The 144,179-nt window shown below is 34.9% G+C and overlaps 4 protein-coding genes across 6 annotated transcripts; all 4 read left to right on the forward strand.

Annotated features, from left to right (window-relative positions):
• Positions 1-14,630: 14,630 nt before the first annotated feature.
• Positions 14,631-25,510, forward strand: LOC124367808 (probable cytochrome P450 6a14). Its single transcript, XM_046824931.1, has 5 exons — positions 14,631-14,746; positions 17,950-18,034; positions 20,023-20,129; positions 21,821-21,971; positions 24,256-25,510. Exons 1-5 carry the CDS (start codon positions 14,666-14,668, stop codon positions 24,489-24,491), a joined length of 660 nt encoding a protein of 219 aa, XP_046680887.1. The 5' UTR covers positions 14,631-14,665; the 3' UTR covers positions 24,492-25,510.
• Positions 25,511-51,883: 26,373 nt separating this feature from the next.
• LOC124367807 (cytochrome P450 6k1-like) lies at positions 51,884-82,007 on the forward strand. Its single transcript, XM_046824930.1, has 11 exons — positions 51,884-51,937; positions 56,421-56,640; positions 59,786-59,974; positions 61,014-61,146; positions 70,034-70,230; positions 71,775-71,899; positions 74,302-74,438; positions 75,726-75,810; positions 76,501-76,607; positions 80,148-80,298; positions 81,762-82,007. The coding sequence occupies exons 2-11, from the start codon at positions 56,450-56,452 to the stop codon at positions 81,917-81,919; spliced, it is 1,473 nt and encodes a 490-aa protein (XP_046680886.1). The 5' UTR covers positions 51,884-51,937; positions 56,421-56,449; the 3' UTR covers positions 81,920-82,007.
• An 18,350-nt stretch (positions 82,008-100,357) lies between these two features.
• LOC124367809 lies at positions 100,358-124,862 on the forward strand. Of its 3 annotated transcripts, none has more exons than XM_046824935.1 (2): positions 100,358-100,422; positions 122,754-124,862. In XM_046824935.1, the coding sequence occupies exon 2, from the start codon at positions 122,755-122,757 to the stop codon at positions 123,967-123,969; it is 1,215 nt and encodes a 404-aa protein (XP_046680891.1). In that variant the 5' UTR covers positions 100,358-100,422; position 122,754; the 3' UTR covers positions 123,970-124,862. The 3 variants fall into 3 exon arrangements, with proteins under 3 accessions (XP_046680891.1, XP_046680890.1, XP_046680889.1); XM_046824934.1 differs by lacking the exon at positions 100,358-100,422 and adding an exon at positions 104,653-104,805; XM_046824933.1 differs by lacking the exon at positions 100,358-100,422 and adding an exon at positions 108,342-108,360.
• A 7,060-nt stretch (positions 124,863-131,922) lies between these two features.
• On the forward strand, positions 131,923-133,594 carry LOC124367810 (fructose-bisphosphate aldolase-like). The gene has a single exon (XM_046824936.1). The coding sequence runs from the start codon at positions 132,179-132,181 to the stop codon at positions 133,280-133,282; it is 1,104 nt and encodes a 367-aa protein (XP_046680892.1). The 5' UTR covers positions 131,923-132,178; the 3' UTR covers positions 133,283-133,594.
• Positions 133,595-144,179: the final 10,585 nt, after the last annotated feature.

A 144,179-nucleotide genomic window follows, 5' to 3' on the forward strand; every position in this document is an offset into this window, starting at 1 on the left:
TTAAAAATTTTACCGTGTAAAGATGTGTTAAAAGGATCATAGAATATTTAAATGTCGTATAAGAATCAATGGTATTTGATTTATTAAAATCGCACAAAAAAGTTTTGATATTGGAGTAAGCACCCTTCTATAGTGTTCTGACGTCACGCTTAAGGGATACTAACTTAGCACATGGTCATGTCAAGGTGCTTAGTTATTAACCAAATTTCTCTTATAAATTCTTTGTTATTTACATTTTAAAAAAGTAGGGTGTTGTATTTTTTATTGTTGTTTTCAGAAAACTTAATAAATATTTAATATATATAATAAGAATACAGCTGGTATGTGTAAATAATATTCTTCCGACGAAGGCGTTCCTGCAGAGTCAGGAATACCACCTGTAAACTGCTGTGCGTTGTGCGCCTTCACATGTAGCAATGTAGAAATAAGAAGACCGAGTTAACGGATAGATAAAATACTTTCAACGAAGGCATTCCTGCAGAGTCAGAGATACCATCTGCAAACTGCTGTGCGTTGTGCGCCTTCACATGTAGCAATGTAGAAATATGAAGACCAAGTTACGGATTTAAAATACTTTCAACGAAGGCATTCCTGCAGTTTCAGAGATACCACCTGCAAATGGCTGTGCGTTGTGCGCCTTCACATGTAGCAATGTAGAAGTTAGGAGCAGCAAGCTATACTGTAGCTTTTTTTGTTTTAGCTCCATTATAACAAATATTGTTCAACATTACGTGAAACCTCAATTTTATGTCCTTGCGGTCGTAGAACTATGGAGTTATACCTCATTTTTAATATATTTAATACACATATAAACGCTTTTTATCTTATATGTTTTACTTCTTTATTTTATTTCTGGTTAATTATTTAAAATTTAAGAGCTTTTTGTACTTTTTCAATTACATACTAAAAAATATACACTTTACAAGAAAAATAACAAAACTGGTGTGCATTAATTTATATCTTTAAAAAGAGGCATATCACATTATTCTGCGTCCAAAAATAAGGTCATAAAAATGATTGGAGGACATTGTGCTTATGAGGTAAGCGTCAAGGTAGTTTCATTATAACGAGAAGATTTACAAGTAAACCTAGCTTTCTCTGACTTTGACAAATGAAACCCGGCATTTGAAATTAGGATGAATGAAGCTCTTCGATTCGTTCTACTTGGACAGTTGTTACTCGGGTCATTGAACCTACCCAGTTTGTTTCGAGGTACGTTATTCCGTTATTCCGAAAGGAGGAAAACCCTATAAAATTTCAACAATCCATACAATCCTTAAAAAAACTAATATTAGTATGGAATCCAAAGTGATGTACTTGTGTTGAGAACAAAACTCACATTGTGCATACAAAACTGTTCGAAAAAAACGAAATTGGAATATTTTTATATACAACTGAAAGAGTAATGTAATGATTAGCGTTGGAATTGGCCACTTTTTTGGACTGTTTTATATTAAAATGCAAATTTTATGATACTATTTTAAAATAAAAATACAAGGGGATATGAACAACATGTGTCTTAAATAACAGCAAAATCTTAGTCTATACGTTTTCATATAGAATAATTTTTAAAAGCATCAAACAAAAATGTATTTTATTATAAGATTTAAAACTTTTGTAATGATTATAAGAAGTCAAAAGCTCTTTCAAAAAACCATGTCGTTATCTATCTGTGCATCTGGAAGAAAAGAAATCTTTATATAAGGGTCCTAGAGACTTGAAACTTGGCACAAAGAACTATCTTGGTCCAAAAAAGAACTCGTGCAGATTTTGGGACAACTTGGAGAACAATAAAATCCATTTCTTTATAATTTAGGTTAGACAAGACCTGCAACCACATCTGCAAGTCAGCCTTATGACTAATGTGTTTCTTTTATGGGCACAGCCTGAAACTTCTCACAATTAAAGCCTGAAAAAGTAACATTTTGATCTAATGGTCATCGATTTTCGCCAAATATTTTACAATAATATCGGTAAAGACTTTCGTTATATTCTGCCCGCTCGTTCAGTACTAATTTATAACGGTTTGCCTTTTGAACAATTTTTGGAAAAACATATTCTGGTCACTCAGCATATTACAAAGAGTAGGTAAGAAGCTACTTTCCTGGATTAAAATTGCATGAACTAGCCTCTCCTCAATAGATAATAGGTATTCCGGACATTTTCTATCGATATGTTACAAAAATACGTTTCAAGGATTGGAATCTATACTCTTTATCAGGTGTAAAAATACTTAAAGCGCATAGATAAGAATGCACAACAATTTAGAATATCTGATAAGTATGTGGCGATGAAGTCATTGATAACAACTGAAAAAGTTGCACGTAAAAACTCAAGCATGGACCAAGCACCTACAATGTCACTGAACAGAACAAGCGCACTGCATACCCCATCTGTAACCTATCAGCAACGATGGAAAACGGGGGGAAATCAATATTTAATACTTATTTCACTTCTTTTGATATCGTTTTTATATCGCTAATTTGTCTGGAATTATAAAAAAGTATACAAGAAAGTGATCCAAGCTGCGAAAGCATTCGATGTCTCCAAATCAATTCTCTATTAAAAAAAACGTTTCTAAAACAACTTGGGGCATCATAAACAATAAAACAAATGCACACAAACAAATCAAAATTAAAGTTGGGGTTGGCTTGTGGAGGATGAGACTGAGATTGCCAGTCGGTTTAACGAGTTCTTCGCATCCGTTGATGACGGGCAAGGTTCTCGGCCATCTGACCCTAAAGTACGCCCCTCGCGAAGGCAAAGCCCAGCAGCATCAATGATGTTGGCGCCTGTTGTTGAGGATGAGCTTCACCTAATTATCCAGCAGCTCCCAGCCAAAAAGTCAAACGACCTCAATCTGATGTCCCCATGGCTCATTAAAAAATGCTGCAAGCATTTAGTGAGACCCTTAACTGAATTAGTAAATTATTCATTCCAAACAGGAGTGTTCCCCTCTCTCCTTAAAATTGCAAAAGTCGTTCCAATTTTAAAGAAAGACGACCCAGCCTCTATAAATAACTACCGGCCTGTCTCAATTTTGCCAGTATTCAGCAAAATTTTTGAAAAGCTTTTAATTATAAGAATGCTTCACTTTTTGGACAAATACAATCAGCTCTCAAATGAACAGTTTGGGTTCAGAAAGGGTAAATCGACAACCGACGCAGTCGTTGGTCTTGTCGATATGATTGTAGAGGAGATTGAATGTCGGAACCACACTATGAGTGTGTTCCTGGATCTGTCCAAAGCATTCGACTGCGTTGACCACAATATACTGCTCGACAAACTTGAGTCCCACGGCATTCGAGACGTGCCTTTTAAATGGCTTAGCTCATTTCTAGCCACAGATCCCAAGTTGTCCAGATATCAAATAAATCATCCAAACCAATAGATCTTAGATATGGAGTCCCCCAGGGGTCTATCCTCAGTCCTGTGCTTTTCCTGCTGTATGTCAACGACATAGAATCATCGCTTCTGCATGGAAGAACAGTGCAGTTTGCAGATGATACGACTCTTTTTTTCAATGCAAGATCAAGCGAAGTTTTGGAACAACAGGCTTTTGTTGATATCAACAACTGTGTCCAATACTTCAACAGCCTCAACCTCACAATAAACTCTTCAAAAACCAACGTTTTACATTTTTCTCTGCGCACTGCGGGCAACCAGTGTGGACCTGCCATCTTGATGGCTGACTCCACACTGGACGAAGTCTACTCTTCAAAATTCCTTGGAATGTACCTTGATCGAGGACTGACATGGAATGTGCACATCGATCATGTTTGCGCCAAAATCTGCTCAGGCACCTGGCCTATGGAGTGATCCTTTGGGGAGCTTGCGCTAACACTCATTTCTAAAGAGTTTTCAGACTCTAAAAAAAAGCAATTCGAATCATCGCAAAAATCAAATTCAGAGAGTCGTGCAGGCAAGTTTTCAAGAAATTGCAGCTGCTGACTCTGCCATGTCTCTACGTATTGGAAACAACTATGTTTTGTGTGAATAAATGTACCTTAACAAGAGGCCAAGACATACACATGTATGAGACACGTGGCAGAGCAAACTACCGAACTGTTAGACACAGAACAGTAGTTTATGAACGCCTGCCTTCACAAGCGGGTGTTCAATTCCTCAACAGACTGCCCAATCCAATCAAAGATGCTCCAACGCCTATAACGCTTCTTGGTGTCTCAAGCGTTTTATAATGCAGGTGAGTTTTTGGCTTTCAACTGGGAGGCCGCCCAATTAGAAGAATGACACCGCTGTTCGAAGTGGGTTGCATTGGCGATGAATGAAATAGGTGTGATTTTAAACATTGCATGTGTATTATAGTATGAATGACTGAAATTTTAGGATATTATTATTAATTGACGTTTGCCATACGATGTATTATTGTCTCAGCAATAAAACAGATTTGATTTGATTCTTGTGGCAGCGTGGTAGGTCATCTGAAACAAAAACAGGGTGGATATAAAATGAGGGCTGAAAGTCACACGCTCTTCGGCCTACATTTTGATTTCAAAAGCTTACTATGTGTTTCATGTTTCTTCATTTCATCTTAACATTCTTTTTGGATTACTGAATTATGTGTGTTACAACGCTGTGGTATGACTTTTTTATTTTAATCTAGATTGTAGTTTTATGTTATGTTTTATGTTTTTTGTTATTCACCTGAGGAGGAGATCATATTGCAGATCTCGAAACGTGGTGTTACCATCTCTTGTATCACTGAAGCAAATATCCGTTTTACTTAAGACTGGATTAACATGGAACTTCAGGAAAACACACACAATCTCATCACTCTTTTGGATACCGTGGTTTAAAACTTACAATAACGTATTATATAGAGTGTAACGAAATTCTGTGCACGAACTTAAGGATATTTTCTTATATCCCCAAAATTTAATGACCAGATGTTATGATATAGAAGTCAATTTTTGTGTCAATTTTTTTTAGTTAAAATAAATTATTATTGTTTAAAAAGATTTATACTCTTATTAGTTTTTACGGTATTTAGCTTTAAAAACTTCAACGACCCGCCATGTTCAAACGTAATAAAATAATATAATATTAATTTTTCTCTTTATTTGAGACTACATGAAAAATAATTATATCAAATTTAAGTTCCTGTGTGTATATTTACGGGTTTCTGAAATAAAAGAAAGCAAAAAACACATACAACAGAAGAAGTATGTAAACAAAACGAGTTAGAAAATTAGTTACTTTTAGTATTTAGCTACTCTGGATCCATGAAATGCATCCTAAAATATGCTTAGAGTTTTGTTACACCCTATATTTGTTACTCTATAATTAAATTATGAACTGAAAATTGAAAACATTTGCAACGATTAATGTAATTGTGCTCGATAATATTCATATTACATTACGGAAATGGTTCAGTGGGGAGAGTTAAAGTGCAAAATCGGTGATTTTTCTCTAATGATTATCACAGATTTTAGCGATGTTTGGGAATAGTTCGACACCAAAGGTAACGTTCCTGCCAATCTCGCAGTTGGAATACAAGAGGCCTCTAGTTGATAACAAAAGCGATAACGTTTATCATGTCGCGGTAGGTAAAAACCACCATCGTTAGAACACACCGCTCACTAATAACAAATATAACTATTCCTAATCTATAGTGGAAAGCATTTCTTCCTGTCTATACTGTAGAGCAGGGCTGCCGAACCTACGGCCCGCGGGCCGAATCCGGCCCGCGAGTCAGTTTTATGTGGCCCGTCCTGTTGCCAAAACAACCAAATTCGTTTACAAGCATTTGAAATATTAAATAAATACAAATTTTGAGAACCAAGCAGCCCAGCCGATTTCACGTAGAACGAGCCGTATTCATTTGGTGGAGTATGAGTGTTGAAAGAAGTAAAGTAGTTGCAGACAGATTTCACTGACTACGGTGGTGGCTGCCGGCTGGCGAACAGAGCGCGCGTAAAGCACGGCACAGCGCGCGGTGCGGCGACGTAACCCCTACCCAACTCAAGGTCACCAATCGCCACGTAATTTGTATGTCCTTGGATTAATTTAAATCAATGTATTCAATTTATTGGTGACTTTTTTATTGTTCCCTCAGAATTAGAGCAAACATCCAAAAGTCTGGGTTTATATTTATTTCTACTAAAAGAACCTAAAAACATAATATTATTATAAACCTTTTCTTTTTTTTCCTGGGGCGGCCTACTGCCATGCACTTAAGCCTCAAGGGCCTTTTGCGCACCCCGAAAACACCATGAGGACTACCAGTCTACAACTTCAGCAGTTCAACAAACCGCCGAAAACAACCTATCAAGTCCTCCTGGGAAAACTCGCCACCCCTGTTCAAGTTATCAAAGATGGCATACCGCTCTCTTGCTATTGCTGGGCAATCAAAGAGCAGGTGCTCAGCAGTCTCCTCCTGCTCATTACACCTTCCACAGAGCGGATCCTCCTGAAGGATACCAACTCTGTGTAGATGCTTCTTCAGGTGACCATGCCCCGTAATGAGACCAATGACCTTGGAAGACATTGATCTGTTTAATGAGAGAAGGTCCGAGGCTACCTTGGAGGAAGGTGACTGTAATACCATTCTACTCACTCTCAAACCCGGATGCAACCTCCACCTTCTCCCATGCTCCGCGCGAATCCATTTCGAGACAACCCTAGAGGATTCACACCTTGGAACACCGCAGAATGGTTGAGGGCCCGTCATAATTGTTGCTGAGCCCTGGTTGGCCAGGGCATCAGCTCTTTCGTTCCCAGGAATCCCCTCATGACCAGGAACCCAACAAACGGTTACATTGTTGATTCTGTCAAGGGAGGAAACGGTCTGATAGCAATCCCAAACCAGTTTGGATTTGATTGCGCAAGAATCCAGCGCCATCAGCGCTGCCTGACTGTCCGTGAAAATGTTAATCGTCTTGCCCCTATATCGCAGACGAAGATTCTCACGAGCACATTCCATAATGGCTGCGACCTCCGCTTGAAAGACTGTCGGATACGGACCCATAGGAACCACCAGCTCCCTACATGGTCTCACTCCCAGAATTCCAGCGCCTGTGCCGCTTTTTGTTTTAGAGCCGTCTGTGTACCATTCGAGCTCCGCTGGTGGAAGAGGTTGCTTCCCCTCTGACCAATCATCCCTTGAGGGCAAAATAATCCTAAAGGGTTTGTCAAAGGAGAACTTTTGTGGCATCTGATCAGAGATCATGTGCAAAACATCCTCCTGTATCAGAGTGCCAATTCTGCAGTGCCCACCGCTGCAGCCCGACCATAATCCCGTCTGCTGAAGACAGTAGGCACTCTTCCTGGCCATAGCTCGAATGACAATGTCCAGGGGGGCGAGATTAAGACAACAGTCCAGAGCCGCGCCTGGCGCACTAGGAAAGGCCCCTGTGATAGCGAGGCAGGCCATCCTTTGGATACCTGCCAGACGTGCTACCACCGTCTTGGCTTCCGTTTTTGGCCACCATACGACAGCTCCGTACATTAGTGCAGGTCTGACCACGGAAACATAAAGCCAGTACAAGAGCCTCGGCTTCAGTCCCCAGGGCCCACCTATCACACGTCTGCATTGCACTAGAGACCACTTACCCCTGGCAATGACCCTTTCTAGATGAGGTCCCCAGTTTAGAACCCTATCTAGGATCACGCCCAGGTACTTGACCTCAGGCTTCAGCTCAACGGGTGAGCCTTTAAATAGAAAGGGACCAATGCCCTCCATCTGTCGCCTCCTGGTAAAGGCAACCACGGCAGCCTTGGTGGGGTTGACGGTGAGGCCAACCTTATCACACCAGTTTCCCACCATGTTCAGAGCAGCATTGGTCAGTTCCGTGATTGTTGTGTTGAACTTGCCACTCACAAGAATCACAATATCATCTGCGTACCCTTGTGCAAAGACACCGCTGCTATTCAAAGAATTTAGCAGGTCATCCACAACCAGGTTCCACAGAAGAGGAGAGAGGACGCCGCCCTGCGGACAGCCCCTCGTAGCCTTCGCACTAACACTTGCTCCCATGAGGGTTGAAACAACAACCCTGTCCGTGAGCAAGGCCCCTACCCAGTCACACACCTGACCATCAACGCCACGTCCCGAGACCGCATTGATAATCGCCTGAGTGGCTGTATTATCAAAGGCACCTTCAATGTCTAAAAAGACTCCTATAGCTACCTCTTTTGCCGCCAGCGTCTTCTCAATCCTGCATACCAATTGATGCAGGGCCGAGTCGCATGACTTTCCTGGAGTGTAGGCATGCTGGTTAGGATGCAAAGGTCGCTCCAGAAGAGCTCCCTCCCAAACAAACCTGGCAACCATTTTCTCCATGGTTTTGAGAAGGAAGGAGGACAGGCATATCGGCCTGAAAGATTTCGGCCGATCCATGCCCGCCCTCCCCTGCTTCGGTATGAACACCACTCTGGACACTCTCCAGGGTAGTGGGATGTACCTGAGAGCCACGGAGGCTCTGAACAGTCTGCACAGCTGTGGAAGGAGAATGTCCAATCCCCGCTGCAAGCAAACCGGTCTCACCCCGTCGCCCCCAGGAGCCTTGTAAGGACTGAATGAGTTAATAGCCCACTCAATCCTACTGAAGGTAACAATACGGTGCGCCAGACTCCACTGCGAATGAATGGCGCGACCCGCATGTCTCCCCTCACTTTCGGGTGGTTGTTCACCCTCATGAACAATACAGTCCGGGAAGTGTGTTCCCATCATGACTTTCAGAACTCCTTCCGGCTCAGTAATGTAAACACCTTGATCGTCCTTGAGACTAGCAAGCGGCGAGATGGGATTCTTTGCCAATAGCTTTTGCAGCCTTGCACTGCCCTGCACACTGTCATTATCGGTGCAGAGCTTCTTCCAGGCTAACCTCTTAGCCGTACGAACCTTGCGGTTGTACAGTGCAAGAGCCTCATGGTAGGTGTCCCAAGTGCCTCAAGTTTTGGCTCTCCTGAATAGAGCCCTGACCCTCTTCCTCAAAGAGGCCAATTCAGAGCTCCACCAGGCTACCTTAGATCTGTTTTTTTTGTTAATAATCGGGCAGCTGAGATCGAAGGAGCCGACAATCGCAGAAGTTAGACCGTCAGCAGATTCGTCAAGCTGCGCCGCGCTGTGAATCCGTTTCCCATTAGTGGAATCAGAATCCAGCCGTGCCCTGAGGTTTTCCTTGTATGATACCCAGTTTGTGTTCCTCGGATTCCTATACTGAACTTTTTCCAGCATCTGTTCACCAATCTTAAAACAGATGTGAGCATGATCAGAGAGGGAAGGCTCGTCAGACACATGCCAGCCAGACTTCGTCTTCTGCTCCATCGCCCAACGCTTGCGCAGTTTAAAGGGGAGTTTAAGGCTGTAGTCCATTACACATGCTCCAGTGTCTGTGTCCATGGACTCAACCCTTCCGCTAGCATCATCGAGTACTACATCGTCGTCGATGGTGGTAGCGCTAGAAGAACAGGCAGATACATCCAAGGCCTGGGTGCCAGATGCAACTGCCCGTTGCAAAAATAAAATACCTAACAACTAATAAATAATAAGAAATTAGAATAATCAGGTAGCAAGGGCCAAATAACCTTAAAACTCATATTTTGCACAAGATTTCTGGAACAAACCCCGGGCAATACGTTTTGTTTGCAGTTCCACCCCCCCCCCCCCACCCCCCCCCCCCCCCACCCCCCCCCCCCCCCACCCCCCCCCCCCCCCACCCCCCCCCCCCCCCACCCCCCCCCCCCCCCACCCCCCATTCACATCTGCAGCTTGAAATGTAGAAAACTTTAAAACAAAAACAAGAGCAAGGTCCTTATTAATGACCAGGTTCTTTAAACATGGGAAATCTTGCCCGCATCATGACTAGGCTTAAGAACAAGTAAGACTTCTGCCTTGACGTTTTTGAATAAAAAGGATCAAGCTGCAAGTTTTATTCATTTTTATTGTCAAATTAAATAAGTTATAGATCATACTGTCCGGGATCTTGGAGGCAATGTTTCAAAACAATCGTTAGGCGATCGGTCAAATCCTCGAGGAGTTCTGGATACTAGCTCAGCCATAAAACCGTCGTCACCATATTTACTGTAACCTATTTTGCATTATATTTTTATTGGAACTAACAGAACCGCTTCAAAACAGCCAGGCAAAACTTAACCTCTTCCCGCTACTTAAACGAGCGCGCGCGCCGCGTTTGTGTGTGTGTGTGTGTGTGTCTGGTCTGTCTTGTAGTGGTGAATTTTACAATATCCTTCTGTTGAACTTGTCATATTAATTTATTATCCTTGCCACCATGCAAACCTTCTTACTAGTGTTTTCAAACACATTATATGCTATTCAAGAACCACCAAAAATCAATCAGTAATGTACATCCCATACACAAATACTTGACTATTTCCAACATGTTTATTTGTGAGTCAACCAGAATGTACATTAACGTCTTGTCTGCGTGTTAATGTTATGATTATAATTTCGTTGTCTAGGAAACATATGTTCAAATTTACAATAGTTTCTAGAATACCAACTGTATCACATGGTTAAAAATAGTTGCATAGGTCATAAAATATACGAAACGTAGTACGAAACATACCATTGCAAGCCAAACCGTTTGAGTTTAGTATTTATTAATATTGGAAATAAATCTGAATTAATAATTTTAATACTAATATTATCAGAAAAACTATTCCTCTATATTTTATTCGTGCTAAGTCGAAAGCAATATATCTCAGGCCTTGTGCGTAAAACAAGTTTATATGACAGGACCCAGGCATGCAATAATGTCTAGTACTACAGCAAAATTCAATGAAGAAAACCAAACATAACAAGAATTGGGAATTATTGCTAAAATTTCATTTAACTGTTAAATGAAGCTTATGTTACAACTATCATCAAGTGTTTTACATTTCCAAGATTAAAGACTAAGATCAAGGCTATGGCCTTGATCTAGTCTGATTATAACATATTATTATCAGTTGTAATTTGTCAATACTGAACTATGTGGAACAAATTATTGTAATATTTGTTTACCTAATGTTAATTTAATCTGCAACCAAATGATAGGTTACTATTTATTACTAATTTGTATGTATTGCAGGCTAAGGACTTCAGCAATAGTTTCTTCATGACCCTGGTGTCCAACACGGCTTATGGGGTTGACGCCAACTGTTTTACGGACCCCAACGCGGCTTTCCGTAAAATGGTGGAACTGCTCAGCAAGACTAACTGGCAAAAGTTCCATAACGTCATCATAATCTTCTTCCTTCAGAGTTTAAAGACGTGGTTGGGCTATAGGTAAAGTTTTTGTTTTTAATTTAGAGCAAGTTTAAAAAATAATGGCTGTTCCTGTGGTCAGTTTTGGTTCTAAACCACATAGAGTACATCAAACATTGTTTAGTTCAATTGTTTTGTAAACTCCTTCATTTTCTAAAACTGCAGCGTGTACAAATTAGTGAAAGTGTGAAGTTGATTTTTTTAAGGAGAGGCCGATTCCCATTTGAAGCCTTATTATGTCCGTCCTCATAGGCTTCTGGCCTGTGCGAGGATCTTATCAAACAGAATAAGGGAGAGTCGATACAGTACAAGGTGGATGGTACTGATAAAAAGTGCAACGGTCACAGACAGATCTGAACCTGCGTTATCTCTAACTCAGACCCAAAGATCCAACGACTTAGACCGCTCGGCCATCGGCACTCCCGGATTTGGTTTTTTAATACGCCAACAAAATTTAACAGGTTGTGTAATATTTTCAAGCCTTTGAATAAGTTAAAAACACCTATACGGCTTTTAAAAGTCTTTGAGCGCGAACTAAGGCGTGTTAAAATATATTTACTAATATAATCTTAAATAATCACTCCAATGTAACTTACCTTATGTGAATTTCTTTTAAATTGAATAACATTTTATATCATCTTTTTGGCAATGAAAGGAAAATCAAACCATTCCAATCTTCTAAATAAATATTTACTTATTTTTGTTTACTTCAGTTGTAAACAAGTGCTTTGTAAAATCTTAATAATATTTTTATTAAATTGAGTTTGAATTATTCAATGCGTTTTGAGCTAAGTTATAAGTGGTCATAAAAAGTGGTAAATATATTTGAAATACATAAAATTTTATTAAAACACTTCTGTTTGTTTGGTGACATTCGGCCACGACTCAAACTTTTAGGATGGTACTAGGTAATTATTGTAAGTGTCTTTTCCTTCTAGCTTTTCCTTCTAGCCAATTGGGATCTTGTGTTGCAGTTTTGCACCGAAGCCGATGCAAGATTTCGGCGCGAAAGTGATGCGAGAAGTCACAGAGACCAGAGTGAAGACCGGTACACGAAGAAATGACTATATACAATGCTATTTAGACAGGAATAACACAGGTAAGCTACACTGGGTGTTGATGTATAACTCGAGTTTTTAACAGGCCATGTGTATCTTCTGTTCGTAGATCAGAACTAGAAACATTATAATCTGAATGAAGCCATAACAGGGTTACAGATTTATCATAAGTTATTGTACAATAAAACACGACGTTTCGAATACTGCATTCTATACTCTTCTTCAGGTGCCAAATATTAAAAACCGTTTTAAGGATGACAATATTTAACAATTCAAAAGTGACATTGGTGCGAAGTCAAATTTGTCATAAAAACTTTGTTTTCATAAATACAAACAAACCTAAACGCAACTACTCCACATCAGGAAAAGCTTCATAAAAAATTAAGCGCTCGTACGGTTTTCTAGTTAATTATTTTAATTACTATTAACCTAATTAATGTGGTTATCTGTCTATTTACACAACGTTTACAAGTTTAGCAGTCTGTTTAATAGTATGTACTGTGGAAAATTTCTTCATGAAAAATAAATATAGAGATTTTAATTTTTACATGAAACTATAATAATTTTTTTTTGAGCCATCTTGCTACATATGACATTCAAATTTCTGTTCTTTATGTTAGGTTCTCTATTGGTGAACAATAAGACTTTTTATAGCAGTCTATACACGAAGTCATCAAATGATGGTATTTACATGAAAATTATATACCATATTTTAAAAATGCTATATTATTGTACGCAGTTTCTTTCCAAATTCATATGTCTTTTACATTTTTTTGCCATCATAGTATTCATGATAAAAATTGAAAAAATGTTCGCTATCACTCAGCGAAATAACATGCACCAACATCGAAGTCAGTGTTATTTATATATTTAGCCATATAAAACATATAGGAATAAAGTTTCGTCCAAAATTCTAAATATAATGGTTAGTTATTTTCCAGGTATCTTGCGGACTGACGACAGATATACAGACAAGCTATTTTAGAATTGGCCATTAAAATAAAAATTTAATTACAGCCTAGAATCTAGGTCAACTAAGCTTTTCAGAACATATTTTTTACTCTAATTTTAATCCTGTGCTAAAGATTGTGTCACTTTCCTCTTCGACACGATGGATTATTAAATAAACTTGAGAACAGATTGTGTAACAACTATTATGGTTATTTTATGATTGTTCAGAATGATATAAGAATGACATCTGCTTTACAGTTAACTAAAGGACTATCAAGTCAGGAGTACCATAAGGATAAATGTATCACCAGTTTTCGTACAGTTTTTCAGGTCTGCCTCTTTCTCTTAATGCTGTACTAGCCACTTAGCATAACAGGCCACACCCACGATATGGGATAATTATCAAGCAATCTCCCAATACCACAATCCTAATCCACTTTATATTCCTATCCTTAAGAGCAACTGACTTCCGCAATCTATAACCAATAGCGGCATTTAACTGATTTCGGGTGTATTTCATTAACTAAGCTCATATCTGTCCTTTATTATTTATTGTAATTGTATTTGTTCTAATCGTCTCTTAGGCTATTGTGTATTCGGCATCTTCTGTTATTAATTATTTAAATTGTTATGTATTTATCTTTTCCGTAGCATGTTCAAGTTTGTCGCGTATTTATAGGGTTTTTACTAGTAGCTATTACTTTGTTAATGTTTTTCATGTCTATTAGTTTTATCGTTGTCTATCTATTCATGTTATCAATTGTTTTCTGTTCTGTTGGTTTTGGTTTCACTCATATATTATAGTTAAGTTATTTTCAACATTCAAGGATCTAGCTTTTTTTACTGTACGAATTTTGTGTAATGTTACTTATTAGTGTTTTCGTTGTTATCGTTGTCAAACCACGCCATCAGTTTCTTCATCGGGGGCATGGAGACGTCATTCCATCACCGCTAGTTAATGCCGTGTACGAGCTGGCTCTGCACCAGGACTATCAGGAATAGACTGTATCAGGTTAGAGCATATCATTTATTATATCAGTTTCTTCATCGGGGGCATGGAGACGTCATCCATCACAGCTAGTATGCCGTGTACGAGCTGTCTCTGCACCAGGATTATCAAGATAGACTGTACCAGGTTAGAGCATATCACTTATTATATCAGTTTATTTATCAGGAGCATGGAGACGTCATCCATCACAGCTAGTAATGCGTGTACGAGCTGGCTCTGCACCAGGACTATCAAGATAGACTGATACCAGGTTAGAGCATATCACTTATTATATCAGTTTATTTATCAGGAGCATAGAGACGTCATCCATCACAGCTAGTAATGCCGTGTACGAGCTGGCTCTGCACAAGGACTATCAAGATAGACTGTACCAGGTTAGAGCATATAACTTATTATATCAGTTTATTTATCAGGAGCATGGAGACGTCATCCATCACAGCTAGTAATGCCGTGTACGAGCTGGCTCTGCACCAGGACTATCAAGATAGACTGTTCCAGGTTAGAGAATATCACTTATTATATCAGTTTCTTTATCAGGAGCATGGAGACGTCATCCATCACAGCTAGTAATGCCGTGTACGAGCTGGGTCTGCACCAGGACTTCAGGATAGACTGTACAAGGTTAGAGCATTTTTCTGATCTGATTTTGATACTTTTCCTGTGATAGGCGAAATTTTACAGTGGTTTAAAAAATTCATGTCAAACGTAGCCTACTTGAGGGCTTATGTTTCAAAGTGTTCAGGTTTTAGCATCGTTTCTATAACTCTTTCTTTTTTCTGTTGATGCGTAAGAATGATTCCCATAACAGCTTTACTCTTTAGATAAAACACAACTAAATATGTTTTACAAACATGTCAGGCTCAGGATGTATGACTATGGAAACATTTCAGAATATGTATTACACTTATTCATATGAATTACAATTTATTGCACTTGTGGCAAAGGCATTGATTGATAATTAATTGGGTCAATGCTCGAAGTGGTTTCATTATAGCAAATATTTTTCCGTTAAAAACCTATAAAAAATGTTTAATTTCCCAAAAGTCCCCGATCCTCCCCTTTATACGTTCTCCCCTGTCTGCTTTGAACATCAGAATGTAGGACTTTGATTAGAAAGTTTACCGTACTTGTATTAGACTTGAGATTTAGTAGGTGAGTGAAAAAAGGCTACAATTCCCAACAAGTAAGAAATGAACTGAGATATAAAAATTTTTGTAGTTTCCAAAACGTATCATCGAGCGTAAAAAGGATAATTTTCATATCTTCTTCTGTTACAGTATACAGTAACACGTTAATTATAAGTTGAGTGGAGGGAATATAATTTTTCTAGACCACTTTTAGAATTTTATCCTTCTTCCACTCAACTGTTTATTGCGCACCATTTTTAAAACACTGAGTGCATAGGAATGTTGCCCTTTTTCTGATAAGCTAGAATGGGTTTCTTTCTAATTCTATTTATCAACGTATAAGCGCTAGTATCGCATAGCAGCGACTCATACTGAGCAAACGATGTTTCATTTTTTTTGTAGTCTGTCTCAAAACATGTTTGCTGCGTGATTGAGGTTTTGTTGAGACTGCTATTTACAGTGTAAAAAATAGTGTTAACTGTACTGCGTCTTATTAAAGTAACTTTATGATTTAAATGCTAGACTCGGAGGAAGGTGCAGATAAGCCCTAAATTCAATATTGGCAAGGTAAATAATCATTTACATACCAAAGAAATGAACAAAATAGCAAGGGGTAAAGGTAAGGAGTTTGTTACTGACGAAGGAAAAAAACTAGTTGATGCCTCCCTACTTTAAGATGACACCCAAGAGTGTGCCCTTTTTGGGAATCCACAACAAAAGGTTTAATTTGCCATAAATAAATATCTAAACTAGACATTTACAAAGGAAGAAAAAGGTGTTGTGTAGAGTTCCGAATATATTGGCAGCTAAGTTAACTATTCTTTCAAACTCTGTAAATCTAATGACATACCATATATATCAAGTGCGTAAGATGATGAGAAAGTACCTATAAAAAACCGAAGATTGATGTCATTTTCAAAGTAATTCAATACATACCCGATGAATGCGATGCATTCCATGAAGAAGGTCTACCCTGGCCTACTTCTGACTTGGAAAGATGGAATGATGAAAATGAAGACGATTCAATCAACGACAATACATCGATGTAATTTAAAATAAATTTATTTTCAAAACCATAAAAATTATTTACACTTCACCTATGTTTACTACTTTTGAATAGAAAAATGGTAATATCCCAACATACAATAAAACAGAAAAAGATTTGCCTGGTAACTATTAGGAATAAAAACCTTTCTTGTATATGCATTTAAGGCCAATGAGTTACGGTACAAATCATCTATTGTAAATTTTTTGGTTAAAACAAAAATGTAAGAAATTGATACTTTTTAATTTCTCAATAACACAGGTTTTGGCACTTTTTTGCTTTTCTACTCACTCATTAATTTTGCATGAAGCTTCATTTCTATATGGCATTAGATTGGAGAGAAAGCTCGGAAATTATTGGGGCTCTTTAAAATTTTTTATTTTGTGTTAATAATAAATACTTAACAAGTTCATAATACAATGTCAGTTTAATTTTAAGGGCATGTTCTGAGCCTGTAGTAAAGAAACACATTATCAAATATAAGTTAATAAATATTGTTTAAAATATATTGTGAAATGACATCTTATCTTTCTGTTCTTTTCCACATAATTTTTTATGGACTCGCGCATACTATCTTGATTTTAAACAGCATAAAGTCCATGCAAACCTCCTAATTTTTTAAGTTATAAACATTCACTTATAAGAAAATAAAAATCACTTTAATAGACGAAAAAATTCCCAACGCATCAATTTGGGTAGAACACAAAGCATATTTTTTTACGAAATTTTTATCATTCTATTTAACATTATACTGAACCGCAGAAATATTCATAAATCAAAGTTACGTTAAGACTATCAATATTTCACAATGTTTAGGAGTAAATCTCTTAAGGAGAACAACAAAGTTTCTAAATCGATAATAATAATAATTCTTTTGTTCATGAAGGAAACAGGATGTTTACGGACATTTGCCATCGTTCAGTGAAACAAGAAATCAGTACACTAAGTTTCGAGATCTGCAATCTGATCTCTTCTTCAGGTATAACTAACCTAATACATAATTACAAAACTAGGTTAAAATAAACAAATCATACCAAAGAGTTGTGGCACGCCTAAGTCAGGAATCACAACCACCATGTTGTTTGTCAACTTCACCAACTCTAAAAACATGCACTCAATAAAAAAACTATACACAACACTAATCATTAAACTGAACTACAGAATACAGGTCAATACATCTGCATTCATCTACTAACCACCAACGACTGATCAGAGGGCACTAGCCAATGGCAATCGTCACGGCAGATAAAAAACAAGATGGCGGAAATAAAAAGGAAGGGGGACAGGAATGGGCCCTTTTGTTATTATTGGTTCGTGCTAGATGAACTTCTTAAAACCATATTGTAACTCCGCATTGGTTTTATTTTCAAATATCTGATCCGTTTGATACTCTTGATTCAGATTGCAGATCTCGAAACGTAGTGTACTGATTTCTTGTTTCACTGAACAATGGCAAATGTCCGGAAAAATCCTGTTTCCTTCACAATCATTCCATCGTCAAAAGTAACCTTAATGTTCATGTTGATCAGGAGCTGAAGGAAGCGTACGCCAAGACCCCAGACATGGACTACGACACACTGCTCAGTCTGCCTTATCTCAACCAGATCTTTGAAGGTAACAATAATTGTAATGATGTCTGGCATTATTGCATTATCAGTAAACATATACCTATGTATTGATAATATACAGGGTGTAACGTAAGTCTCTGGGCAAATGTTTTGTCACAGTAAATATGTTCTAAATCAGTTATTTATTATTAGATTTAAATAATTTTGGTCACATTACACTTGTGATAAAATCCTCTAAGAACTATTACTCTTGTGGTTCTTGAGAAAAATGCCTGTTATTAAGATATTCAAAGATTATAAGTTTGAATGGCCGCCATTTTGAAAACACGACAGATAATTTTTTTATATATTTTTCAGTAAATGTTCTTATTAACATAAAAAACTTGAGCCAAATTTGGTATAATTTAATTTATTAAATTAAATTAAGATATTAATTTAATATAATAAAAATATACAGGCATATAGATGGGAAAATATGCAAAACCTGAATATCCATGTTTATATTTTGAAATATGTTTGTCTTCACCTGAGCAATAACGTGGTATATCTTTGCCCTGAGAGTTATGGGACACACTGTATAGTTAAACATATAGCTGCATAATTACAACTCTTAGATTTATAGTGTAACAATACTTTTTTATTAAAATTAGACATTTTTACTTCTTATATTTCGAGTTACAAACTCTATTCGTATACATTAATTGAATTGGCATTAAAAAAGAATCTACTTATTACTCACCTATGGAGTTTATAAATTAAAATCATTGGAAATCACTTTCCCAATAAACATTTCTATTACTATAGTGTTTGTTACAAAGAACCATTACTGGTACAGTTCGTTACCACTATTATTTGTTACCATTTTCAATTCCACACAACCTTTTTACTGCCGTACATGTCCGCTACTGTACGAATGGCTCCTTTCCACTATATTATGTATTACCCACGAATCGTTACCACTATTATTTGTTACCATTTTCAATTCCATACAACCTTTTTACTGCCATACATTTCCGCTACTGTACGAATTGCTCCCTTCCACCATATTATGTATTACCCACGAATCGTTACCACTATTATTTGTTACCATTTTCAATTCCATACAACCTTTTTACTGCCGTACATTTCCGCTACTGTACGAATTATTCGCTTCCACGATATTTGTATTACCACGAATCGTTACCACAATTATTTGTTACCATTTTCAATTCCATACAACCTTTTTACTGCCGTACATTTCCGCTACTGTACGAATTATTCGCTTCCACGATATTTGTATTACCACGAATCGTTACCACAATTATTTGTTACCATTTTCAATTCCATGCAAATTATTTATTGCCGTATATTTCCACTAATGTAGGAATCGCTAGATACTGTATATTCATTTTGGACTTTACAAGGAACAAAGTACTTGTACTTTTATGAAATCTCAAGCAAATTTGTGCAAATCATTTCGTTTTATGTACAACATTTCTATCACTGTACCTACTGTTTTAAATAGGTTCTTTCTAAAAAAGTGGAATTTTAATCAGTTACACCAAAACGTTTTTAAGGAAGAAATGGTCCCAAACTCATTAGTAAATTCATATTGACCTTCCCGAGAATCGAACCCGTGACCTTCGGTTAGAGAGCCGCAGCTTTACATCCACGCTACGGTGAAATAGGATTCATTTTCGTGCTTTCATATTACTGTATAAGATTTTTACATTGCCGTACCAACTAACATACAATGTAGTAGATTAATCTTCAAAACACAGACTCTTAATAAGCAATAAAGTGCTTAGATACAATATGACTGATATTTTCAACGTGAAATAAGTATATATATGTCTATTTTTATCACATAATTATGATCTTTAATTTGAGAAGACATCGTTATGTTATCGGATTGAAACATAATACACTTCGAATTTACTTCGTAAAATTGTGTAGGTTATATAATATTCTCGTATTATTATTACTGTACCAGTTTACAAAAAGCATCAGTTTAGACAATATTCCATTTTTCTTATTTTGTATTTTCATTTCCAGAAACCGGAAGAAAGAACCACGTATTATATTCTTTACCGAAAGTCTGCACGAAGCACAGCACATTTGTAATTGATGGCAACGAAGTGGACTTATTCCCAGGACAGTTGGTGAGCTACTTTTTACGTAATGTTGAGTTGGAATATTTGAGGATATAATGAACTAGAGGCCCATTCCGGCTTCCTCCATTGCGTTTTCATACTGGAGGATATTGCAGCTTTTTCAACCACCAAAAATCACTAATAATCATTAGAAAGGTAAACTCACAACCGTACGTAATCTCTAAAATTAAAATATTACCAAGAATTATTACATTTATTATCGTAAGCAAACTTTTTTAAGCTCTTGATTCCAGTATTTACGAAGAGATTTTAGTTTAAGAGAGTGATATCGCGGTTTTCTACATTTCTCATGGTTTTTTAAGAAAACAAAAAATGTTCTTTATGTTAATTTCGTTTGATTATTTCTAAGAGATTTGATGATATAGTATGGAGTCCAGTATAGACTCATAACCTAAAACGAAATTCTGGAGTATGAATGTCCTAACAGTCAGTTAGTTGACAAAGTAAATTTAAATAGAATCTTTATTGGTTGATCTTTAGTGAAACTCACCAAATTTCTCAATGTCTATATGTCCGTACGATATCTCCAGAACTAATCTAAGGCCATAAAGTTATACTTGAAGCTATATTTCCATACAGGTAACGAGGACTTCGGAGATGATGCATCTTCCTCCATGGGATTTTGCTGAGCGGTAGCCAAATACTAACTTTTTGTCGGATATCTCGAGAACATAAAAGCTATAGTGAAGTATAGTAATTTTTTATATACTGATATCACTAAAAGGACTAGCACCATTCCTCTTGTGTTTGACTCTTCCACTTCTGCCTATTATTATACGTAGGATATTGCGAGAACGACTCAAGGTATATTTAAATATGTTATACTATGACATCTCTAAAGAGAATGACAGAATTTCTCCTCTGTCTATCTGTATATGTGACTTTCTGTCCATTAAACGTAGGATGTGTTCAAATTTACATTACATTTTTATCGACCACCAAAGATAGCTACGCATATACAGGGTTTAACAAAATGGTTGTGCTGGCTATGTATTTTCAAATTCTGTATGTGATTCTAAGCTAAAAAAGAAGAATAACTTTTTTTCCAATTTCCAGTTTGTTTAACCGCTAGTCGCCATTTTGGTGTTGTTTTATTTAATATTAACAAAATGGCATCTGTTGAAAATTTTTAAAGTCAAATAACAAACAAGAAAACCAGTATAGCTATACTCTCAGTGCAACGCTCAGTCGCATCTTGTGGAGAGGTCCAATCAGAAGTGAAATACATGCAAAATCTCAAGTCCATAACCCAATTCGTTCTTCACATATTCTACGTAAAATAAACAGGCAGACAAAAGATGAATGGCCCCCTCTACTTGAGATATTAAAAATAGATACAATGTTTTTAAGTATATAATTAAATTCGTTCTTGAAATATTCAGCGGAGGGATAGACTTCGCTAACGCTTAGCCAAAACTACACGGAGTAGCATACACCATTATAAAACTCTGTCTACGATGTTGTCCATATGGGTTGCAAATGCAATTTGACAATTCAGAAAACGTTTACAGACCACTGAATCGTAGGCGTCATTAACGCTCAGCGAGTTGACTTTTAGCCGTTTTACCCGTAGATAATATTATATGATAAATCCAGACTTTCATATCCGTATCAACGACACTTGCTTTTCGGGGCTCCAGGTTCCACTCTTGTTATCCATGTCTTTCTGTGTGTTTTAGGTGATGATTCCCAGTGTGGAGATCCAAATGGACGCCAAGTATTATCCGGACCCTGACGTGTTCGATCCTGAGCGGTTCAATGAGGAGAACAAGAGTGGGAGACCGGAAGTGACGTACATGCCGTTCGGGGAGGGACCACGGATCTGTGCCGGTACGTCATTTCCTGGTGCATGCCCGATTTCTCGCCCGCCGAGCGTTAATCAAATGGCAGTTCAAGCGATGCAAGCCATTCTAAAACTATATATTGTTTTCCATTACGATCTCATCTTACACGAGTTTTCATTGCAGTTTATGAAATCCATGTGAGACCGTTGTGACGAGCTTGGTTTTATAGCAATTACACAATCACAGATAGAAAATGCTTACATAAAATGAGTATTGAATACAAAAAGTATTGAAATCCACTTAATCGCTTAAACGCGTTAGCGAAGGCAATTGACGCAAATCGCATGGCATTATTAAATATTATATTATATGCTAGCAGGTAGGTTAAGTTAGGTAAGGTTGGGTTGGGTTGGGTTGAGTTAGGTTAGGTTAAGTTACGTTAGGTTAGGTTAGGTCAGGTTAGGTTAGGTTGTGTTAGGTCAAGTTAGGTTGGGTTGGGTTGGGTTGGGTTAGGATAGGTTAGGTCAGGTCAGGTCAGTTTAGGTTGGGTTAGGTTAAGTTAGGTCAGATTAGGTAGGTAGATTACCAGTTATTGCTTGGTATCTGCATTAATTAAAGGCTTTTCCCATTAGACTGTACTGAACGGTGAACGTGGATTCAACTATAGATCTCCTGCAATTATAACAAAACTACGAAAAGCACAGATAAAAAGATGTTTTTCCAGCTACTTATTTTAGTGTAATTCGAAGATACTGTATTTTACGACTTATTCATGTAATGGAAAGAAATATTGCTTTCTTTTTATATTCATTATACGTAAGTACTCGTAGTGCTCAATCAACATGTGTACTATTAGATAAAGCTGGAATTGTTTGGGTCGGCTAGGAGCATAAGTTGGACCACCACTAATGTGAGAAATTTTGAAGTAGACACTCTCAACTGTTTATATACAATCACAACCACACTTGAAGCTTGAAGCATTTATGTCAAACTATAGAGCACTTAGTTTCACTTATCTTTCTAAATATTTACCACTTTTAAAGATCGGTTGAGCTTAAGATAGAAGCGAAGTTTATAGTATCTATAGTTAGACTGGGCAACTCCATCACTCAATCTACACTTCATGAATTTCACACTCGGGCATGATTTGTGGGATCCGCCATTATACAAATGAAAAAATGTCCAAGTTGTTAGTTTTCACGTGACAAAAGCACAAATATTCAAAGATTTATGTTCATAGCATTTAATGTAAGGGTAATTCCTTCCTGGTTCTTGATGCCATGTATGTACCTCAGGCTCTCATTGTATGAAATAATGTATAAGGCCTTGTAAACCTTTCACGATACAATAAATGTTGTCCATACTTTCCAACCCTTCATAGCTGTATTCACCAATTTCTGTTGTTTTCTCAATTACTATCTTAAGGAAACTAGCGTGACGATTCATTTTCAAATAAATTAAAAGTAATAAACCAGACACAAAGTGCAGGTTTTTGAGTTCAAGGAAAATATAAAAATAAACTCTTTATTGTCTACTTGACTAAAAACTGTATCGGAGTCGTAAATTATTACATAGCCTAACTTCACTCATCCACTCAAATTTCAAATTGGACGCAATCAACCAAAACACCTAAACATGTATACATACATGCAAAGGGTGTTCACTAAAGGGTGTCATAGGTTTCTATGAGTCATCATTTCAAACCAAAAATATAGTAAACGTCATGTAACGTATGTATCATATAAATATAACGTCGTAAAATCACATATCAACGGATGTAAACTGCAATACCTTATTGACTTCCAATTATGCGAGCCATTTAACATGTTTCATCTGTGGTGTGGTTATAATTCTTTATTCATCTATGTATAATATTACCTTCATCTAGTGTCTGCCTTTACGATGTGTTACAGCTAGTAATGTTTGCTATGCTCTGTGTTTGTCCAATTTATCACAAGGAGTACAAACTCAACAGTTTCGGTTTGTTCTTGCCTTCGCAAATCTACCAAGAAATTTACAGCTAGAACAGAATTTCTTAAAATGCTTAATTGGTTTGCTTAGCCATCTAATTCTAGCAATCAATCGTCTATGGCAGTTAGAACTCTTGGTACCTTATTAAACCAATTTTTCCTTTTATAATAAAAGAAAATAAACAACCCATGCTTAGTCTGCCATATATTTTAATTTCAACTTTATGGAAATAAGACCCATTTGGAAGTTTTTTGTCGTATTTTAGATTTCGTCCTGAAATCCTGACGCAATTTATTCTGTTTTACGAAAAACACAAATTGAATATACAGGTGTAATGAAATATAACTTTTTGTTCTCAGGTATGCAATTCGGGATCCTGCAAGTCAAGATATTCCTCTGCCATCTTGTGTACCACTACAGAATCCTACCAACGTCGAGGAGCGCCGCTAAACCATCCTACTCCAAGCATTCCTACTTTGTCATTCCTAACCATAACCAGTTTCGTCAAACTAGTTCGGAGAAATCATTGATTGACGTTATAGATCGTTACTTGTGTTGTATATTTTTTCGTGTTTTTTTATATTGTACTGAATAGAATAAGTGTTTATGTAAACGTAAGCTAATAATAAATATAAGAACTCAAAAGAACACAGGAACCTCCAGATTAAGATTACAACCCCTCCCCCCTCCCCGACTGGGGCAATCTGGATCTGGGATCTGATGGAGGCCGACAGCTCTTAAAAGCCCAAGAGGCCGGATAGTTCGAATGCTTCCAGAGCATGGTAGCTGTCAAATGCTGAAGCTCTTACAGGTTGGGAGCTCTTGGAAGCTCTTCTAAGGAAGTCTCAAAACAGACACCTCACTGCTACGGGCTAAGATCATAGAGACTTAGTTTCCAGAAACCAAGAGATCCAGAACCCGAAACATGCATATGTCAGGGATATGAGGCTGCCAAAGGCAGCATACCAAAGGCCGTAGATCCTAGAGGATACGAGCTCCTATAAGCCAGGGACTTACGAAAAAGGGTAGGGGCAATCTAAAACCGGGACACGATGAAGGCCAACAGCATCCAAAGGTCCAAGAGGTCAGTTAGTTTGAATTGTTTTAGAGCATGCTAGCTACCGAAGACAGAAGCTCTTACAGGCAGTGAGCTCTCGAAGGCTGACAAGTTCCAAAAACAGACACCTGGCAGAGGCCCGAGCTATCGAAAGATGGGAATGCTTCAGAGTTAGTTTAATGTACATTCTTGTGGCTTTTAAAGAACCAGGCATTTCAGTGACAAAGTTCCAATAAATCTTAAGAATTGCAACTGAACTCTACCTGAATTTTGTGGCTAGTAACCCAAAAGGTCTTTAGGCAGATTTCATAGTAATCTGGTTATTTAAGCACCCTCATCACGGAAATTCCGGGACAAGTTTTGGCACTACAGAATCCTACCATCGTAAAGGAGTACCACCAAATCCTCTTACTCAAAGCATTCATACTTTGTCAATCCTAATCATACTCAATCCGTCAAGCTTGTGCGGAGAAATCACTCATATTATAGATAGTTACGTGTTTGTAGATACTTCTTATTGTATATATTGTACTGAATAAAATCTATTTTTCTGTAAATGTATCATGATTTTGTAACATTCGAAGACACTTTATTTTTAGTGAACTGAAATTTTCTGTCTAACCTTTGTAGAATACCAATGATTCAGACAAATGTTTGACACTACCAACAGAGCGAATTCATCGTAGTAGAATATACCTAAAGACAACCCACTTTAAAGTTTTCTGTAATAACAAAAGATTAATCCTTTTAGAGCCACATTTGACTCCTTAGTTACAAAGGAGATACCTCATTCAGTACTATAAATCGAGGTACGGCATAAGGGAGCACTCAAACCATCTGTGGAGTGAGAGGTTAGGTAGAAAATATTTAACGAAAAAATCAAAGTTTTTCTTTTTTTGTTTAAAAAGTTTATTATAAAAATAGTTTTAAAAGTAGTTATTTTTAATGTACTAGTAATTAGATTGAATTAAAAGAATCAACAATAGAAGTAATTATTTACCTTTGTGAGACTTTTAAACAATTTGAAAACTATTGGAAAATCTTTTTCGATTTCTTTATTTCTAAGACAGTACCGGTAACGTAAATAAAATTTTGGTGTACCACTTATTATTGTATTAAAAGTAAACCAAGCACCTTCTATGTGGTGTCCGCAACATCGCTTGTTTTCTGTACTGCATATATTGCATACCTACTAGGCGCACAGTTCTTTAATGAAAACTTATATTTTTTAACTTTACACCTGAAAATAAATAAAGTTGTTCCTCGGTCTAAGAGAAGGTTTTGGTTCTCAAAAAGACCGACAGGCACCAACCCAATTTTAATAACTCAAAGAGAGTTTTAATAATACAAAGAATTAAACCGTATCAGATCAGAAGTGGGAAAGCGCAAAACCCTTTAAACTTAGAGTAATTAAATATAAGTGTACAGTATGTACATTGTACTGGAGCGCCCATATGGCAAGTGCTGTTATGTGTTAAACCAAAATATAGAAAAGCATTGGAACTCATATCTTTCTTCATCGCGAGTATGACCTAATTATTTCCATACTCAGTTAAATATATACGATAATTTCTATTTTTATTGGAGGGGAAATACGAAATTATTTAATAGTCACGTTACCTTCATTGACGTCAATTTGTACGAGATGTATCATACCTTATATACACACTAATATATATATATATTTATATATATATATATATATATATATATGAAGTAGACTTCTTGGTACAAATGTCCTTTTCTGTTTTCAAAAAGGACCTATAAAGAATAATAAAATAGTATAGTACAGCAAATAGAAATTTACATAAATAAATAAACTTAAATGTTTTTACATATGATTAACAGCTAAGAGGAATAATCATGAACAGAGAAAGATTTATAAAGTAGATTTATCATTCTTTCCTATGTGCGATGGGTTTTTAGTCAATCCAACAATCCATGTATATGTGTGTGCGCGTGCGTGCGCGCGTGTGTGTTTAATTTATATATATTTTTAACATATATTATATATATATATATATATATATATATGTATTTATATATATATGTATATATATATATATATATATATATATATATATATATATATATATGTAAAACATTTAATACTACATGTTATACAAAATTTTGAATGGTAACCCTACATCTACTAATTAAGTGTATAGTACACATTTACTTGAAAATGTTTGAATCGAACTTTACATTTGGTAATATTACTTATCAATACCAGAAATAATACATTTTAATAAAATAAACAACATTTGTAGCTTTAACACGTTATACGCATAAAGCCAAAGTCATAGCTGTGTGGCCGAATCGCCCACGTAGTTTCCAACAGCATCGTTGTGGTTGGTGTTAGTGAGACTACCATGTGGCAGTACTACGCCACACTCGGTGGATCACTCACCTGTTTTTTTTATATTTTTCAATATGAATAGACCGTCATCAGTGTTCAGATAAATAAAACAAAGAAAAATGTCCCTAATAAAATTAATAAATATTTTATTCGAATAAAGTCCAAAAATGGTCGTTCAGGTGCAAAAACCTACGAAATTGCGTGCAAAAGTGCGGGTAACTGCTAGTTTTTTAATAATTTAAGTGCGGGTGTGTAAGAAGTAATGAAACTTTATAAATAAGGTAGAAATACACCACACCACGTCTCGCATAACAGACTTGGCTGAGATTGGAAGCAAACATTTTTAACAATTTAGATAATTTTATTCTTGAAAGGTTCTGCGGACAGACAAACAATCATACATAATACAAATTTTTGCATTCTCTGGCATAAAAAAAATAAAAATTGTATCATCCTCCTCAGTGAGTCGCATTGGACAAGCATTATCATAAAACGCATTCTTTTTCATGTCGAAATGAAGTTGCAGGTAGCATTAAAGTCTACAGAAGAAATCTTTCTCGAGATATCTTGATAACTGTATATTTCAAACGATAAAAACTGTTAAAGTATGGTTGGTTAACGGATTTTTTGTAATAAATAGGCAACATTTTAGTTATGTTGTTTTATATTCAGGCCTGTCAATTTGGATTTTTTTACGGATCAAAAATACAAGCTTAGACAAAACTTTTGCTACTGTAGATGTAATCTGTAGCACACTCAAATTAGGTTAAGCACTAACAGTGGTACTAGAAAAGAACATAAATAACACTTAGTAAACCACATAAACATCCATCACTATCAATTATTGATAAAAAGGTTAAACGATTCGCGCACCCTTGCCTTCAGATAACCTTGCAATGCACACTGAAACTAGATAAGCGCAAAATAAAAATGTAACACCGTCAGTGATGTAAAAGTAGAGAAGTTCAAACCATGGCGAACTTACGAATGATATAAGATGTAGACAAATTGGTGTGACAGAAAATATATTTTAACACATTTTTTTAATAGTTAACAGATGATGATTAAATGATAAATATACAAAAAGTTGTAAATAACAATATAGTGCATACATAAAAAAATTGAATAATAAGATATATTGAATTGAATTTTTAAATAATTCAAGACTTAAAACAAAGTATTCTTGGTTGTCAGGCGTATTTGGCCCATGTAATATTTAGGTAAATTTTTCCGGTTAAACCCCACGATTCATCTACACTTAAGGGGAGGCCTACTGAAAAATTGTCTACAGTGGGAAACAGTTTCAAAACTAAAAGTGCAGTAGTATTCAACAAAAATGTTGGAAATTATACTATTACGTAAGGATTATAAGAGTAGTCTTAGAAATAACTTAAAAGAAAGACAGCGTACAATTATCGAAAACGAAGCATTATTGATCTCTGATAGTAATGCCGGTCGTTGGTTTGATAAGCTTTAACCAATCATGATAAAACTCCGCCCTCTTAAACTCACCTGTACAGTCAGTTGGTATTATTGGCAGTTTCGGTTTAATATTTGTTATTTCGACCCAATGCAATGTTAATCAAAAGACTTAAGATAATTTAGTTTTCTTCAAAAAAAGTCACGATGCTGACAGTACAATTGTGCAGACAATATCTTGGGAGGAAAATTTAGTGAAATATCAGGCGAAGAATAAGAAAATCTAATTTAAAGTAATTGGAACTCAAAATAATATTGTCTCTAATCTTTAAAAACCAACGTGAAAGATTTAGCCAGGAGAATGTTTTATAGCAATTTTGATGAAGAAAGTATATTTTTAGCCAATTATGTCTTGACATCTATATGAGAACTATAAAGAAGTCTGTTCTCAGTAAGTTAAAAATTTAACGTAGCAGACTAGAATTAAATATTCCGCCAAATATACTGATATCAAAAGTGTCATTTGGTTAAACAAAGCTACAAAATCATTGGTTTTGTTTAAATTTATGAGATTTTTGTAAACCTCCAACGCGGAAATGCAAACCTGCCAACGGCAGAAATTATTTGCTGTTTTCGAAGTCAATTTGGATTTTCCGAAATGCATTATAATAATTAATATTTTCGTAATCCAATCGTTACTGGCATAAATTCATTTTAAAGCAGAATTTTACTACCAATTTTCATGTATTTATTTATTTGAACGGGTATCTCCAATTATACAAATGTAATAAACATTACGACATCTAGACAAAACTTGTGGCTGATTAACTGTTAATAAATGCAAAACTATGTTGTAACTATAAATAAATATGAGGTAACTAACAATAAATATGAGGTAACTAACAATAAATGTGAGGTAACTAGCCATAAATATGAGGTAACTGGTAATAGATATGAAGTTACTAATGATAAATACAATAATACCAATTGATAAACTAGTATTAATAAAATGTTGTGAAATAACATCTATTAAATATTTTAAGATAATAAAAGGGTGTAAAATTTGCAACAACAATAATAAAACAGAACAAAACAATGGGGAAAAATAATAAAATCTAAATCAATTATATGGTTTTATGGTTTAGATTGTATAGATAAAAACGACTATAACAGTGACAGGGAGTAAGGGAGGGGGAAAGGTAAAAATAAATAATTGTAATTTAAAAGTATAGACAAATTAGTATATGCAACGACTATACCTGTATGGCAGCGACCTGAAAAAACACACAAACAACAGTTACATTATTAACAGATGTATGTGTGTTATTTTGTAAACTCTCCTACACGAAAAAGAAAGTAATAGTTATCCGGAAATCCTATTATGCTATCAGCTTGCTTTCCTTTCAAAACTGACTATATTAAAGGCTATAAATAGATAACGAACACTGTCCTCGCTGTAGGCTTGATACCACTTGACTGCTCTATTTAAAAAATATTCGTACATCATGTTTTTAATGACATTCCGTGCTATCCGAAATTCCAAATATCCAAAATACACATGATCCCATAAGTTTTAGTGAATTGTGTGCCTAGGATATAAAATAATCTCAAAATACTTACACTTAGGCAAGAAATACACAACCCACTAATGTCACTGTGGCATCTTATATTAGAACATCGTATTTGTAAGGTTAGATCGATCAGCTGATATATAAACCATCTGTTGGATGAAAAAAACCAGCTGGATAAAACAAAAAAAGTTTTAGTAATGACAAAAAAAAGAAAGCTTGTCCTCGTAATTGTAAGTTTCGAACATGTTGTAGTTCCAATCCGTCAAATGGTACTATACAAAGTTGTGTTAGGTTAGGTGTTTGTATTCAGCGCGACAAATACTTTCGTGAAATAGTTCCGACTCCATCCGATAGATCGCATTAGAGGTCTGCATATACTGAAATCTAAAACCACAGCTAAGATCAGCTGACTTTGTTATTTGGTGAACATGTATTGTATTTGGTTCTGTGAAATTTGTTATAAACTTGCTTTTTTCTCGTGAAATAGTTCACAAACTGATAATAAGGACTGTTATTAATTGATTTCGTTTATTTTGATAATAGTTTTGATGTAGTTTACTGTTCGTAATGTAATGTTTTTTGTTCCTCCTGTTACATAACCTTGTCTTGTTTGTGTTTATGTTTTGATTGTTTACGTTTTCGTAGACTCTCATGATGCAAACAGGTTCCAGTTGTGAAAATGCTTTCACTGATGATAGTGCTCATGTTCTACATGATCACAGTTATAATCAGACAGCAGTAATATCTACAGGTATTCCAAACTCCCGAAACTCTGAGGAGAAAGAAAGTAATGACGGCATCCACTGGCAAACAGTGACTGGTTCATTCAAAAGACCTTGGAAATTGGTTTCGAACGGTCCCGACATATCGAAGAAATTGTGTTCAAACCCAAGTAGCTTCTCATTAACTACAAATAATCGTTTCGTTGCTATTGGAGGGTCAAATACGATGGATGAGAACACCACATCGACGCCGCCGTCTCATGTTGGCGAGGATAAACCACCTCCGATCTTCGTATCCAACGTTGTAAACGTTAAGAGCATGATAACCGCTATTGAAACTGTTATCCCAAATGAAAACTACACATTTAAATGCCTCAGCCAAAACAAAATCAAAGTTAATACAACAACTATTGACGGTTATCGGAAGCTGGTGCACAAACTAAAAGAGCTGCAGGTCACCTTTCATACCTACCAAATCAAACAAGAGAAAGCATATCGCGTGGTTTTAAAAAATATGCACTTTCCACTGATGTTGCGGACATTAAGATTGCTATTGAATCCTGTGGGTTCCAGGTTCACAACGTAATGAATATGAGACAGCATAAAACCAAAGCACCTCTTTCAATGTTCTTTGTTGATCTGGAACCAAATCCGTGTAACAAAGATATATTTAATATCGAGTACCTCCTTAATGCAAATATTACCTTTGAACCACCGCTCAGGAAATCCGAGATCGTTCATTGTAAGCGATGTCAAAGTTATAGACACACCAAAACGTATTGCTGGCACCCTTACAGGTGCGTTAAATGTGGCCAGAACCATGACACACGGGCTGTTTGAAATCCAGTGATACCCCACCCACCTGCGCTCTATGTGAGGGGAACCACCCGGCGAACTACAAAGGTTGTTCTGTGTACCGCGAACTTAAACAAAAATCTTTTCCCCCGATCAGACCCAAGGTACCTGAAAGTAAAACTCATGATCAATCACCTCGGGGAGCCCAAGAAGTGGTAAGACCTCCCAGTCCATCCACTGTTCGAATCCTACCGGGACGATCATATGCACAGGTGGCATCCAACTCGATGTCTGAAGATAACAGTACTCAAAACGCTTTAAGTAAAACACTTAACGACTTTTTCAGCAAATTTGAAAAAATAATGATACAACAGGCTGAACAGATAGGTACTTTAATGAACCTATTGTCTTCCGTCATTTCGAAGCTAAAATGAATAATTTTTATAGAATAGCACTTTGGAACGCCAATGGCTTGAGTAATCATACTCAAGAGGTTAAAATATTTCTTGGTCTTCATAAAGTTGATATTATGCTTATCTCCGAAACTCACTTCACAGATATGACACATTTCAAAATTCCTTTTTACTCTCTGTATCACTGTAATCATCCAGATAATACTGCTCATGGTGGTAGTGCGGTATTAGTTAAAAATAGTATAAAACACCATGCCATACCTGCTTATAAGTATAATTATATTCAAGCTTCCAGTGTTGTGATTGAAGACTGGTCAGGTCCACTCACGGTATCTTCTGTGTATACCCCTCCTCGTCATAACGTTTCATACCAGCAATACAGCGACTTCTTCAATACCTTGGGTTGTAGATTTATTGCGGGGGGTGACTTTAATGCGAAACACACCATGTGGGGCTCTCGGCTGTGCAATCCCAGAGGCCGTAATCTCCTTAAGACTATCAACGACAATAACTATCAATATTTTTCTACGGGAGAACCGACTTATTGGCCTACTGATCCCTTAAAAATTCCTGATTTGCTTGATTTCTTCGTGACTAAAGGTATTTCCCAAACGTACACACGTGTAGAATCTTGTCTTGATTTATCCTCAGACCATTCTCCATTGATCTTCACTTTAAGTTCATCTGTCATTACTACAGAGGGTCCACTGCGGTTAAGTTCTAAATATACTGACTGGGACCAATTTCGATCTCTTCTTGATGAAAACTTGCATTTACACGTTTCCTTGAAGACAAATGGTGAAATAGATGAAGCTGTTGAATTGTTTAACAGGACAGTCCAGAAGTGTGCTTGGCAATCAACGCCGCATCAACGAAATGGAACCACTAATGGCCTGAACTACCCTCATAGCATCAAGAAAAAGATTGCTCAAAAAAGAAGACTTCGTAGGATTTGGCAAAATTCCAGGAATCCTCGTGATAAAAACAACTTCAATAGAGCGGCGCGGGATTTGAAACGTTTGTTATCTAAATTCAATAATGAAAGGTTTCAGGTTTTTACTGCAAGTCTAACTCCTACAGAAGACACGAAATATTCAATGTGGAAAACTACTAAACACATGACTAGTCCAAGAGTGCCGATTCCTCCGATTATCTTGCCAGGTGGTGGCTGGGCCAAGAACAACAAGGAGAAAGCTGAAGTATTCGCTACGCAATTACGCGATGTGTTCAAGCCCAGTGACTCAGCTCAAGCTCCTGACCCAGAAATTGAATACTTATTAGAATCACCTACCCAACTATCACTTCCTGTTCAGCCCTTTACTCCCTCTGAAGTAACTGAAATAATTGTGAAACAATTGAAGCCATACAAAGCTCCTGGGTATGACCTCATTACAGGTAGGATTTTAAAAGAACTGCCGAGGAAAGCTATTATGTTTTTGACTTTTGTCTTCAACGCAATATTGAGAATTGAGCATTTTCCAGCACAGTGGAAATTATCGGAAATTGTCATGGTAGCTAAACCTGGGAAGCCTCCACATCAGGTTAGTTCTTATAGGCCCATAAGTCTATTGCCTGTGACTTCAAAAGTTTTTGAGAAGCTTTTTCTAAAACGATTTCAGCAAGTTATTGATAGCGGCAACCTTATCCCCAACCATCAGTTTGGTTTCCGCCAGAAGCACTCTACCATTGAGCAGATTCATCGTGTGGTCAATGTAGTGAAGGAAGATCTGGAAGCAAAAAGATACTGCTCGGCTGTTTTTCTTGATATCAGTCAGGCTTTTGATAAAGTTTGGCATGAGGGTCTCATCTATAAATTAAAACTACTAGTTCCTCATTCTTTCTTTAATGTCATCAAGTTATATTTGTCTAACAGGTTTTTTCGAGTCAAATTTCAAGACGAATACTCCGACCTCCACAAAATTGAGGCGGGCGTTCCACAAGGCAGTGTATTGGGTCCCATCTTCTACACCCTCTTCACATCTGACATACCTGTACGAGCCGATGTCACCATGGCCACCTTTGCTGATGATACCGCTATACTAGCCTCTCATGAAGTCCCAGGAATTGCATCCCAACGACTACAATCTGAGATGGATGACTTGTCGGAGTGGCTTGTGAGATGGAGGGAGAAGGTTAATGAAACCAAGTTCACTCATGTAACTTTCACAACAAGGCCTGCTAATTGCCCACCTGTCTCTCTTAATAATGTCCTCCTCCCCCAATCTGAAGAAGTGAAATATCTGGGTATGCATCTAGACCGAAGACTAACTTGGCGTTCTCATATCTGGCACAAAATATTATTTTTAAACTCAAAATTCAAAAAAATATCCTGGCTTTTAATTAGAGGTCGAAATTATCATTAAAAAATAAGTTGTTAGTATACAAGGTGATTTTGAAACCTGTTTGGACTTATGGTATAGAGCTTTGGGGTACAGCCAGTAACTCCAACATCGAAATTCTACAACGTTTTCAGTCTAAAGTCCTTCGGAACATCCTGGAAGCTCCGTGGTATATAACTAATCAATTAATACATCAAGACACCAAAATTCCCACAGTAAAAGAGGAAATAATTCGCTACAGCAAGAAGTACCAAGACAAGCTGTATTCTCATCCGAACTATCGAACCTGTTGGATAATAGTGCGTCAGTTACACGTCTGAAGAGACACTCAATCCTGGACTTACCTCTTAGGTTCTAATTTCAAACTTTCTTGTTTATTTGTGTTAGCTCTATCGCTGGGTAGAGTCTAACTCGTGTTAATTTATTATTTTATCTAATTTACTTATTGTTCTAAGAATTTCTGAACAGATTGTAAATAAAATTGTCAAAAAAAAAAAAAAAAAAAAACCACAGCTGAACAGGTCGGTGAGTTTGTCGACCGAGACAATCACGTGAAGCCTCGCTGTAAGTGAAACAGCTGTGTAGAAAAACAAAGAGAAAAACCAAACTCCACGATAAACACGTCCCTGACCTCCTTTTGAGTTACAGTAGAGGTCCACTCTTACATAAGCTGTTATAGTAAGAGATATATCATTTGCAAGCCTGGGTTGAGGAAAAAAGTTGTTTAAAAACGCATTTAGACTTGATATGCAGTATATTTTTTGATCTTCGAATGAGTATAGAAGATTAGTTTCTTGCGGTGACACTAGTATTAAAATTATTAAATGATTTCTATTTACATTAAAGCCAAAAGGCAAGGCTTGCAATGATATAAGTTGTACTATAGATAGTAAGAGAAATAACTATGTAATTTTTACTCAAAACAGTGAAATTATCCAAACTTAAAACGTTTTATTCGGTTTAGGAAAATGTTGTATTTTAATCTGTTTATGTATTGTATACAAAGCTATGATAGGTCTTGGCGGTTGTTTTCTAACAAATAGTTTTTGAATAGTTTTATATCGGCTACAGGATGCTGGTTAGGAACCCCTACTCATATTTAACATTTTTATATGAGCTGTTTTACATAAAAGTTAATTTTTTGCACGCGACCTGTGTCCTGAAATTCTGAGGATAAATTATTTCGTAACAAGATTGCTTACTTAGGAAATAAAGTCTAGTAAAAACAATTTACTTAACTACATATAACGTTTACTAAATCTTATGGCCTTTCAAAGTAAAAACAAAGAAAATCTGTTATTAAATAAAACAAAAGCAAAACTATAGATTTCTTGAATGCAAAATGAATATCCCTTCCGACTCAGTAATCTCTACCTCCTCCAAATATAGGTATTACTCGTCTATTTTCTTGGTATTATTAAAATCGTGTGGTTACCTGTCGGTCTGTCTGTGAAGTAACTCTTTGATGGAAAGATTCCAGAGACCCGAAACTTAGTGCGTCTTATTCCAAGGAAGAACTATTTATTTTCAGGTTTAAATATGAAAAAAAGTTCTCGCTAAACAGGTTAAATGGCTGTGCGCCAGTATGTATGCAATAAATTCAGTACAGCAAACAAGTAATGTTGTGGACACCACATAGAAGGCGCTTGGTTTATTTTTAATACAATAATAAGTGATTTATCATAATTGTAAAATTGTATTTTCGTTATTTACTGTCTTTTAAATAACGAAATCAAAACACTTTTTAGTTTTTAGAATAAAAAGTCTCAAATGAGTACTTTTATTGTTGTATCTTTTAATTCAAAATATTGGTTATAATATAGTAAAAAATAACTACTTTCAAGCCAACCTTATTTGGAAATATAAATGTGATTTTGGAGTCATTTTTCGAAATGTATTTTTAAAATCAATTAATATAAAATTCTTTCCCGTAAAAAAATTTAATTCTTTGTGAACATGACCCGGTTATCCTTATTTCTGAAATCTTGCTTTTTATATTATTATTTTAAAAAGTTATAACATCCTCAGTTCAGAGCTGTAAACGTATATACCCATACCTTCTACGCCGCAGTCTAGAAAGAGACTACAGTGTGTAAAATCGCCTTCAGAGGTTAACATGGTCTCCGTATATTCTACCGTAATAGTCTACAGATGAAACACACACTCGAAATACGCCTTCAAAGTCGTAACGAGTTATTTCTCAGCTAATTTAACTTTGCTTGCAGTATAGTGATTGAGTCATAAATGTAAGAATAGACCCAGTTACGATGACATATTTAAATTTACACATGCTTCTTAAAGGCCTATCAGTATAAGAATTAGTTTATACATACAAAATCACATTTTCTCAAAACACATCACACGCACATCATGCGATTGTCAACACAACAGAAAGTGTTGGACATCAATCCAGTTGTAAACAGATGGGATTTACTTCAAATAAACATTTCACAATCAAATGCTATAATTGACCTGTGCAGTTAAAAGCTAATGTTGAACACAGAGCCGTACACAGCTTTAGCGCGCCCCGTCATGGCCTGCTACCACCACCCCCCCCCCCCCGACACGACAGTTCACCCCCTTCCCCACAACCTTACCTCATTGAAAACATCTTATTATTTTGTTAATGATGTTGAGGTTCAGCAGAAAGTTACAGTGATTAGATTGAACTATCTCTTCCGTCGAAACGGTCCCTTCAAATAGACGTGAACCGAGGCCCAGCCCGGGCCCCTTGAAAAATCTGGTCTGAAAAACTGGCTGAATAGGTACTGTTTTTACAGCCTGTGGTGAGGTGTAAAACACAAATGATACAGTACTACGGTCAATCAAATAAAATGACACTGCGTTCCAATATCATTATATCAGACAACAGCAAACATTGCTGAAAGTTGTACTTTAGAATGATAATAGGTGTCTTGTACAGGCAAAGTCAAAAAGGATACTTTTTATAACGAAATGTTACAAAAATGTGACCCACATTCTTATCGAATGCATGAAATCTTTGTTGAGTGGACATTTTGGTATTTCTGGGATAAGTACGGAATCGCTTTATGCGACTCTGTGTAGCTTTATATAATGTACCTTCATTTTTCTATGTAATAGTTAAACCATAAATCAATCTTATGGTTCTTATGAATATAAGAACGTGGTGTTCTGAGGTCCAGGGGATTTATTTCTGTTAGTTCTGAGGTCCGACGCTAGGCCTGCGCCACGTAACTTGGATTTTTACGGTTCAAATATTTACTAACTAATCTCTCACTCCACAGATGGTAATTCGAACCCTCGCATATGCGTGCCTCGATTAACAACATTTTATGAGTTATCTTTTGCGTAACTCATACAGTCAAACGTTGCACAAAAAGGATTAATCTTTTCAGTGGAAAAGGAGTTTTGGAAGTTGTGTGGAAATGTTATTATTACAGAATTATAAAAATTATTGTCTTTAGTTGTTATGTTCTACTATGATGAGATTATTCTATTGATAATTTCAGAAATTTGTCTACATCATTAGCATTGTAGTTGAATGTAACTTACGTATTCTTAGAGTAAGTGGGTTTGGCGATACTCCTTGACGTAGGTGGGATTCTTCAGTGCGAAAAATCTCCCGGAATTTGCGTCATGAGGATCATTGTAATGGGCAGATTTCTATGAAATCGACATAAATTTCCTTTTCGCTCACAGGCTTCAAGATTCAGGTAGAATTCAGTTGAAATTCTCAAGATTTAGAATATTGGACCGCTTTGTCACTGAACTGCCTATTTCCTTAAAAGCCACAAGAATGTACATTAAACTAACTCAAACATTCCCGTCTTCCGAGAACTTACGGCCTCTGTCCGGTGTCTGTTTTTGGGACTCGTCAGCCTCCGAGAGTTCACAGCCTGTAAGAGCTTTTTTCTTTTGTAGCTACTATGCTCTGAAGAATTCAATATTATCCGGCCTCTTGGGCCTTTGGATGATGTTGGCCTTCATCTCGTCCTAGTTTTAGATTGGCCTCCGTAAGTCCCTGGTCTATAGAAGCTAATATCCTCTAGGACCTAACGGTCGTTGGTAGGGTCCAGCTTTGGCAGCCTCATACCCCTGACAGATGCATGTTTCGGTCTCTGGATCTCTTGGTTTCTGGAAACTAAGTCTCTATGATCTTAACCCGTAGCAGGTCACTCCTTGTGGAAAATCTCAGCCCTTAGAAGCTAGTAGTATCTAGGTCCTTCCGACCTCTGACAGTTTCTGACCACTGAAATTTTCTGGCGTCTGGGAGCACTTAGCATCTAATATCTAAAGACCACTGGTATGTCTTGACTGCTCTCGGCCTTTGGTATGTCATGGCCTCTAGCAGGTAACACTCTCAGGTAGCTCTTAGCCTCTTGGATCTATGCAATTTCTAACAAGTAGATTAGAAATATACTTAACATCTATGATAAAATAACAAGAAAAATTGTTATTTAACAGTTTTTTATGTGGGCCTGTTTTCAATATATTCTATCCCCATGGAATTATAAAAATGTTCTATTTTTGTCGTCTTCACGGAAGGATCTGGAAGGGATGTGACTTATAACTTTAAAACTAGAGAAAAACAATCTAATGGAAATTCACCATAAACAATGGTTTCAAGTTGCTACCAATCATAACATGCAAAATTTGATTTTAGATTCATTTCAACTTTCTCTCAAATGAGATTTGACTCTGAAACAGAATGGATTCCCGGAATCTGGAATCCACGTATGACTGATAAGATCCAAAAAAACTTCGGCGGTGAAGGCGTTCAATACAAACTCTGTACCATCTCGATACAGAGACACGTAGGTCATAGACTGGCTAAAATATACGTTGAATCAACCCTTTGCACCAAAGTTATGTTATTTGAATCATAACATATATGTAACACCCACTTTGTGTACTGAATCTTCATTTCAGGAACCAAAATTTATTTTAACTAGTTGTTACCCGCTGCTTCACACACAAGTCGAAGTCCTCATAATACTTAGTAAAAGTACATATGATTGATATTGTGGAGTCCTAAGAAAAATACTGTAATTAACTAGGCATAATAAATTGGTTTAATATTATTTCAGTGTTAAAAAGCAACAAAGGGTATCAGAGTTTAATCTATTCTTATATAAGGTTTTTCACGTTTCAAATCATTTTTTGTTCGAATTACTTATGTTTCCAACGCCACAGCTGGATCTGCCGTGTTGTATCGATCAAAAATATAAATATACAGGTCTTGGAAACCGGATTCCCTAAAAATAGTTTACTTATATTTCTTTTCATGTTATAATCCTTCTAAGATATTTCCAGTGCCATAGTGAAGTTTGCCTTGTTTTCCCGAGGAAGACAGACTATATACATACGTAGCACTGAGAAGCCTAGTTCGGTTAAAAAGTGCCTACTTCCGGCCGTTGAATTTTTTTATTTATGACCCAGTTTGCGTTTGAACCTGTTTTCGTTCTATTTTCGGAACTCATCAGCATGGCGAACTAGCCATGGAACTTGGAAATTTGCATTATACAGCTGGTATTGTTTGTATGTATCAAAGACAAAGATCAGATCCCAAAAGGGTGATTGGGCTCTACGAGCTTTCGGATCCCAAAAGGGTCAAAGACAAAAGTCTGATTTGCAAAATGCGGTACTTTGGCAAGGTAATGTTTACTTTTTACCATCCACATCCTGTCCTAAGGTGTGTGTGTTGTAGCGATATTCTGCTGCTTCTACGCACGAACTCCTAAGCAGAAGAGACGAATCGAAGTCGAAACAGAAAGATCCGCAAATATGTCAAGAGCGTTAGCTCAAAGAATAAGTTTGCATTGACACACAATCCAAAAGCGTTTTGGCCGTCACGGAGTAACGGATCCCAAAAGGGTCACTCCCAAATCAGACTTTTGTCTTTGACCCTTTTGGGATCCGAAAGATCGTAGAGCCCGGTCACCCTTTTTGGGATCTGACTTTTGTCTTTGATAACCATACATACTACGAATTTATTAAATCAACACAATTTGTCTTTCAATAAAAGACAATTAACCCTTTGTACTTCTGGAACCTTATATACAGGGCTAAACGAGTTTAAACAACTAGACGTGAGTGCTCACATTCGGATTTAAATTTGTCATGATATTAACTACTTCCATTGGACGCTTTTATCCTGCATTAAACGTGTTGAATAACGTGAATATGTCTTATAAATACGTCTTAGAGACTTGATAATCCTATAAATGTGCTTATTTGCGATATCCGGAAGATTGGAGAGATGTTTACAGTGTATATGTCCTGTAATTGATATTGTAAATATTGACAAGAGAAGATTGGTTTATTGAGCAATCCGTAAATGTTCGTAATGATCAAGATGGCCCATTATACTTTAAATTACAATAGGATAAAAATCTATCGCCTACTTCGAGACAGGGTGGTGGTGACAAATCCTACGGTTGCGGTTGACTCGGATTTATATTTAAGAATAAATATTGTTATTTTGATAACTGTCCTTTGGGGAAGTCAAACTTGAAGAAATTTTGCTAACTATGAAACAAGGGAGTGAAATATTTATCTAGTACAAGGTAGGAGTACGCAAACCACACTTCGCGTAAGAGGCTACTGAAGTTGTGTATTGAAGTCTATAATTCATTTCATTCTCGAGATTTCCTCCGACTTAGACAGAAGATAAATTGCCAACTTTTGCAAACGTACTGATTAATAATCAATCAAATCCCAAGGCTAATGATCGAACAGACTTTGTGGGCCAATAATCGGCTCTAATCAATCTTATTGACTGAATTATTACTATATAGCTAGGTAAGGCATTACATTTTTCAACCAATTTTAGTACCGTGAAGCATTGAAAATGACAGGATCTGTATTAAGTGAGTATGATTAAAAATGGCGAAATTTAGCAGTACACAACTGGACTTTAGAGTTCAATTAACTAGGAACCAGGATACTATCCATGGTTCATTCCGTAATGTCACCGGAAAACGTTACCTGACAAGAAACAAGAAAGCCAATTCGAAATATACTTAGATTACTAATATCATACGACTCACCCAACCAGACTGAAGGTCAGCGGCATGGCAGTGGCATGACGAAGATAATGGACCTGGTTGTGGACCTGGCGAAGGCAGTCTCAATGTAGAAGAGTACCAAGAAACACCTGGACGTCCTCGCCATACCGTCTTCGGGTTCCTGTGTAGTGCGAGTAATTACATTAGTGCTTGTACCATATATAAGTGTCCAGTACCTCAATTCTCTCTGTAAGTAAAAAAGGCTTCTCTAGATAAAATTCTTTTAATGTGCAATTCATTCAAGTGAAGACACAAAGTATAATTCGTGTACAATTATTATGTGGTGTAGCATTACTGTAGCAAGGAAAACCACACAAGCAAAAAAACTCAATTCAAATTCAATTCAATTAAAAAAATATTTATTTTAAAAAAAAAATTAAAATTCTATAATTAATTATTTAATACTATAATATTCTTAATAAATGATTAAACATATACATTTCTCAAAATATAGAAAAAAGTACCTACAAAGGCAAGTCTGCGCGTGGGTACGAGTCGTTGAAAAATTATAGTCGACCTAAATTGCTGATAGGTTTTCATCATATATATGACTCAGATATGTAGTATACAAAACGCACACACATACAAGCATGCATCCTTATACATATACGTACACATAGGCCTACATAAATATATATATATATATATATATATATATATATATATATATATACAAACCTTGCTCCCTGTAGAGTAGAGTGCCAATAAAATAAGTAACGGGCCTAGGTTGGTACAACAGATAAAGGTTTTAGGTAAAGAAATTCCTATCTGTAATTGACGCAAATACGTTTTATGTTGCCTCCCCTCCCAAATCTGTAAGCCAAATTAACCAGTACCTTCTTATACATCCCAGTTTTTATGTATAAAAATCAGTTAATGGTCTCGGAAAGTTTCTAATCAAAATTTGCATTATAAAATGAGAATTAGTTTATAGCTTAAAATAAATCATCACAAACAGAAAAATATGCAAAAAAAATTGCGGGAAATATGAAGATAAAACCAATCCTCATAGAATTTCTCCCACCCATCCAAACAAAAAAATTTGAAATTTAAAACATTCCCCAAACACACATTATTAAAAACCAAGTAATTTTAGACAAACGCACTGGAAATAGCGACTTACTAACATACTTCACATAGGGCCATTGCAGAAAAGATTTTCAAGATCACAAACTACAAACTCACATCCTTAATGGACATAGTAAAAATTTTGCAGAAAATTACCTTAAATTTTATTGCCCCAAAAAGTAAGTACGCCCCAACCCCAAAAAATAATCAAAATCAATCCACGCAGACCCAACTAACTAGACCCAGCAATCCATGTTAGATCTGCAGAGGTAAATAAATAAAAAAACATACCATTAAATTATCAAAAGGAACAAAACAGAGGAAATTCGACCCATATAGAGGGGAGCCCAAAATAGAAGGAATCGCCAACGTAAACACAACACTAAACTCAAATCATAAATTGGCTAGCTTTTAAGGTTGAAAATTTGATTAATTTGTTACTTTATATTGAAAATACATGTAACTATCAACACTAATAGGTGTGTAAGTTCAATAGGTGGTACGACTGATCTAAATACTTCATAGTGCGATTGTCCATAACCAGAATTAAATTACTAAAACTTACAATGTTTGAGAAAACATAAGTAAAACGTTCATTACTTATTCACTCTTGAACGGGTTACGTAGTAAAACAAACATGAATAAAGAGCTCCTATTATCGAAGTCTACAGTTTAATCACTGTTTGTAAAATAACAAGATACTTTATCGTATTCTACAAAGAAAAAGTAAAAAGCAATCCTGGTATGGTTTTATTTTCGATGTATATTACTCGTGGTCAATATTCAAATGTTATCAAGCTACTTTTTTAATATGTCACAGTGGTTTTGTTTGGCACGTGACCTGACATATTTTTAAATGTTTATTTTTTAGTGAGAAAAACGCTTGGGTTATCGTTGTCTGGTTAACCGTATAAAGCAATATAGAAGAGCTTCTCACGAAAGTGAACTCTAGTCTCCTCACGTCCTTGGGCTAGTAAGGATTCACAAGAGCACATCTAGAGCAAGTAGGTACTTTTGCTTCATATACTCATTAATATTGAAATATATTTGTTTCAATCTCTCCAATGCATAGAATTTATCCTTTGTAAATGCTATTGTCAAAAATGCGAGAACAGTAATTATATAATTACACAACCTGCTTTTTCTTGATATCGGTAGAGAAATATTCCGTAGAAAAGGTTTTTTGTGGAGGTCAAAATGAAAAGGTATCAAAAGGGTTAAAATATTTCAAATTATAATTTTATCTCGTATTATTTTTTTAGTACAATAATCAGACACGTAAATAAATGTTAAATGAGCGTCATCTAAGTATATACAGGCTTCCAGTTCCGTTACGCATTGGTCATTTTGGAGATGAAGCTATTTATTTGTGTTAGACGGTCGATTTTATGTTTATCAAGCTAAGAAAAATATAATCTAAGAAAAATTTTCCGTTTAATATATTTAGAAAGTCTGCAATTTCAACCACCACCAAAAACCTGCGACAAACGATGTTTTCTTAGAAAAACCTTCATTTATCAACTTAGGTAGTACGAAAATTTGTTCACGGCTCCAAAATTTTTATGTGTATAAAAAATTTTGAAATCGAAACATTTTGAGTGGTAGTTACATCGAAAAAGACACTGTTTTATTTAAATAGATATAAGTTGTGTGGCTACCCAAATTATCTATTTTCAAAGTTGACCTGTAAATAAAATGAATTTTTGCAAACAATTTGTTCGAAAAAATTTAGAATGGAAAATATTTTAGCTATAGCTCTTATAAAATATAGAACTGAATAAACATTATTAGAGTAGTGTCTAGTATAGATACAGAATACAATCCGAACTACTATCGTCATTTTATTGTTTTCTGTTTCGAAGTTTGAACTCAGATGATATCAAATGATTATTCTAGCTGAACATTAAAACGTGGAGTACATTTTTCGATCTATGAACTTCACTTTTGCACGCTCTTTATGACGATTCAAGCTCATATTTTCATAATACGTCTTTTTTGTAATTTATCGCAAATTACCAAAAAAAATCACGTAAATTTTTAAGGAAATCCCCTTCTTTGGCTTGATCTTAATACGTGCTTCAAATATTGTAGGTCATATATAATATAAATATGACCCATTAACTGTTTATAACTCTAAATTTAGTTCTAAATTGAATTAAACTTAAATTATATAATTCAAAATACCCAAATATGTTAAAATACTGCATAATAATAACTAAAACAAATATCCTGGTCGTACTTTATTTCATAAAAAATAGTGGGGATTTCCACATGAATCATAATTATCTTTATTGTTTCACCTTGCAGTTTTATTTTAAACTGTTTTAAACTTAGCAATTAATGCGCCCATATTTTTTATTTTTATAGGTGTTTAAATAGTTAGGAATCGATACAACCGAAAAAAGATATTCACTGTGTATTTTATTTTAATTTTAATTTTCTTGGCAACAATGAAAGGGGGCGCTAAATGCAATTTCCAAAAGTTGTTTATGACACATTTTTAACAACAAATAGTATCAAAGAGTTCAGTATATTTCATTGCTACGTATCTATATTAAAGTATTGATATTTTATAAAGCTATTCAGCCTTATTAAAGAAAAATGTAAAGTCAAACTAAATCAAATCTCGAAATAAAATTCATTTTTGAGTGCTGGTTCATACCCTCAGCAATGAAAGTCTTTACCGAACTGAGTGTAGTAAGAGCAACTTCGCTGCCAGTTGACCTTTAACCCTAATATCAATAGAGTTCTTCATTGAACCGAAAAAAACCTATGTATGACGTGTCAAGTTTCTAGAACCTTTATATAAAAACTAAACATACCGGAAATATTTATAATGCTGTCTGTGATTGGCGGTCGGTTTGGGCAGACAGCCGTTCTACTACCACCCATATTTTAGTATAATTTGAACAGTTTAAGACTCTACAGTGATATTTTTAGTGATATAATTTAAATATAAGTTATTTCTTTTATAATGGGGTCTAAGGCACCGGAAAATTGTGGTATTTGTGAGGAAAAACTTCCAAAAACTGGTGACTATGCTTTGTGCTCGAGCTGTGGCAATGGCCTTCATCTCGACACTTGTAGTATAAAGAAGAAACCTGGAACAATATGTCTGTGGCCACGCAGGCTACGTGGGTTTGTGCTAATTGCAGGAAGCAGAAGAAAGGTTCAACATCTCAGTTAGATGATGAAGAGAGAATATCCTAACCTCCAACTCCGACAACACTTTTGAGGTTAGTAGCCTAGGTGTACAGAGGGCAATACTAGCCAAAGTCAATTCTCTAGTGGACATGAGGGCTAAGGTTGATAGCATTGAAGAGTCCATGAAATTTATAGCTGATAAATATGACTCCCTGCTGGCAGAAGTCATGGGTCTGCGTAAAGAAAATGGAGAGCTGAGGGCTAGGGTAGAGGTGCTGGAGAAGAAAGAGAAATCAAGTAAAGAGGTGATTAGCAATCTCTCTAGTGACTTAGCCGATCTAGACCAGTACGGAAGACGGTTTAAATCTCGAGATTCATGGGTTGAAAGTAGTGGCGATCCCAGGGAGGAAAATCTTTCAAACGTACTTGAGAAATTATCCAAGGACATCGGTATTGATTATAAGCCTGAAGACATCCATCAGGCCCACCGCCTTCAGCCGAGGAGAGATGGAAAGCCTCCCACAATCATCGTTCAGTACTACTCCAAGACATCAAGGGACCTCTGGCTGAAGAATGGAAGAAGGGCCAAGATAAGTGATGTGTACTTTAATGAGAAACCTATGCCCGCAGTACAGACAATTACTTCGAGAGGCTAAACTTAGAGCTAAGACGCATAATTTAGGTTTGTCTGGTTTAGTGGCGGGCGAATACTGGCAAAAAAAGGGGAAAATGACAAAGATGTATTGGTTATCAAATCTTGGAATGACCTCAGCAAAATTGTGTAGGCCTAACATCAGTGTTGCAGGCTGGGCCTATTAGTAAGGCCTAATATCTGAAATTACACTTTTTTTGCCGGTAATGGTACAGTACGTCTTAATTTATTGTTTTATGTTCCTTTTCTTCTCATTAAATATTAGTTTTTTTTGCAGGTATTTAATTGCTTTAATTGTTTGTGTTTCTGTGTTCATGGTTTGAATTGGTTATTGTTTGTTGTTGGGTATTGTTTGGCTGAACAGAGTCATGGGGATAATCCTACATATGGTATATATAGCCTTTGTTATGTTTTGGTTGAGATTTTTTCATTGTCTGTTACAGTTAGGGTGTTATAATTTTGGGTCTTGTTGTTTATTGTTGTGTAGGCTACTGTGTTATATATTTATTCTGTTATTTTTTATTGTTGTTTGCTCAAATCTTTCATGGATGTGGATTTAACTGATGGATGAATCAAGAACTCCTAAATTTACTAAAGGAAAGAGATCGAATATTTAGATTATGGAAAGGGGACCCCTCAAACCATAGACATAGAGATTTATATAAACGATTAAGAAATAGATTGAACAATATGATTAAAAAAGAAAAAAATGCCTACTATAAAAATATATTTGAAAGAAACAAAAATAACACAAGGAAAGTATGGGAAAACATTAACCTTTTACTCGGCAGAAACAAAAAAGGGAATGTAGATAAAGCTATTGAAAATAGGCATGTGTAAAACTTTTGAGTATAATTGAGATTGTAATGGTTTTTGCTCAATACTATGTTGAAGGAGTGGATAATCTAAAGCATTTCTGTGGGTATGTAGATGTAGAAAATATTTCCACTAGAAATGAGACCAACGAAGAGCTAAGACATAATTTTTATATACCAAAAGCGACACCTGAAAAGATCATGGCTTTAATTAAAAATATGAACCCTGACAAATCCCCAGGGTATAGACAACATACGAATGAAAGATTTGAAAATAGTAATGGGGAAAATAGCTGAACCCTTAGCAACGCTTATTAACACTTCAATTTCTCAAGGTGATTTTCCAAACTGCCTAAAAAAATCTGTAATCCGACCGATCTATAAGAATAATCCAAGAATGAGTTTAGAAATTATAGACCTATCGCTATACTGCCCTCTATAGAGAGATACTGGAGAAATATGTCCTAAATAGCTTGAATAAATATCTATCAGAGAATAATATACTAAATGATAGGCAATTTGGTTTCCGGAAAAAGCGCAGTACTGTTCAAGCATTGGAGGAGTTTGTAAAACGTGTTGAATTATGGAATGGATAACAGGACTTCATAGCTTATGCTTATTTATAGATTTTTCTAAGGCCTTCGAAAACTATAGAATGCAGTCATATCGTAGCTTCTCTGTACAAAATAGGAGTAAGGGGTCCCTACCTCAGATGGTTCACAAGCTATCTTAAGGACAGAAGCTTTGTCGTTAAAGCAGTAGGCGTGCTGAGTGAAGAGAAGAATACAAAATATGGGGTTGCCTCAGGGAAGCCAGATCGGACCAGCTCTGTTTAATATTTATCTAAACGAAATATTGAATAAAATTACAATGTGTGAGATTTTTGCATACGCAGATGATGTGGTATTGGTGACACAGCATAAAAACTTACAGAGAGTACAAGATATTTTACAGGAGGAATTTAAGAAGTTCACTAAGTGGGAGTCATGACAAAGGACTTATTATTAACAAAGAAAAGACGAGCATCATGCATATATGTCCTAAGAACATGAAAAATTAATATTGATATAAGTATTAAATATCATAGCTGTAAGTGCCTGCATGAGCAGAGCTTGTGTGAATGTGAGAATATAGCCATGGTTCAGAGTACATCATATCTAGGTCTGATTGTAGATAATAAATTAACGTGGAGTGATCATGTGAGTAGATTGCACAGAAAGCTATGTCCCGGCACTGCCATGATGCATAAACTTAGAAATAAACTTAGTGAGAATGCAAAACTATCAGTATACAAAGCATTGATTGAGTCACATATAAGATATGGTGTATCTGTGTGGGGAACAGCAGCAGTAAGCCATTTAAATATAATAGCTGGTCTTCAAAAAAAATGTTTAAGGGCACTGTTTGGTAACGGCTTTCATCAAAACTTAGGTATAAGAGATATATGTACAGTTATGCAGGACAACTAACGCCAAAGGGTTTGTACACGTTAAATATCATGACAAATATATTATGGCAATATGGAATTTTAAAAAAAAGTATAGAAGGAAATTTAACACAAGGAATGTTATTAAATATGTCACACCTATTCCCAACACCGTGTACGGGCGTAGATTGCCGAATTATATAGTCCCAAAGTTATTTAATGCATTGCCGGATGAAATTGAGAATATACCACACTTAAAGACTTACAAAAAAATGTATTGAACTATGGCTATTAAACTTAGAAATGTAATTAAACTGAGATTTACCTGAGAAAGAAAACCGCAATGGCGTAATAGTGATGAAAACACCGACAACTTGCTTTGGATCACTGTGAAATACTGGTTCACTGACACACATTGGATATATACCATATGCATATATACACAGTGGACATCACTCTGGTGCACTGAATGACGTGACAAGTGACACAAACACTGAACACTGCGTATCGTGGGCCTGCAGTTGAACGGGTTGTTTTTTTAATTGTAACATTGTTATTTTCGCTGATAATTTATTGTTACTCGTTAATCTATTTATAGATTATATTGTTGGCTATTTGTGTTATATCATAATGTTAATCACTGTTATTTAAAGCTTTGAGGGCACGGTTTAAGAAGTAAATGAGTTATTCTGACATTGTTACTTACTGTATATGTTAAATATTTATTGTAAATCGTTAATTAGTGGTTTAACATTGTTATTTTCTCTGATAATTTATTGTTACTCGGGTACCTATTTATAGATTATATTGCTGGCTATTTGAATTATATCATAATGTTAATTACTGTTATTTAAAGCTTTGAGGGCACAGTTTTAGAAGTAAATAAGTTTATTCTGACATTGTTACTTTCTGTATATGTTAAATATTTATTGTAAATCGTTATTTAGTGGATTAACATTGTTATTTTCTCTGATAATTTATTGTTACTCGGTACCTATTTATAGATTATATTGTTGGCTATTTGAATTATATCATAATGTTAATTACTGTTATTTAAAGCTCTTTGAGGGCGCAGTTTTAGAAGTAAATAAGTTATTCTGACATTGTTACTTTCTGTATATGTTAAATATTTATTGTAAATCGTTAATTAGTGGTTAACATTGTTATTTTCTCTGATAATTTATTGTTACTCGTTACCTATTTATAGATTATATTGTTGGCTATTTGAATTATATCATAGTGTTAATCACTGATATTTAAAGCTTTGAGAGCACAGTTTTGGAAGTAAATAAGTTATTCTGACATTGTTATTTATATGTTAAATATTTATTGTAAATCGTTTTAATTAGTGGTTAACATTGTTTATTTTTCTCTGATAATTTATTGTTACTCGTTATCTATTTATAGATTATATTGTTGGCTATTTGAATTATATCATAGTGTTAATCACTGATGTTTTAAAGCTTTGAGAGCACAGTTTTTGGAAGTAAATAAATTATTCTGACATTGTTATTTATATGTTAAATATTTATTGTAAATCGTTAATTGGTGGTTTATCTGTATTTTATGCTTGGTGTTAGATTTTGTTGTACCGTTGATACTCTAGCTTAAAAAATAAATTGATTACATGTTAGTTTTCATATTTTTATTAGTTTTTTAAGAATGTTATTTATGGTTTCTGTTTCTCTCTCCGTTGTTAGTGGCGATGAATGGCTATAAACCTCACAGGGAGCACCACAGCACGGTGTTGCGCACACACATATGTAACCTATAATTGGACAATTTAAACACACTAGCATTGACACACACTATAACTAACGCACACACAAACACCGACACCGTGAACACTACAAGGGGAGCACACACACAGTACCGCGCGCCGGAGTTCCCGTACCTCCTCAGTCATGTTAAAGCGAGTAGCGGATTGAGTACCGCACTGTCCACTCTAGAAACATATTGGAATTTGACTGAGGGCAGGTTTTATTTGCTTATTTGTTTAGAGATAAGGAGATTTGGGAATTCCGGTAGCCGGCGTTGTCAGATTTCCTGATGACAGGGTTGCCATTCGTCGTTGCTGAGGGAAGAATTAATTAGGATTTTTAGGGACTCAAATATGCGTTTGATTTTAACTATTACTATTAAGTGTTATTTAAAAAAATTATACTGTTTCGATCAAATTTACCACACATACCAAGATATCTAAGCTAGTGCCTGCCCTAAAACCGCCGAATTTGAGTTTATAGTTTTAAGTAAATTAAAAGAAAGTTAAAAGTTGAATATTTGTATCAATGTGTTCTATTTACTTTTTCAAGTGGTCCTCACCGACAAGTTTTGTAGAACTTGGTGAAGGCCAAGACTATGTAAAACAACTGTTTATAAATAAAATAAATAAAAATAAATAAATAAATAAATAAATGCTGATGCAGCAAATTTTTAATAAAATCTACGTTTGTTTGTCTTTTTTTACAACCGATTTTAGTTTTGATAACTGATTGTAAACTAGGTTATCATAGAATTTGATTTATACAAGCTGAACAGTTGATTTATAATAAAAAATGATGGTACAGGAGGTATATTTCAAATTGTAAAGTGGATATTTGCAGGTAGTCGTTTTTAGGAAAATAAATTCCTTTATTTTTTATGAATTGTAAAATTTGTATTTATTTATTAGTCGTTTAAATAGCTCGATAGAATTCTTTTTCAGTTATTTCCGGTTTTATCGTATTCCAGGTATGGTTTTTGTCGGTTTCTTAGTTTCTCAATCTCTCCACATTGCCAGGCTGGATACTGTTGTATAACATATATATATTATACAGTTTCTAATATTTAAACGTTTCTTAAATTATGTGGTGTTCTGTAATTATCAGATAACGGAAATCTAAAAAATTCCCATTCTCTATTATCGTAATCAAGTTTTTAGTCAAAGCAACCATTTAATGTTTCACCTTTTTCTTCAGATATTCAAAACGTTAGATTTTGTCTGAAAATAAGGAGTAAGATTGCACACCATCATCCGGTTGTTCAAGGAGTGGTATGATCACATTCCTCTTACTCAAGATATGGTTATGCATGTCACAAAGGAGGGTGAATGAGGGGGGGGAGAAGGTTATACTGGCAGTGCATGTTGATGGCATAATAGTCCAGTTGGTCTTGAACTTTGTGACTATCTCAGCGCTGCATTCGTTCGTCCCCTGAATTTTAGCATTAAAAAGGTTGGTTACAGCATATTAATCTTTGGAAAATCCGTGTATTCTGCAATGATAGTTAATAGTTACTAGGCAGTACCTAGAAGGCCGAGATAGAGTTATAAAATTAATATAAAATAATGTAGTAAGTAAAGTAAAAACCTCATTCATACAATGTCGTATAACTGTTAATCAGACTGATTTATTTGTACAAAGACGGTGAATTAATAAACCTATTAACATATTTTTTTGTCTTTAAACAAATAAAAAAGTTCTTTGAAGTGTTGTATCCCAATGTTATGTATTCATTAGAAGTACAGAATACAATTTGTAGTAACTATAACTTTTTCAAGAAGGAATTCGATCAAAATGATTTGGTGACTCCTTTTAGCTTCTGAATGGTTTATACCAGAAACTTTGTACAGTTATTCAATCCCTTGCTGTGCAAATTTTTAATATACTCAAACTCAATTCAACACCCAAGTATTGGAGGTGCTTAAAGATTTATATATATTGTATACATATATATATATATATATACATTAAATTATACAAATGGCAATAGCCTTATTTAATTTCAATAAACATTGAATCGCAAAAAGTACTTGCTCCGCCGGGATTCGAACCCGGATCTCTCACTTGCCGGGTGAATGTGCTACCATTACACCACAGAGCGCTTACTTTTTCCGATTCAATTACTTTGTATTTGGCCGTATCTGTCACATATGCGTTTAAATAAGCAAACTAACATATGATCGGAAGACCAAATACCTGTCAAATGACTTTTATTTACATTAAATTATATAAATGGCAATAGCCTTATTTAATTTCAATAAACATTGAATCGCAAAAAGTACTTGCTCCGCCGGGATTCGAACCCGGATCTCTCACTTGCCGGGTGAATGTGCTACCATTACACCACAGAGCGCTTACTTTTTCCGATTCAATTACTTTGTATTTGGCCGTATCTGTCACATATGCGTTTAAATAAGCAAACTAACATATGATCGGAAGACCAAATACCTGTCAAATGACTTTTATTTACATTAAATTATATAAATGGCAATAGCCTTATTTAATTTCAATAAACATTGAATCGCAAAAAGTACTTGCTCCGCCGGGATTCGAACCCGGATCTCTCACTTGCCGGGTGAATGTGCTACCATTACACCACAGAGCGCTTACTTTTTCCGATTCAATTACTTTGTATTTGGCCGTATCTGTCACATATGCGTTTAAATAAGCAAACTAACATATGATCGGAAGACCAAATACCTGTCAAATGACTTTTATTTACATTAAATTATATAAATGGCAATAGCCTTATTTAATTTCAATAAACATTGAATCGCTAAAGTATATATGATTATATATATATATATATATATTAATATATATATATTAAAAACACACACACACACACACACACACACACACACACACACACACACACACAAGATAGTTTAAACTTGTTTCAATTACGTTTAAAAGAACAGGATACCGAAGATTTTTACTAGATGTCTAAACAATAACTTGTATATTAATAGTACCATACAAGTCTAACATATAGTGGTATGCACGATTTTTTCTATTTAAAAACATCATGGACAGCAATTAATTTTTTAACGTCAGCTCAAAAGTGTATTTAAATAGTTAAACGCATTTATAAGTTACTTACTTAAAAGTGTACACATACTGAATATTTTGTATAAAACACAACTTATAGCAAGTTTCAAAATCTATTCCATGAAATAAGTACACAGTTAAAAGGATATTATTTAATGTTACTGTATTAATTGGCTTTCATATAAGCATTATGTGACAACAAATCATTTGCGACATCTACAACCTCTCATATACGTGCAATAATTTGGTTACTGCCACGTTTTCAAAAATGTTTCTAGATTTTTTGGCGTAACATTCTTACACATTATGTTGTATTTTCCCCATTTTCGATATGTGAATGAAGTGACCCACAACAATAATGAGTGTGATATATGTGTAGGTGACCCATATCCATCCAGTAGGTGGCTAATGTGCCACGCGCGCGCGCGCGCGTGTGTGTGTGTGTGTGTGTGTGTGTGTGTGTGTGTGTGTGTGTGTGTGTGTGTGTGTGTGTTTAGTCAGAGATGAATAACAAAATAACACTAGTAATAAAATCAATTTCTTCTAAATGAGACCATTAAAGATATGCCCCATTACGAAATCCTCAGTATCTATATACTGTAAAGAAGCATTTTCCATTTGTATTTAACGAGTGTATGCCCTGTTTAGAACTTTACGGTTTTAGTGTGTACAAAATTGTATTATTATTATACAAATTATATGTTTACAAAGCGTCCTGTATAAAGAAAACACTTATTCATATTTTTGGTTACAATGGTTACAGAAAAATTATCATTTTGGAATTGAAAAATATTATGTCGCCTATGCATGTTAATATTCTAACTAACGTTGTCTGTATGTTAAATAGTCTAAAGAGCTCGGATTAGACACCAAGTATATTCTATCCTGAACCAGCTAAATAATAAGGAGAATATATAATGGTTTCTGTCAATATTCGTAACTTATCTCAAGGATTGTAAGGATGGTTTATAATGTTATGACTTTTTTACTGGATCGCCTCCATTTATTATTCCAGGTCCTAAAGCAACTATATTATTATATAGAGTGCAGATATGGGGATTTCTACCAATGTGCATTATTTACCTCGAAGATTTTAAGGGTGTTTAAGAATATTATTATTTTTTATATTATCTCCATTGGGAGGCCAATTGTATTTCATCCTGAAGCAGTCAGTTAACTCCTTAGTGCAAAGAATAGCGTTTATTTTAATGTTTGTCACTTATCTCAAGGATTATAAGGATGGCTTAGAATTTTATGACTTTTTACCGGATGACCTCCGTTTGGAGGCTAGGTATATTCCATCCTGAAACAACTAAATCATATAAAGTACAAAGATGGGGTTTTCTGCCAATATTTGTTATTTACCTCAAAAATTTTGAGAATTTTTCAGAATTTTATGATTTATTACTAAGGAATTTCTTTTGGATGCAAAGTGTATTCCATCCTGAAGAGGACAGTTAGCATCTTAGTGAAGAGATGAGGTTTCTACGAAAGTTCGTCAATAACCTCAAGGATTAGAGAATGGTTAATAGTTTTCTGATTGTTTACCGGATGATCTTCGTTGGAGGTAAAATGTATTCAATCCAAAATAAAATAGAGTGTGGGATGCGGTGTTCATTCTGATGTCTTAATATAGTTTTAAAATATTAAGAAATACTTCATTGTTTATGTTTAGGTTGTGAGTGACCTCAATGGTGGATTTTCTTTTGATTTTGAAATTTTCTAAAGTACATTTATAATTTAACACAGTCTTAACTGTTTGGGGTTTTGTAATTTTCCAAATCAGGAAAATATGATGGTTAGTGTCTGAAGAAAGGCCCTTCAGCTGTCCTGGGACTTTGAGAATTTCCAAAACAAAAATGACGATTCAATAATTATCCGTGAGTTTCCAAGTGGTACTAGAAGGCATTTGACATAATGTGAGTCATTGCTTAATGAAACGTCCAGTAAATTTCCTACTGTATATCTTTTTATAAATTTTCTGAGGATACGTTATGGAAGAAAACAAACTAAAGATTGAAATTGTCAGTACCATAGTATTTAAACAATGCATACAGGTTAAACATAAAATTGTTGTGTTTACCTATAAAACAGCTATCTCGTATAAATATTGTAACTACTTGTTTTATATAGGCTCGTCATATATACATTCATCATTTTTTTAATTAATTCAGTTCTAAAATCCATTGCATAATCTGCTAATAGAAACAAACAAAGTGTATTGTATACATTTACTGTGTGTACAACATACTAACGAATCATTCACAAATCATGCTAGTTGAAGAACGTGCGTACTCCTAATTGTAAATGATTTTATTTAAGATACTAGCAGCAAAATGATTTTTTGAGTGAAATTATTATTTTGAACGAGTTGTGATTTTACTATTAGAAGTGACTAATGACATTGACAAAACTACTCTCCTTCTATCCACTGTATCTCGTTTACTATTTCTTTTGGTTTCCTGAGTATAACACAGGTAGAGTTTTAGTATCTTTAGTACTGACACAGCTGACGCTCAAATATTATATCGACTATATACTCGTATTTTGCTATTTCTTGTAGTTTTCACTTTGATGTGTATTCACAGGTATACTTATTTGAGCCTCTGGCAGCAACATGATTGGTGGGGTCGTAGTGGCCTTGCTGCTGGAACTGCTGACGCTCAAATATTATATCAACTCTATATACTCGTATTTTGCTATTTCTTGTAGTTTTCACTTTGATTGTATTCACAGGTATACTTATTTGAGCCTCTGGCAGCAACATGATTGGTGGTGTCGTAGTGGCCTTGCTGCTGGAACTGCTGACGCTCAAATATTATATCAACTCCAAATACTCGTGCTTTACTATTTCTTGTAGTTTTCACTTTGATTGTATTCACAGGTAAACTTAATTGAGGCTCTGGCAGCAACATGATTGGTGGAGTCGTGGTCGCTTTGCTGCTGGCACTGCTGACGCTCCTGTACCTGTATCTCTACCGCACGTACACGTTCTGGACCCGACGAGGTATCAAACAGATCACCCCCATTCCTCTCTTCGGCAGCTTCCTTCCAGTCTTCCTAGGACGGAAGAACCATGGAGAAGTGTATCATGAAATTTACTAGTAAGTTAAAATGTTACAATTTAGAAGTAGTGTATTTCATTAATTTGCGAGTATATCGTTCATGATAACCTGAAATCTTAGGATATAGTGATTTTATTATTAAAAATAATAGAGAAATATTTTTTTTAATAAAGTAAATTAGAACAAGAAGTCATAAATCTGTGAAAGTGTGTGAGAAATCATTGAGATTTCATAAAATAAAAGCAGGCACATGAACTAAACAATATGGTATACTTAAATAAGAATTTACATTCTAATAGTTTTCCAGCCATTAAATACTTTGTAAACTTTAATTTTAGGTATTTTGGGCAGAAAACTGACTTTTACAGTCATAAGACTGACGCAGCTTCTGTGAAATGCTAGCAAAATCCTCCCCCTTAGCAACCATCTGATCCTTAAACCACACTGATTTACATATAGGATTTCGAGAAAATTACTTCGATAATCTTTACAAATTATGTGTTAGCTCAAAGCGTAAAAGACACATATCAAATATCGATCCCATTTCGCTTGGTTTTCATATATCTGTCTTGAATTTATTTTGATTCTTATCATCCTGATTTCCAAAGATATCAAAACGATCCGCAGCTAACACAAGACAGCCAAAGACAAGTGTCCCACAATTGAGCTTTGCTAATTGAATAACCTACACAATGAACTTTTCTTAGAGATACGCACTCTAAAGATGTGTTTCCTGAGATCACCATAACACGAGATTAAGCCCTCTATAAGAAGTTGAATCAAGAACAAGCCCATCAATAACATCCATCTTCAGTGTTTTCAATATGCATCTAGATACTTAACTAGTTCAAGATACATTTAAAAGCTTGGAGATTTCAAAGAAGTCCATTTAAGGTCCTGTCATGAGTTCTATTCAGCAAACGATTTCCAAAACATCAACTACTTTATTTCCCACAATCCTCTCATGGCCTGGAACCTAACAAACAGTAATCGTCATTGACCCTTCCGGAAGAAGAATGTACCTGATATCGATTCCAGACAAGTTTTCAGCTTTACACATAGGAGTCCTACGCTTTCGAGGTTACTTTGGCTATCAGTAAAGATATTTTTCGTTTTGCACCTGTGCAGTAAAATGTTTACATGTACAACACCATAAAAACGTAAACTCTGCTTGAAAAAACTGTTCAACAAAAAGCTTTTTTCCAGTTTTGGATAAAGGCTGAGAAACCTCTCACTTCGCTTAGTCCTGAAAGAATCCTTGCGCTTGCTTCCGGTATGACGGTATATTCAGGACGGGTAAGGTTGGAGTAATGGCTGCGTCCAGTCGAGATCCCATAAGGAAGAATAGAGGGCAGACTATATCTCAGCCATGTCACCTTGGAAGATGGGATTACACTCCCAAGCTACCATAAATTAAAAAGTCAGGACCCGTTGTCGTGAAATGTGTTATAACGGTTTTGGCTTCTACGAAATTCTTTGATCGCAGGACTCAAATTGAACTTTCAACAATAGCATTGTACAAACTTTATGGGAGCATATTTAACTTGCCTTCTGTGAACATAAAGAAATAGGCAAAATCGGTTTTCAATTCATGAATCCAAAAAGCAAAGTCAACTTTCCACAGATACAACATTTCTTATACCGGTATTCTCGGTAAAGCAAAGTCCTCTGTGAAGTCATAGATAATCACTGCAACCTCAGGGTCATTAGAACAAAAGATGACCCTGTTCACTTTTTTTAAAAGGTACCTTTAGTACGTTTATCAATTAATGCACGCCCATTATCAGGAATTTCATTTCCTCGGTGGCGTTGTTTTTCTCTTTCATCAACGGGGGTTATCTATAATAAACTTAGCTGACATCTATTGTGGTTCCATTTCCAATCATCCCAGATTTGCAACCTCTAAGACTTTTGCTTATCTAAACCTCGTTTGGAGATGTCGGTTCAAAACAAATCACAGCTCGTTTGGAACACAAATTTGCACAGATTCTAATAAAATAGCATTATTAGATATTAAGTTAACCATTCAGGACCAAAATTTATTGAAATAAACAATAAACCAATATAATGAAATATTTAAGAACCCGACAAAATATTCTTCATTACTTTGGTGCCATTTGACCGAAAATCAAGGTCCCTTTAAAAACAAATAGTTCTTCCTTGAACCAATAGGAACCTATTTACTAAGTTTCAAGTCTATAGAGGTACCCACTGACGAACAGATAGACAATGACATTATTTTAAGAAGGATCTGTCACGGGGCGTTAATAATCAAACTCGAGGTTATTTAAGCAAGCAGGTGAGTAACAACTTGTAACAGCTGTTTGAAAACGAAGGGACAGTTTGTAGAAAGGATTTTAGGGAGTACTGACGACCGAGTGGTCTAAGAAGTCGGTCTTTGGATCTGAATTAGAGACAGAGCATGTTCTTATCTTATGTGACCGTAACACTTTTAATCAGTTCCATCGACCTTGTACTGTATCAACTCTCTCTATCTATTCTGTTTGATAATGTCCTTGCGCAGGCCACTGACCCATGAGGACCACATACATAATAATGTATAAGGGATTATCCATAAAAAAGGAAACAATATCCGGGTGCGTTCCCTTCTTCAAATGTATTCTCAAGGCCAATTACACGTGAATAAGGTGTGTCTTGTAACTGACAGTTACGTTATTTAAGGAATGCAACTACTTTCAACTTTTGCTCTTCTTCCCTTCAGTGGCAGATTCCTTTGATCCACGAACACGCAGTAGGATTTTGAGGTTATTACAAGGTTAATGAGTATTGTACATTATATGTTTATTGCGACTAATTATATGGTGTCCTGCAATGGAGCAAATTAAATATTTTGATAAGAACGGCTTATGGCACCAAAACCTTGATTCGATCAGCCTATCAATAAACCCAATACCCCGGAATCCCCTCTCTTCCAAATCCACCTACAACTGAAAACTGAAAGGTGGATTTTGGAACTGAAAACACCCATTGGTTATCATCGTCCACAAGGTTATTCAATCTGAAATAACTGAAAAATCTTTGCTAGTATATTAAAACGGCCATGTATTTCTCACTCATCACATCTATTCCTTATGTATTTTTGGCATGCTAACGTTTATATAAAAAGGTCCTTACTTTTAAAGGAAATTAAACATATCAATTTTATCCTACTGTTGTGTTTCAGCAAGTATCCTGACAGCGATGCTGTGGGCTACTACCAGTTCTTGACTCCCAAGCTGATGATAAGAAACCCGGCCTTGGTAAAAAGGGTTTTGATCAGCGACTTTTCCAGTTTCCGAGATAATGAGATATACGCCAATAAAAAAGACGACCCTTTTATGGAGTTGAATCCTTTCCTGTGCAGAGGAGAAACGTGAGTCATAACCTGATTTGTAATAATTCGAAATTTTAGAGTATAATTTATGCACAATATTACAGTATAGTTTCAAGTTTTGAATAAATTTTTACGGTAAATGTCCATAAAAGTACACTTAATGATTGCAAACGTCAACTCTGAATATGGGGAACTCTAAATAAAGATTAGGTAATTGAACATCCCTGTTCCACTAATTGCCTTGAATTCCAAATGGTGATTCATTTACATTCTACTCTGGTACTTTTGTGCTTAAAACTTTAACATGCTCAACAATATATGGAGAAAGAATTATAAATCGGGACAAAGTAATTTTCTAGAAATTTTGGTTTTTTTTAATAAAAGGAGAAGCCGATCTCCTCGTATGCCTTATTCTGCCCGTCCTCATGGGCCACTGGCCTGTGCGAGGATCTTATCAATCATTATCACAAATGACCTAGAGTAGACTTTAATTACTAAATGAACGAGGCCTTAGTCTTGAATGTATATTGGATCACAAGGAAAACATTCCACGTTTTACGTACAGTTCCACTTCAATTTCTTCAAGATGTCTGTATTCTTGGCTTTAATTGAAAACCATAAAATGGCCATTAGTGATATTGACAATATAAATAAGTTAGCAATGAAAGAATGGACGCATTTTCGTCAATTTACCAATAAACCCATAATTTCAAATTTATAAACAGTGGTGATAGGAGTATTGTTTTTTGTTAGATAATAAATGTTAAGAATAAAATACTTAAAACAAATCGGAATTGTCCACTATCCTCTTTATATAAGTATTAAAAACAATCTATGATAGTTATAGTAATAGTAAATTCTTATTTTAATTATCTTTACTTTATCTTAAAATTTGTGTCTATGGACAAAAAGAAATTTTTTCAACCACGTTTGAGATGTGTTGAAATTAACTCTCAGTTTAAATGAATTTAAAAGTAAACTTACTTTTTAGTAAGTATACTGTTGCATGATAGTGGTAGGGGGCTGTAGTAATTGTAGTTGTAGTTATTACTATTATTTCTATTTTGTTGTTCTGTAGATGGAAACCAGCTAGAACATCTTTCGTTGCTGGGTTGACTACAAGCAGAGTGAAGTCATACTTTCCATTGATGAAGGACACGTTGAAACATCTGGATGATTTCCTGACAGACAAGTTAGGAAAAGAACTGGAGGTATTATCATATAATTCAATAAAAATAATCGTATGTTTATTTTTACAAATGTCACAATAAATATAATTACTTAATTGTATCATAATGGTATTGCTTGACTACAAGTAATAAATATTTAGCATAAATACAAGGACTGATCTTCTCCCAATTACTTGCGATAACCAAATGATAATATCACTTTTTTCCCATCTTTGCAACAATGATCTCAATTTTCCCGGTAACTCAAAACTATTTTTATCCATGGATCGTTATTTGGAATACATTTCTAAGAAACCATTATCCGTCAGCTTCCTGATAGTTTTTGCATATAGATCGGATCATGGAACCCTGTACCATTGTTTCAAAGCGGCATTACGAATCGAACCATCGACCCTGTATTGCCTGTTTCGTATTATGATTGGGATTATGTTGAGATAACCGACATTCCTCTCTTATCAGTCTTAAGCCTGTCTTCTTGTACTTTTTTATGGGGCAGTCTATTGCCACTTAGCATCAAGGGCCTTCTGTGTACACCGGAAGTATACCATGAGGCCAGCTTACAGCTTCAGCAGTTCTACAAACTGCCGAAATAACCGACATGGGATCCGGGATACTCCCGAAAATGATGGCTCTGTGAAGATGTTTCCCCAGGTGACCACGTCTCTTAGTTATACCAACAACCTGAGAAGACACCGACCGCCACCCTGGGAGAAGACGACTGCAAGATGCCCTACTCATCTAGACCTGGTTGCAGTCTTTACCTTCTCTCATGTTAGTGTGAACCCACTTTGACACAGCCTTAATAGATTCACATCTATAAATACCACAGAGCTGTTGAGGCCTCGTCATGTTATCAGCTCTTTTGTTCTCCAAAATTCGCTTATCACGCGTCTACATTCCATCAAGACGCAAGACATGTCTAGTGATCGTCATATGATTTCTTATGCGGAGCACGGGATGGCTTCTGATGCCGTGGATGGATGCAAGGTGAATTTATGTGTGAGCAGCCAATGAAGTAATCTAATTCCTTAGGAGGAAACCTGTATCTACAATGTTATGTCTTACATATAAATGCAGTTACAAATGAATCTTGTATAATGTTACAACAAAATTGATTGTGCTTCAATATGGCAGTGGTTTCGATAATGTACTTCCATTATTTTTAAAGTTCGACGGTGGTCTAGATGGCCTCTCTGGTTTTATCCATATTTTATCCTTAGTCTGAATTGTTTGAGAAGCGAGTTGGTCAGAATTTGATTTTCCGAGACAGCGAAAAACTGTTAGGTCTACTTGTGAGCGAAACTATGGACTGGAGTAACTTCAAAGGCCAATGAACAGATTTAACTGAGGAGGGTCCAAATCACCACTATATAAGGTTGGTTGGATCCTGACCCTCCTTTATAAGTTTGTCAATAGTATTCCCACAAGAATTTAGTACTAGAAAAGGAAGGCGGTATTATATAAACGTTAAGGTTTGTATAAATCGGATGATGTTGCATGTAATACAAAGCAGTCATGGCAAAGGGTATTTGGATTTGTTCCATCAAGATGGAGTTGTATACGACAAGGTGGCATAGTCTTTATCCGATTCTGCCAGGATGGAGGCATAGAAACATTAAGTTGCTCGGACTGATCTAGACGCTTTAAACACCATATGTCCTTGCAAAGCAGCTTTTTGTGCTTAGTGGATGATGTGCACATGTAGAGAGGTTTTCACGTCACAAAGTTTACCACTTTTTGGGATAACCGCATATGAAGGCTGATTTTTTAGGGAAGCCCGAAGAGGAAGAGAAATGGTCACCCAAACACCACGGGTTGGAGCTCTAGATATTTTTAGTTGCGATTAATATTAAGAACGGTATAATATACAACTATAGTACAACCAATAACTAAATAAAAATGTATGGTTCATAAAGAGAATAAAAATAAAACAGAGACGCCATGAAGTACCGACTGGTGTAATTTGCATCAGACATAGATCATTATCGTTGCAGATAAACCGATCGCCCCTACGGTAGATTACTGTAATATTCCACTAGGTTTCACTTGCAGCATACCTCAGTAATCTCTCTGCTATCAACTATATCTCAGTTCATAGAATACATATAGTATCATACAGCATTTTCTGTATCTCAAAACGATACCTAATAAGCGATGTCGTAATGGTTTATAACAAATTAATGACGCCTTTAATTATGAAATTAGAGCTCTCAATTTGTGGTATGTCGTTCATCGTTCATTAAAATACATGCAATAGATGCTGTATAAAAATTTGTTTACATAACATTTGTTTAATAGTCTGAAGTTAAAGTGGAGAAAGCGTGAATTTTAAGCAGAAAACTGGGGTTTCTCATACTTATGGCTATCACACACAATAAAAAAAACTCTTTTTATTTCTGTCTAATACATGGGTAAACTTAAAAAAAGAAGAACACAATCTCCTTTTATGCCTTATTCTGCCCGTCCTCATGGGCCACTGGCCTGTACGAGGATCTTATCAAACAGAATAAGGGGGAGAGTCAATACAGTACAAGGTCGATGGTACTGATAAAAAGTGCAACGGTCACAGACAGGATTCGAACCTGCGCTATCTCTAACTAAGACTCAAAGTCCAACGGCCACTTTGCACTCGGTCATCGGCACTCCCAAACAGTATAAAATTGTCGATTTAATATAGGTGTATATTTTAATGTACAGTAGTAGACGTTTGATGTGAGATGTTTAGCGTCGTGTCAGTCATAGGTCGTTATCGTTGCAGATAAACTAGTCGCTCCTAAGGTTGATCACTGTAATCTCCCGCCAGGGTTCATTAGCAGCACGCCTTTGCAATCTCCCTGCTATCAGCTAATTTCAGCCATCTTTCTGTCTGGTGCAAGATGTTCTGTGTGAAATAATTGTAATGTAACATAGCGCAAATTAATAGATAAGCCCCTTGCAGGGCATTCTTGAAATAGTGACGTTGTTTGTTAGTTTTTGTGATAACTGTTGATAGAAAAGTCCTAGAGATTTGAACTTCGGTACTTAGGGTCCTCTTGGTCCAAGTAAGATCTCTATTGATTTTGGGGTTAAAAGGCAAACATTAAAGGAAAAAATAAAATTCTAGTATTTCATGGGTGTAAAATAGACTTTGAGTTATGGGTTACAATCATAGGAACGAGAAATACTACGAAACTAAACATTGTTGAACAAATGAGTACTTTTCCTGCATCAAATAATAATAATATAGGTTTAAAGCATGTTTAGTTTTTAAACTCAAATTGTCCTTCATTTAAAATATAAATAATTTTATATACCATTTACGTATTTTATTATTTACAAACGTAAAGTGACAATATCTGTTTTCTGCATATCTATAGTGTACTCAAATTCTTTATTTAGTGGCCTCAGAAAAAGTTTTATACTCTGGGTTGTTATAACTAATGCGGGATGGATGCAAAATTGTCAACTATTCTACCCAACGCCCTCGTATAACAATAAACCATATATTATTAATTTCAAAGTGCACCCATGGACGTAGCCAGCGAGGGGGTTCAAGGGGTCGGACTCCCCCCCCCAATTTTCAATTGTTTCAATTACTTTTTTAGTAAACGATTATTATTATTTAAATAATTCAGTTTTACTGTTATGTACTGCTGAAAAATCGTTCTTAACATAGAGACGGGTCAAGAACTTTTTACGGAACAAAATTCTTATTCACTTTGGGAAAATATCAGTTGTCTTGACCCCCACAAATGTTTTCATGAATACGTTATTGAGTGCACCGATATCACGGATCCAGTATAACCGTCAAGAGACAGGTTATTCAGGAAAAATATACAGGGTGACCACCGGGAACCGGACGTTTTTTAAATAAACATAAACCACTTATTTTTTAACATAAAACTTATTTTATTACATAGAAATGTTTGTAATTACATGCCATTTAAGAACAATGTTACTTATGGAATATAACGTCAAATAGATGGTGTCCATTTTCTTGAATGCAGGTTTCTAACCTTTTAAGAAAATCCGCATGTACACGTTCGAGAAGCTCTTGATCAATTGCTGCCACTTCGGTCTTGATTGCATCCTTTAGCTCTGCCAAGATGCGAGGTTTGTTGTTGCAGACTTGTGATTTGAGGTACCCCCACAAAAAAAGTCACAAGTCGCCAAGTCTGGTGACCTTGGGGGCCACTGGATGTCGCCGAAACGGGAAATGAGCCTTCCTGGAAACATCCGACGGACCACAGCCATTGACAAGCGAGCAGTATGCGGAGTGGCACCATCTTGTTGAAAATAAACGTGTTCATTTCTGTCTAGACCTCTAGACAGGATTTTGCTTGTTAACTTCTCCATTTAAATTAAAATGTGCCTCATCACTCATAATGATTATTGTGCTGTCATTATCTTCGAGCAACACTTGCATGTGAACGGCGAAGTCCTCTCGCTGAGCGTAATCTCTTTCCTATAGCTTCTGAACAACACACATTTTATAGGGATGAAATTTTAAATCACTTTGCAAAATTTTCCGCACTGATTCACGCTTTAACCTTAGTTCACTTGCATGTCTTCTTGCTGAACGACTTGGGCTCCGAATGAGGGCTAGTCTCACCCTCTCGACGTTTTCCGGCGTCCTTACGGTCTTCCTTGGGCCAGGAGATTGTTTCTTTAAAATAACTCCTGTCGTTCTCAGATTTTGAACCCACCTGAGAATAGTATTGCGGGTAGGAACCGTACCATGGCGTCCAAGGTTGAAATGAGTGCGAAAAATCCGTTGTACCGTTGTAAGAGATTCACCATTTTGCACATACGCGTCGTATGCAAACATGCGATGCTCCACTGTCCACTGCTCCATGGCTACTGAAATGGCATTGTATAGCGAAGTCATTCACACGAGCTCCTCACGCGTGGAATTTAATGGGGTGATCAGCCGAGGCGGAGAGAAAGAGTGGGGATGGAGGGGCCCCTCCTGCCAACTAGAGATAGCCCGTGTATTAGAATAGTGGAATGGGCAGTCAGCGCGTTCTCGCTCTGTACTCATCTGAATTTAATTTAGTTCAGCACCTGGCAAAACCTATTAAAATGTATCACTGTATTTTCAAACCCCTTTCCGTAGTTTAGTACAGCATACATATATCAAATATAGTAACCAAGGATTAGCAATAACAATTACATATTATAGCCACCCAAACCAGTTAGTCAGGACGAAATTTTACCTATGATGATCTTATGACACTATAGAACACTTCAACTGCTTATCACTGCCGAAGTAAGAATGTCAAATAGTTTTTACACTACGCAAATGAAAGTTATCGTTCTGAAAAACTCAATGTTGCAAAATATCCTGCTATCAGTTCGTAAGTTTCGTTGACATCTTGACGGTTGTAATATCCAATAATATGATATCAAATCCTATAACAAATAAAAGTTTTGAAAGCCAAAAGCATAAACTCGTTCACTATATAAAAAATGATGGCAGACTTCAATAAATTATATAAATTTGTGTAATTGTAATTGTATCATAAATCTTTATATTCGTAGCATTAGAGATCAGTAGGACTAAATTATTTTCATCATCCGTATTACATAAAATTTCTGTAATATAAGTGTAATATTTCTTACATAAATATAAGTGTTTAAAATTGTAAACCAAAAATATACTCATATATGATCTTAAACTGAATTTGTCAGTTACAATAATATAATATAATTAGCAAAATTTTGTATTTATTAATAATGTCACGTGCTATGTTAGGTATTTAAGTCAGGAAGTTGTCATTGATTTTGTCATATTTCTATAATTATGTTTTTGGTTGAATATTTACTCGCAAGTTTCTTTTTTAATCTTTTTTAATACCCTTAGTTTATTACAGCTATTACATAACTCTTATTACAGATTTTGTAGTGTAATTATTAATTTATTTACTACCAATTAAGGACTCCACATTATAATATGTTGCTTTTGCCCTATTAATTTGAATATATTCCAATAGCACAAAAAGATTATGACATTTTATTCGTTGTGCACCATCTCACATTTTGTAAAGTGTCTTTGGAGTTATAAAGAAAGTTCAATATTAATATAATTAATTCGATATAATTTCTATGTTTTGAAGATATGTTCGTGTAAAAATGTCTTTGGAGTTATAAAGAAAGTTCTATATTAATATAATTAATTCGATATAATTTCTATGTTTTGCAGATATGTTCGGATATAAAACGACTCATTAATTCGTAAGATAATAGAAATCAGAACCGTTCCGGACTGAGGGTCGCTATCAGCCGCACGTACAGAGTTTGTCAGGAATTTTCGGGATTTATCGGTACTGCTCGGCTCTGCTCGGCTCTGTCCCCACTCTTTCTCTCCGCCTCGGCTGATCACCCCATTAAATTCCATGCGTGAGGAGCTCGTAGTCATTCACCACACTCTCCCCCCTCTCCCATCTTGGCTGAGCGTGTACTAGCAATTCCAAAAACGTCCGGTTCCCGGCGGTCACCCTGTATAAGAGATACATAATCTGTAATTCACCTCATCGCGTGCAGTACAGCCGTATTGAAACATTGCGTAATGAAAGATGGTCGTGACTTTTTCAAGGTGAATGAAAATAAATAATTTACGACCACATCCCTTTCTGTTCTTCCTGCATTTTACTATCCAAGTTCTTTCTTAGTGCACTATATTGTTGTTAGTTTAAAGTAATTTAACGATTGTTTCATTTAGTGTGTTTCACTCTTAACCCATTATTTATACTCTTCTTATTTCCAGATTTGTATCCAAGACTAGGTTAATCCTTGCTGTATCGATAAGTTCACAACGCTCGTAATGTATTTTTATATCGATGCACTTTTGTAGCGTTCATTTTTACTTTCCCTGTCTCTATTTAACGATTGTTATTGATTTTTATTGAAATTTTCTAGGTCAATGCCATTTTAACTGGCTAAAGTATTTTTAAAAGAAAACTTTCCATACCAATTTGCAATTTTTTATTAATCTCCCCGGGAATTGAACCCGTTATCTCATACGGGCTATGATTCAATTTATTGAATCCGTGTGTCTTATTATATGTCATTTTACGCATTTTTTATCATCAATAGACTTTGCGTTTTTTTTTTAAACCTAACATGAGACTTTCTTCCCGAAACATAATAAGTAATAGTAAGTTCGTAATAAGTAATAATTAAAAAAAACACGAATTTTGGAAGCGTATATTTTTACATAGTCTATTAATTACCAGTGCATATTAAACATGTAAATAGCTTAATGATGTTTATACATTTACGTATAATTATATATTTATATAATTACGTAAAGGGATACGCATTGATGATACAAATATATTTTTTTAATAATTTATCACCACTAGGATTGGGTCACAATAAAAAATATAAACTCATTTGAGACTATAACCAAAAAACTTTCATAATTCATTCAAAGCCTTAATTTTCTTGTCAATAAAAGAGTGGAATAATCGTGGTTCATTCAACCTACAACTACGTGATGTTTTTATTTAGTAGCCTCTGCACAGGCTTGCCTTTAGAGGTATATTATATTTCCCAAAATATAAAAAAAGATGAATTATTTAGAGCTGGGGGAGAGTATTTTAAGTATGTTAGTTAACCAAAAACGTGTTTTTTTTATTTTTTATTTTAATTTTAGTAAATTCTAGGAAAACAGTTAAGTTAAACTTTTAGATTATATTGATGTCTATGTAAATATTAATATTTTAATTTTGTGAGCTTCAATCATCTTAGTGTAAATCTTATAGCATATTTTTTCTGGTCGACACCCTGGCAGGTCAAGGACTTTATTGTATACATATCTGTTATTGTTTATTATGTATTAACTATGTTTTATTTTTGGGAAATAAATATTTTCTGTCTTTCTTTTCTTTATTTTATTATTTACATTTTAAAATCTACCGACTGTTTTTATGAGCCATATGCTACTAATATTGAAGATATGTGCTACAACTGTATGCAAATCGTGACGCTGAAAACTGTTCAATATTACACAGAATCATAGTTATCAATGTTTAACTGTAAATAGTTAAAATATAATATTTGTTTATTTTTACATTTGGTATGCACCGAGGACAAGAGACTGCGATCATTCAGTTAACTAAACAAAACACAAAAACAACAATAACGTATTGTTGTTAATAAACCCTATTTTAAATCCAAGTCTCTTAGACCCTTCCTTTTACTTTCCAGACAGACTTTGCATCCATATGGGGATTGTGTGTTAGAAATTTTGTTCGGTAAAGCCAGTTCTGTTCTTTAAATAATGAACAGCGCTAATCCATAAAATGTATTGTGGAGAGTTTTAAACCATTCGAATCTTATGGTAATTACCTAATTTGGGTCTTTTTCTATGTGTTTAAGGGCACAAAAGACCCTAGCTTGCCTATTCAAAACTCAGATCACGCGATGCTTGCCCGCTGCGCAGCGCTTTGCGCTGCTTGCTCTTTTAGAAAAAAAATTAACTCGAGCTTGCAAAGTCCAAGCCCAGATCACTGGCAACTGAACAACGCCATGACTGCTCGAAACACACACAAAACTCAGACAGAACTAACGCAGGTTTCATTACAGGCAAAAGATAAGCGGCGCGCGTTTATCACTGATAAGATAAGACGAGTTTATACTAGAAGTAGTACCTGGACTACTGCCCTACGAACTAATAACACCAAAAAAACGATTAAATGCACTGTCAGTCAGGTATAGTATGTTTGTAAGGTGCTGGCCCTTAAACGAAAAAGACCCCCTAATTTTATGGATTAATTTGAAGCTGTTGAGTATTTTTATAATTGTCAGAGTTTACTCAATATAGCATGTGTTCAATACTTTTCTATAAGATAAATCGCTGTTTCCTTCGTTTGCTGTCAAATTCTCATAATCGAACATAATATGTTAAATTTGTTTTTTATTGCAGGCTAAGCACTTTTCCAATATTTTCTTCATGACTCTGGTGTCGAACACTGCTTACGGCCTCGACGCAAACTGCTTCACGGATCCTAACTCGGCCTTCCGCAAAATGGTAGATCTACTCAGCAAGACAAACTGGCAAAAGTTCCACAACGTCCTCATAATCTTCTTCATGCAGAGTTTAAAGACTTGGCTGGGCTACAGGTAACATTTTTAACCAAGCATACGTTTTTAGAAATAGGTACATATTTTTAAGAACTCTACAAAACTACTCCTACGATAACAGGCATTTTTTAGAATCGGTTGTTATTGAAACTTTGTTTTATAAAACAAAGGTTTATTGAAAAATTGATAGGTATTTTTAAGCACCCTTAGCGATTTTATGCTGTTTTCCAAATGCCTTCGTCACCTCAGTCATACTGTGGAATCACTTCAAACCTGATTTGAAACCGCTAGGTAGTTTAAGGTTATGTTAGCGTCATATCGCAAACTCTGGCCGTTAGATTGCATGAGCAACATCGTTTCCTGTTTAGTACCTTTTCTGCGATAAGCAGCCAGCTGACCCCCCCCTTGCACTCCAAGTACCGGGAATTATTTATCAATCCTATCTGATCATCTCTCTCAATCATTCTGAAACCTAGATCTGGCAGATCCTAAAGTAGCAGGGTACTATTTCATGTTTTGCATGCGTTATTCTAGAAATGCACAACAAATATTTTTGTACTCAATACATCAAGTAATTGGTATTGCTAGTATAAGACTGGCACTTTAGTACGTATTATGTAAACAATTTCATAAAATAAGTTATCTTTACTCAAATAGTTTTACACCACCCATTATTATCCTACATAACGTACCGCAACTTACTTACTATAATCAACTTACCTTAACTTATAGGCCTAACCAATTTTGACCCTGACTTACCCAACCCTAATCTGACACTAATATATTTACTATAGCCAAAATTTTTTCTTTTACATTCCTTTCTCTAGTACATTAGTAAACAACTAAAATACCATTGAAACGGCCAGTCTCCGTGTCCTATAATCAGCTTTGTTTTTGTATATACTCGCGGCATATTTCAATTATAATAAATTTAATTTACGATGAACCTTTAAATTGTCTAGCCTATACGACACATAAGCAGTGCCAAACTATTTCAAAGACAGTAATGGAAACTCCATATTAGAGTGCAGTTTTAGGTTATGTTTTATCTGTATTTTAACACACAACAGTAAATTTATTTTTAAGGACATATTTATTCTAATTTGGGTATATAATGAATTGAAAATGGTGCAAATTTAATCTAAATTGCTACATACTATTAAATGTACTTCAACAAAAATGGTTGATTGACTTTAACTGTCTGGAAATTTTTAAAGTGTTAAGAAAAGTAAAGATCCTCTGGAAATATTAATAAATTAGATTTATACGCCCTACTGAATTTCAAAAACCAACTATTCAATAACGATTCACGAGGTTGCACTTTATCAACATTTCAAAATTTCGATTTTTATAACTTTGAATTCAAGGCAATAGAAATGCACCGTTTTGAAGAAATTAAACAATAGAATCACCAAATTATAACATAATGGTCTGTCTAATATATTGTCGAGTATTTACCAATTGGTTATATTATTGAAGGAGAACTTTGAAAGAAATTACATTTTACTATACCGTAAACATTTAATAAAATACGTTATGGCGTTGAAAATAATTGCTGAAAAGGATTTTATTATATTTTGCAGTTTTGCACCAAAGCCGATGCAAGATTTCGGTGCTAGAGTGATGAGGGAAGTGGCGGAGACCAGAGTGAAGACCGGTACACGAAGAAATGATTATGTACAATGCTACTTGGACAGGGACAACACAGGTAAGCTACACTGGGAGTTATATACTCGTGGTTTTAACAAGTGCTCGTGATTTTTTATTAACGATAATACAGAAAAATTGCCTAAGCGGAATACAGTGGCAAACCCAAATATCCGATAGAATTTGGTAAAACAATAGTATTTGCCAAATTGTTCTGCTATCATCCAAAGATAAAGGGAGACGCCTTAAAAATAATCAATAAAGGAAATAATTTTATCATAGAAGTCAGCGTGATATTCTCATAAACCTGGCAGCTTGTCTTAAAGAAGTCATGTTGATCATTGATATTGGTTGACCCTTGATCATTGATCATTCATATTGGTCATTGGCTGATCAAGGTTCAGTCGATCACAATAGAGTTCCACACCTTTCATCTCACCTGCACAGGTGAATATGTATTATTAGCCGTTTCGGTTTAAACTGAAGTTGATTGAAGTTAAATCTATTGACTGTAGTCGGCTCTGAACAGTGATGCCGAAATGTTTAAAGCATTATAATTAAGTGAGCAGTGTTTCGATATGGTTTGAACCTGACTAACTTAAATGTTAGGAATAACACTGGCTGCGTAACCCTGGGAAATAAGAGGCCTATTATACTTCATTTTATATCTACCGGATTTTATCTGTGCTTTAAAATCCTTAGCATCAATTAAGAAAACTTGGTACTTTGGTTTTATTCTGAGGCCAATATTTTGGAAACATTTTTTCTTGCCAAGAAACTTAAAAACTGCATTATTAGAAATAGCAGACATTATTTGACTTACTGTGGAAATTACATATCATTATGACGATTGCTTCTTGTTTTCTACCTCCCTAAAGTAAGCGGTGTCGGTGAGAAGGAAGCCTCTCTGTCTCTATCTACTATTTTTTATTAGGCTATAAATATAAAGGCTATAATTAGATAAATGCATACATATAATTCATAAATATAAAAATTTAACGAGCACTCTTATGATCTGACCTTCATTTTAAGTACAATCTCGAGGGATATTTTCTTTTTTCGCCAGAAGCCGAAACACGCACTTATGACTAGAGGCATTTCCTATCGCTACTCTGCCGATCTCAGATCACGTAACAGATCGTTCAACGTGATCTGACGTCATAGAATTTGGCCTATCTGAGAAGTGATCTGAGAAAGTGACGATCGGAAATGCCCCAAGCCATCACTCTCACTTCTAGCGTAAAAATAAAAATATCACTCGAAATCGTGACCAAATTAAAGCTCAGATTACGTGAGCGTTATCTTTAATTTTGGTACTACTAGTAACGTATTTTTTATAACCTAAATGTAACGTACTAACAATAACGTAATAACCTAATCTAGCCTAATAACAAATAGTAGATAGCGACAAAGTAGCCTCCTTCTCGCCGACATCGGTTTCTTTTGGGAGGCAGAAAACAAGAAACGATCTTTATAATGGCATTTAATTTTCACAGTTAATTAAATAAAGGCTCTTCTTTCTAATAATGTACTTAATTTTTTAGTTCCCGGTAAGAAATACTCTTCCAAAATAATGGCCACCGGAAAATACCAAAGTACCGACAAGTTTTTAGATTTGCTATGCCCGACAGGAATACACGTGTACTACCTAAATCATTAATCTGAATTGTTAATCTCGGCGTTCAATGTATATTTTGCAGACTATAATCTATGAAAAAATACGAGTGTACAAAATTCAATCTGTACGTGGAGCAGGGTCATTAAATGTCTGAATTGAACCTATTTTTATAATTATGTGTCGACTAATACAATACATTTTGTATAATCACGACTATGAAAATTCGTACGATTTATTTCAAACCAAAATAAAAAATGACACATAACAAGTTATATAAGGTCCAGTGTGTAATTAAATTTATATTAAATGAAATATCTTTTGCTTTGTAATTTATATTTATACTACAGTCAATGTGTACTGATGCAAAGTCAATTCAGTATTACTTTGATGCTCTTTGAAATATAAATGGCATGGACAGAATCGGGGAGTAGACTTCCTTATTAGAGGTCATTTCTTGCCTGATCAAAAATACAGTAGGTTTACTATACAGTTATATTTGCTTTAATTTTTTGATTGTCCATAAGGACATATAACAAAATTTATGTCAGTTTTATTTAGTAATAATCCGTCAATTTTATTGTTATTAATTAGACCTTCAAACTAAATGTAGTCTATACAATCTCTCATGGTGTCTATGGTTTCTAATTATTTTTACCAAATATACCAACGTTTAATAAATTTACAAATAATTTTAAAGAATAATCAAATGAATACATTTGATTATTCCAATTTCACTGGAATTTTATGTAGGTAAGACATTTATGATAATAAAAACTGATTAAGTTGAGTATCCATCCAATAAATCTGTATCACTATTTATCATAAAGGATAACTTTTTGTTGCAGTTGAGGAAAAGGTGCACGAACTTTCAAACCACGGCATTACTTTCTTTATCGGGGGCACGGAGACTTCCTCCATCACATCTGGTAACATCGTGTATGACTTGGCTCTGAACCAGGCATGTCAGGACAGGCTGTACCAGGTTTGTGTTATATCAAACTCTTATATTATAAAATAAGTATTTCTTGTGGTAGACAGTTCAAACGATCGAAAGTTTTATGAATTTAAGAGTTGTAGTAGCAATTACAGAGATAAATAATTACAAAGCCTGACAACTTGAATTCAGGTCATGAAACTTCAGGTCCTTTCTTACATTTAACCTTAAATAAATTAGAAGTATACAAATTATTACAATTCTCAATGTGAAAAAAACTAAAACAAGTATTTCTTTAAGTGCAACGAATCTGTACCTATTTAACCTAAAAATTAAATACTCAAAAACAAATGCACTTTATGTACCGTAAGATAAGTTCTTAAAAATAGACTAAATATACAACATTACATTTATAAATTCTACTTTCAATGGAAACAATATTCATGTTGTGTGCAAAAATCAAAACTAGGGAGCGAACCTCTGGTACTACGGCCGAAAAAATACGGCTTTAAACTTTAAACCCAAAGCAAACCGATCCCCGCTCTCCAAAACTTTTAAAACAGCTGAGAGGGAATCCCACAAATGACAAGCATACACTACAAAAATTTCTTGAAAACAGCTGTTCTATGGCGGGAAATCCACAAAGTGGACGTACCAGCGCTGTGTAATATTCAAAATCGGTTACAAAACATTTTGGAAACCCTGTTTTCAAAATCTTAAAAATTATAATTATAATCCTAGTCTCCTACACCGTGTAATTTTAACGCAAAAATCTGTACATAATAAGGTCAGATATTCTCATCTCGCTTTAAATTAAACAAGAAACGTGAACAATAATTTTGGATTTCCTGCATTTTATTCTTCAAACAGTCATGCCATTACCACGGCACAGCAGGAATACGAACTTGACCTTGAATCCTGCTCCACTACCACAGTGTGTCCTGACAAGTTGACTGACATTAACAGACTATCCAAGTAGCATAAGTACACACACTATATTGGCTTATCTAGAACCTTTTATTACAACCTACGGTCAGCACACTACTTAGTCAACAAAGTTTTAAAACACAGTCTAATAACTTTTTATCTCAGAAAACTTTATAATTAAACGGAGCACAAACGACGCACGTTTGTAGGCTACTCTACTACGTCTCTATGAAATTAAGAATGATACAAGAGAAATAATACAAGATTTATAATTTTTGTATACATAAATGTCCAGAGAACTGTATTTATCCAATTAAAACTGGAAACTATTTATTTATTTTTAGAGTTGGAAATTTAGGGAGGCGAATTAAGTTTAATAACTCAATAACATATATCAATGTTCATCAGGAGCTGAAGGAAGCATACGCAAAATCTCCAGAACTGGACTGCGACACACTGCTCAATCTACCTTATCTCAATAAAGTCTTTGAAGGTAAATTATGTGTTTTCTGTAGTTAGAAGCAAATCAGCTGTGTGACACAACTTTTACTCGTATATTTTTCTAAATCGGTCAACTTTCAGTCTGTATTTTGACAAAAGGTTTTGGTTATATGCCCCTCCACTACAAGGAATCTGTATTTAAAATAAAATAGTTTTGTTAAATGTGCTATGTTTAAACAAGGAAATTGTGTATCATTAATTTTAAAATTTATTTAAGAAATTTAAGCATACATTACCGCAAACATAAAGCCAATACATTACTTTATTTGAAGTTTATTTTTGACGATGGAAGGATTGTGAAAGAGTCGTAGGTGGTTGATCGACGAAAGCAGACGTATTGTGACTTGTATTCTGGAGTTCAGTTTTAATAATTAGTGTTTTGTTTAGTTTTTTACTAAGTGCATGTTTTTAGAGTTAGTGGAGTTGACACACAACATGGTGGTTATGATTCCTGACTTAGGCGTGTCACAATGCTCTGATATGATTTGTTTATTTTAGCCTAGTTTGTAATTATGTGTTAGGTTAGTTGTTTACCTGAAGAAGAGATCAGATTGCAGATCTCGAAACGTAGTGTTAATGATATTTTGTTTCACTGAACGATGGCAAATGCCCGGAAAAATCCAATACATTAGTTTTAACTGTGTTACAAGCGTTTACTGATCTTTGATGTTCCTTTTTTTAGAATCTTCAAGGAAGAACCACGTATTTTATGCTTTACCGAAGGTTTGCACGAAGAACGTCACATTCGAAATTGACGGAAATGAATTGGACATAGCCCCAGGGCAGTTGGTGAGTAATGTTTTGCATGTTATTAAATCATGTTACTAAACTTTAGAGAACAATATACACAGGTTGAAGTACGCCACACCACGTGTGGCATAACAGGCTTCGCTAAGTTTGCGTGCAAAATTTAAATGTATAGCTCATTCAATTATCTAGATGTCATGAGGACAGATATCAATCTTACAGAAAAGGAATGTTTCCATAATCCGGTAGACAAAAGAGACACTGTGCTACCCTAGTGAGTAAATAGGCGTCAATGACGCTCGGCCCTATCGTGCACCATCATCTTGCTCATTCTTTTCTATGTAGGAAGAAGTTTCATGCAAAATTCAAAGTATACAAATGAATTCTTTCACGATATATCTTGCCAAATGATACAATCATTTTATTTTAGTAAATTACGTTTTTTATAGCAGTGTTCAAATACAAATTTCTGTAGGATATTGAGGGTACGACAACGCAAGAGTGCGCTGAAGTCAAATATAGTAATCCACTTTTAACGTTGACTCTAGACTGTTACATTTCCCTATTGTTCTGTGAATATAAGTGTCACTTCGAACTCTGAGTTCCTCATATTGTATATACACGAAGCTTCATTCAAATTCTCAATTTTATAGAGCAGTTCTATTTAGAGATATCGTGCGGAAGACAGACAGACGGGAATGAAATCTTTCCAGGCCCACGAGTGATAGGCTTTGCTAAAGCTCAGCCAAAAAGAATATTTTTGAAGGATTAAACAGTACTCAACAAAATACACTTTATTTCTAGCATTAATCATTGAGGTTACTGTCAATGTTTTTGTAGCAGTGTGTATATTTATACATACAGAATGGCCCCGAAGTGTCTTCTAATAGTTTAAGGAATCATCCCTAGGTCCCAATAATATTAGTTTTCCCCTGTACATGATAATTGGGACCTCAAACAATTTTCTATAAATAGAGAGACTGTGTTCAAATTGTTAAATTAATAAATTTAATTCAGTAAAATATAATAAGTGATGCAAAACGTTAAAATTAGTGCTATTTTGTCTGTGACGAGAGGCTACCACCATTTGCAAGTTTATTTTCGTCGTAAAACAGGAAAGTTCAAAAATGTGCTAGATTTTCAAACCTAACACCTTATATCTTACATTTGATGCTTTTATACAAATAACCATTAAATTTTGGATATAACATGAAAAATGTTTATTTCCTTTATGTTTTGTATATCCAGCCTACTTTTACTCCTTTCACTTAGAATATAAGAAGTGACAACCGGTTGAAATTAATGAATGGGTCAAGATACCCCAGTGAAAATAACAGCGGAAAACTAAAATTGTTCAAATACTTGTAATTTTTCTATAGGCCGTATTACAAAAAGTTGTTATGTTTAGAACTAAATAAGACCTAGGAATAATTTCTGAAAATTATTATTAATTATTCATGATTTCTTAATGATTATTATTTTAAAAAAAACTTTAAAAACTACACCGATAATTCTTTAAGTCTTAGTTACTGCAAATTTTGCATTTGAACTTTTTTCCTAGGTCGTTAATAGTGTTCACTTCAAAACTAGTTTTTAGCACCACTTGTATGTAATTATTGTCATTTGATAGTAAAATGCGTTAATTAAATGTTAGTGAATTCTTCCAAAAAGGTCTGAAGTTATCATAAAGGCTAAAATAAATATTTTACCTTTATATAATTAAATTGTTATTAGTGTACGAAATTAATATGGTTATTACATCTGTTTAAATACCATGGTGGAAAGTTGGTACCATTGCATTTCGTCAGCCATTGTGCATGACGTCACGCACAGATCACGTGACTCGGCTGCCTCTGTTTGATTATTTATTTACCATCGGTACAACACCAATTAGTTTGGCCGAGAAGTGATACAGTGTATGCTGATTGTACGACTTTAATTCAATGTACTCGTATATATATATATATATATATATATATATATATATATATATATATTTATATTTATATATATATATAATATGCCCGTATGTCTTTTATATGAGCATATTCTTCATAAAGAATAAAAGCATATAACTATAACCTCAAACTGCACAAAGATATAAACATTAGTAACAATAAACACAAACCACAGCTACGGCAAGCGAGTGACAGTTCGGGAAATCAGTTGATTCTTGCTCCGTGAATAACGTTACGCGCCTGCAACTAATCAGCTGCAACCCTGCAGTACATGCGCAGTTGCACACCCATTTTCTCCGCTTTTGTCAACACTTTCACTACCTACAACGTCATTTGACGTCCTGCATGGAATTCTTTAGACTACTGACGTCTTTAGACGGCACAGACGTTTTTTCAGTAATAACAATGCGTTTAATCGAATTTACAGTTTGGCATTGATAGTTATCGCTATGTTTTTATTTCTTACTCTATGGATTATGATCTATGAAATGATGTTGGCAGTCATCTGGAATATAGAAAAGGAGTGGTTTGTTCACGAACTCGTCGTAGCGTTGCGGCGGGGGGGCCGTTTGTTGTCGCTTAATTCTTCGTCTACATTGTTATTGTTTTCCTTGCTATAACTTTAGTTTACGATTGTTTTGTGAGTAAATACAATGAATCATAACAGTATTGAAGACTCAGATTTTCAAGTGACAGTGAAAGTGATGATTTATTCCAAGATGACACAGATAATGATTCTGATTTTACTACCGATAGACTTGTAGGCATTGTTTTTTACCCAAAAACAAATAGCATGATATTAATCTTTTTAACGTATTCATGTGTTTTATAAATAATTTCTTTATTACAGATTTGACGCTTTATTATTATTTATTTTCAACTTCTGACGAAGATAAATAATTTTTATTAATTCTTGACTGAGCATCGCGTATTATTGGATTTCAATGCGATGGCCCATAAGCCACTTTGCGTGCACTTGTGTTTAGCACAAATAATAGGTTTGCCACAACTCCTATTTACTTGTCGAAGTTTACCTCAGTAATTCTTTTATTCTAAATTTAAAATCAGTCTCAAAAAACATCATTTTGAAGCAGCAAACCATGTCCAAGTTTATGAGATACAAGCTGTGAACAGAATCACCAAAAATAAGATTTATAGTATTACCACGATGAATGTGAAAGTAATAAAAAAACTGAGTGTGTCAAGGTGCTACCTTGGAGGAGACCACATTAATGTTTCGAAAAATGATTACAGTTTCCCTGAATCAGTCTGTTTAATTTATAGTGGGGATTGGTATGTTACCAAACATGTTTTTGCAATTACAAGACAATGACACTAAGAGATCAAAGGTAGAATTAAGGGAGAAAGTATGAGAAAGGGCGACAAATTATTCAAATGTTACAACATATTTTTATAGCAAATTATATTTTTACGGTTTCCTAAATGTTGAACTTATTTTTTGTATTTTGGTTAAGACTATTTTAAATTCAGACTCTCAGGCTTAGGCCGAGGTCCGATTTCAAGTCCGGATCAGCATTTCCCATGGTGTTTGCTCCTTGTTTCAGTTGGTTCCTCTTATGACCATTGATTTGACCAAAAAACGTATGCCTTCTGTTTGTTCTAGGTGATGATTCCAAGTATGGAAATCCAAATGGACGCCAAGTATTATCCGGACCCTGACGTGTTCGACCCTGAGAGGTTCAATGAGGAGAACAAGAGAGCGAGACCGGAAGTCACGTTCATGCCTTTTGGGGAGGGACCACGGATCTGTGCGGGTACGTCATTTCCTGGTCTTGACGTACTCTCCAAATTAATAATAAAAAGAAAATATGTACTTTGTATTATTCGAAGGCCACTCTTTTTGGAACAGTTTTTTTTACCTGAGACCTTAAAAATCTACATTATTAGAAGGAACCAATTTTATTTGACTTACTGTGAAAATTAAATATCATTATGTCGATTGGGTAATGTTTTCTGCCTGCTAAAAGGAAGCGATGTAGGCGAGAAAAGGTCACTCCTTCCTTATGTAATTCTTGTTATTACGCGATGTAAGTGGTCTTAAATTAGGTTATCATAATATGTTAATAGTAGTACCAAAGTCAAAGATAACCTTTACAAGCGCTCACGTGATCTGAGCTTGAATTTGGGTATTATCTTGAGGATGAGGCTCACGTGATCTTGAGGTGGTTGGCGCCACCGAAGCCCGCATTGATAGCCAAGGGCATTTCGATCGATCTCAGATGATGTCCTAGATCGTCCAACCTTTCCGATATCAGATCACGTTGGAAGATCTAGCAAGTACGTTTGTGTTGCCTAATAGTAAATAGTAGATAGAGACAGAGCTCCTCTTTCTCGCCGACATTGCTTCCTTTTGGAAGGCAAAAAACAAGAACCGATCGTCAATAACATTTAATTTTCACAGTAAGTCAAATAATGTCATTTATTTATAATAATGTAGTTTTCTTAAGTCCTCGATAAGAAAAAGTGTTAAAAAAATAATAGCCTTTGGATAATACAAAAAATCTCTCTCACACACACTCAAGAAACACAGTTTAGTCTCGGTAGGAGACCTTCATTCAAGGGGAGGCAGCCATTATCAACCCCTCTTTCAAGCCTTTCAACAGAACTTTTCAACCATTTTTAATTAGCATACGTTTGTTAATGCCAAGTTCATAGACGAATGAATTGATAGTAAACTTCCAGTCCACCACGTTCTAAAACACATCCAGTTTTTTTTTTTTTTTTAAAATCAATATTTACGAATAATTTCCGGAAGGACTAAACTTAAAGGATCACAAACAAGCGAGTATCTAGATAATTTATTACTTATATCTATAGATATAAGTAATATATCTATCTTCTTCGCTTTCATTCGGTATGACAAAACGCCTACGTAGATATTGGCTGTATTTTTTGCAGGTTGTGAAGATTGAAAGTACATTCGCCAAACACTTAAAAGTTTAAAACTAAACTACTTCAAAATTGCATCCGCTTTAGTAGTAATTAATTACATATTTATTATAAATGACTCATAGCCAAACACGCATTGGAAAAAAGATCTCAAACATAGATTTGTCCAATTGTTTAACAATTACATTGCAATTCCTATTTAATACAAAAATTACTTATTTTTATTTAAACTAAAGGAATGAACTAAGTGGAGAATTAAGCATTCATCCTAATTAATTACTGTAAATATTGTTTAGGGAGGAAATCTAAATAAAACTTTGTTTTTCAGGTATGAATTTCGGTATCCTGCAAGTCAAGATTTTTCCTCTCACATCTTGTATACAACTACAAAATCCTTCCCACGGCGAAGAGTGCCGCGAAATTGTCTTACTCCAAACATTCGTATTTCGCCATTCCCGACCACAATCAGTTTGTCAAACTAGTTAGGAGAACTCATTGATACGTTTAATAATTTACTCAGTTTGTACAGTTTTCATGTGTTGTGTTGTGCTTAATAAAATCGTTGTTTCTACCATTATATTTATTAGATCCTCCAATGTTCTTATAACTTCGTGAACTGATTTGGATGTAAACTTTTTATTTATTGCCAGCAATCATTAATGTTATAAATGTGAATGTAAGTTTGTTTTTTACGCTTTCACGTGAAAACTACTTAACCGATCATCGTGAAACTTTGTACACATATTCTTGGAGGTGTTAGAAGTAGCATAGGATACTTTTTTTATTAATAAACCAAATTCTAGATAATTCAACGCCATCTAGCAATCTAGTAATAAAGTTCCAACCCCGAGTACTGTAATTCCGTCACACTGTGTTATCAATGGTCACGTTAACATCCAATCCAATCCATCCATCCAATTGATTATAATTTCCGCTGTTTGAAATTCTTCTATATTTAATGTTATTTTCTTCTGCCATTATTACGTGCAGTGTAAAAATATTTAAATTTGTGAGGTTAAGTGTCATTTTTGTGGTTTATTCCATTTCATTATTTTAGGTTTTAACTCACTGATTCCAATTCTTACTCCATTCTTGTTAAGTCAGGTAGAAGATGGAGCAGGAAACATAAAATCTTCATTAAGTATAAAGTTGTATCAGTTTTATGCCATCTTGGTGGTCAATCACAAATTATCACATCACTAAAAAGTTATTTTAAAATATGGTCCCAAATTTTTTGAAACAATTAAACACACTCAAATAAAGGAAACTATAAAAGCGTGTCTTAAAGTGGTTAGTTTTCTTTCTATGCGTCTAAGCTTTATACGTTATGGTATTTTACTAGTAAAATTGAAATTTTGAACACATTTTATACTTTTAAATGACCATTACAAACTTTTCTCTCGACAAAATAAAAAAAATTGAGGCTTGTTAAAAATGTAATGTTGTATTTTAAAAATTTTATCGTGTAAAGATGTGTTAAAAGGATCATAGAATATTTAAATGTCGTATAAGAATCAATGGTATTTTATTTATTAAAATCGCACAAAAAAGTTTTGATATTGGAGTAAGCACCCTTCTATAGTGTTCTGACGTCACGCTTAAGTGATAAAATCTATCATAAAATCTGTTAAAATAAACGTAGAGACCTCTAGATTGGATTATTGGAATTTCTTTTTTTATTCCCTTTAAAATGAGGGGTCACATGATTAGTGATGTGCCGAGTCGAATACTCTTTCAACTCGAGTAACTCGTATTCGAATACTTTACCTACTCGAGTCGTGACTCGAGTCAGCCCGACTCGGATTCGCTATTCACATCCTCGGGTAGCGGACCTCCAGCCGACTCGTATTCACTATAATTAATTGTATTCAGTATTCACCCGACTCCTGCAATTCGTTGACCTGCACTGTTGAATGCGAGTAAAAACAGAACTGATTCGCGATATTACTTGATTTTATATTCCATTTTTTAGAACCATTTATCTGAGTTAACACTGTATTTATACATAACGTGGGAGTTTGTAAAAAATAAAAAATACTTCTAGTTCACACTTGTTATTTAATTCCTATAAAATACAATACTATATTAAAACTAACTATTTTAATTTTATGTAATTTGGTGTAATATTTGGTATTGCATGTAAATTTAAAAATATATATATACACACACATCTTATTATGTCTTTTCCCTATGAATGGTATATGAATAATTAAACACATAAGATTACAATAGTGTAATATATTTAAGTATTACTATATTATACTATACGAGTATGTTGCACAACATTTCAATTGAATATAGACATCGTAAAAAAACATATATCTAAGAAATAAACAGTATCTTTTTATATTTGTAATAATGATTGGATGAATAATTATAATATATATATATATATATATAATATTATAATAATATAATATAAATATAATATAATAATAATATAATATAATACAAAATGTAATATAATAATAATATAATATGATAAAAATATAATATAATAATAATACAATATAATAATTATTTGTCACAGGTTAGTCTGTATTATACATACACTACACAGTTTAAACAGAATAGTGCATCCTACATTGAATTTGGTACTGTAGGCTTGCTCCAGCTGTTTAAGAATAAAATACTGTCCAATTTTTTTTAGGCAGTTAGTCTGTTCCTTGCGTTCATTGGCAACCCATCCCAGCCTTAGAAAAACAAACGTTCAGAAGGAACAGAAGTTGCAGGAATACACAAATACATTTGGGCTAGTTTATAAAGTGAAGGGAAAATGTGCTTCCTCTCTTCCCAAAACTGGAGTGGATTCGCTTTTCTGTCTAAATACGGTAGTTCTATATACTGATTTATCAATATTGTTGCTGAAGAAGTTGGCGTTTGAAAGGTGGTCAATTCAGCTACCTTTTTTTCAAAAGTTTTCCCACAGATTGTCTCTTCTGATTGCCTTGGCTCAGGTTGTGGTGGTAGGCTTTGTGTGTGAGGTTGTCTTGATTCGGGTTGGAGTTTGGTCAGTTCTTCAATTACCCACTTCTGAGCGTTTTTGGGCATTGGATTCAACACCAAAGGCCTTTTTCTTAAAACGAGGATCCAGGAACGTTGCTTTGGCTGATGTCCTGTTATTTTCATAAACATTCAGTCTTTTGTCAATGACTTCAATTAGTGATGATTTTAGATGTTTACCTGCATCTGTTTGGGGGTTCTTTTTTTATTAGTACACTCTTGAAGTCCTCTTACTAATGGTATAACACTGGATAGTGTAGGGTAAGCTTCTCCGCACAAAAATGTTGACATTTTTTCTATAGGCTGGAGTAAAGCAATGCAGTCGTCAATTATATCCCCACTCAGAAGCATTTAGAGATGGTACAGGTGACTGTATAAGTGGCAGAGTAGCTGAAAGAGGAATTTTAACTTTGACCAACCGTTCCAACATAAATAAAGTTGCATTCCACCGAGTTGGGACATCTGCATTGCTTCAATTTAAGCGTTTCTAGACCCATTTGATTTTGAATATCTATCAATTTTATAGGAAGATTTAGCACTATGGTTGAAATGAGTCACAATTGAACGACATTTGCTGATGATTTTGATCAATTCATCATGTTTTAAATGATCATTTTTCATCATTGCCCTTCGATATGCAATCCTTAACGGCAAGATTTAATGTGTGCGCAACACAGTAGTGATTACGCAAATGTAAAATTTCTCTGACAGCCTTTTTAAACATTGCTGGCATTATCAGTAACAACAGCGACAATTTTATGATGTACTTGCCACTCTTCTGCAATGTTTCTTATAGCGTTAGCTATGTTATCAGATGTATGATCCAAGGGTAACTCAGAGGTAGATAACACGTTAGAATTTAACTTGGCATCAAGGATGAAATGACATGTTAAAGACATGTAACTTCTATTTACTATCTGACGTCCAGATATCTGTTGTCAATGCAATATTTTCAACTGTTGCTAGTTTTTGTTTAAGGGCTTCTGAGCATACCTTATACCGTTCATCGAGTAATTTTGGTCGATAACAGTTTTCTGCTTGGAAGAGTGTAGTCCGGGTTAAGTTTCTTAGTGTAGTTTTTGAAAACCAACATTCTCTACTATCTGTAAGGGCTGATAATCTAAAACTATCATGTCTAACAAAAGCGTCATCAACAGATTTTTGATTTATTTTGGTAGGTGCTACTAGTCTCATTTGTTTATGGCGTTTGCGTGGAGGTTCTGAATCAAAATTATCACAAGATATGTTGGTTATCTTGTGTTTGTGTTCCACCTAGTAGAAGCATCATTACTTACGGAATCAACCAAGGGACCTGCTGGAAGATTCGTGCTTGACTTCCTTGAAATTCCAGGAGATGGCTGTCTATCAGAGGTGTCCAAATACTGAACTGGATGTTTATTCTTTAGATGTGTTACTAAGTTAGATGTGTTTCCGAAATGTTTATAGGAAGATGAACACAACTTACATTGCACTCGATTATCTGTAGTTTTTTCTTGTAAAACTCCCATACCACAGATTTTTTTGTTGTACCGAGGCATAGTTAGATAGAATGAAAATTAATAATGGCTACAGATCACTTTCAAAAACATCACTTAGGGTTATGAACAAAATGACTTATTCTGTCTGACAAGAGATGGATCGCGCTAAAAGTTCGGAGCGAGTCGGACGAGTTCGTAGCGAGTCGTAAGAGTTCGTAACGAGTCGGAGCGAGTCGGACGAGTTCGTAACGAGTCGGAGCGAGCCGGACGAGTTCGTACCGAGTCGTCAATCTCGGGTTCCCTTTGGTTTGGGTGGGATAGTGATTAGTGAATAGAATACGAAATGCGAGTTGACTCTACTCGAATAGAACGGAATTGTCACTCGAGTCGACTCGAGTGGAGTCTGACTCGAGTTGACCGAGTAGAACTATTCGACTCGTCACATCACTACACATGATTAGGAGTTTGTATTTGAAAAATTTTTAGTTGCCCCCCTTTACCCCCCCTTTAGAAAAGGGGAGCAAAATTTTCAACAACTTGAAAAATTGAAAAAATATATTATAATAGGTAGGGTCAAGGTTTCACATAGATATCTTGGACCGTTTAAATTATATCCAGGTGTGCCAGGACATAAAACTCACTCTGTATATATAATAAGAATACAGCTGGTATGTGTAAATAATATTCTTCCGACGAAGGCGTTCCTGCAGAGTCAGGAATACCACCTGTAAACTGCTGTGCGTTGTGCGCCTTCACATGTAGCAATGTAGAAATAAGAAGACCGAGTTAACGGATAGATAAAATACATTCAACGAAGGCATTCCTGCAGTTTCAGAGATACCACCTGCAAATGGCTGTGCGTTGTGCGCCTTCACATGTAGCAATGTAGAAATATGAAGACCAAGTTACGGATTTAAAATACTTTCAACGAAGGCATTCCTGCAGTTTCAGAGATACCACCTGCAAATGGCTGTGCGTTGTGCGCCTTCACATGTAGCAATGTAGAAGTTAGGAGAGCAGCTATTAATACTGTAGCTTTTTTTGTTTTAGCTCCATTATAACAAATATTGTTCAACATTACGTGAAACCTCAATTTTATGTCATTTTAGTTGTAGAACTATGGGTTGAGTTATACCTCATTTTTAATATATTTAATACACATATAAACGCTTTTTATCTTATATGTTTTACTTCTTTATTTTATTTCTGGTTAATTATTTAAAATTTAAGAGCTTTTTGTACTTTTTCAATTACATACTAAAAAATATACACTTTACAAGAAAAATAACAAAATGGTGTGCATGCGTATAATTATATCTTTAAAAAGAGGCATATCACATTATTCTGCGTCCAAAAATAAGGTCATAAAAATGATTGGAGGACATTGTGCTTATGAGGTAAGCGTCAAGGTAGTTTCATTATAACGAGAAGATTTACAAGTAAACCTAGCTTTTTGTGACTTTGACAAATGAAACCCAGCATTTGAAATTAGGATGAATGAAGCTGTTCGATTCGTTCTACTTGGGCAATTACTATTCGGTCATTGAACCTACCCAGTTTTATGTTTTGAGGTACGTTATTCCGAAAGGAGGAAAACCTTTAAAATTTCAACAATCCATACAATCCTTAAAAAAAACTAATATTAGTATGGAAAAAAACTAATATTAGTATGGAATCCAAAGTGATGTACTTGTTTTGAGAACAAAACTCACATTGTGCTTACAAAATTCTGTTCGAAAAAATTTGAATTTGGAATATTTTTATATACAACTGAAAGAGTAATGTAATGATTAGCGTTTGGAATTGCCACTTTGTTGGACTGTATTGAAATGTAAATTTTATGATACTATTTTAAGATAAAAATTTTAAAAATACAAGGGGATATGAACGACACATTTCTTAAATAATAGCTCAATGGTGATTACTTTCATTCGTAAAACTCATCCTTGGCATTGGGGACATCGGAATAAAAAAATACATTGCGCAGGATATTGGTATTATTGGGCAATTCAAGCAGGTTTTGTCTGAACATGTAAGCTATATCGTTTTTACAGTAAGTGGAATTAGTTACTACATACACAGAGAAGGGAATTCTTTATAACAGAGGTCAGAATTTTAGGCACCAATGCCCTTCCTGAATTTTTTCCCTCGTCGAATGTAATCCTCTTGCCGCCTGCTCCATTTATGTTGCGGGTAATACATAAACAATCTTAGTCTATATAGAATAATTTTTGAAAGCCTGAAACAAAAATGTATTTTATTATAAAATTTAAAACTTTTGTAATGATTATTAAGAAGTCAAAAGCTCTTTCAAAAAAACTATGTCGTTATCTCTTATATGTGCATCTGGAAGAAAAGAAATCTTTATATAAAGGTCCTAGAGACTTGAAACTTGGCACATAGAACTATCTTGGTCCAAAAAAGAACTCGTGCAGATCGATTTTAGGACAACTTGGAGAACAATAAAATCCATTTTTTTATAATTTAGGTTAGACAAGACCTGCAACCACATCTGCAAGTCAGCCTTATGACTAATGTGTTTCTTTTATGGACACAGCCTGAAACTTCTCACAATTAAAGCCTGAAAAAGTAACATTTTGATCTAATGGTCATCGATTTTCGCCAAATATTTTACAATAATATCGGTAAAGACTTTCGTTATATTCTGCCCGCTCGTTCAGTACTAATTTATAACGGTTTGCCTTTTGGAAAATTTTTGGAAAAACATATTTGGGTCACTCAAAATATTACAAAGAGTGAGTAAAAAGCTACATAAGCCTTTTTCTGGATTAAAATTGCATGAACTAGCCTCTCCTCAATGGATAATAGGTATTCCGGACATTTTCTATCGATATGATACAAGAAAATACGTTTCAAGGATTGGAATCTATACTGCTTTATGAAGTGTAAAAATACTTAAAGCATATGGATAAGAATGCACAACAATTTAGAATATCTGATAAATATGTGGCGATGAAGTCATTGATAACAAATGAAAAAGTTGCACGTAAAAACTCAAGCATACTTGACTGGACCAAGCACCTACAATGTCACTGAACAGAACAAGCACACTGCATACCCCATCTGTAACCTATCAGCAACGATGGAAGATGGGGGGAAAATCAATATTTAAAACTTATTTCACTTCTTTTGATATCGTTTTTATATCGCTAATTTGTCTGGAATTATAAAAAAGTATACAAGAAAGTGATCCAAGCTGCGAAAGCATTCGATGTCTCCAAATCAATTCTCTATTAAAAAAAACGTTTCTAAAACAACTTGGGGCATCATAAACAATAAAACAAATGCACACAAACAAATCAAAATTAAAGTTGGGGTTGGCTTGTGGAGGATGAGACTGAGATTGCCAGTCGGTTTAAACGAGTTCTTCGCATCCGTTGATGACGGGCAAGGTTTCTCGGCCATCTGACCCTAAAGTACGCCCCTCGCGAAGGCAAAGCCCAGCAGCATCAATGATGTTGGCGCCTGTTGTTGAGGATGAGCTTCACCTAATTATCCAGCAGCTCCCAGCCAAAAAGTCAAACGACCTCAATCTGATGTCCCCATGGCTCATTAAAAAATGCTGCAAGCATTTAGTGAGACCCTTAAACTGAATTAGTAAATTATTCATTCCAAACAGGAGTGTTCCCCTCTCTCCTTAAAATTGCAAAAGTCGTTCCAATTTTAAAGAAAGACGACCCAGCCTCTATATAAATAACTACCGGCCTGTCTCAATTTTGCCAGTATTCAGCAAAATTTTTGAAAAGCTTTTAATTATAAGAATGCTTCACTTTTTGGACAAATACAATCAGCTCTCAAATGAACAGTTTGGGTTCAGAAAGGGGTAAATCGACAACCGACGCAGTCGTTGGTCTTGTCGATATGATTGTAGAGGAGATTGAATGTCGGAACCACACTATGAGTGTGTTCCTGGATCTGTCCAAAGCATTCGACTGCGTTGACCACAATATACTGCTCGACAAACTTGAGTCCCACGGCATTCGAGACGTGCCTTTTAAATGGCTTAGCTCATTTCTAGCCACAGATCCCAAGTTGTCCAGATATCAAATAAATCATCCAAAACCAATAGATCTTAGATATGGAGTCCCCCAGGGGTCTATCCTCAGTCCTGTGCTTTTCCTGCTGTATGTCAACGACATAGAATCATCGCTTCTGCATGGAAGAACAGTGCAGTTTGCAGATGATACGACTCTTTTTTTCAATGCAAGATCAAGCGAAGTTTTGGAACAACAGGCTTTTGTTGATATCAACAACTGTGTCCAATACTTCAACAGCCTCAACCTCACAATAAACTCTTCAAAAACCAACGTTTTACATTTTTCTCTGCGCACTGCGGGCAACCAGTGTGGACCTGCCATCTTGATGGCTGACTCCACACTGGACGAAGTCTACTCTTCAAAATTCCTTGGAATGTACCTTGATCGAGGACTGACATGGAAATGTGCACATCGATCATGTTTGCGCCAAAATCTGCTCAGGCACCTGGCCTATGAGTGATCCTTTGGGAGCAAAATACTGCGCTAACACTCATTTCTAAAGAGTTTTCAGGACTCTAAAAAATAGCAATTCGAATCATCGCAAAAATCAAATTCCAGAGAGTCGTGCAGGCAAGTTTTCAAGAAATTGCAGCTGCTGACTCTGCCATGTCTCTACGTATTGGAAACAACTATGTTTTGTGTGAATAAATGTACCTTAACAAGAGGCCAAGACATACACATGTATGAGACACGTGGCAGAGCAAACTACCGAACTGTTAGACACAGAACAGTAGTTTATGAACGCCTGCCTTCACAAGCGGGTGTTCAATTCCTCAACAGACTGCCCAATCCAATCAAAGATGCTCCAACGCCTATAACGCGCTTCTTGGTGTCTCAAGCGTTTTATAATGCAGGTGAGTTTTTTGGCTTTCAACTGGGAGGCCGCCCAATTAGAAGAATGACACCGCTGTTCGAAGTGGGTTGCATTGGCGATGAATGAAATAGGTGTGATTTTAAACATTGCATGTGTATTATAGTATGAATGACTGAAATTTTTAGGATATTATTATTAATTGACGTTTGCCATACGATGTATTATTGTCTCAGCAATAAAACAGATTTGATTTGATTCTGTGTGGCAGCGTGGTAGGTCATCTGAAACAAAAACAGGGTGGATAGAAAATGAGGGCTGAAAGTCACACGCTCTTCGGCCTACATTTTGATTTCAAAAGCTTACTATGTGTTTCATGTTTCTTCATTTCATCTTAACATTCTTTATTGTGATTACTGAATTATGCATGTTACAACGCTGTGGTATGACTTGTTTATTTTAATCTAGATTGTAGTTTTATGTTATGTTTTATGTTTTTTGTTATTCACCTGAGGAGGAGATCAAATTGCAGATCTCGAAACGTGGTGTTACCATCTCTTGTATCACTGAACGATGGCAAATATCCATTTTACTTAAAGCTGGATTAACATGGAACTTCCGGAAAACACACGCAAACTCATCACTCTTTTGGATACCGTGGTTTAAAACTTACAATAACGTATTATATAGAGTGTAACGAAATTCTGTGCACGAACTTAAGGATATTTTCTTATATCCCCAAAATTTAATGACCAGATTTTATGATATAGAAGTCAATTTTTGTGTCAATTTTTTTAGTTAAAATAAATTATTATTGTTTAAAAAGATTTATACTCTTATTAGTTTTTACGGTATTTAGCTTTAAAAACTTCAACGACCCGCATGTTCAAACGTAATAAAATAATATAATATTAATTTTTCTCTTTATTTGAGACTACATGAAAAATAATTATACCAAATGTAAGTTCCTGTGTGTATATTTACGGGTTTCTGAAATAAAAAAAAACAAAAGAAAGCAAAAAACACATACAACAGAAGAAGTATGTAAACAAAACGAGTTAAGAAAATTAGTTACTTTTAGTATTTAGCTACTCTGGATCCATGAAATGCATCCTAAAATATGCTTAGAGTTTTGTTACACCCTATATTTGTTACTCTATGATTAAATTATGAACTGAAAATTGAAAACATTTGCAACGATTAATGTAATTGTGCTCGATAATATTCATATTACATTACGGAAATGGTTCAGTGGGGAGAGTTAAAGTGCAAAATCGGTGATTTTTCTCTAATGATTATCACAGATTTTAGCGATGTTTGGGGACAGGTCGACACCAAAGTAAAGGTTCCTGCCAATCTCGCAGTTGGAATACAAGAGGCCTCTAGTTGATAATAAAAGCGATAACGTTTATCATGTCGTGGTAGGTCAAAACCACCATCGTTAGAACACACCGCTCACTAATAACAAATATACCTATTCCTAACCTATAGTGGAAAGCATTTCTTCCTGTCTATACCGTAGAGGAATGTTTCGTAGATGTGGGTTCATTCTGGGGCAGACTTCACATGTTGAATAAGCAGTAATTGAAGAATAGATTTCTTACAATCTGCTGACATAGTCTAGCTTCTTATCCAATAAAATGTATGAACTTGAACATTCAAATACGCGTGATTTTTAAATAGTTCTGGGGGCTCTCCAGAACTCTTCATGCTCCAATTTTGAAGAGCCAGTGGCTTCACGATATAAGGCTTTGGACTTTGGACTCAATTATAGATTGTGCGAGTTTACATCGTATCTGTGACTGGTGCATGCTTTATCAGTGTTGGCGACCTTTTATCGCACCGGCATTCTCTTAGTCATTTTATCGTCTAGTGATAACGAAGTAGAAGTTTCATGGTAGATGTGAAGGCTAGCCAAATCCATTCAGCTTTTCAAATACAAAAGCTTCACTCTACGTAATGCTGAGAATTCCCTCAGTTCTGCGCTACTCTTTATTGATAGTTGTAGTCTTCGGAATGTTTTGGATAGTGATTTTCTTTAAATTTCTGGCATATTTTCAAATATAAAGAGTTAATGGGACTTTGAAAAAAGGCAATCTTCACTGAGCATTTAAGTTCGACTCTTCCTTCATAATTTTTTGGGAAAACCGCCGACTGTGGTTTTCCCAATTAGGCTCGGCAGTAATTTTCATTTTCGTTTTGGAGAGTATTGAAGATAATCAGGAATTAAATAGTCAAGAAATCACACTTATATGTAGTCTGCTGATATGAAAATATGTTTTTATATTTGCATATCTGTACCATATGGCATTTTAATATTAATAAAAATAAAAATCATGTAAATATTTACTTGTGGAATCGTCTGACAATGAAACCTTTGATTTCAAAGGGCCTCGTCCAAAAAAATTATCAAAGTGTTGTTTTTACAAAATTTACTAATAATTTAAAAAAATATAGATCCGTAGTGGTCAGATTCCGTTATATGCCCCCAACGCTTAAACTTTTTTCAATGAACTTAGAACGTTATAAAACGATGTAGTTGAGTAACAGAACTAACATTATGCCCCCAACGCTAATTTTTCATTTACGGATGATTATAATGAATTACAATTGGTTACTAGCTAAGAAAAAAGGGTACTTACGTATTATATCGACCACACCCCTACATTTCTCCAAAAACAAAAATTCAACAAAAACAAACATTACCAAACAAAAACTAAACTATTTATTGAAAAAAACACACAAAACTTGTTTTTATTCTTGATCACAATTCGCCACCCAAAATGCTAGTGCTCCGCGCTGATGTCAACGAAAGAAAAACATCCCTCGAGATAGTACCTATCAGTAAAATATCAAATTCTAGAGGGGCTGATCAGAAATATAAATTGAATTGTAATGGAAAGGCAATTATGTACCTTGCAAAAAACTTAAATAATCATGTGATGGCGCGCGGCCTGCCGTAATCGGGATTCTCGAGAAAGATAAGATAACAGCGACAACAATACCGATCGCAATACCTGGAAATGCTTGTTGATTGATGGAATGTTAGTTCTGTTACTCAACTACATCGTTTTATAACGTTCTAAGTTCACTGAAAAAAGTTTAAGCGTTGGGGGCATGTAACGGAATCTGACCCCTCTTACGGATCCCGACCTGACTGGACCTGTGTTTGTGTTTGTCAGCAATCCTTGTCTTTTTGATGTCTGTTTGCGATTATTATAGAGCTAGATGTTTGATGGTTTTAAACAATTTCTTAAACTCTTAACTCCTCTCTTTTTTCATTCTTATTTATTTATATTGACTAAAAACCCTTTGGCTTTTAAAATAACTAACTTCAATATGTCTAGGCAATGGCTGGGTTACTCTTAGAGGATCTCACAAATCTAACTGGCTTGTTTTGAGGCTTCCTAGTAGTGTTTATATAATAAAAATTCCGGTAAGTTAGAGAGGATACTTTAATGCAGGAGTGCGCTGAAATCAGATCTCGATACCAACTTTTAATATTGACTTCCCATTCTATTAATTTGTTTATTTTACTTTATGAATATAATTGCCTAATGTTAAAATCTTATTATTGTACCCAGTTTGTTTATAAATTTATTCGTTCTACATTTTCCGTTACCATCATGGTCACCCATAAGACCAATATAAAAATATTTGCTAACGCTCAGCCAAATGCGATAGAGGGACAGATAACATAATCTAAATCAGTGTTGCTAGTATATCAATGAAGCTTCTTCAAAAATTTCAAGTCTGTGGGTGAGTTCGTTCTCAAAATATTGTTAGAACTGACATACATATAGCAACAAAGAAATTACATTTTTCCACCCTCACCAGTGATAGGATTCGCTAACGCTCAGCCAATCAATTACCCTAGAAATTATTAGTAAATGTTATGAAAACAACAACTCTTTTATAGTGCTTTTGAAATCGAAGGACGAGACCCTTTGAAATCAAAGGTTTCATTGTCAGACGACTCCACAAGTAAATATTTACATAATTTTTATTTCAATTAATATTAAAATGCCATATGGTACAGATATGCAAATATAAAAACATATTTTCATATATTTTTTGGAATATATTTCAGTATATTAAAATTTAGATATGACCAAATTTTGGGTTTTTGAAGAAATTTAGAATAAAGAAGACTGGAATTTTAAATAGATCCTTCTTCATTGTTTGTGAGTTTTTCTTTATTTCTTTTTATGTGCAGTGTTTTCCAAGCATGTAAGTCCATTGGTTTTGTTATTTTTTTTTTTTATTAATTTTCGATTTGTATTTGATATTGTATGTCCTGATCCAATGCTTGGCTACAGCAGAGTTTTCAACATTACCATATTTTGTGTGTAATAATTGCTCTTTGAGTCGTGTTTTTATTGTTCTTCTTGTTTTGTCCAATATAAATTTTGTCACAATCATCGCCTGCAATTTCATAAATTCCTGATTTATTATCATTTGATATTTTGTCTTTATGGTTTCCTGACATTTTGGATAGTTTGTTGCTTGTTATGTGAGTGAAAGTAGTTCTATTTGTATGTTTCTTAAAAGTTTTTTGTATTTGAACGAGAAAGTGTTGTATGTTGTGCAAATAAATTCTTGTTTAGTGTCTTTAAAGTAACCTCAATGTTGTCTTATTTTTCTAGTTATTTTTAATGTTTTTTTAGTATAATGCCAATAAGTTGTGCAGAGTAATTATCGAAGATAACAACTTTTGAAGCCAATTCAATTTTGCACTATGTATGACACTTTCAGTTGTTTTATTTTTAATTGAAATTATTCAATGATTCAAATGCTTAAAAAAAATCAATACACAATCGTGTCCCTCAGTCCATCTCATACCATATCCTTACATAAATTTATTATTTTGCGCAGATCCCTGAAAAAGTTTGATAATGATTTAATGCATAGACCAGCAGAAATAACATATAGGTGTCACTAGCTATAAATAATGTTAGACTATTTATAAATCTGGCTAAAAATTCCACTAGAAATAGCTCTATATGACAGTAGAATAGAATAGTAGAAATATTAATAGTAGAGTAAAATAGAATACTAGTACAATAGCTATACATACACATCTAGCTATATCAGTGGTAGTCACTAGGTAGACCTTTATTGTGATTAACTGGTTTTCCATGATTCTTGATTAGATTCCTTGAATCTTTCCACTTTTATTTGAACTTCCATAAAAAAATCTTAACACGACAGTTAGCAATGTTTAAGCCAAGATTTTGTATATCTCAATATGACATTGTAAGGAATTTACCACTAAAAGAAATTAATAAAATAATAAATTAATCGTTGCTGTAAAAAAGGTACAGCAAAAAATAAAAGCTGGAACGCATATAACATTTCCTAGCCTTTCTAATAATTAGTGTTTTATCGAGTTTCGAGATATTGCTTACATGTAAAACCCATAAGAATAAATTAATAAAATTACAGTTGTAGAAAATCTACCAACTCCTTTCGACTGAGTCGAAAAGACTATTTAGTTAGAGATAACTTTAGTTAACGCGTTATCTGCATTGTACAGCATTTACGATTGCTGTGTATCACGTTTGCCAACAGATAGCGCGCAACCACACGGTTTCAAGTGGTAACAAATTTAGCATTGGATGTTATATCTTCTTTTAGACTGTTCATAATCAACGCTAGAGTGGATCGTGTTTATATCAAGGTTTTCCTTCAGCTGCATTAGCGAGCCTTTTTTAGCACTGTTATGATTGCCAAAGGCCATTACTTCAACGACAATTATTATTTATAACCTCCAAATTTAATACATTTAGTGCCATGTGTATCTAAATGACACAATAAAACTACTGTTATACGTCATGTGTATAATTTAAGCAAGGCTGTTTCATGCAGGGACCGAGACACCATTTTCATTCTTACCGACAGACACGTTCATTTTAACGTCAGTAATACTTTTAAAAATGAAGTACTTTAAAATTATTTTAAAAATCAGACTAACAGTGTTGGTGACACAATTTTTCCTATCTGTGCAAAAATGATACACGTGGCTCAGTATGTTAATCAAGTAAATTTTACTGGTAAGGGACATACAGTATGTATCATTTTTCTACACGGTTTCTTTTCGAGAAACTTTTCTGACTGGTCTTTTATTTTATATTCTTTTTTGTATTCATTTTAAATTTTACCAGTCATGCTTAGACATTTGCATACTAAAACATGTGTAGAAATAGAGCGTCTGTACTTTACTAGAAACCTGCGATATAAAGAGTAACCTGATGTTCTGGGCTGGAAACTGGCAGGTTTATGTGGTTATGAGATTTAAGCTATAGTATTAGGAACTCAGTTTGATACATATTGCTCAAACTAGAAACCGAAGTATCTGAAATGATGCACGGGACTCACTTAGTAACACGGAGTGTGTATAATTTGTATACACATATGGTCCTGAACATTAATACGTGGAATATCCTAATGGTTTTTGTTGAATGGATTGTGTCATATGTCACGTAAACATGTAAATACTGTAGAGTACTTTAATATTTACAAAATTATTGGCTGAGTTTTAGCAAAGCCTGTCACTCGAGAGGCTGGAACAATTTCATCTGTCTGTCTGTTCACACGGTATCTCGAAAACGAGATGAAATACGGACTTCATCCACACACACACACACACACACACACACACACACACACACACACACACACACACACACACACACACACACACACACACATTCCAAATGCAAAAACACCATGGACATTTTGCATGGAGCTCCATTCCTGTATAAGCAACACTTAGTTCAATGATGTACGATTGTACGTGTCACTCCACGGAATTTGGCTGAGCGTTAGTGAATAATTTACATTTGTCTCATGGGTAACCACAATGGCAACGAAAAAATAGCGTAATAATACATTTTTAACCAAAATGTACTCAATTATATGTGATTCAACCATGTGACATTTTTATACATAAAGTAAAATAAAAAAATAGTAGAGTGGAAACTCAATGTTAAAAATCAGTAACAACATTTATTTCCTTCGTTGTAGAACCTAGCTCATTGGAACCACACAGCTTCCTAGGTGTACTATTTAGACATTGCTATAAAACATAATTAAACAATTTAAATTATCATGTGGCAAGGTTTCATCCGTAGAGTTTTCCGTGAAACTTTATTTCTAGAAGAATGATTTCTACGATGGTGCATCTCCACCACGGAATTTACTTGAACGTAATTTTTGTGACGATATGTCTGTCGAACTCTCTGTCCACAGGACATCTCTAGAATAAAATGAGATTTAGATTAGCAATTTTGTATCCAACGTCAGCGAAGCCTGTTACGCGACCTTGTTAATATTAGCGGTCAAAATCAATATTAAATTTACAATTTTTAAGTATTGTTGACTTTAGTATTGCATTTAAACGTGTTCCGTTAAAAAAATAAACAACCAAAGCAGTCTTTATCTTTTCCGTCATAAGAAATCTCGAGAAAGTCTCTAGAAAATGTTTTACAGTTGATATACATATCATTATACTATTTCATGTTACTTATCTAGTATTACCACTGCTCCCTTTATCGAAACACGTCAACAAATGGCTAAAATCATAATGAGAATAATTAGCCTATTTCAGGGTTTTGCTATCCAAAATTGAATTACCATAGACCTCATATTGGCGGCTTTTTCCACTTGCAGTAATCGATTTATTACAGACGAAGCAGTAAACCAAACATTATTCTTCCAAAGCTGCTGCAGCCATACATAAAACATAAAATCCCACTACCCATTCTTATCAAACAGAAAAACATGCGTTACTTTCTAGACAAGCATCGCATGTAATATTGAATACAAGAAGGGAAATATATAATGTACTAAATAGTTTAATAACAATGGAATTTGTTATTGAAACATACACTGATTGGGTTTTGGGCATTGAAAAATACTGTAGTAATAAACACTCAACAACTATGCGTACAGATTTTGTACGCACATTCCTGACTAATGAATTAAAGTTGAACTGGGGAACTACTAAGTGAGTATGTAAATATATTTTTCTTTGGCATAGTAACAAGAAACGAGTTAAGATCAAAAAAATAGTTGTTGCTTTTTTGCTAAATGAATTAATTTTATCAACGTACATTTAATAGTTATATATTGTTGACAACTAATACATTTTTAGAAACATTTAAAGTAAGACACTATTACTTTTTATATATATTATTATTATTATTATGTTATATTATATACTATTATTTTTATATATTTCTTTCATTTAATAACACTAAACAGTGTACACAAACAAGATTCCATTAACCAAAACCCTGTATTTAAATGAAAATAATTATAATTTTATTCAAGATCAAAGCATGAGTTAGTTAAGAAGAGACATGGTATGTTAAAATAATTTATAAATAACACGGAAACATATCTTAATGATCTTGTGCATAGTCTACTTTAGACAACAGTTAAAATAAAATTACTTAGGCTGAAGTAAACTTTAACTAGTTTTCACCAAAACTTTCCTTATCAAGAGGTCTTATTCGCTTTGAATGAAATACATGTATGGACCTTGAAGCAGGGTATTGTAACCTTGAGACAGCGAGTAATTTCTTAATCGTCGTTTGGCAACACTGTTTTCTCTGTTGTCGGCAGACAGCGTTCCTCAGTGGTGGTGTGACGCGATTCGCAACCTGCTACTTTTTCGCACGATTATCAATTCGCAGTTGTCGCCATCGGTTACTGAACGGAAGTAACAGGTAAGAAATCATTGTAGTTGGAAGACCATTGTCGTGAAACGCGTCTGCTATTCAATCGTTATCAGCCTTGACATAGTTACTAAAAGAGAGCAGATAAGAGATCGCAGTACCTAGTTCATGTTATTTTATTCGTTCTCTCATAATAAACAGGACTTTGTAAATGAATGAAGATGTATTCTTCGATGTTAATAATAATTGTGGTTATTTAAACTGTCTAATTAATCCTGGTTGTTAAATTAATGCCTGTAAAATAAATTGAGTTTTTAAACGCTTATAAATTGTAATTTTGCACAGAAAACGTGTTTATGGTCTTCTAAGAATAAACTTCGTTGTTAATTATATCCTTTGAAACTATTATTGTAACTATGACTCATATATTGTTCTAGCATATGTGAAATATGATTTATAAAATAAAGTCGTGCTTGTAAAATAAAATAGTGAACACAAAACATGGCAGGCAGAAGTAGGAATCACTATTGATGTTTCAATTGAACAGCTCATAATATATCTTACAAGTCAAATGGCAAAATCGCGGAGTAAAATATAAATGTATGTAAAATATGATGTGCTTTGTCAATATTATAACGAAATGTGAAATATGGTTTATAAAATAGTTAAAATAGTGCAATTATTGAAATTAAAATAGTGAACGCACAAACATAATATAATGCAGAAGCAAGAATCTCTATTCATTTTACACTTCAAAGGCTCATAATAGATCTAACAAGTCAAATCGCGAAATCGGAGTAGCAGATACAAATAGCAGTTATTTAAAAGTAGCAGTAACAGCAATACCTGCTACTGCAAAATAGCAGATAAGCCGATCGCTACTCGTCTGTCTGCTCAGACAATCATTTGGCAGACAGTCCCCTCTACAATGTTACTCAAGGCCATTTCACTGACGAACGTAAGTAGTTAGATGTTACACCGCTTATAGATTCCGGCAACAACATACCGATTCTATTGAGAAAAAAGTATATTTTTGATTACGTAGAAAAGCTGCACACATAAGACAGATTTTTGTAAATTACTAATTAGTTCGTATAGAATATGCAGTATTGAAAGTAAAATATAATTGAAAACGCCTTCTCTATAAAGTTGTTATTTATAGAGTCAATTGTATCAAATTTATTGATATTTTATTAGAAAAGTTTCAGTGGCGTAACCAGGCTACATTTTCACGGGGAAAGGGGGAGTTATTGAACATTTTAAGCAGTTCTAACTAGGGCTACCTCCCGTAAAGTTTAGGAAATGTTACCCACAGAATTGCATTTTAGAGTAATTATGATTTAATTACATTTTCCTGATCGAATAAATCATACAGCTATGGATTCATAAGAAAAGTAACCAACTTATCGATTTTTTTTAAGATGTGTGTTCTTAAGGGGATTCTGTATTTAGAATGGTCACTTTTATTTACTGTTATTTTTTATTTTAGTGTTTTTTTAGATTGCCCACATAATAAACCATGAAGTGAATACTTTTGTGGTAATATTAAGTCTTTATTTCCGTGCAATAAAAATATACATGCGTTTTTAATCTTATATATACTGAATTTTACTATTAATATCATACAGATACCAAGTAGTAAAAGTCATAATTTTTTAATGATTTTATAGGCAATTACAACCACTAAAATTCCATGTATTTTCAATGCCGTAACTTTTTTCAAAACTTGTTATAAATAGAAATTTGTAACATTTAATTTAAAAAAATATATATATATATTTTATATGAATTGTAGATTCATGAAATTGCCATAGGATTTTAAATGTTGTACTCGAGAATATGTATTAAATATTTCCCACTCCTATCTTTTATAGTTTTTGAAAAATAAAAATGAGTATATAAAAAAACACTATAATTTTAGACAATTGCAAGAAACCAACACAGTGTTATTATCATTCTATAAAATTGGAATATTACGTCCTTATTTTGTTTTAAACTCTTTTACCATCCCTTAATGTATAACTTATTAGGATAGTTTTAAATTGTTTTCAAATATAGAGTTTACAAATAGTTGTTTTAACATACACTATAAGCTTAGCCTAGTGCATGAATCCGCTCAACTAAAATAGTTTTTTTAACTAATTCGGAGGGCTTATTTAAAAGAAATCTTTGTACTTTACAACGCAAAGTAACGACACTTGTTGGTTGCCATTCATTGGATCAGTGTCAGCGTTGGCAAACAATTTGTTTAACGATTCGGTTAGTAACATTGGTTTTGCTAGTTAACCCTGGATTACTAACCCTAGTTCATTGTTACGTAGTTGCTAAGCGTTCGTAATTTTTACGACGACTTTTTATTTATTTATTTTGTTATATTAATACTTTTTTATTTAAAGAGCGTTAGAAGCTTACTTGACTTACCCTTAGTCGAATTTTTTATTGTAGCTTCATCCTAACTAATCCTTATTTATACATTTTGTTAAATATTTTTGCAATATATGATTATTTTTCATAGCAATATGATACGTTTGAGGAAAAACAATAAAAACGGATTAAAAAAACTTGTTTTTTATTGTATAAATACACTTTTGTATAGTATGACATACATAAAATGAACTGCTATTGCTAAAAATCTTACTCACCTGATGAAACACGTTTAGGTGGATCAATGAAAATGTATAATTTTAAAATTGAAAATTTCAAGTAACTGAATTGGTATTATTTAAAAATAAATGAAATTGTAACATTTTATTTTGAATTTTTGTTTTAACTTTCATCACATTGCACACAACACATTGCTCTGTGTTCACCACACCTTGCACTGTGACAACGGCTGCAGTAGGAGGTCGTCATTCGTCTCTTTGCTGATGGACAGAAGGAACAGATACTTTCTTGCTCCTGCGGTTGGTTGACGATGGGCAGTAGGAGGTATTCTCAGATTCAAATTCTCACAGATCATCGCTCGAAAGTTTCTCTGAAGGGAGGCGTTTTGCAAGCGAGTTCGCATGTGAGGGTGTGTCAATTCCATTGAGAGTTCCTTCATGAATGACTTACGGTTCTTAGGAGTCCTTCTTTGTGCGAAGCAGTTCAAACAATATATAACATATGAATTAATGAAGCATATGTTCATAATTCCAAAAAAACACATAATGGCCATCGGCGGGTTTTCCTACTACACGACATATTTTGACACATCTGATCCATTGTGTCCACTGCACCTTTAGTCTCATTGTAGTTGTGCACAATTTCGGATTTGTTGGAGATCTCTCTTACTGTTGCCGCGTAATGCATGGTTGACAGCAGGTATACAGTCTTGTTTTGTTTTGGTTTAAATGACACCAGTGTTTTGTTTGTGTCAAAGAGGAATATTGAACTGTTTACTTGTCTTTCCCTACTGTTAGAAAGTACATTGCTTGGTACCCCTTTCCTGCTCAAACGGATTGTGCCAACAGTTGTCAAATTGTAAGGAGGTCTCAATAGGTCGTCATCTAACTGAATACTGGTGAACCAATTATCTGCTGTAACATTTCTATTGGTTCCATGGATAGGTCTTGTAACTTCTTTTACAAACTATTCAGAAACAGGCATCCCTCCAGACTCCGTCTTCTTACCAATATATGGTATACCATTTATCATAAAACTAGTGTTTGTGTCACAAGCCAATACAATTTTTAAGCCATATTTTGAAGGTTTGTTGGGAATGTACATTCGAAATAGACAATTCCCACGAAAACCTAACAGCTGCTCGTCAACAGTAACATAAATGATCCAGGACTATACTTTGAGCTACAGTTGTTAGTAAACATGTTCGACAGTTCTCTAATGGGCGCAAATGGGTCTGATCTTTGTCTTTCCAAGCGGGTAATCATATTGTCAAACCGGAGACAGCACAGGATAAAATCAAACCTTTCGCTACTCATTACACTTTTATATTGGGTTCCAGTCCATTTCTGATCGCATAATTCCCTTGAAACTAAATGATTGTCTAAAACAGCGCTAGTTACCAACAAACTAAAAAATGCCATCATTTCTTCGTTATTTACATAGGAAGTTGTATTATTTTGAGTATAATAATTTGCTCTGACTCTGTCCATTTGCTCATTGGTGTGAAGAACTATTTTATTTACCATGTCTTCGTCAAATAGTTGAATGAAACATTCTCGGGGAGTTGCTGCTTGCCTTGCGTCACCGAGTACTTTCCTTCTAATCACAACAATATTTCTAGCAGGAGTTCTTGATCTTTGTGTGCCTGGGCTTGCAGACCAAACATGATTATTCTTAGCACGTACTACATGGCGTTGGAGAAAAATAATGTGGGAATCAGCAACTGTCGCTTCAGAATCATGATCTGCAGCAGATGGTAGAGTGGAAGAAGCAGGCGGTGAGGCGTCAGCAGGTGGCATGGTTGCAGCAGGCGACGGAACGGCAACAGAAGGTGGTGGGGCGGCAGCAAGTGACATGATGGGGGTAGGTGGCGTGGTGACATTATGTGGTATATTTGTAGAACCTGAAGAACAACCAGAGTTGTCTCCTCGTTTTCTTTTTCTGGTCTTAGGCTCCTCTTCTTAATCTGACTCAATATGATCGCCCGGCTCGAAGGTTGGGTCTGCATCAGTGTCGTCAGTATCCTCGACAGATTCACGCTCAACTACGTCTTCTTCACTACTATCACTATCAACAAATGAGTCTTCAAGCTACTCATCGTCTGACAAAGTCTCGTTTAGAAAGTTTCTAATACGGTTGTTTTCTTGTTCTTCAGTCTCGTTATCCATCACAATACAAGTACATGAAGATGTCACAATCAATACACAAAACAGCAACACACATAAAAAACTTAATAAAACAATAGCATTTTCGGAAGCACTGTATAACAATTCTGTAGGTAAACAAAAGTTCGAATTAAAACAGTCACGCAATTACTAACCGTTCTTAAAATTTACGACGCACAGCCTTAAACGAAACTTCCTATTGAACTATACGGCTGTCAGGCCAGTACTGAGGTCTATGGCCGGGGAGAAGAAGGTACTGTGGAGGGGGAAGGATTCGGGGGAATGGTTTCCCAGTTAGAGCATTTCGAAAATGGCGCGTCCGCATATAGTAATAAGTCGGTAAGTAGTAGTGGAGAGGGGGGGAATTACACGCATGCGGGTAATGACACGCAGGCTATTTTAAGTATTTAGGATGACGTCAGGCGCGTCTGTTTAGTGCTGCGTCCTAGTGGCCCAAACAACAACTAGTTACAAACGGTGATTCGGCATTTTCCATAGCCTTTAGAGCGTCAGTGATATAAAGTGTATTTTTCATTGGTTTTATCTTGTTTTTCTTCTCATGTTTTTACGTGGTAAGTACCTAAATTTAATGGTTTTCAAAAATAATTTATATTATTATTGGTAGAGTTAAGATTTAGCTTTCGTTTGTGCTTTGTTTCGTCCAACTATTTCATCTAGGCTTCGCGTTATGATTAGTTTAGAAACCGAGTACACTGCGGGGCAATCGCACGCAGCCGGTAGCTGCGTGGTATTCCCCCTCTTGATATGCGTGGTATTCCCCCATAACAATTTTATAATAAATACAGCCTTCTATTAAAAGTTTTTTTTAGATGCCGGTACTTATGCACTATACGGACCCCACCTATTTTTTACAAATTGGGCACAGTTCGGTGGAAAAAAACATCATGAATATGAAGATATTTACAACAATTAACAGAGAGAAAAAAATTGTTACTGTATATTGGCGTCATCCCAGAAGGCCACGATGTTTGCTAGCAACGCATCAAACCTATGCCTCCGGTCTCCGCTACTGCTGACCGCCACATGTATTCCGCCAAGAAGGTATCCAGATGATGCCGAACAGTTCCCCTTTGGACCTTATTGCGCCATTTCGCACTACCCCACATTCTTTCTACCCGCTGCGTGTTGGCCCCAGTTTCGGGATCTACGAAGTTGTAGCTGTGGTTGACCGAAAAAATGTTCAAATCCAGCACTTTCCAGTTCAACGGTTTTGTATCCTTTCCAGTAGTTAAACATAATCGTACTACCTGGTTCAATATGCTCCAGAATATCAGCCATAAGTGTAGCTGCACAAGGGTTCGTTACCTTGACCAAAAACCTAGCATTAGTCTCCTTGCGGCATGTGCCGGCGGCTTATCAGGCGTCTGCCAGGCAGTGACAGGCGCCGGACAGTGGTTCACGCGCCCGCTCTGCATGTCCACTACCTAGTCACCTGACCTAGGTTAGGTTAGGTTATATTATGATAGTAATTTAACATAACATAACATAACCTTACTTTACCCGATTTGTAAAAAAATAGGTGGGGTCCGTACTGTGCATAAGTACCTAGATGCCTAAGAAAACTTTAAAAAAAAAACTTCTTCTTGTATTCTTAAATGTATATTTTTAATATTGAAAAATGTTTCTTTTTGTGTGTGTTTTAGTGAAACTTAGAACATTTTCAATTCAAATTTTCAGCTCCATGAGTGATAGGCTCCGCTAAAGCTCAGCCAATTATTTACCTTATAATCGTAAGCTACTTATACAGGGTGACAATTAAGTCAGGAACCTCTTTTTTTTTTTTTTTTAACCACAATATAAAAAAATACCAAAGTTCACACGTGCTTACTGGTGATAGTAACGCACACATCTGTCCAATTACCTACCGGATAATCCCTTTGGAGGGACGGTCCACAAGGAGTCAGACAAAATTCTTAAATAGCAGCATAGGTCAAGTTTAATATCAAATTAAAGGTCTTACTTAGCAGAGTACAATTCCGCAAACCGGATTTCAAAAGGTGGATTCATTCAGTAATTATAGCTGTTTGAATTTTAAAACTATTGAACAATTGTTAAATTATTAAGTATTACAAGTAAAACCCTATTTTTAAGTACTTGTGATCAAAGTAAGTGTTCAAAATGTTGACCTATGCTGCTATTTAAAAATTTTGTCTGACTCCTTGAGGACCGTCCCCCAAAGGGATTATCCGGTCGGTAATTGGGCAGATGTGTGCGTTACTATCACCAGTAAGCACGTGTGAACTTTGGTATTTTTTTTATTGTGGTTCAAAAATTAAAAAAGAGGTTCCAGACTTAATTGTCACCCTGTATTTGTATTGCATGTATGTTTTTAATTCAGATATTTTATATAGCATTTTTCTTGCAATTTTTGTAAGTATTACATTTAATACAAATTGTTTGCACTAACATCTGGTTGATTAGCTAGGCTGTCAATCAGACTGGTTAATTAGATCTCAGTATGGCTGTAAACCTGAATATTTTAAGAAGTAAAATTAGGGTAACGTTCTTTTAGGTAGAATATTTTAGGTTAATACCATTTACCTAGGTGTGGCTTGACATTTTCACTTTATTAGATGAGCATTAGCGAAGCCAATCACTCGAGGGTCTGCATTTAAAAAATTTAAAACATTTTATTTTGGCCAAACTTCAGCGACCCCTATCTCTCAATTTCATTTCTGATTGTCCGCTCGATATCTCGATAACCTGTAGACTTGAAAATTTACATTTTAACACTAATTATGTGTGTGGTAGCCTTGATGGTAACGATAAAACCAAAAAATAAATAAATGTTGTAAACAAACTGAGTACAGCATATAGCATGTTTAGATGTGACATAGTGACAACACATGGAGCCGAATGAAATGAGGAATATACCGGTACTTGAAATTTAGTATTGAACCTCGGTGAGTCATGTTACGTAATACGTGGTGTGGAGTCCTTCTATGTTGTGTACTGGGGAAAATTGTAAAATTAAGTTAAATCCGTGTACAGTACCTATTTAATTGCTCCTTGGACGAAATTTTTGTTACAGCAACACGTAACCTGCAATTTTTATACGGAACAAAAAACACGTAATTGGCGGGAACAAATGTTTGATCAAGCCAATGGTTTGAACTGTCGGTTAGATTTATTGCTTTTCCCCATTCAGATGTTTTTTATTTACGAGGAAGATAATCAAATAACTTTATCATTTAATGAGACTAATTGGAACGGTTACAGGAAAACAACGTTCGCTGATTAAGATTGTACTTGACACGTTCAGTCGCGATAGCATGTTTTAGGAGTAACTAAAAACACAAAAGGAGCAATTTTCCTTAACAATACACGAACTTGGGTGTTAAAATAATGTTGTCGTTTATGTAATTATTAAAAACTACGAGTTATTATTTTAACAATGACAAAATATTTATTAAATAATTTAAAATGATACACAATTTAAAGTATTTCGAAGCAGAAAAGTGATTATGCCGAATTTCCAAATGAAAATATTAATGGTTTTTGAACATATGATAACGTTAATCTTAAAGATACCGCATTCTACTTTCCTCGTCATCTTCTCCAGGTGTGAATAGAATCTTAAGATATAAATTAAGCACACAGAGAGGGTAAGGTAAACTTAAGGTAACAGAGGGAGAAGAACCAACCAGTCACTGCACAGTACAATATATCCTCATCAGAGAAGATGAAAGACTAAGGAAACACAAAACTGGCACGTCCTCTGGCAACGGGATACGCCATCTCAAACAAAAATAGGATATGATAGCTATTGGTGATAAATAGCAGACAAAAATATAGTTCTTATAAATTAAGTACCTTAGCATATGATTGATCATTTCATTTAAAATTACTTATTTAGCAATATTACGTAATTTTATTTATTCTACGGCTTTAATCTTTAATTCACGTATTGCATCTTATAACGTACATAAATCTGATTGGTTTTCCAATTATAATTAAGTTGTTAGCGTTTTAACTAGCGATTATTTCCGGAACACTCGAACCGTAACATTTCAGTGACCTGTAAAGGAGTACAACGTAAGTGTTAATAAAGAGGGCGAAGCTTCAAAACCTTTCATTTAGGCATACTCTCAGATTCAGGAAATGTGGTAAGTCAATGTTTGGACCTGCAACTTTTTTTTTCTCTAGAATCATTTACCTGACACCCGAGAATTACTTTTAACACGTAAATCCATTTTATCTGGAAAACATGGAGGGGTTACATATTTTAAAAATGTAAAAAACTAATAGCCCTTGGTAACTCTTTATTCCCGGTTTCAACTCATTTTCGTAGGATAAAGCTTCTTCTTGGTTTCAAAATTATTTAAGGGATTTTACTAACAACATAAAATAACCAAATCATTTCAAGGTCTCAAAATTTAATTAAAATAACTTTGTTATTACATTTTGCAGTTTTTTAAAAAGATAATTTGGTTTACGAAATACCCTAAATTTCTTGATCGTGTATAGCCTTCTGTCACTAAAGATGCGTCACGGAGATATATTTACTCTTAAGAGGCAGTTTAGATCAGTGTCAACTATAATGAATACCAAAATTACCAATATGCATACATGATAATTTGCATACTTGCATTGGACTCTCTAAATGATTCCAAGTCAATCTCTACAACATAACATCTCTTCATTTATTATGAAATTGTTGGGAAGTTTTTAACATACAGTTTCCAGTAGAACATCTGTCCAAAAACAATTCCTTACGTAAATTATTTTTCTATATAAATATATAAGTGCATGAAACTATTTATTCAATTTTTAAGAGTATTTTATCCTTTATACAGTTGGTTTGTGCTGAATTAAGTCAAGAGTCTAATCAACATCAAAAGTGTGTAGTCATGTACTCGTACATACTCTATTTTAGTTTAATAAATAAATATTTTTTTGAGGTTTTTGGATTGTTTTAAATAAATTCAGGATGTATTGAAATTTAACCAAGTATCCTTTATCAATCTCTGAATTAAATTGTTCATGAGTACTGTGAATATGTAACAGTTTCGTGAACTCAGATGATGAATCCATAAAGGACTCCAAACCTTGCACTTGTTGAATACGATAATGAAATCTTGTACAATACAACCGTGTCTTTTCTCTCAATAAAGGTTTTCAAAAACTAAAATTTCTACTACTAAAAATGTGTACTTCCAAGAAGTTATAATAATACATTTAGATATACTATCTAGAAATACAGTATATGATATAAAACGAATTTGCACCTATTAACTAGAAAAAAGTTATTGGCTTTCATGATTGTTATTAATTTATTGACCTTAGATTTCTGTTATATTAAATTAAATATACCACAGATAAAAAAGTTGTGTAATGCTACAATTCACTACAAAGTTTTTTCTTTAGATTTTAGGATAAATTGAAAATAACCATGATATAATATAAAATGGCGTTACCTTAACTGATTATTACTTATTTATGTAATAGTTGGAAAGCCTTTGCTCATGGTTAGATTTTAAATTGAAAAAACATAATTCTTATTATGTTTATAAAATGTACAAAACATTCTTTGTTTCCAAACATATAATAACATAACAATTGTTTTTATATGTTTTATAAGCTTAAAATGGTTTTTATAGTCTTCATAATAATATAGATCTATGAGTGCTCTTATTGTATTTTTATGACATTTTTAATTTCTTTATTACATCTCTTAATCTTCATTACCATATCTTTCACTATTTCATCTTATAATAACACTTTTAATTTAAAATAAATTGCTATTTTTAAAACTTTTGCATTGAAGATGCATGTAAATAAGTTCAGTTTTAATTTCAAACAATGCCAATTTTTTATGTTCGTAAATTTTATTTTTTATTATATCAAAAATACATATACATATGATGGAATAATCGAATATAATCAAACCACTTGGATAAGCTAAGAGAAGTTTACATCATGTTTTTCTTAAGTATAAGGTGATTGTGGGAGGTCTAAATACTCCTACTGTCTTTCACTGTGAATATTATTCTTAAAACCCACAATCTTAAAACATGGAAGTTCAATCTTGTAAAACGTTGTTGACTAATGCGACAAATAAAGCCTTGAAAACACCTTATCATATTTTCAACCGATAACCAACTCTCTCGGAGTTGTTTATCCATCTGATAAGATAAATCGGCAAAACAGCAAAATAAAGACATGACACTGATAAGACAAAGTCCTTATCTTTTCAAAGAATGTTACACGAGCCATGGATGCTCTAAATTCAGAACTTGGTCATCACATTTTATTATGAAGAGACAAATGACGTTGACATTAAATCGAATTTTCTGTCAAACATTAACGTCACACATACTCTGCTCCAATACTGTGTTAGTAGTTTTTTTTTAATTTAGAAATAATCTCTACTTATGTACAACATTAAGAACCTAAATCCTGTCTCTCCAAAAGTATTAAATTTTGTACGAGTTAAAATCGATTTTGATAAGATGTATAAACGATGTATTTTTGCTGATGTACGAAATTATGTCCAATCGACAAAACGTCACAAACTCGAGTTTCTTTCAATAGTATGTGTTTTAGAATAATCTGAAAGGAAAATTTAAGTCTCCAAAACTGTACCCTTTTAGTGCCAAGCATAATTTGTTACAGTTATACTGAAAGTGCCGGGCCTTCACACACCTGTCTGTACCAAGATTGCCAGCCACTTTTGGCCAAAAATTACTCATTTTCTTTAAAAAACTCTAACTGGACCATTTTTTAAGATAAATTCCTATTTCTTTTTTTATATTACTCCTAGATAATTGTATTTTTTCAAAAATATAATTAATTATACAACCAAATTTGTTTATTTATTTTTTTATGGTAAAAATACTCAGTAAAAAATAAAAAGAATATATATTTTTTGAGTTTGACTTGAAATACAGTACAGAAAAAATCACATTAGCACAACATTAGGTACATGACTCAATTCCTCATTTAATTCTGAACAAAATCTCAAAATTTGAAAATGCTAACTTAAAAAAACATGTAAAATTTTACTTACCAGGAAAATATTCCATTTTGTGAATTAAATGTCAACTAATGTTTCTGGTTACTATAACAATATTAGTTAGTCAACCTTGCAAATATTTTCACTTTTCATTATCGTATCTTGTTTTTGAAAGAATAAAAATTAATTGTTCACTTATAAACACTAAAAATAACAAGTAACTATTTACATATATGTACACATAGAAAAATCATAGACAAAAAAACTCAGCAGAAGTGTGAAGGGTAACACTTTGTGTGCACCCCTCTCTTGCACTTAACACACATATACAAGGATTTTTTTTCTTTTTCCTCCTCCTTTAGGGCTCTCAACACTACAAACACAACAGTTTTTTGCTTGTTTTTTTTTTACTTTTTTAAAAAATTAAAAAAGTTAAATTAAAGTAAATTAAAAAAAAATTAAGTTAAACAAAGTAATAATTGGAAAGATTGTTTTATTGTGATTCCAAAACACTACTGATATGTTTATTTTAATTACTAAATATATTTTTAATCTTTTTTTTACAAAACGTCCTAAAAATAGGACGCTGGCAATCTATGCATAAACTGCCGACGTCCTAAAAATAGGACGCTGGCAATCTTCATACAATTATCCAACGTCCTAATTTTAGGACGTTGGCACTTACGATAGTAAGGTATGCGAGTAATGAAATGTAAACCCATTTTTCATGAGTTTAATTGTTTTTGAGACGGAGGGAGCCGAGCGCGCTGGGCTCACCCATACGTACTGTGATTCAAGGTCAATTGTAAATATCTAAGAATATACCTCAAATTTCGTATAATTTGTATTATTTATCAGTTAATACATTACATTTACTAACATTTTACACATATATTCATTTAATATTACCAACTCATGTTTGTAATTATAAACTCATAAAATGAAATCTTTGAAACTTGATACGTAGGTTCCTTTGAAGATCGCGATTGAATTTTGGGTTCAAAATGGCAAAGAGCTACAAAGTAAAAAGTAAATTCCTAACATTTTTAGAATCATGTGACATTGTTCACTATTTTATCAAGACACATGAAAGATTTGCTTTACTGAAATACTTTTAAATGATTTCATCTAAAGAACATCTATGGAACATTTTAATTTTACTTGAAAAGTAAAAAAACATATGGTTGGTTTATTAAAGAACAACTTAGTTACAAATTTCAATATGTATGATGTTTACTAAAATAAAAACCTAATAGAAAATCTACTATACACAGTCTACATCGTGACCTTAAGACCTGACCTTAAAACTGTCATTTACTAGTTTTCCTTATATTATTAAGCTTTAATTTTCTCCACGTGGTATTGTTCTACCTCCATTTCATAAAGTGAACATTTTATTAATTTAAAATGTCTGAAGAAAAAAAGTTGAGTCATGATCAACAGTACTTTTTTACCGGCAGGATCTTCTTGAAATCGGGTCTTCATCCGTTCGTCTGCGCAATTCTCTTGATAGAAAGGTAGTAGGACATGGAACTCTTACATAGGCTCCTCTTGGTCCAAGGAAGAACCCTATTAATTTTGAGGTCAAATGACAGTCCTTCTGTCCGTTCGTCTGTGCAATGCTCTTGATAGAAAGATAGTAGGAATATAGAACTCTTACATAGGCTCCTCTTGGTCCAAGGAAAAACCCTATTAATTTTGAGGTCAAATGACAGTCCTTCCGTCCGTTCGTCTTGCAATGCTCTTCATAGAAAGGTAGTAGGGACATGGAACTCTTACATAGGTTCCTCTTGGTCCAAGGAAGAACCCTATTAATTTTGAGGTCAAATGACAGTCCTTCCGTCCGTTCATCTGTTCAATCCTCTTGACAGAAAGGTAGTAGGGACATGGAACTCTTACATAGGTTCCTCTTGGTCCAAGGAAGAACCCTATTAATTTTGAGGTCAAATGACAGTCCTTCCGTCCGTTCGTCTGTGCAATGCTCTTCATAGAAAGGTAGTAGGGACATGGAACTCTTACATAGGTTCCTCTTGGTCCAAGGAAGAACCCTATTAATTTTGAGGTCAAATGACAGTCCTTCCGTCCGTTCGTCTGTGCAATGCTCTTGATAGAAAGGTAGTAGGGACATGGAACTCTTACATAGGTTCCTCTTGGTCCAAGGAAGAACCCTATTAATTTTGAGGTCAAATGACAGTCCTTCCGTCCGTTCGTCTGTGCAATGCTCTTCATAGAAAGGTAGTAGGGACATGGAACTCTTACATAGGTTCCTCTTGGTCCAAGGAAGAACCCTATTAATGTTGAGGTCAAATGACAGTCCTTCCGTCCGTTCGTCTGTGCAATGCTCTTGATAGAAAGGTAGTAGGGACATGGAACTCTTACATAGGTTCCTCTTGGTCCAAGGAAGAACCCTATTAATTTTGAGGTCAAATGACAGTCCTTCCGTCCCTTCGTCTGTGCAATGCTCTTGATAGAAAGGTAGTAGGGACATGGAACTCTTACATAGGTTCCTCTTGGTCCAAGGAAGAACCCTATTAATTTTGAGGTCAAATGACAGTCCTTCCGTCCGTTCGTCTGTGCAATGCTCTTCATAGAAAGGTATAGTAGGGACATGGAACTCTTACGTAGGTTCCTCTTGGTCCAAGGAAGAACCCTATTAATGTTGAGGTCAAATGACAGTCCTTCCGTCCTTCGTCTGTGCAATGCTCTTCATAGAAAGGTAGTAGGGACATGGAACTCTTACGTAGGTTCCTCTTGGTCCAAGGAAGAACCCTATTAATGTTGAGGTCAAATGACAGTCCTTTCGTCCCTTCGTCTGTGCAATGCTCTTGATAGAAAGGTAGTAGGGACATGGAACTTTTACATAGGTTCCTCTTGGTCCAAGGAAGAACCCTATTAATTTTGAGGTTAAATTACAGTCCTACAGTCCGTCTTTCTTTTCGTATGTACGTATAGTACATATGTTAATCTTTGTCCAAGGAATAGTTGTATTGATTTTAGGGTAAAAATTAAAAGTCATCCATCTGTGCGCTTTTTCGATACTCCCTTGTACTCCAGTACTCCCTTGTAGCAGCTTATTTTCTATTGGAAGTGTTAATTCAGATCTATTTCCACTTCCACTTAGTGCAACGTATGAAGTCTCATTCTCAATTGTGCTCCTGATGAGACAATGAGATAACCTCTTCATCTATCTGGATTACACTTGATTTTGTAGTCTATGTGTCTCTGATGTCAAAATGATGCAGAGTTCGTTTTGAGCGTCATCGACATTTTAGGATCTCTTAAGAAGGACGTGGACTCTACATTCCAGAAGGACTAAGTAAAAGGATGCAGCTGAACTCAACATTTGAATTGAATCAACCCTTCCCACCACAGCTTCGTTATTTAGTTCGTTAGTTGGTAAAACACCGTACAGCAAAAGAGGAAGACTTTAAATCCCATCCGAGATAGGTATATCTGAAAAAAGTAAAAAAGTTAACAGGTCAAATGTTTCGTGGAAATAAAAAGACACACGACAGACAAAATATCGTAGATAATTAGTTTATACAACATAAAACACTCTGTAAAGTATATCCGTTGTGTTTTCCTGCTCCTTGTAACTATTCATTTTAATTATTCTTATCAGGCTCGTTTACACGTATTTGTGTTAACTTATCTTTTCTATGAAATCAAAAAAACATTTACCTTGACGATAAGTAATGCGATTACGGAAGTACACATTTCGAATTTGTACTACACTAACTGTCCGACAAGACACACACTTATAATCAGTATACTTCGAAGAATCGTTTCGAATAAGTAAGTTAGTAGCAATAAGTAAGTTCCATCGTTTCCAATTTTATGAGTACCATTTAATTCAATTCTGTGGGCTGTGAGTCTGCGAATTTATAGTTTATTATCTACTCGCACATATGGACGTTGCAGGGGCTTCTCGCCTAGAGATTACAAGTATTAAAAGTCTAACAAATAGCAAAGAGTTTTTTTTCTGATTAACGATTGTATTAATTGAAATGAATAACTTCTATGTCTAAATATTGTCGTATTTTGGCTCGTTGATGGTTACCAGTATGATAACAAATTGTCTGCTTGAATGTATTATTTATAAACATGCCACATTTGTTAAGGGTCTCATAGTTCAGGAACTTGAAGAACTTTTCATTGTATAAGCATAATACTTTGGTTTTCTTCAAATCGATGGGTGATATTTTCCCAAAAAACTAATCTATCTATAGCAAAGCTAGTTTTAGTGAAGGTTGAATAGGATGGCATCAAAATTGTTAACAATATGAAACTATATTTTTTTCTCAAATAATATATAAAATAATAGTTATATCACCTTCGGACACCTGTATAGAGAGATCGAGTCTTTCATGGTCTGTAAATGGTTAAATCAATATTAAAGCAGCGTCAGTTAAGTATGTTACGGTTGGTTTTAAGTGTGTGACGCTAGAACAAATTAGATTCGAGAAAGAATTTGGTTTTATATCTTTTTAACCCTTTTAATACGTGCCCTCCCATATCGACCTCCCCCAAAACTGTTGTGGCTGACCATCAATTTGTTTCTTAGGCCGAATTCCTCTCCCCCTCCCAACCCCGAAAGAATTGTTGTTTGCTTATTCAATGCAAACTGTCTCTCGGATCCTGCAATTATTACTCTTATAATTTAATTTATTCAAATTAATTCCTAGAAAAAGTAATCCAGTATTTTAAATCATTCTAAAATTTATAATAGTTTAATCATTTTAAATGCAAGAAAACGTCTGTGGATTTTGCATTTACTTCTTAAACAATCATATAAACATTCTTTTATTGAAAAAAATCATTGATTCTTTATAAATATTAGTAGCACCTCACAGGTTATCAACGTATTTGGGAAGTAATACAAAACGTATTTACCGCTCGTATTTAATTCCTAAAATATTACTTAATTTAAGCATATGTTTTCCATGGTAAATGCATTTAAAATAATGTATGAAACTATAAGTTATTTTGTGTTTTTCTATTACATTACTAGAGTTCAGTGCAATATTATCGTAATGTGAGCTGTTTGAGGGTTACCCGAAATATATGTGTGTTATGATTTATACTCTGAAACTGGTGTAACTGTAGTAACGTAAACGTAAATGGCTCAGTCTTTAGTAATGGTAATGGTCGTAACGTAAATATAGGAATAGCACCAAAGATCGCTGTAGGAAAGTTTCCATCAACTGTGTGCGCCGGATATGCCAATTGGCCACTTAGTTGCATTATCTGCACATAGAGGGCGGTGGCGCTGCAGTTAGGGCAGGGAATTCATTCCTCCCTGGTCAGGGCTTAGCACAAAATATTCAACCCTACAAACACCGCCCAGTTTGCACAAAATATGTGATATATTTAGATGGATTTACAAGTTTTAGGATTGCTTAAAAATAATGTTACTTGCATAACTATATGTTTTTATATATCATTTCTTATGCTGAATAATAATAAATTATTCTCTAACTGATATGGAGCTGTTTTATTTGTAAAAAGTAAAAAATTCATTTAAAAAGTAAAGAAAGGAAACATTATGTTGTATTATGCCCCTTGACGTCACTACTATAATTGTTTCCATGGCAACCAACAGCTAATTTATACTCCAAATTTTGTCTACTTTAAAAAATATATAGTTGCATATATTTTAGTGTTTGGAAACACAAACTATTTATTCTGTTTGTTGAAAATGCGTATGCTTAAAATTGACATAAATATGTACCCCTACATGTGTTAAAATATAGCTTTTTACACCTACACAAAGAAATATTTTTTATATTTTAATTCATTATCTGTAGTCTAACATGCCTATTACAAAGTACTCACAAACTTTTTAGTTGGCTTTGCTTATTACTTGATAATGACAAAGACATATATATACAGGGTGTCCCATGAAGAAACGGAGAAACTGTCAGGACTTAGTTAGTTATTTTGTTAGCATTTATTTATTTTTTTTTCCATAGTAAGTGAAAATAAAAGTTGATAAAAACATGTACGTTCAGCAAGAAAAAAGTGTAACCGATTTTGTCTATTCTTCGTACGTTATTTATTTAATTAAAAATTGATTTTCTTAAAGTTTACGTATAATTTTAATTGGCTTATTTTACATCATTATCTTAAGAAATTAATTCTTTACAAGTTTTGTTAAATAATTTTACGTGTTTGTTGTACATTTAACAAAGTTAATCTACTTGAAACCTAAATGAAACTTGTTTTTGGACACCGAATTTTGCGTATTTCTTCAGATATCTTAAAAATTACTGCAGCTAGAGGTCTGGTACCAATTTTATTCAATTTTTCAGTTCAATTTGCATAATATACATTAAATTTAACGTCCTGGGTAACGGCCAAAATAATTTAATAGGGCTCTCTTTTAACGGTGGCACTGAAATCTGGGCGAAATCTTTCACCCTATATGGCTCGCTAACTAAGCGTTTCTGGACCTATGTGTATATGAACTTTTTTATAATTTTCACCGTAAGAACAAGTCTTGACAGTTTCTCCGTTTCTTCATGGGACACCCTGTGTGTGTGTGTGTGTGTGTGTGTGTGTGTGTGTGTGTGTGTGTGTGTGTGTGTGTGTGTGTGTGTGTGTGTGTGTGTGGTGTGTGTGTGTGTGTGTGTGTGTGTGTGTGTGTGTGTGTGTGTGTGTGTGTGTGTGTGTGTGTGTGTGTGTGTGTGTGTGTGTGTGTGTGTGTGTGTGTGTGTGTGTGTGTGTGTGTGTGTGTGTGTGTGTGTGTGTGTGTGTGTGTGTGTGTGTGTGTGGTGTGTGTGTGTGTGTGTGTGTGTGTGTGTGTGTGTGTGTGTGTGTGTGTGTGTGTGTGTGTGTGTGTGTGTGTGTGTGTGTGTGTGTGTGTGGTGTGTGTGTGTGTGTGTGTGTGTGTGTGTGTGTGTGTGTGTGTGTGTGTGTGTGTGTGTGTGTGTGTGTGTGTGTGTGTGTGTGTGTGTGTGTGTGTGTGTGTGTGTGTGTGTGTGTGTGTGTGTGTGTGTGTGTGTGTGTGTGTGTGTGTGTGTGTGTGTGTGTGTGTGTGTGTGTGTGTGTGTGTGTGTGTGTGTGTGTGTGTGTGTGTGTGTGTGTGTGTGTGTGTGTGTGTGTGTGGTGTGTGTGTGTGTGTGTGTGTGTGTGTGTGTGTGTGTGTGTGTGTGTGTGTGTGTGTGTGTGTGTGTGTGTGTGTGTGTGTGTGTGTGTGGTGTGTGTGTGTGTGTGTGTGTGTGTGTGTGTGTGTGTGTGTGTGTGTGTGTGTGTGTGTGTGTGTGTGTGTGTGTGTGTGTGTGTGTGTGTGTGTGTGTGTGTGTGTGTGTGTGTGTGTGTGTGTGTGTGTGTGTGTGTGTGTGTGTGTGTGTTGTGTGTGTGTGTGTGTGTGTGTGTGTGTGTGTGTGTGTGTGTGTGTGTGTGTGTGTGTGTGTGTGTGTGTGTGTGTGTGTGTGTGTGTGTGTGTGTGTGTGTGTGTGTGTGTGTGTGTGTGTGTGTGTGTGTGTGTGTGTGTGTGTGTGTGTGTGTGTGTGTGTGTGTGTGTGTGTGTGTGTGTGTGTGTGTGTGTGTGTGTGTGTGTGTGTGTGTGTGTGTGTGTGTGTGTGTCATTATGAAAATTTGTATTTTTCCACGTAGAAGGTTTTTATGCTATGCCCATTGATGCGACTCACCACTAAGAGGCGCAAAATATAAAATTTATCAGAGCGCCTGCACTTTATAAACTGCAATTACGAGACAGTTACTTATATTAAATAGCCAAACACTATTTGTAGGCGCTAAGTTTTGGTGTATATGTGTCTTTAAAATAAATTTCTGGTTGAACTTATTGTCAGATTAGTTTATAATAAAGTACATGTACGTGTACAATGGCTATAAACATACACTTTAAACAGATTTTCGTGATCGTGGCAACAAGGTAAACTCTACATCGGCGTTGGAAATACAGTTTACCTGAACCAGAAGTGCTCATACACGGGAAAAGCTTACGAAAAGCGTGCGAAGCTGAGGGAAACAGCTAGTAGAAAATAAAAAAAGAAAACGGGTTCTATTATCTGATGAAATAAATACGTAAACCGTAAAAATATGCGTATCAATAAGCGGGAAACGACCAACCCCTGAGGTGTCGATACGGTATTCATAGGGCCAAGCATATACGACTTGCAAGTTTCGCCGTCTTAGATCGAGAATTTTCGCCATTTAATTTAAATTGAAGAGTTTGGAGTGACATCGTCCGCAAATACTGCGATGGAAGCGCTGACCTTAAATTTGTTGCTATATATATATATATATATATATATATATATATATATATATATATATATATATTAATTGATTTTTGCAGGCAGTTTCATTTTATATAGTACATTTATAGTATTTATTTGTCTTGCTGTTACTGGGGGGGGGGGTGGATCTGTTCTGGACGTCCTTGATAAGTATTATACAATTTAAAATCGAAATTTAAGCTTTGGTACAAACGGGGCAATTTGAATTGCATCAACTTGGTCACCGAGCTCAGTTTGCCAGCTGAACGTTGAATTTTACCTGAACATAAATTTAATTATAGTTCTTTCTAGTGCGCAACTATTAAGTATATAAGACAGAGCTGTGCTACAATTTCGGTATGTAGTGATCATATTCGGTATTATTTCAATGATTAAATTTATTTACAGTAATGCAACACAACCGTTCATAAAGATCCTTTGCGTTGTAGAAGAACAATATTTTACATACTTTAGATCTATAATATTAACCATGTGTAAATTCCCTAAAATGAGCCCTTTGCCTACTTTTTAAAGCGTGTTTATTTCGGCTTTCGTTCTTGGAAATTAGGCCGCAGTATACTTGATGTGATAACCAAATAACAGATTACAATATAACCCTCATTATTTATATTTGATCACTGTATTCTGTCATTGCTTTGGTCTGCAGTCTATGAGTTATATCAATTTCTGATCAGTATATCAACTCTCATCACTCAAATATAGGCAACTTTATGATTTTCTTAACCATGAACAAACTTTACTTTAAGTTCAAAGCAGTGACCATACTGTGGTCACCTATTTTTTTCTCGGAGAGAATAACACTAGTGGAGGGATATTTTCTGTCCCCCTTATGTTACTCCTTCAGTAATTACAATCATACCACGCCACAATCTTGAGTTATACAGTTTAAAATATCTTACATGAACACATTCACAGACTTGTGTATTAAATTTGGCGTTTTAGAATTGTTTAAATAATTAGATGGTTTGAATTGACAACTTAGAGCACAATTTAGAGAATTCTTTTGCTTTTATTATTTGTACTATAGTAGTGATCAAGCATCACTGTATTTTGTATAGTACCCGTCATTCATTACGGTAAGAATAACACACAAATTACGTGACCATAACTTTGTTGATTTGAGAAGATTAAAAATACGTTTCCTTATACCGCTAAGACCGTGAGACTGCCGATGTGGACTGCTGGGCAAAACACAGACTGTCATAAAAACTCCTGATAAACAACTTTTTGTTCGTCCCTCAGGCAGCAATATTACCAGACTGAGAGGAAAGCTCTTGGACAGACAACCTGTAATTGACCGTGGTATAAACAGCCAGTCCACTCCCGCCACTTTCAAAGATGACCTTGGACTTGTTTCTTGTCATTGCGAAACATGCCTAACAGGAAAATGCAGCGTTTTGCACTGCAGCTGGTAGTCGGGTGGAATCAAGGAGGTTACTGGTATAAAAACTGTTTCTCCAGCACCACAAACCTGTGAAAACTTCAATAACGTTTCTGTGTACAGTATTAACCTGCAGTCACGTTCCGTTGCAAAGTTTCAGAATATGCAGAATCTTAACATTGTAAGGTGGAATCAAAGGTGGATCTACAGTGTGAAGAAATTCTGCAGAGTATCAAGAATCAAGAATTTTATTGTCTAACACAAGTGATTACATGGACAAATGTCAATAAACACTAAAAACTAATGGCTAACAAAATACAGTCTCATGAAATTCCTTAACAGTGCAAATTCCTTAACATTTTTATTTAGGCTTTAAAATGTTTATAAGGCAAGGCCTTTATGTTTTTAGGCAAGTTATTAAACATATTTGATCCTTCCTGTCGAAAGCAGATTGGGTTACACTATTATGAACTGACAACTAGGTTAATTTTAATTCCTAGTTTCATACCTGTGTATATCAGATTTACAACAAGTTTTGATTGATTGATTTAACTTAATATACACGATGTCAATAAAGTCCAGCATGGGCTTGATAATTCCCAAATGATTATAGGCAAAGCAATAAAACTTGGCACATCATTATTGCACCTATAAATCTACTTTTAGAAGTAATTACCATTTTTTGTCATGCCAGGGGATAACCCACAAGGAGTCAGAAGGAAATCTCAAATAAGAGCATAGGTTGTAACTAATTAAAGTAGAGTACAATGCCGCAAATCCGACCTCAAAAGGATCACTCTTTAAAACATACGTTGGTTAAAAGTTTGAAACTACAATGTAGATCCTCTTCTAGGTGGTTTAATATTCTTCTCTTGACTCGAGTTGTGAAAGATAAACTAAAATAAATGAATACTGGACTTAAGAGATAGTTCTTAAGGTAGTTAGTGACTTTTCACATCCAATGGAGGATGGTCTACAAGGAGATCGGCAAAAATTTTCAACGTAAACATAATTCAAGATGTACATATTTTTAAGGCGTTTAAGTGTCAGACAGACTAAGGGTAAAGTCCAAAGGTCAGCCTAAAAATAAACTTTATATTGCAATAACTGATAGCAAGTTTTTCCCTTGATCGTTCTTCTATGCTAAACAACCTATAAAATGAAGGTAAAGAAAGAATGCCTGACTTAATGAACACTGATTACTATAAATTTTAAAAGGGTCCCCGATTATCAGGCGAATAAATCTCTTTTGTAAGATAAATATTTTTAGTAGTGTAACCAGTTTCCCCACGGAGCAGTTACATACGCTAGATGACTGTGTATATGTACATAAATATAGTAAGAAAAACGTCAGGGCCTACACTATTGCTTTAGGATCCTAACATATAAATGCCCTTCGAGATTTTAGAAGCTATAGAGTCTATGTGAAAATTAAGTTCCCACTTAAGATTAGATTGTACAATTATACCCAAAAATTTAAGCTAAGTACATTTTGCTTATTACTAAGACAAAGTGTTAGGTCATGAACCTTATCATCATTCAGCTCAATACCGAAAACGGCTAAACTAGCATTGTCGACAGTCATCTTGTTTTGAAGTTATTTTAAAATTCAATTTTGTGGACCAAATTGTCCTTAAACTGTGGTATTTTTATAGATCTCCCATACGTGATGAGCTTTCAGTGTCTTAAAGGAACTTATGTAAGCTGTTTTTGGTTTCCTTCTCTTTTTCTTATGTTTGGTCAAAAATATGATTTCTGCTCTTTATCTTTTTATAAGTATATATTTAATCCCTAATATATGAAGCTGAATGAACCACCCCAGGAGGTATAAACTATCCAAAAATGAACCCTCAAAGGGGTTGTTCTCAGCGTATACATTAATGTATTTTTGTGTTTCAGGATGATGGGGGACTTAACTCCAGAATGGTTAAATGAGGATTTTGTCGTGGCTGCCTTGCAGGGGGGAGAGCACAAAGAGCCAAAAGTGACGATCGCCAACTTCAGCGTGGCTCCAGCAGACGTCCTCAACTTCTCCAGCGACATCTTCCGTATTGCGGTTCGTTACCGGATAGGCAAGTCTAATCAGGAGCACTCAAAAAACCTGATAGTGAAGAACACCGACGATACTGCACTACTGCAAGCTCTACTGGGGCCGAGCATTTGGGAGAAGGAAACGGTCTACTACAGAGACCTACTTCCGACCATGATGGAGAAGGCTCAGTGTAAGTTCGCTCCAGAATCCTTCTACTGCTCGCTTGACAGAGTATACATCATGGAAGATCTGAGTAAGGACTACATTCTACTGGACTCGCATCAACAGTTGGACTTCGATCACTTCAAAATGTCTCTCACGACCTTAGCGAAGTTCCATGCAAGTTCTGTTGCCGTATACCATGAAAAGCCGGACTTGATTAAATTCGTGGGCAGAGAGTTTTTCTTCCCGGAAGGTGGAGGACCTCTGAAACAATGGATAGAGACTGGAGTGAAGACGTACGGAGAGGTCCTCAGCAACAGCGAAGAACATAAGGAGTACGCGGACTTCTTCCTGAGCAGAGCAGACAACATTTGGGATGCGGTTGTGGAAACTATAAAGCCCAGAGCTAATCACCTGAACGTACTTAACCACGGCGACATGTGGACTGCTAATATCATGTTTAAGTACAGTAAATCCGGTGAACTGGATGATTTGAAGTTTATAGACTACCAATCGTCGAGGTACACGACTCCCACAGCTGACCTGGTGTACTTTATGTACACAAGTGGCAGGCACGATGTGCGCGAACACCGGCAGAAGGAACTCTTCCTCCATTACCTCCAAGTACTCAACGACACTCTGCAACAGCTCGGGTGTCCCGAGAGGTTCACTGTGGAGGAGTTCAAGGAAGACCTCAAGAGAATGGTGCCTTGGTTCGTCGCCGTCTCTCCTTTCGCGTTCGCCCTGGTGGCTGCCGGAGCGGGCGAAGACGCACAAGATTTCTCTGGGCTCACATCCGAGGACTTTATAGCAGGCAAGGGCAATCATCTGGTTCGGAAACTTTGTCTAGGAAAAACAATATCTGATCGAATACCAAACTATGTCAGGCAATACTTAGCTCTGATTAAGTCCTTTGAATGAACTATAAACAATAGCTTTTTTGCAAGATATATTACAACTATAATGCGAGATTTTCGAGAAGGAATTACTACGATTCCCCATCATTACTGATACGAAAGTTCTTTTATCTATTATTGCTTACAAAATAGAACATAAACTCAGAACACAGAATATAAACTCATAATAAGTATCATAAACAAAGAATATTATTGTAAACAGAACTCATAAATCTAAATATAATGCAATACACTAATTGCAGACAACAACAATTTTTATTTATAAAAATGCAGTTCAAAATTAATGTGATCAAATTTAAAATAGGGGAATTGTAGAAGTGGATTTAAGTTTTTTTTTTTTTTTTGTAATGAAAAATAGATTTTTCAGAAACAAAATTAAACATTAAATACTGTCTAAATTGCTTCGAACAGAAGTAATGATATCAATAATAAGCCTACGCTTTTATCAGTTTTTGTGTTTAAAATTCAGAAAATCGGTTCAGAACATAATGAAAAGTGTCATAGAAAAATAGCCACACTAGATTATTTTTATTCTGTCAATTTAGAGTATTTACTGTTTTAATGAATATTATAAGTAATAATATAACTACCTAATATAAATAAACTAATTAATAAACGTGTATGAAATTTAAATATATATTTACAATGATTTTTATGATTGTATATTTCATATGTAGCTATAAACATTAGTAAGACATACAGTATAATTTTCTTTAAAAGCATTGTCAGATTTACTCTCTAAGATTGTATGTAGACCTGTAATAAACTCATTATAATATTATATTATTGCATTCAATGTATCAATCTTACAATATAAGAGAAGTGTTGTACTAATACCACTTGTTTATCTTGCCTATACTAAATATTATAGTTTTTATTATTAAAACAGTGAAGTAATGTCATATTTACTTTAATGTGACATAATATCTGTATTTAGAAACATTATCAAACTTAAGACTATGTTATATTTATAGAATTAGACCTGCAAGTACTGTCCACAACTCAAATCGTAACAAGTCTCATCCTTGAATTATATAATAGCAACATTATCTTTAAAAAATAGTTTTGTGCCAAAAACTAAAAATGTGCAAAAATTCCAGAATCTTCTATCTGGTCGGCATGATGTGGTAAAAATATTGTTTTTGTATTTGTCTACCATCTTATATCTCATTTCATGACTTTATGTTTCAAAGGAAGCTGAAAACTTCGAGCTCTAGACTTCACTTGATCTTAACAATTAATTGTGCACATCATTTCAATATCCTTCACCTACAGGTAAACTCACCAAAATCTAGTGTATTAAATTTTTAACTGCGGCTTGTACACTCTAATAGTGGCTCAGCCGTTGTGTTGATAGATTCTACTCTTCGAAGTATCCTGCAGTACGCCTTGATCGGAGGGTTGACATAGAATAATCACATTGATCATGTTTGCGCCATATTGTCCTTGGGCATTCGTCTCTTGAGATCCTTATAGAATTAGTGTCCAAGCCATGTGTTAATTAAGGAATATTATGGGATCATTTATCCTCATCTCTCTCATTGTGTGGTATTTTGGAGTCTATAGAAACAACTACTTTATAAGATTATCCAACTTAAAAAAGGCAACTCGGCAGATTTGGCAACTGTGGCCGTGTCTTACATTTTATAGAAAAAACATTACTGTGTTTGTAAAAATGTGCCTTCGAGAGATCGAGACATACAAAATATGAGATAACAAGAGGCAAAGATAACGTATGAGTACAGGATGTCTAATCATGCACGACAGATAATTCAATGGTTTCCCCACCAATCAAAGTCTGCATGGTGAAAAAACAACGTTTTCTCAAGCATTTACGAACCATAATTTAAAAAATGTATTTATACCTCTACTTATAACAGAATTTGAATATCCTGTTTTTAAACTTATCCCATTTGATTCAATGTTTTCAACTTTTTTATATACTAGGTAAGTACTTCTTATCATCGTTTCCATTAGTAAAGAAGGTTTTAGCGAGACCAAAACGATCGAAATGGCTTAACGAAGATATTCTCGAGAGCCGTCGTAGGATGCTGATGCTTATATTATGCAGTTGCGAGCATCCCTAGAACTAAAGTTGTATGACAACTACCTCAAGAAACATTTGGGTATAATCAAGGCTTCTAAATCCAAACAGGCAGCAATCTCAATCCACAGTACCCCTAAGCCAGCGAGAGCAACTTTGAGAGTCAGTTGAAGACCATCTAGGAAACCAGTGTTTGTGTGAGCTGGAGTATGCAGGTGAGACATTGAAGGACCCAAAACAAATAGCATCATTGCTCAATCGAGCTTTCGTAAATGTGGGAGACCACCTGAGTCTATCACCCGCGGTCAGCAGTTCTAAGACAGGGTAATTTTTCTCCAATGATTTCACTACAACATCCTTTTTCATCTACAGAATCGAATTATGAGAAACTACGGATTCCATTTTATCCTCTAATAGTAGTTTTTCTAGATGCATATTCGGTATTTCTTCCCCCTTCATAAGAGAATATGTTGATGAACTAGCCCACATTTTAACTTTCTTTCCGACACAAAAAAGGTACCGGTATTTACTCTTTCAGACCCATATCCATAACTCCGGTGATTTAAAAAGTATCTGAAAAAATTATATATTTCCGACTTCATAGCTTCCTTAAAGAAAACAAAGTACTTTCCCCGTATCAGTTTGGTATCAGACCTGATTCCAATACTACATGTGCCATAGCCTTCACATTAAAACGAATTTCATCCTCGCTGGTCTCTGGTGAACACACTCTGTTTTATTTTGCAACTCACGCAGACCTTTTGATGTAGTCGATCAAGGCATCTTGCTAAATAAACTTGGATCATACGGAACAAGGGGTATCTCACTGGAATAATGTCGATTCTATCTGACTGACCTTGTTCAGTATATTAAAGGAACCAACAAGAGCAATAAATCTTAGGACTACTCGTTAGACAAGACAGGTGTACCTCAGGGTTCAGTGCTAGGACCATTGTTGTTTCTACTTGACATTAATGACCTTTTTTAAGTTTATCGTAAATGCTGCAAATAAGAATCTACTTTCAACAAACCTCTTTGCAAATGACATATGTTTAGTTTTACGCCATAGTGACTATAAGATCCTATCCCAACATTTTGATTCTTCCCCTCGACTTCTAGAGTGGTTCACAGAAAAAAGCTATGTCTAAACATTTTTAAAATCATATATAAAATTCCATTCCCAAAAAATTTTTTTCCATGCTTTCCAAGGTTTAGTTTGGATTTCAATCTAAAGTGGGACTCTCACATTAACTTGTTAGTTAAAAATCTTGATTCTGCAATTTTTATCCTGAAGGCCCTTTTTATGTGTCTCCAGGGAAACCCTCAGCTCGAGTTATAGTGGTTTATTCGATTCAAAAGTTACCTACTGTATTGTGGGGTTTCTGCAGTGGTCACTCATTGTCTGCATCCGAGGGCATTAAGGGTTGTCTGGGGGCTGCATCATCGGGACAGCTGTAGGAAGTTCTTCCGATCAAGTGGCACTCTCACTCTGGCATACCTCCTCAAATATCACACAGTAGTTTTTTGTGTTTAAAAACAAACATAGCTTCTCAGTCTTTAATCATACCTATAACACAAGGAAAGTCTCTTGGTTGATCGATTCCGTCTTTCTTTGTCCTAAAATACAGTGTTCTTGTTTGGACCTAAGCTTCTTCTTAATTGCATTCCACATTCTTTAAAAACTGTTAAAACGGATTATAAAATATTCTTGAATGGGAGAGTTTTTTATAGCCTTCAAGAGGCACTTGAGGAACAAACTATCTGAGATCTGCATGTCGCTTACCTCTTGTGAATTCTTATTTATAATTTATTGCATAGACTGTGATTTCGGTTATATTATCGATCAAACTAATACAAATGCATATTGTACGAATGCATATATTATCTTAATGATTAATATTTATTTTTGATGCATGGCGCACAAAACTGTAAAGTTCCAGCTTGTAGATAAAGAAGTTAGAAGTTTGATGGTGGTTTATGAACACTTGCCCTCAAAGGCGGGTTATTTTCTGTACATAAATAGATTGCTGAATTCCATTTTGTGTAAAAGGTTTGAGCCTGAATACACCTTTAAATTTTTTAAAATAAAAATTGACATCTGTAATGCAATGAATGCTATGAAAGATGCATTATTAATATATTTAGTATATAACTAATTTACAATTTTCATATTTTTTTAACTGTAAACATTAACCAAAACGTAAACAAACGCTGTTAATAAAAACATTATGGTGCTCTTGAGTTTTATATTTTACTATTTTATTATTATTTTAAACTAATATCTTTCTCTTTTTACCCTACGTGTTATTAACCTTTATTTTACGTGGTAATAGGAGTGTTCAGTAGGCACAAATCTTAGGCAGTATTTTGTTATGGTTTTTTTGTTAACAAATTTCAAATCTACTTCATAAATTAAATACAGTTTTCATTTATAGAAGTTTTTGGTATAAAATACATTGTGTTTGGTTTGAGACATATGTAACTAAAACTTGTATTTTATTATGACTAAATTTGTCATTATCGTTATTTTTCTTAACATGACTTTACCCAGTGTCTAACCCTTATACAATATAAGTTGTGTGTGCATGCGCGCGCGCGTGTGTATTTAAGTTGGTTACGGATCAGAAAGTGGTTCCCTTTATTTTCCATTCAAAGTTGTCTGGTAAAATAAAGAATGATAAGATTATGAGGTGGCTATTTGAACTTTCATGTTACAGCTATGACATTATAGGCCTGGCCGAGAAAATGTTGCTGCTGACATCATAACACGTACAGGAATTTGTACTTTTATTAATGAAAAACTTGATCTGCTTAGAAGTTTCGATAATTTACTACTCCGTCCAGGTGAAACTTTAACGTTTCACTGTGTCAGAAGTAAGAATTTACCATACATCCTGGAATAAATTAGGAAATTAACATGTTGTAGAGTTTGTGTAGAAGTAAGACCTAGATTTTGTAGAAATTAAGGAAAACTTATCAAATCAACAACTCCATTTGAATGACTTAATGTTGACTTCAAAGAGCCCTTGCCAACATCTTTAAGAAACCACCCAGATCTTAATTTCCTTGCCCAGATATTTCATCAGAAACTGTAATATCAAGATTCAAACAATTATATACAGTATTCGGCACCTGAATTCATTCATTAATTCTGGTCAACCATTTATGTAACAAGAATTAAAGGAGTACTTATTCGGCAACGGGATTGCCACTAGTCGTCACTCCTTACAACGCCCAAGGCAATGGGCAGGTAGAGTGCTATAATGGGACTGTATGGAAAACTGTACAGCTGACTCTCAAAAATACGACTAGATATTTCTAAATGGAAATTAGTTGTGGGTAGCAGCCCTAACCGCAGTGTGACCCCTTTTATGTACTTCCATTATCTCTTTTATGTACCCCTCATGAGATAATGTTTGGACATCCTTGGCGATCTGGCAGCAGAGTGTCAACATCAACTTTGTGTATAAAATCCAGCCCTGTTTCTAAATATGAGCCTTTATTGGAAATCGTAACGTTCATGGAAATACTGATTATGCTTAAGTTCCTCTTCCTGGCGGTTGAGAAACTACAATAACAACTGAAATGTTAATTTTACAAGCAAGAATACATGACTGCAAAAGATGGATCTTTCAAATTATTTAAAGTGGATGACCTAATTTTTGTAGACTTCGAAAAATAGCACCTATATCACACTTTCAGGAATCTAGAACAACTATTTCACCACCAATAGAAGACTGAGAAACACTGAATTCAAAAGTAAAAGCAGTCATGTCTCTCCTCTGCAGACAGTCATCCGCAAGAACTACGCCAGGTATTTCAACCAATAATAATACTACATCCAGGACTACCACGACATACATTTTTACTGTATTATTTGGGGTTGTATGTAGCTATAACGTCAGGGAGACGTCGACACGATCTATAGAAGTACTCTGATCCAAGTGTGCTCAGTTTATACCTAGTGAGTTGAAATTACGCATCACTTTGATCTCAGCAGATCAATCCAGAGTATTAATAGTTTAATCAACAGTATCTTATAAAGAGTCTGAATAGAGTTGCATTGGTAGTAAATATGCAGTGCCAAGAGATGAGTTTGAGTTAAAGTAGAAAACTGAGTAATCAGAATATTCATGAGCTGTTTTGTGATGTTTATACTGTTTTTTCACTCACAACTAATTATATTCTTACCCCTACTTATCTATCACACTCAGTATAGGGCAAATTTACACTGGTCTATCATATGGCTATCGCATCGAATCCTCTTGTCTTCAATGGATACTAAAATGACACGTCATATTGGGCATACTCTTCAGGACAGGATATGGTTTTACATTGGTGATGCGTAGGCCCATGTGTTACAGGTGGGTATATGCGTGAAATTTCAACTAACATTAAATATACGGTATATGTTATAATAAATATATGAATGTAACTCAATGTAAGTAAATAATGAAGATTATCTATACTGATACTACATACAAATATATTTTACTGTAATTACATAATTAATGCAAACAATAGAACAAGATTTATAAGAACTTAAGATATATTAATACGGTGGAACCAATTGATATATTGAATATTCCTTTATAAAACGAATTTTTGTTATTCTCCTCTTGAATGTACCGTTTACTTCAATTCATTACTAATTTATTTTACCTCTATGTATCGAAGGTTTAACCTAAATAACCTCAATATATCGAATTTTCGCCCATAAATGTGCCTACTGTTATCCTCTTTATATCGAAGTTTCAGTTTATCACCGCAACGTACTGAAGTACAGAACCGTATTTTACAATCGAGATTGCAAACCCCCACCACCGACACTCCTTTGTTTTCTGTTGTCGACAGTGGTTAATCACCCTCTGTTGATAGTTGTTGTGGACCTCTATTATACTCGTATATCCCAGTCTTCTGATTTAATCTTTATATACTGAGTGACACAACAACGGCTTAATATATATATATCGCAGTCTGTCCCAAACAGCCTTGATATATCGAAGTTCTCGATATTTCATTTTGAATCCTTTTGTGATTCGATGTATCGAGATTCCACTATATGCAATTTACAATATAAACTGATATACGTTCAGGATAAATCATTGGTTTTTTATTACTACTAATAGCGAAAATAGATTAGCATGGACTAACAATAAGTCCATTTAGTATAGTACAACTCAGAAAATAAGATGTAATCCGGTGGTGGTCATTCATATGGATATGAAAGATAAATCATTATTTTTGATGATTAGATATTAAGAAATTCAAATATTCGTGTAGACTTTATTTAAATGGCCTACACTCGTTATTCGGTAGTTTTTATCGAGTATTTCAAAATTTTGTCAATGAATAATTCGATATTACATTTTATTTTACTTTAAATATGACTTCGACTTATTATTAATTATAATAATATTTAATGTAAACAAAAAAGAAGTGAGTAATTTTTGGAGAATTCCTAAAATTGCGATAAATAAGATTAAAAGTTCTTGACGAGTGGTTATAGGGGTTGAGGAGTAAAATGCCGGCAGGCTGTTTAACAGACCATCTTTGATTTTTTTTATCGCAGAGGAGTGCGCCTATCTGTGGAGAATCCTTTCCTCAATTTCAAAACAGCAGTTTCTCACTCACTCTATCCTGGCAAGCTGTAAGTATTGTAAAATATCTCTGACGTGTAAGTCTAGATTAAAGTAGGTTTCATTATTTTTAATGCTATTGTTTTATTGCTTTTGTAATTGTAATGTGTTATTCTTGTTAATGTACTATAACTTTACTCTTGTTGTACAATTATTATATAATATCGAAACTAGGTAATATACCGAACCGTTCGACAATAACAATCGGACAATAGCAATCGAACAACGAGTGTATCCCTCTTATTAGTCTACCCATCTGTTGATTTAAACATATGTTCAGATGTAAACAAATACTCATTAAGAACAAGAAATAATTATTAATTCCTAACCAGTAATTTTAGTGTGTATGTTGAGTTATGTTTTAAGAGTCTATCAAAACTTTGGGTAATTATATCAGTGATTAAAAATTAAAGTTATACTACAAAAAATGGTAAAAATTACAGTTTATGAGCAATAAGTAAATAAAATACACAAGTTGTTTTCTATACAATCTATAGAAACACATAATTTTTATTATAAATTAAGGTAAGATGGCATCATCAAATTATCATTTTCTTCCAGAAGAAACACAGAAAGAATTAAAAATCATTGCTGATGCAATAGTAGCTCATGGTAAAGGTATTCTTGCTGCAGACGAGTCAACTGCAACAATGGGTCGAAGATTACTAGATATCGGTGTAGAAAACAGTGAAGAAATGAGAAGACAATACAGACAGTTACTGTTTTCAACTGAAAACTTAGGTAATTCGATATCTGGTGTTATACTATTTCACGAAACATTATTCCAGAAAGCTGATGCTGAAGAGACGCTTTTGGTGGATCTTCTTCGACAACGAAAAATAATTCCTGGAATTAAGGTGGATAAAGGGGTTGTTCCCTTGTATGGTACAGAGGACGAGTGTACCACTCAAGGTCTGGATGATCTCGGCCCACGATGTGAGCAGTACAAAAAGCTCGGATGCCACTTTGCGAAATGGAGGTGTGTACTGAAAATCGGTCCTCACACACCTTCCCAGCTGGCGATTCAAGAGAACGCTAATGTGTTAGCAAGATACGCATCAATATGCCAGGCCTACCGAATAGTACCCATGGTAGAACCAGAAGTGCTGCCCGATGGGAGCCACAACATTATGGAGTGTCAGAAAGTTACTGAGAAAGTGTTAGCAGCAGTCTTCAAAGCTTTAAACGACCACCATGTGTTTCTAGAGGGCACCATCCTGAAGGTGAACATGGTGACGCCTGGTCAGGCTTGCAAGATGTTGAGAGCTTTACCCGAAGAGATTGGCGAGGCAACTCTGCTAACGATGCAGAGGACAGTTCCAGTGTCGGTGGCAGGTATTATGTTCCTGTCAGGAGGACAATCCGAGGAAGAGGCGACTGTTAATTTGAACGCTATCAATCAAAGTAATGGCTTCAAACCATGGCCTCTGACGTTTAGTTACGGGCGAGCACTTCAAGCCTCTGTCCTTCAGGCTTGGAGAGGTTCTGCAGAAAACAAAGGATTAGCACAAGAGGAGCTTATAAAAAGAGCTAATGCCAACAGAGCTGCAGCTCTAGGAGAATATCATAAAACAGAAGATGAAGAAACCACAGCGGGGAAACAAGATTTGTTTGTGCCTGACAATGAATACTAGATGTGAAACTAATGAATCAATTTTATAATAATAGTGTAATAGTGATAGATTCTTAAATAAATTTCCATGTAACAGTAGACAGTACTTTAACGCTCTCAAAAGAAATTATTACAAGTTAACCAACAATTCAAGTGCTGTTTGTTGAAATCAACCATTTTGTATGGTACAATCCAAAAATCAAACATATTATGCCTTCCATAAAGTATACTTGTCTAACCTTGTTAAAAATTTATTTTCTTACTTAATCGATAAAAATTATTTGTACTATTGAAATACTATTTGACCAACATTAAATTCCACTTATTTTACATTTAGTCCCCTGTTTCTAATAATTAATTGTATCCATTCATATAGGCCACTTGGACAATTAGTTTTTTACATAGAATAAGGAGGAAAGTCTGGAGAGATAAAAAGTGCTAAGGTCAAAGACAGGGAGGGTTTAAACCTGTGTTATCTCTTAACTCAAACCAAAGTCTGATATATACCATGAAGCCAATGGCTCTCCCAAAAAAGATTTACTTTCCCACCAACAATGTTGTATATGACAGGAGGCAAATACTACTTTTCTAGCTTATTAAGAAATCATTTTCTCAAAAGGTTATTGAATTAGATCACATAATAATAGAAATGCAATGATTTTCATTAAATTGTCAGGCCTCAAGTTGGTACCGGTTTATAACTTAATAAAATATTGTATGATGTTTAGGATAATGTAAAAATTTTTTAGCTTTTTATTGTTTCTCTCATTTTATGAAGATAGAATAAGTATTTTCGAGTATAAGTAACATTTCGTCTATTGAAGTATACATCTGAAATTTATCATTTTAAAATATGTTTAAAGTAAGATTTAATTAATATTAAAGTGCCTTTGTTGTTGCAATTACTTTAAATTCCAAATTTAAATATGAATAAAAAGACCGTAAGTGTAAAATATCTTTATCTTCCTACTTTTGTGGCCCCACTTAAAAATAATCAGTTTATATAATTTAAGAATTCACTGACCAACAAACATTTTAAGACATTATTAAGTTCAATTTCAATAAACGTGAGGAAAATATTTAATACCTTTTCCCATGTAATACTCAGTTTTGAAAGAAACCCAATAAAAAATGTAATGTTTAATTAATTATAAATTTTAATTTTCACCACATACTATATTATATTTAAATACGATGAAAGTCTTGTATTCGGTTTAAACGTGGTTGAATTAAACCAAATCATTGAATATCCGTAAAGGACATTAATAATAGACAATAATAACTTTTATAACATGATACAAATTACTTTACAGATGACAATTTGAATAAATTCAGTTTCCAAAAATAATGTGAACTATAAAATGTCGGTGTTTATTAAAAATCCATAATATGTTCTGGTCCTCTTGATGTTTAAATAGTACCTTAGCTATCCCACCTGTACACAACATTGAATTATTTAAATTTAAATAAAATATTTACATAAAAATTGGACACTTTCACTAACTGACACTGTTAAACTTGAAAATAAGGAAGTTATAGTAAAAGGTTCATTAAATTTGTTTCTTTATTAATCAGGTTGACTAAATTTGGTCATAGCTGTGTTCTCTTCGATGGTGCAAAATTTAGTTACTCAGAATTTTATTTGTTACTAATTTTTGCTACGAGTTCAGAACTATTTCTTGATAGCTATTTATTTATATTGTTTTGTACTATCAAATTCAATTACAGTACTTGATTTGGATATTTTAAAGTAAGTTAGTTTCCGATTTTTTAAGTATTCATCTTTTTTAATCACATTCTACACAATCTTTCGTCAGTGTACTGTAGCTCTAGCTCAGAACCGTTTATAACATTACCTTAGGCTAGGCCTTGCCCGAACCGGGATTTGAACATGGATCTCTAGGGTAATAAGCCAAGATGGTAACTATATCTGGGACGGTACTTACCGATTAGTTCTGTGTTAAACATCTGAAATGTTTAGGAGATTACCATGACAGCATTTTGTTTCTGTGCTGTTTGACAATTGATTGTCAATAATTTAGTCATCTCGCATACAGTACTGTATGTTACTAGATTTTTAGCACTAGAGGTGGTGGAACTATAATCCACCATAAAAAATTAATTTATTTTTATAACCACTGGGAAAAAAGGGAGTCTAAGCCCTCCCCTAGAATATAGAGAAAAGTTAGGCCTCAAAGCAAGAGTTTTTATGTATTTCTGAGGTGCAAGGGGAAAATATGCTACATAAACCAAAAATTCTTATTTTTCAAAACGTGGTACCGGATGTTTATTCTTGTGCGTTCCACCTCATATTGAGAATCGGTTAGATGTTTTTATACATGTTTTACCTCCAGGATTGATGTTTGACATTTGATTTACCTGTAAAACATTTAAACTTCCATTGAGTATGTGTTACTGCATCAATTAAAACCAGAAATCTTTAATATTTACAGAGCTAAGGGTAGGTGGGTAAGAAGCTGTTTCCCATATCTTTGAGTCGAACCCTTTGGAAATAAATAATTATTACTCATCCCAAACTTACAATTACTTAAGGAAAGCTTGATATTTTCTCAGCAAATTTACAAAAAGTTATGAAAATTTTTGAAGACAAATTTTTGACCTGGAAAATTTTAGAGTTAGAATTTATTAGAATATGGAAATATTTGAATCCAAAATATTATTACATAACCATTTTTTTGGGATATGGATTTTATTTGCAGTATTTTTGTTGGCGATGTTTGTAGGGAAAAATTTTTTACTTGAAAATATTGGAATTATAATATTTTTGTGCAGTATTTGCCGAATTAGAAACTTTTGAAAGTAATATAGAATAATAGAAACAACCTGGAAATTTGTTTAATATAAATTTTGTGCAGTACTTTTTATTTGCAATGTTTTAAGAATTTGTTACGTCAGAAAATAATCAAATATTTTCATACCATATATTTATATTTTATTATGTTAAGACTGTTTGACAAAACTTCTATCATTTCAGTAAAACTATCTGTTATACATAATCATTGATAGAATTCTCATCTCAAGCCAGTTTAGGGTGTTATCTAAAAGAACGTCATTTACATACACTCATGACAGTTAAATTCACTCTTAAATCAAATCATAGTTGAGAGGTAAACTCCAAATTTACAAACCTCATGCTCTATTTTTCAAGGGCTTTCAAGAAGAGAATCACCTGGAACCATAGCATAGGCATATTTAGGATGATCTCATGGGGGGAGGGGGGTGGTATTACAGAAAACTGGGGGACACCCCCCAGAATATGGAAATATAGAATGTACTGACAAATAGTTTAAGATCACTGTTGTATAGTATATTCAAAAGACAAGTTGGTTTTTATCTCTTGGATCATCAATTTTATAAAGTAGATAACTCTTTTGGGCATTTCTGATGAGTATTTATAATTAAACCATTATTGTTAATCTAATTACATTGCTCTTAACATTGAGTTGTACAATAATGTATTTTCAATGTGACAGTGTATGACAAATTATCATTTGTAATCATTGTTAGTAATAAATTAGTATTATGTTTAAATGCTACAATATTAAAATTTCAAATCTGACAGTCTTCTGAAAGCATACTATTCTTATTATATGCCTGACATGATGGTTATAACTTAAGTTCAAATTGTTGGAGACTAACCGATAACACATAAAAATTATAAATTACGTTATTGGATTACAGAAGATTTGGAAATTGCTGTATCTTAAAATCTACAAGTTACATCCTCTGTCTTTTACCTGGAATTTATAGATTATAAAATGGTAAAATGGTTGAATATGGTATTTTACTTGGGAATTTGAATGTATTTTTACTATTCAAATAATATGTATTGTACATTTAAGTGTTTTTTTTTTTTTTTTCAAACCCATGATAAAAAGGTACTCGCTTTTTAAACCTATATTTTTTTTAAAAAAGGATACATTTCCTATACATACAACTACATGATTAATGATAATACATGAAATAAGTAGTAGTGTTTTTTTAGCAACCGAGCGGTTGACATCTACGCATAGACATCTTGGCATACTAACGCTGCCAAGTATTTACATTTTGCAAAGCCTGGTTTTTATCAAAGAAAATCTGACTTCGTTTAGCCTAAGAAACTCTATACATTCTTATAATACCAGATCTGTAAACTTAATTGATGTGAAATATACTAGGCTGAGCAAATCCCAACATAGCTATATCTACATTGGTACAAAACTATTTAATAAGTTACCTCTCAACGCCAAAACAATGAGCACTAAGAACTTTAAGAATATGTTAATTAAGTGGCTAAAAGTGAAAGCCTTTTATTCAGTTGAGGAAGTTTATGTGATTTTAATAACATTGAATGTTGAATTTTAAACTAGTTTTAAGGAATTTTAATTAGTTGTAAATGTTGAATTTTAAACTGGTTTTAAGGAATTTAAATTAGTTATAAGAAATGTGACAATTGATGTGGCCTAACTCATACCAGCTCTGACATTGTTAATACTTTTAAGTGGGACAACAATAAAGATTCTTGATTCTTGATTCTTGATTCTTGATTCTTGATTCTTGACCTTTCGGATGCACGGTGCAGCATGGCGATAAAAATAAATAGACATAGCAAATACAAACTTCTAGTTAAATATTTAGAAAGCATTTTTGCAATCTCCAAAACCCCCCTCGATATTTCCACCTATGCCTGGAAAACTTATAAAAGTTAAGAATATACCTTTGTCACTGATGAGAAATCAAGTTTTCCATTGATTAAAGGTTTATAAAATGCCCTACTCATTAAATAAAGACAAAGTAAAAAATTTAATTTTTTAAATCTCATTTTTGTAAACAGCAGTCTACTTCAGAGCTCTTTGAAAATGATGTTAACTATCATTCTTACAGCCATCGTTTGAAGCATCAGTACCTTATGTTAAGAATTTGAGTCCTAAGTGGCACTGTGTTAATATTGGATGACAATGGAGTCAGCTTTTGGGTGCTCTGTGAGTATGAGAAAATGAATTAATGTTATATTAAGTTAAATTTCCATTTTAAACATCACTGTCATATTAAACCTTAAATTATTCTAGAACATCCAAACTTGATAGATTCAGTAAATATATATTGAGAGATGTAGTTTGAGTATCTATAAAGTAAAAAAATGAGAATTTTACATGGAACTATTATGTCAACTTTTTTATTAAAATGTCTGTTGGTTTGTAAGCCATGAGACAAATATCATGATTTTGTAGAATTTTATTTTTTTATTTAAATTCTTTATTGAACATATTCTTAGAGAATAGTACAATATTTAAAAAATTCATTTATCGTGTAAATTGGATGGTCTTGAAGCCAGAGTTTTAGTTTGTGTCCAAACTGCAGCCGGTCTCTCCTCTTCAGTTCTAGTGGGAGGGCGTTCCACAGCTTTGAAATTTTTCAATTTTTTTCTGTGGAAAAAAAAATTCCACAGAATTAAAAACCATTACTCTAATTAATTCAGTCAGATGTGGTTTTAGAAATTTTAATAGTGCTATAGCAAAACCAGACTTGGATAATATAATGTAGCTATTGGTGGGAAGGATTGATTCAATGTAAACTGGAGCTAAACTCAACCTTCATGTTGAATCATCCTTTCCCACCGTAGCTATGTTATGTGTTGAAAGCTTGGTTGCTCCACTGCGCTTTGGAATCGTGTGTAAAAAAATCAAATCATACACATACGAGGCAATGATAATACAGTCTTCATCTAGATTACACTATATTTTTTAGTCTAGATTTCTCTGAGGTCATAAAGAGTTTGTTTTGAGCTTCTTCGTCACCGACTTTTTTAAATCTTTTTACACAATGACTCCAGATTCCACAAGTCAATTTTGTGGTAACATCAAGTTTCCTACTCTGCACTAGGAAGAAGGTTAATTTAAGCTAAACTCAACATGTACATTAGATAGAATACTTCTGAAGCAGAAAAAACAATAAAGATAATAAAATACCAAATCATATTTCAGTGAAATACAGTGCCAGTGATAGTGGGCCATAGGTATAGGGGTCCCATCATATACTTTTTAAAGATGGGGACCCCATGAAGAATCTTGTAAGGGGTGCCCAAATACACAATCCAAAAAATATTTTTGCAGGAATGGAAAAGAATTTTGACCATCCACAAATTATATATTTTTCAATTACAACACATATTTTATAACTTCAAACATTTTTTTAAAATATATTTAGTAAGTCTGTATTATTCAATTGAGGATTTCTTCAAATTCAAATTATCTTACTAGGTGTTTGTAGTTAAGCATACAATGCAATACAGTGGCACAGCCACAACCAGAGCCGCAGCTACATATTTTTGCAGGGGGGGGGGGCAAGCACTCAATTTGCTGCCCTTTTCCTCCACTCAACTATAGCAGTTTAAAAATTTTCTTCTTATGCTGTTTCTAAATCAGCTTTTAAATAGTCCAGAAATACTTATTAGTTATTAGATTTGTTCCTAAAGTGAAATAAACTTTTTACTGTTTCATTTCAGGCTTTGTGCGTATCGAAGCATACACTTTTAGTTCAATTAAATTACAATACTGACACCACAGCTGAGTACCTACCCTAATACCCCTGAAGAATTAAAAAAATTCAAGGTCTCAGAAACCTACTTTGGTCAAATGCATGTACGTCAAGCCCTTTTAATCTAATTCTGGTCTAACACATACAAAGGAGTGAAAAGACCTACGTCCATGGCCTTTTTATCAACGAACGGCCTAAAAGTATCTAGTCCAACCATTCATACATTCTAATACAGTGCCACGATTAAGTTAGCCTTGTTCTGGTAAAAAAAATATATACGAGTACATGTGTTGATTTTCAAGTCCTACTTCTGTCAAAAAGATCTACTACCGACCCTTGTAATCTACTTCCGGTTTAAGATACATCAGTGCCACAATTGGGGTTGCCTTTTTATTATGATGAAAAAAATATATATATATACTTACGTTAGACTAAGAAGTTACCTCGGTCAAAACGTGTCTATTCCAGCAATTTAAATTAACTTCTTGTCTAATTTATTTATGGTTCGACAGCTCAATCTGCATTGTTGCACCAATCAAGAAGTTATACATACACATGTAAGTTATGGAAGCTAACTTACATGAAAAGCGTCTATTTCTGGTCTACGATATTTCTTGTTATATATTTGGTTTTGATTTTTTACCCTGATCAATAAAATATATACATAATAAATATATATACGTAAGCTTAAAAAGACTACTTTGGTCGCTTGTGTTCTTCTTCCGCTATAAGGGATAAAATGGAAAATTACTGCAACTATATTCATTCCAAATTTCTAAATAATCGTTTATAGTAAGGTTTGTGTGATGGAATTCTCGTTGTTTTTCGGACTGTGGTCTGGAAAAAAATTGCTCGTTGAGGCATATTTGTGTCCATTCACTTTTTTTTCCTGAAGCCACAATAAAAATATCAAATACTATGTCAAAGAAATCAACCGGTTTTGAATACTTTACATGCAAAAATGTACTGCTTTGTTCTTAAATATGGGATTTATTATAACGTTTTAATAATATTTCCTATCCATTAGATAGTTAGATAGTAACTTTGTCTTTGCAACCTACATAATACTACTTATTCACTGTGTACTTAGTATTTTCTAAAATTTAAATATAAACAAATGTTTCTCTGTCTTTGGTAAAATTTAGCTGAAAGTTTCAACAGGAGTTTAGTGTTAGTTAAATTCGGATTGTGGTTTCATAATTGAAGGGTTAAGTGGAAGAAAGGGTAAGTCACATACATACCATTTTTTGTGGCCAACCTCTGGTAAAATTCAAATACTCCTTCTACTAAAATTTTCAACTTTTCTATCCTTTACCCCCTTTTTCCACTTAAAAAGGGTGGTGGTACTTGGGAATGGAAGAAGGGGTTAAGTACTGTAAAAATAATACTAAGTTATATTATGTAAAGACAGAACTTTATTTGAAAATGTTACCTTATGGTATACCTGTTAGATAGAGATTGTTGCACAACAACGAAAATCTTAACGGTGTAAATTACTCTTAGGAAAAGGTAACTTATCAGTCTTTTCGTGTTGGTAATAATACTGTAATTAAAATCTAGTTTTCAAAATACAAAAAGTCTCAATATCCTTACTATTTAAAATGGTGAAACACCTTATCTCAAATGATAAACTTTAAACTGTAACTATTAGGTACTCTTATCAAAAGGTTATATCTAAGTCTTTTTCTTTTAACTTACGGTAACTGAAATAACTAACACCTAGTCTCATTCATAATGGCCAAGTCTATTATGTGTAATGCTGAAGAAGTTAAAGAAGAGAACAGTGTGTATTTTAAGGGTTCTTTCCTCAGCGATTTATATTACTCAAGTAAAATATACTGTTGTTAAATACAACATCTAAGTATTTATGCCTTCTCTTGTAAGACTATTTTATAAAAAATTATCCAATAACTAATGTCTTCTTATAAAAAATTACAATTTATTATTATTTTAAAGCCTTGAAATTGGTTAATAGAGAATAGTCTTTTTTATTAATTTATCAGTTTTTATCATTGGTTCTAAGGTAAAACTCTTTGTCACTTTTCTTTTCTCTGTTTCTTTTCCACTGGTCTCGCGTGGTTGATTGACCCCTTCATCAATTGTTTCTGTTGCTGGCGCCCTGGTTCCTGTTGCTTTGTTCGTCGTGCTGATATCTCTGTATTGAATAACCTACTGAGTTGCGCCGGGTTCTGTGGGGGGGGTGCTTTTGGGGGGTGTTTACGCGGGGGTGGTCAAGGCCTGTCCGGGGGGGACGGTGGGCTTGGGTTTATAGAGGTTCTTTCTGGGATGTATTGGGGAGTGGTGATGGAAAAGGAGTGGTGGTGAGGGGGGGGAAGGTGAGCGGGGGGGGTGATAGGTAGGGGATGAGAAGGGGTTGGGGAGGCGGAGTTCGGGGTGAGCGACGGGGTGGGGGGGGCGATAGGTGGCGGGGGGTGGGAGAGGTAGGCGGGGTGGGGGTGGCTCAGGAAGGTTGGTGTGGGAGTGGATGGGTGGGGCGGGGGGAGGGGGGGTGGGAATGAGTGGGGGAGGCAGGGTTGGGGTGGCGGGGGCATGTAAATGAAAAAACGGAAGGGTGGGGGGGCGGGGGCGGGCTGGGGAGTTTTGTGTGGGGGAGTGGGGGGGGGAGGGAGGGGAGGGGGGGGGGGGTGGGGGGTGCTGGTGGGGGGGGGAGGAGGGGATTGGGGGGGGGAGGATGCGGGGGGGGTGTGTGGGGTGTGGGAAGAGATTGCGGGGGTAGGTTGGGGGGAGGAGGGCGTGGGAGGTGTGGGGGAGTGTGGGGGGGAAGACAGGGGTATGGGGGGGGGTGGGGGGGTAGGAGGGGGTGGGGGGGTTATTGGGGGAGTGGGGGGGAGTGTCGGAGTGGCGGGGGGGGAGACGGGGGGAGGTAGTGCGGGTTGTCGACGTGGGGAGGTGTGGGGTGGGGGGGTGCGGGGGGGGGGAGCAAGGGGGGGGGGAGGCAGTATGTGGTGGGGTGGGTGGATGTCGGGGGGTGGGGATGTGGCTGGGAAGGGGGGGGAGAGTGAGTGGGGGTGGGGCTGATGGGGGGCTGAGCCGGGTGGCGGGGGAAGGTTGGGGGGCACGGGGGAGTGGCAGGGGGGTCGGGGGGATGGGGTTGGGGGGGGGGGGGGATAGGGTAGGGTGAATGGATGGACTATGGGGGGGGGGGTGGATAAGGGGGAGGGGGATTGTGTGGTGGGGGGGTTGGGAGTGGAGTGGGGGCTTTTCTGGGGGGGGAAGGAGTGGGTGGGGGGTTGGGGGACCGGGAATTGTTGGGGGGGGGGGGTTAGGGGGGATGTAGGGCGCAGAACTAGAGGAGGGGTTCGAGGCGGGGGTGGGGGGGGGGTGGGGAAGGCGGGAGGGAATGGCGGAGGGGTGGGAGGGTGGGGTGGGTGTTGACCGGGGGCGGGGAGGGGGTTTGGGGGAGAGGGGCGTGTATGGGTAGGGTGGGGGGAGGAGGGGGAAAGAGGGAAGGATGGATTGGTTTTTGTGTTATTTGGTGGGGTTTTGTTCTTCTCGGTATCTGACTACATATTGGGTTGTTTGTTTTCATTCTTTTCTATTTTTGCGGTTTTTATCTTCGAATATATTTTCAGCTTGTTTATTCTTATTTTCTTTTTGCTGTTTTTTTCTTTTTTTTCGATTTTTCCTGCTTTATCAGGACACCTTTTTTAATGCTGTGTTTTCATCATAGGTCTCTTTGAATAAGTAACAACCGAATTTCGTCAACCTTATCATTTATTCCGTCACGGAATCTGACATTCTCTTCCAGAAGATCCTTTTTTACTTTGTTTAGGCCCTGTTTATCAGAAAATCTTCAAAATCACTCAAAATGAGATGACATGTCTACAACAAAGTTTTTTTTTGGCCACCATGTACTGATAAAGTGGAATCAGTTAAGAGGGTTTTATTTTGTCCTGTGGAAGAATCGACCGTTTATAATTAAGTGGTCACAATATATTAAGGTTGTATCTAGTTCGAATAAGGTGAGAAGGAGCACTTCATTACTGCCCGATTCGAACATCTTCTGTCAAGTGCAAAAGTTCAGTTTTTTCTGTCTCTTTAGTAATAATATGTACTCATGACAATTTCAGCTATATACTTCACTGCTTTACAAAAATGGGTGTGTTTACGATTCACATCAACATCAAACCACAGATGATGACAAAACCAACAATAATCATAGTTTCTTAGTAGGATAAAGGAGGCAGAGTACATATATAGTACTGGTTAAAAGGGGGTTAAGTGCGCATAAAGTATGGAAAAAAAAAGGGGCAACGTGCGCAAATAGAGTAAGTGGTAAATGAAGGGGGTTAAGTGCAATTAATTTTAAGTGGAAAAGGGGCATGTGAAGCACTTTCCTCCTTCATCCACAAACTTTT

The sequence above is a fragment of the Homalodisca vitripennis genome, chromosome 8 (assembly GCF_021130785.1).
Source record: "Homalodisca vitripennis isolate AUS2020 chromosome 8, UT_GWSS_2.1, whole genome shotgun sequence".
NCBI lineage: Eukaryota > Metazoa > Arthropoda > Insecta > Hemiptera > Cicadellidae > Homalodisca > Homalodisca vitripennis.

Bases quoted from the DNA above. Each gene is read 5' to 3' on its own strand.
- LOC124367808 (XM_046824931.1), top strand. From the start codon at position 14,666: ATGGAGACGTCATCCATCACAGCTAGTAATGCCGTGTACGAGCTGGCT. The intron at 18,035-20,022 runs GTAACAATAATT...TTTCATTTCCAG, and splicing joins TCTCAACCAGATCTTTGAAG to AAACCGGAAGAAAGAACCAC. The intron at 21,972-24,255 runs GTACGTCATTTC...TTTTGTTCTCAG, and splicing joins GGGACCACGGATCTGTGCCG to GTATGCAATTCGGGATCCTG.
- LOC124367810 (XM_046824936.1), top strand. From the start codon at position 132,179: ATGGCATCATCAAATTATCATTTTCTTCCAGAAGAAACACAGAAAGAA.
- LOC124367807 (XM_046824930.1), top strand. From the start codon at position 56,450: ATGATTGGTGGAGTCGTGGTCGCTTTGCTGCTGGCACTGCTGACGCTC. The intron at 56,641-59,785 runs GTAAGTTAAAAT...GTTGTGTTTCAG, and splicing joins GTGTATCATGAAATTTACTA to CAAGTATCCTGACAGCGATG. The intron at 74,439-75,725 runs GTTTGTGTTATA...AATGTTCATCAG, and splicing joins GTCAGGACAGGCTGTACCAG to GAGCTGAAGGAAGCATACGC.